Source organism: Symphalangus syndactylus, chromosome 11 (assembly GCF_028878055.3).
Source record: "Symphalangus syndactylus isolate Jambi chromosome 11, NHGRI_mSymSyn1-v2.1_pri, whole genome shotgun sequence".
Lineage (NCBI taxonomy): Eukaryota > Metazoa > Chordata > Mammalia > Primates > Hylobatidae > Symphalangus > Symphalangus syndactylus.
In genome coordinates this window covers 16,692,542-16,836,720 of record NC_072433.2, presented here as the reverse complement: position 1 = coordinate 16,836,720, position 144,179 = coordinate 16,692,542, and the positions used below count along the sequence as shown (strand labels likewise).

The following is a 144,179-nucleotide window of genomic DNA, read 5'->3' as shown; positions in this document are numbered from 1 at the left end:
TTATGTTCTTGACACCTTTGTTAAAAATGAGTTCTCTGTGGGTGTGTGGATTTGTTTCTGGGTTCTCTATTCTGTTCCATTGGTTTATTTGTCTGTTTTTATGCCAGTACCATGCTGTTTTAGTTACGATAGCTCTGTGGAATAATTTGAAGTCAGGTAACGTGATTCCTCTAGTTTTTATTCTTTTTGCTCAGGATAGTTTTGTGATTCCGTATATGTTTTAGGATTGTTTTTTCTATTTCTGTAAAGAATGTCGTTGGTATTTTGATAGAGATTGCACTGAATCTGTAGATTGCTTTGGGTTTCCTAACGGATTAAAAAAATAAGTAGAACTAATAATTTATTTTTGCAGTGTTGCAGGATATAATTAAATTCTAATTCCATATGTTGGCAATGAACAATTAATTAACAATGAAAATGTTAAAATAGTAATTGTAGCATAAAAATTCAGCTACTTAAGGATAAATTTAATGAAAGATATGAAAGACTGGAAACTATATAACGTTGATGAGAGAAATTAAAGACCTACATAAATTAAGAGATATATCATGTTTATGAATTAGAAGACTCAACATTAAGATGTCACTTCTCCCAAACTGACCAATCCTAAATAAAATCCCAGCAAGCTTTTATCTTGGACAAAATAATTTTAAAATTTATATGAAAAGGCAAAGGACCTAGGATAGCCAAAACAATATTGAAAAAGTAGAGTAAATTTGGAATATTTACCCTACTTGACTACAAGACTGACTACATAACTACACTAATCAACACAATGTGGTATGGGTGAAAGGATGGGTTAAAAGATAAATGGAACAAAATAGAGTCCATGCATAGACCCAGGATATATGGGAAAGTGATTTTTGACAAGGGTGCCAAGGAAATTCAGTAGTGAAGGAAAATCTTTTCAACAAATGGTACAGAAACAACTAGATATTAATTTGAAAAAAAACTTTGTTCTTACCTCTAATAATATAGAAAAATCAGTTCAATATGGGTCATTGATCTAAATGCAAACACTAAAGTGATAAAATTACTAGAAAAAAACAGAGTATTTTTGTAACCTTGAGGTAGCAAAGACTTCTTAAATCATGGAAAGTACAGGCCATAAAAGCAAAACTTGATTAATTGGGTTTCAACAAAATTAAGTCTTTCTGCTTATCAAAGACACTGTTAAAACAAATGAATAGGCAAGCCACAGATTTGCCAACACACGTCTGACAAAAGACTTCGATTCGGAATACAAAAAGAAATTCCTGCAACTCGACAATAAAACGACAAACAATGTAATTAAAAATGGCAAGGCAACTTGGATAGAAATATCATTTAAGAAGATATACAAGTAGCCAATACACACATGAAAAAGTTTTAAACACTAACTACTAGATATCAGGGAAATGCAAATTAAAGTTATAGTTAGTTACCACTAGATATCAACTAGAAGTTGGTTAAAGTGAAAAAAACTGATGACACTAAAAGTGGGAGAGGATGGGGAGGAACTGGAACTCTTATGCATTGTTGGTGAGAGTGTCAAATGGTATAACCAATTTGGAAAACTAATACTTCCTTTAAAAGTTAAAAATACACTTATCTATAGCCAGCATTGCTATTCCTGGGTATTTACATGAGAGAAATGAAAATATATTTCCACAAAAATCCTTGTATAAGAATGTTCATAGCAGTTGCATTCATAAAAATTGAAAACTGGCAAACGGCCCAGTTGTCCATGAGTGAGGAATGGATAAACACACTGTGGTTTAGTCATGCAACAGGATGCCAAGCAGTGTAATAGAATGAACGACTAATACCATCATGGATGAATCTCAGACATATGATGAGTGACGTAAGCTGCGTATGAAAATGTGCATACTATGGGATCCATTTATAAGAAAATCCAAAATAGGAAAAACTAACCTATGATGGTAGAAATAAAACCAGTGGTTGATTTGGGGGTAGGAGATTGCCTGGGAAGTGTGAGAAATGTCCTGTGTCTTTACGTGTATTCATCAAAACTGTTTGAACAGAACACTTAAGACCTGAGCACTGGACTTTTATATAAGTTATACTTTAATAAAAAATGTGAGATAAAAGTCATTTCTTTCACTGGACTTCAAATCACAATTAACAAATTTGAAGTTCCTACACTTAATATAACCAATGATGTAACTATCATAGTATGATGGACAAGTGCTAGGATAAAACCATTAGAAGCCTAATTCGAAATATTGAATGAAGGCTACATGCTTTAAATAAATCTATTCTCCAGAAGCACCTGTTCTTGAACCAAAATCTGCCCATTCAGCCTAAGCTTTCAGGGAAGTCAGGGCAGGTAAGGATTGGGCCCCTGCCCGCCTCGTGGCACATGGGCAGCGTGTCCCTCTTGGCTGTGGGGCAGCAGTCACAGCCGTAGCCACGGATACGAGCCTCAATGGTATCTGTTAATTATCTGCTTCTAAATCTGGAGTTTATGAAATGCTCTTCACTAGACTTCAAAGCTGGGAGTCATCCCGGTTATCTATTCAAGAGCCCAGCTTATCCCTCTCTCTCAGTCTGTGACATCAAAGACTTAGTTTCATTGCAAAATCGTCTGGCACGATGGCGTCAGGTCGGCTCCCCTTTGAAAGGGTTTGGAACACAGTGATGAGTCAGAGCTCCTCCGAGGAGCACCTGACCCACCCGCTGTCCTCCACATGGGCTCGGCCCAGGGAGACCTGGCCAGAGGCCTCGCTGATGTGGACATGGGGTTCATTTGGCTTGGCTCTGCTAGGATTTGGAGCAAAGCTCTCCTGCTTGCCTATGGGGCGAAAACCTCTCAATCTAGGCCTGGGAGGGTAGGGTTTATTTGCCTGCTTTTTAAATTTTATTTATTTATTTTTGGTCACTGGTAATCATTGTTGAGGGTGGTTTGGGGGATGAAACTATACGCCTTTCTTAAACTGCTGGAGCATGACCAGGAAGGGTCAGCTTTGATTCTGGTCTCTCTTTTCACCCTTTTATTTGAATGCCACGAGGATATTTCCCTTTCAGGTTGTTAGGTGAGAATCTATTTCTGTTTTTTCTGCTTTCCTTGTTTTCCTTGCTAGAATACATTTTGTTCTCCTAAACTAATACAAATATTAATGTGTATACAGGTTTTTTGAACTAAGGATATTAGTTGAATTTATTTGCTGACAAAATAATGAAAGGTCGCTTCCCAATTGTTTCTGTACTCCCTGGTAATTTTGGAAGTTAAAATGCTGTGTTGTTACTTCCCAGGCTAACAATTCTCATCTCACTAAATCATGCCACAGATGCGAAGTTTCAGTTTAATTTGAATCTTGGTACTGTGCTGATGGAGGTAAATGAAGACCCTGGCTTTGTAAATCTTCTTTGTTTTTCCACTTTTATTTTTAAGTGTAGCTAGATACAAAGTTTATGTCCATTTTGCTGACCTTTTCAATAGTAAGAGCTATTTTATAAGGCAGCAGAAGTGAAAGTTATCAGTACGGCTGGGTAATGTAAAGTATTTATGAATGAACGTGCAAAAAACAATCTGGGGGTGTAAAATGTGGGGCTGGGCTCGAGCAGACCCGCTTGTGACTTGAGCCCTTCTTTGCAGTAAAGCATAATTCATGCTGCTGTTAGCCCTTAAAACAGGAAATAATATACCCATTTAACTTAATCACAATTTATATTACATGTGCATATTTCTAAACAAATGTTGTAGATGGAGAGTTTGGTAGCAATAATATTTATGAATTACACTTTTAGTTAGCAAAGGAAATGTGTGACCTCTTACATTTGGTTTGACATTTGAATTTGGTGTTCAGTGTATTTGACAGGAGTGATGGATTCTCATTAGCTCAACGTATAAACAGGAAATGCTTCCTCGGTGAATAGTTATTAATGTAGGACATCCCTGAATTTGAATTTTCAGTTGCTTATTCTGGTCCAGACTGTGATATTTATTTAATTTCTTTCTTAAAAAAATGTATGGCATTAATTTTGTTTACAGCAAACCTGAACAACATATGAATGTCAAGCTCTGAAAAACAGAAAATTGTTCACGAGTGGGGTGGCAGGCGAGGCTGTTGAAGGCTCAGACGAAGGCAGCAGCCCTGGCCACAGACAGCCCCCATGTGGACTCACAGTTGCTTGCCTTAATTTCTAACTAAGATAACCTACAGGAATTAGAACATGACGTGGGGGCAGATTTGAGTAAGCTCATACTTAACCTTTACCCGCAGCAGGATTAAAGCAGTTCGTGCAAAACGGGATCAGAGCAAATTTGCAATGTAGCTTGAGACAGCAATTTTATTTTGAGTTTTCTGCACTAACTCGGTACTCTGTGACAATACCAAAAACACAGGATTCAGGGTGTGGGAAAGCGAGAAGCATCTGACTTCTAATGGGAATGAGGAGAAACCAGGCCAGTTGGCTGCCGTCTGCCATGGGCCCCGGCCTGTCCCCAGCCCCTTCTGAGTAAAGCTTTAGAATCTAATTAGAAGTCAGTTAGAAACCCGGAAAGTGAAGCTGGCAGGCCCTTAATCTGAATTTCAGGTCTTCAGAGAAGGAAAGTAGCGTTTTTATTGTTGGAGGTCAAAGTTTAAATTTAGTTTATATCAGATTACCAAAATATGCTTTCGGTAAGGTTAGATTCTCATGCTTGGAGAGAGTGGGTCTGTAATGAAAGCAAACAGGGCGAGAAATAATCCCATTACAGATGAACTCTTCACTTGAACCTCAAACATTTGGGAACCATAATAACACCATCTCGGCAGGAAGATAAAGGCTGGATAGGCAGGAGCTGGGAAGGAACCTCCCGACCACCCGGTTGAACATGATCCCTTCCCACCCCGGCACGCCTGGGCCTGGCTTGATCTTAGAGCACTTAGGTAAATGACTTATTTATTAATTAGATTTTCTTTCTGCCTCCTCTGCTAAAATTTAAGCCCCGAAAGGTAGGGATTTTTGTCTATTTTCTTCACTGCTACCTCCTCACCGTGAAGATCACAGCCTAGCTCACAGGAAGCACTCGCTAAATATTTGTTGAATGAATGAAGGGATCTTGGTACCTCTGAGCAGAAAGCAGACATTTTTAAAACCAAAGATTTTGAAATTAAGGGAGAGAGCCAGTCCTTTGGTGTTCTGGGAGAAGCAGTGAGTGGGCTCTCGCGGGTTCTGGGAGGGAAGCGGCAAGTCTCAGATTGGGGATTGCCAGCTCCGAGTCCACGAGCAGATTTTCCTTGCATGGGGCTTAATGCTGACTGGACACTCAACACTCTGGTTTTGAGCTAGAATTTATAAGGGGGTGGGTTGGACAAGCCCTCTATTGTGTGCCTGGGAGCTCCTGTCTGTCTTTCCTGCACCCTCTTAGGACAGTGAAGGGGCGTAGGCTGAGCAGGATGAAGTGCATACCTCCAGTTGTGAACTGGAGGTGGGGAGGGAGCTGGGGGCATGATTCTCCTGGGGATTCACATGTGCTATAGCAAGGAGGCCTGTCCACTTCCTGGTTAGGAATGAACAATCTGAAGGCTGAGAAACGGGACTGGCAGGAAGGGATGAGTCTCACTTCAGGGCTGGCCTTGCTGTTCCTGAGCAATCTAGGATCAAAACCCCACCAAGACATTCCTGGGCTTGAAACAAATAAACCGCCATGCTTTTCACTAAGGATGTGCTTGTGGGAAAACCACCCGCTTTCCTCATTCCTCCTTTAGAAATCACATGTGAAACAGACTGCTTGCTTGTGCCTCCAGTGAAAATAATTTGCAAACTCTCCCCTTTCCTCCTTCCTCATTGAAAATAACGCACAGCCTGCCCTCTTCCATAGTTCAAATAGTCTCTTAAGAATATTGCTGTGGGTCACTATTTTCTTTTGGTCCCTAAAAACAAAACATTGTTTATCAGTCTTGTAACCCCCAGATTCCACCTCTTACTTCCCAGACCCTGGTGGTAGTATCCCTCTGCCAGAGACCAGAGAGAAAAGTCAGAGGTTTCAGCTGCAAAGACCAACTCTCTCAACAAACATTAATTGTGTGTTCCCTGAGCACCCACTCTGGCTGGGCATTGGACGTAGAAGAGTGAGCAGACAGATGTGGTTGCTGCTCTCCGGGAACTTTAATACCTGGGATGATAGCAACTGACTGTGTGTTTTGATGGGGGTGAGTTGACCTGGAGTTGGGGGTGGCTGTGGGAACTGACACTGGCTGGGCCCCAGTGTGAATACTGTTCTTGTGACCCTAGAAGTGAGTCTTTCAGCCTTGTGCTTCCCTGGTGGGGCTCCCAGACATGCAGAGAGCCTGCCTTTGGCTCAGCATTTCGGGGGCAGAGGGCGGTCTGTTTGTGAATCATTCCCTAGAGAACCAGTCCCTTAAAGGGAAACCAAAACAAGTCCCTTGCAGAGGCGGTTTTCAGACTGATGTGCAAACTCTTTACCAGTGCCACCTTTTGAAGAGTAGGAAGTTTGCCTGGCAGAGCTTGGGAAGCATTATTGAGCACCTACTGTGTGCCAGGCCCTTCCTTAGGCCCTTGGCTTCTCCTTATCTCATTCAGATCCAGAGATCTTTTGTTTATGCTGTCATTATCTCTTGCACGGCCCTAATCCCCCATTTATCCATTTCCTCCCATTCTCTAGGCCTTAGAAGCCTCTACCATGAAGCCCTCATATCTGAGGCTCATATCTTGTCTGCTCCTGCACCGTATGGATTTTAAAAATTGTTCTCCCAAAGCGTCATGTATTTTGTCTCCCCTACTTGGCTGTGAACTCCTGGGTGTAGAAGCTGTGTCACTTCTCTGGCTGCTCCTTAGCGGCTATTGACGAGTGTACGTCATAGTATTAATAGTAAGCATGCCTTGAGGTTCTGCAACCACTTCCCCTCTACCAATAAACTTTGTATTTTGGTGTGATTGAAAACTTTCCTACTTAAAATATTGTGAAACTAATATATGTTTGCTATAAAAAGCCAAACCCAGCGTAAAGATGGATAAGGAAAAAAATCAATAGTTGGTGAGTCCCCTTTTCAATCCCATCCCCCTGAAGTTACAGTGTCAACAGTAAATGGTGATTACCTCTATGCCTTTCTTCATGCAAAAACTTAAATAAAAATATAGGTGCATGCTTAGAGATTTTACCTTTTTCTTCTTTTAAAAAAATAAAAATTTGCTCCTGTTAAACATTACATTCTTACATTGCTTTTTAATGAATGCCACATCATGGTATTACAGTAGCTAGTAAACTTGCTGAAAAAACATCTCTCCTATCAGTAAGGGGCATGGGCAAATTCAAACCTTCAGATACATATGAATAACTTTTGAAAAATATGAAGGGATATAAAAGAACAATAAGAAAAGAGATAAACTCGCTAATAAAGCAGATGTTAGAGGAGAATGTGTTATATGAGGAATTAAAAATGAAAAAATCCATCATTTTTCTATGTTAGTAAATGTAAATGTTCTTTTTTTCCAATAGCTGCATATTTATGTTCAATAGCACAGACATACTTTTTTCAACATTTTAACTGGTAGACATTCATTTTTAGTTTTTGGCCCTAACAAGCAAAGCTGCAATAAGCATTCTTATAGGTATGGCCTATAGGACATATTCTTAAAAGTGAGACTGTAGGTATTTTAAATTTTACTGGATGCTGGCTGGGTGCGGTGGCTCACACCTGTAATCCTAGCACTTTGGGAGGCCCAGGCAGGTGGATCACTTGGGGTCAGGAGTTCGAAACCAGCCTGGCCAACATGGTGAAACTCAGTCTCTACTAAAAATACAAAAAAAAAAAAAAAAAAAATAGCCAGGTGTGGTGGCAGGCACCTGTAATCCCAGCTACTTGGGAGGCTGAGGCAAGAGAATTGCTTGAACCTGGGAGGCGGAGGTTGCAGTGAGCCGAGATCGTGCCACTATACTCTCTAGCCTGGGTGACAGAGTGAGACTCTGTCTTAAAAAAAAAAATGCCGCATACCTTTCCTAAAGGTTGTAGCAATTCATCACATTTAGTGAAGAATGAGACCTCCTATTCCCCATACCCTTACTAGCACTGGGCATTACCAATCTATTTTAATTTTGTCCATCTGGTGGTTCACATTTGTTTTGATTTATATTTCCCTACCTACCAGTGGAGTTTCACATCTTATCATTGTTGGCAACTTGCATTTTATCTTCTTTAAATTGCCGTTTCATGTTTTTTGTCTATTTTTCTGCTATTCTTTACTTTTTCTTATTAATTTGTAGGAGTCCTTTATTATGGCAGTATAGAAACCCTTTGCCATATGTGTTGCAAATATTTTCTCCCATCTATTGTTTTCATTTTATCTATGACAAATCTGGCTTCCTAAAAATGTAAAACTAATTATATTGTCTAAATATTAAAACATTCTCTTTCTTCATGACTTTTTAAAAATGACCTATGAAGCCCTTCCTACTCTGGCTTTACATATGCATTCTTTTAAATTTATTCAAATATTTTTAATAGTTTTTCTTTTCATGTAGATCATGAATCTGCCAGGAAGTTATCTATGTACATGGAATGTGGAAGGGCCTGGCTTTATTTAATAGATGGTGTTGGACTGACCATTCATAGGGGAGGAAAAATACAAAACAAAACATCCTTTTCCCACTGACTCTGCCTGTGTCCTATATGGAGTTATTTTACCCTTCTGATCTATTGGGTTCCCAGGCCTTGCTTTCAAAACTTTGGGGTGGGAGGCAGCACCCACTGTCCCAACAGTGTCCCGGGCAACAACACGGGCACTGGCTCCCTGCTGAGGCAAATCTCTTTTTGCTTGATATTTAACTGTCAGAGGGAAAAGGGGAGGGTTTTTCAAAGTCAGATCTATTCAAAGTTTTCAAAGCAGAAAATACTCCTTCTTTGAGCTTGAAAAATAAAAGCAACCCAAATTTTGAATTATGACAACCCCAACTGGTGCACGACATCACTGACTTCTTCTGTGCTGGTGACCACAGAGCCCAGTTTAAGTGGTCCTGGTCACCGGCACCCTTGTCCTCAGGAGGCTCGGGGGTGGTGTCGCCTGGCTTTCTTTTCAGTGTCTACTCTCGGGCTGAGATTTTCCTTAGGCCAAGTTTCAGCCTGGAGCAAATTTTTTATGGCTGTGAGCTAATTCCCTAGCAAGCCCTGGTTTATACAGAAACGCTGACACAGTGCTAGCTCTGGTGATTCAACTGTGGCGGCTGGGCTATTTATGGCTCCCTGATGCCAATAGGGGATAATTCTCATTTAATAGATTCGGTTTCTGTTGGGACAGGGATCCCACTTTTTCCCCCCACCCAGTGGGGCAGTGGAACATCTTCCCCAAGAGCCAAGTGAGGGGGAGGCTGCCTGTGGGGAGGGCCTGCCTTGGAAGCAGCCGAGCTGCAGTAAGTTACAACCAAGGTGGGCTTTTCAGCCTGGGATTGCTGGAGCCTTAGGAACAAATAAATATTTTCATCTCCTATTTTGTCTCTGGGCAATGGGCCCAAAAACTGCCTTGATTCTTCTCAGTGAAACCTGGGAGAAAGCTGAGGATGACTTAATTCCCTCTTCCCTCTTCCCCTTTCTGCACTTATTTATTTGTATTGAAGACCTGGAGCAGGGGTGCAGAGCAGCCACTGTTTCTGGGCGTGGCCAGGCAGGATTGGACTCCAGGGCCTCTGGGAGGCGGGCAGTGAGCATGGCAGATGTCCCCCTCGCTAAGATCTCCTCTTGCCTATGCTTATGTGGTCAGCCTCTAGACAGGGGGCTAAAGGGGCCACAGGTGGCTTTGGGGGCTGGCAGGAGGTAGGCAGCTTTTGGCTTGGGCTTCATTTCCACTGTCAGCCTTCCCTCATGCAGCCTTCCCTTGGAAGAGCTAAGCACCTTATTTCTATTACTCTCCACTTTTTTCTCTACCTGAGGGGAGGCGGAGAAGCCAGACTTAAAAAAAAAAATTGTCGGCTGGACACAGTGGCTCACGCCTGTAATCCCAGCACTTTGGGAGGCCAAGGCAGGAGGATCACTTGAGGTCAGGAGTTCGAGACCAGCCTAGCCAACATGGTGAAACCCCATCCCTACTAGAAATATAAAAATTAGCCAGACATGGTGGCGTATGTCTGTTATTCCAGCTACTCGGGAGGCTGAGACAGGAGAATGGCTTGAACCCGGGAGGTGGAGGTTGCAGTGAGCCAAGATTGCCCCACTGCACTCCAGCCTGGGCGACAGAGTGAGACTCCATCTCAAAAAATAAACAATTGTGGCAAAATATTCATAACATAAAATTTACCATTTTTAAGTGTATAGTTCAGTGGGATTAAGCACATTCACATTAAATATTCACATTGTTTTGCAACCATCACCAGCATCCATTTCTAGAACACTTTCATCTTACTAAACTGAAACCTTGTACCCACTAATAACTCCCTATTCCCTAGAGGGCAGATTTTTGTCACTAAAGGATGAGGGACTTTGGAACCTGAACTCTGATGGGTCTGGGCATGTGGTGGGGAACTGGGAGTGGATGCTGTGGATATCATGTGGCTGAAGTCCTTTCTTCATTCATTCTTTCCTGATGCACTCCAGCAAGGAAAGTTTTCTCTGCTACCAAGGGCCCTAGAAAGATGGCTCTCAGGGGCCCTGAGAAGCAGCCATCCCTATACAGGAGCACACCCTCTGCACCATGTAAAGCCTTTCCCAGTGACATTTGGAAGACCAGATAGGAAAATTTCATTAGCCCCATTTGGCAGGTGAAAACACTGAAGTCTATGAGGGTAAGTGACTTGCCCAGTTACCAAATTGCAGAGCTGGAACTTGAACCAAGGCTGCTTTGGCTCCAGAGTCCGTGGTGTTAACCACTTCTGTGCATTTATTGAGCAGCTCTGGGGATCCCAGAGTGATTCCAGACCAGCAGGGCCATCCCAGGAGTACCAAGCATCCCTCCTAACTGGACAAGGCATCTGGATCGACCCCACCTAATGCGGGGCCTTTGAAGTCAGTGATGTCAAAAGTGAGGCAGCTTTGTCTTTTACCAGCTTTTATGGGGCCTGTCGGGGAATGGAAGCACTTAGGGATGGCAGGCAGATAAAGGATGGGCTGGCCTGCCTTGATAAGGTGGCCCGAGGTGGGGGTGGGCCGGGAGGACACTGAAGCCGCCAGGGCGGTGGTTTCTGCATGGGAGTAAGTGTGATTTCTGGCAGAGCCGGAGAAGCTGTGAAGACAGGCTGGCGGCCGTGGGATTTAGTGGTTTAGCTTTGTTGAAATCCCCAACTTCAAGGACTTCCCCTGGTGACTGTTTTTGTCAGGCCAATTAAGAGCGAGCTCAGCCGAGCTCTGGGAAGGGAGGAGGGAGAGAAAGGGTGGGTGAGGGATGCCCAGCGTGTCTGGGAGATGGCAGGAAGGAGCTGTTGCTGCTCCCAGTGGACAAGGGCCCACAAGGGAACGACAAGACAGGTGGTGCAGAGGATCTGGCGTGAGGACTGTGCCACCTCCTCACAGCTTTTCTTTCTGGGCTCTCCCTTCTCAGGGGTCCTGCCAGGCTTGAGAATTCACCTGGGGACGCGAGCATGGTGGGGCTTGAGCTGCAGGGAGCCAGGGCAGGCCTTGGACATTGGTCATCGGGCCTCTCCAGCAGGGCTTGGCTGCAGACTAGAACTTGTCTTGTCAGGGATCCTGGGCTTGGAATGAGGAAAGGGGGCTGGGCCCACATGGGAGTGGCAGGGAGACCGAGCGCCACTCCCCAGGGAAAGGGCTCCTCAGGCCTCTCGGCACTCTGAGGGCTCCATAATGCAGGTCCCCGTGGTGACACTAGACCAGTGGCTGACTACAGCGTAGGTTCTGGAAAAGTAAGGGGTCTTACCAACTAATCTAATCCTCCCCAAACCCTGGTGGTTTGAGGTGGATACACTTACTGTCCCTGTGTTACAGCTGAGGAAACCTAGGCTCAGAGAGGTTGAATAACTTGTCCAGTGGCATATGGATAGTAAGTGTATTTAAACCCATGTCTGACTCCAGAGCCAGGCTCTTCAGCATAGGTCACAGAACTGGCAGGAATGCCTGGCTAAAGGGGCTGGGCCTGAGAGAGGGGGCCCAGATCACTGTGGCCTCATTGCAGTTCCCTCAGGGTCAGGGGCTGCCTCAGCCAGACAGGAGAGGAAAGGGCACACCCGGTGGCACCTACACCCACTAAGCCATTTGAGGGGACAGGTCTCTTCTAGGCTAGGGAGGCTGCCCTTGAGGGCCCTACTGCCAGGCACGTGGTGCTGGGGACAGAAGACAGGAAGCCTGGGCAGGCAAGCCCTCATAGAGAGTCTGTACTTGCACCCCAAGGAGCTTAATAACAAGACTAGGCTGGTCCTGCCATGGCTAACAGAACCAGGAGCAAAGTCATGCCCAGTTGAGGGACCCCAAAGGCCATGGGTGGGAACTGGGACCCTTGTCCGGGGGGGGAGGGCTGGAGCTGAGTTTAGAAGGATGAACACGATGTGAGGGATTTGCCCTCAGGAGAGGAGAGCATTGCTGCTGGGCAGAAAATCCCAGTGGTGTGTTTGGGTTAAAGTCCTGGTTCTGCCTTATGTTACCCTGAGCAACTTGCTTAACCTCTCTGTGCCTTTCCTCACCTATAAGGACAGTAAGAGTGCCTGTTGCATATGGTTGTTTTGAAGAGCAGATGAGTTAATGCAGGTAGAAAGCTGGGTCTGTACTCAGTGAACTAGGAGGTAACCGTGTGCTGGCTTTGGACTGCTGTTCTTCTCAGCTGAGAAACATGAATGGCCACAATCTTGGGGGCATGGGAGGGGAAAGGGGACCAGTGACTTGAATTGTGAGTTGGGAGACCACCGTTATCCTCCTGACCTGTTTCCCTGGACCTCCAGCCCTTTTACCTGGGGTTTCCCCAGGGAGACACGTCAAGTGTTGTCCAATAAAATATTTCCTGGAGTTGGTGGTGTTCCGCCACCTGGACTGAAAGCTGAAGCTTGGCAGAGCCGTCTTTCAAAAACGGTGGAAGGCTCACTGCATTCAACAAACATTCTTTGATTTTTCCCTTTCTGTGCAAGACACTGGGCTATGCTTTGGGGAGAAACAGCTGACCGGCTCTGTCCTTGCCCTCAAGGAGCTTGTCGTCAAGTGAGGAGTCAGGTAAATTCCCTCATTCACGCTGTCACTCCACCACCATTTGCTGCATGCCTACTTTGTGTCAGAGACCTTCCTAGAAACTGGGAACACAGCAGAAGACAGGACAGTTGGCTCCCGCCCTCAGAGCCCACATGCTAGACTGGTGGTTTGCATCTCCAAGGTGGCATCAAGCTGCACCAGGTTTGGAGTGACCAACCTGACCTTCAGTCTCTACTTCCTGCCAAGCACTGGGAAGCAGACAGTAGAAAGTGTGGGAGTGGTTAATAGCTGGGTCTCTAGAATGGAACAAACCTGGTTTTGTATCCTTGCTCTGCTGTTTACTGGCTGTGGGACCTTAGGCAAGTTACTTTACCTCTCTAGACCTGTTCTTTGTCTGTAAAATGGGAGTAATGATACCTTCCTTATGGGGTTATGGTAAAGATTAAATGAGATGATATATGAAAAACATTTACAACAGAGCTCGGCACACTAGTAGCACCTATTAAATGTGCACCTGTTAGCACTGCTGTTGTGGTTACTGCTCTCTTGCTTTTAGGTGCTTCCATGAGACTGGGAGGACTCTCCCCTGTTTCTTATAGGACTTAATATTTAAGAAAGCATTTAATGGCCGGGCGTGGTGGCTCACGCCTGTAATCCCAGCACTTTGGGAGGCCAAGCTGGGCAGATCACAAGGTCAGGAGATCGAGACCATCCTGGCGAACGCGGTGAAACTCCGTCTCTACTAAAAATACAAAAAAATTAGCCGGGCATGGTGGCGGGCACCTGTAGTCCCAGCTCCTCAGGAGGCTGAGGCAGGAGAATGGCGTGAACCCGGGAGGCAGAGCTTGCAGTGAGCCGAGATCGCACCACTGCACTCTAGCCTGGGTGAGAGAGAGAGAGAGACTCTGTCTCAAACAAAGCAAAACAAAACAAAAAAAGTATTTAATAAGTCAGGTGCGTAATTCTTCAAAGCTGACTAATTTCCTGAATTTATATGTAACCTTTAAAAATCAGAAAAAAAAATGATAACTCGATGGAAAGTTGAGTAAAGACTTGAGCAGGAAGTTCACAGAAAAAGAAGTATTTATAATCAAGCGAAAAGCTTATAAGCAAATGAAAAGAAACTTACATTTTTAAAAATGCCTATTAACACAGCAAGATAGCATTTAAATAGCAGGCTGATGAAAATTTAAAAATTTGATAACACATTTTGTTGGAAAGGATGTGGGGAAACAGGCACGGTCACTCAGGGCAGGGAGTGTAAATTGGTGTAAGACTTTTGGAGGAAAGTTGGGCAATTTCTGTTAAAAATGTACCATCCTTTTGATTTAGCAATTTTATATGTAGGAATTTATCTTATGGATATAGTAGTGTTCATAAATGAGTGCAGTGATATCAATTTAAGAACATCCATCATGTCACTGTTTATTACAGCAAAAAAAAAGAACTGTAAATGTCCATGGAGAGAGGACTGATTAAACCAAGTACATCTATGCAATGGAATACCCTGAAGCTGTTATAAAGAACATGAAGGGCCTATAATGTATTGAAGATCTTAACGTATCATCAAGACATGTCAAGTACAGAAACAGAAAGGTATAGAGCATTATGTAGAGAATACTCCCACTGGTATTAAATGAAAGGTATGTGTTCATACATATGTTTATATGTCTAGATTATACCCTCGTTGAATGCATAAGAAACTATTCACAGTGATTACCTTTAGACAGAGGTCTTGGGAGCCTGGCAGGGAGAGAGACTTCTTATTCTACTTATGCATAGTGTCAGAATTTCTTATTATATGCCTGAATTACTTTTATAGTTATAAAGAAAGAAGTCAAACCATGTAAACTACACATTAGTAGTTAAGAAATAAAATGCTGTTCCAAGTTTTGTGGGTGTGCTTGGACTCCTAGTGTTTTTCCTCTAAGGTCCTACTAAGAACATTTAAGCAATGGCTTTCAGGCATGGTCACCTATTTAGAAGGTTCAAGCATAAAATGAGGTCTTGCGGTGCTTGGACCAGTGTGAAACAGAAGGTGTTGGGTCTGAGCTTGCTGGTGTCCAGGGAATCCTGTTCTTCCCAGGGCTTGAAGAATAGGCGGTGGGTTGTATGTTCTCAAGTCCCCCTGTTGAATTAGGATACACAGCTGCTGGGGTGAGGGCTGAGATCTCTGTGTACCCTCAGAACCAACCCCACCCCTGTGCTGGTGAGCAGGTGTTCTCCAGGGGAGAGACCCTGGGGTCAGGTTATCCTGGGGAAAGTTTGACTAAAATGAATCTTCCAAATGGGCGTGCAAATCAGCATGTCCTGTGAGGGCCATCCAGACAGTTTTCAAGTGTATGGAATTTGAGGAACAATGTATGCTTTCTGTGCTTGAATCTTTGGGAGCTAGCGGAGGCCCCTGTCAGGAGTGCAGTCAGACAGGTGGGAGCCTCTGGAAGAAGCCGCCTGTGCAGCTGGCCTGTGGCTTCTCATCAGGCATAGCAGCCATGCCTTTTTTGATCTCATTCCCTACCCTGCTTCCCTTTCTCCTCCTCCTCTTTTTCACTTAGAGTTTTTTTTTTTAATTAGTTTTTGTTTTACATTTAATTTCAAAATAAAAGTTACCTTTGCACATAGTTTAGAGGGTAGAATAGTTCTAGCATACTTGTTGCAAACACACACGTGCAAGCACACAAAGTCCTGGACTTCTCTATCACCCCTCGCCAACAATTTTCTACCATCTAGAGGCATCTACTTTTAGTAATTTAGCTAATTTTTAAAATATTTATCTCTAAATGACATACTTATATTTCTGCTACTTGAATTTTCCATTTTCAGCATTGTGTATTGACTCCTCACTGGAGAAGAAGAGGAGTTAGCTGTTTTCCCCACTGCCTGTCGACACCCCTGCTTCCCATCTGCCATCTTTCCAAACAGTTATAGTGTAATTTTATTAGTTCAATATTCAGTGATTATACTACTTTGACCCTGAAGACGCTGTTCACTGCTGAGCTGTGATGACTTGTACTTTCCTGATCCGCTTTTCTTCCGTGGAGTTAATCTTTTTCTCCCTCTGCTTAGTTTTTTATGTATGTGTCACCAATCCAACACCAAACTCTCCCCACGTTGAATATAATTTGTCTCAAAATTGTACCCACAATTCTGGTTCTACCAATTTCATCTTTTTGAGGACATCTCTCCTGGAACCTTCGGAGCTAGACTGGGTGCTTCCTAGGTCTGCTCTTCGGCTGTTGTTTGAGGACTACTCTTCATGAATATCTTGGTGATTCCTCAGGTTTCCTTTCCTGCTAATCTTGTTTCCTGGGTTCCATGTTCTCTTCTTTCTTGAGTTGCTTCATCATTTTGGTGAAGCACATTTTTTTTTTCATTAACTTACAAAGAGGTAAGCAATTTTTTTCAGACCTTGCATGTCTGAGAATGTATTTATTGTATCCTCATTATTATTATCTTTTTTGAGACGGAAGTGGCACAACCTTGGCTCACTGCAACCTCTGCCTCCTGGATTCAAATGATTCTCCTGCCTCAGCCTCTTGAGTAGCTGGGACTACAGGTGGGTGCATGCTACCACACCTGGCTAATTTTTTGTGTCTTTAGTAGAGATGGGGTTTCACCGTGTTAGCCAGGTTGGTCTCGATCTCCGGACGTCATGATCCGCCCACCTCAGCCTCCCAAAGTGCTGGGATTACAGGCATGAGCCACCGTGCCTGGCCTGTATCCTCATTTTTTTAATTATTATTATACTTTAAGTTCTCATTGTTAATTGGTGGTTTGGCTGGGTATAGAATTCTAGGTTGGAGATAGTTTTCTCTCATAACATTGGTGGACTTTGTGCCATTGTCTTCAAGCTTCCAGGATTGCTAAGAAGGCTATTGTATGAAAACTGTTTCTTTCTCTCTTGCTATAGGAGTTTTTCTTTGTCCTCATTATTTTGAAATTTCAGAAGGTTCCTTGATTTGGATCTATTTTTGCTCATTGTGCGAGGCATTTAGTAGGTCTTTTCAATTTGGAAACTCATATCCTTCCATTTTGGTTATTACTTGTGAAAATTATTTCCTTGATGATTTTCTCTCTCATTTTTCTCTTATGTTCCACCCTCCTCCCCAACCCTGAACTCCTAGTATTTGAATATTAGATCTATTGAATTTTTTCTCCCATATTCTTATTTTTCTCTTGTTTTTCATCTTTTTGTCTTCTGTTTTCTAAGCCATTCTTTAAGTCTTTGAGGTTTTTATTGCATTTATTTCTAACATCATTTAAAAACATTTCCAAGAATTCTTTTCTGTGTTCTATGTTCCTTTTTAAAATAGCATCTTGTTCTTGTTTCATAGATGTAATATTCTCTAATATTAATAATTTTATCAAAGTTTTCTCCTCCTTACCTATTTGTTTTGTACACTATATTTTCTACTAGGTACTTTCCTCAAATGGGTAGTGATTCTTGGTTGTTGCTTATATTTAAGAGTGGAGGTAACTACAAAGCTGACCTGAAAGCGCTCCAGGTACTTGGGTGGGGCTGTTTGAATCATAAACTTCATGTAGTATCATCTAGCTGGGCTGTTTTCATACAAAATCCTCAATGTTGGTATCTTTTTGGTCTTTTCTCTGAGACTAATCAGACTGCTTGGAGAAATCTTCTTCGGAGAAATCTTCTCCAGTCTTCTGACTGGAGGATATATATCTGACTACCAGCATTCTGGGAGCTTAGCAGGCAAAGGCTCATCCTCTCCTTGTTTAATATGCATATTAGTCCTTTGGGGCTGCCATAACAAAATGCCACAGACTGTGTGGCTTAAACAACATAAATTTATTTTCTCACAGTTTTGGAGGCCAGAAGTCCAAGATCAAGGGGCCAGCAGAGCTGGTTTCTGGTGAGGCCTCTCTTCCTGGCTTGTAGACGGCAGCCTTCTCACTATGTCCTCCATGGCTTTTCCTCTGTGCCTGTCCACAGGGAGAGAAAGCTTGCACTCTCGTGTCTCTTCCTCTCCTATAAGTAGACTAGTCCTATCAGGGCCCAATCTTTATGACCTCATTTAACCTTAATTACCTCCTTAAAGGCCCTTTCTTTAAATATGGTTACATTGGAGATTAGGGCTTCAACATATGGATCTTGGAGGGGGACACAATTCAGTCCATAACAGTATGTGAAACTTCACTTAATCTTTCTGTTTTCATTCTGGTACATCCACCTTTAACAGCGCTTGGTGATCTTAATATTATTTCATCCTCTCCAGAAAATAATCTTATGGTCTTCTGCGGGAGTGGTGAAGAGGCTGTCACCTGGCTAGATGGAATGACCATAGGTATCTGAAGGTTTGGCAGTTTCCTAAACAGACTGTAAACCAATCCTCCTCTTTTTAGATGCACATTCGTCTTCACTTCCAGAGATAATGTTGTGGCCATTTCCTGACTAGTTGATTTTTGGCTTTCATTGCTGTTGATTTAGGACTAAATTAACCAATTTAGATCAGCTAAATTGGTTATCACTTGTCCAGCTTCCAAAATGTTCTTCTTCTTGTATTCTTTCCTGTTCTTATGTCCATGGGGATTATACCATAATAAAATTCTTTTGACTGTTAATTAAGTGGCATTTCTCGAGGGAGTACAGGTAAATGTATGTTTAATTCCCCATCTTTGACTGGAAGCTATATGTCATCTTCTGTTGAAAGCAAATAGAAGCCCATCGGACGAGTTAGCTTTGATTCCAAGTCCATTTCTCCCTCAACTCTGGTGTTTTCACAAAATGTCTCTGTCTTATTCAGATATGTTTGATTTTGCTGCATGATGCATTGACTGGCTTTTGAAGATGAGTGGTCTGATACCACTTGACCAAAAAATAGGGAGCCCACTCCGAGCTTATCACATGGATGCAAACGTCTTCATAAACTCAGAAAATGCTTTGTGTTTTCAGTTGAACAAAGCCTCCATATTTTCCTGAGTGCCATTTCCCTATACTTTAAAACTTGATATATTTCCAGGGGAATCTAATCCATATGTTTCTTTCTTTTTGCTTTTAATACATCATAATATTGCTTCATAAAGCACCATTTAAGTCAATAGTCTTTATGAGCTTTTTTTAAAGCAAGCCTTTTACCTTAGCTTTTATTTAGAACCATATTTTTTGAAAATTTCACAACCACAAAGTTGAGCTGAGCCCACGAAGATCTGAGTTACATTTGAAATTTTGAGTTTTGTTGGGTTCTAATTAGGGCAAAGGCATGTTCTCTAAAACCACATTCTCAGCTGAGCAAATCTGCACCCAGAATCCACTCCACAAAGTATCTTATTTTGTGACATTTTTGGCCAATAACCAAAGCAGATATTTATTTAGGACCTGCAGCACACCTATCATTGTGGCTCACTATGTGGTCTGGAAGGCAAGAATAGAAGCACCAACCTAGTTAGGGAGACTAGGGAAGAAGGGAAGGGCGTATCCCTTCTTCACTACACACTGTGTGCCAGATAGTGGACTAGCCACTTTGTCATTATTGTCCGATTTAACCTAAGAATAAGCATTATTTTATGTTGAATCCTTATAATAAGTCCTCAGGATAAATGTAAGTATTATCCCCATTTACATAATAAAAATAGTACTGAGGCTCTGGAAAGTTACTAAACTTGCCCAAGATTGTGCACTAATAAGGGATAGAGACTGGTTTGGAACACAGGCAGGATCCGAACATACGTAAACAGAATCCTGAGAAGAGGAAAATGATCAGGTACTTGGCATGGATGGCTATAGTGTTTGTAGAATTAGTGCAATGGGCCCAATGGTGCGTACTGTAAAGGGGTGAGAGGAGATTTATGAGGGCTGTCATCCCAAGAGAAGATGCTCTAGAGGAGACTGTCATTCCAAATCTGTCTCATTCTCCACTGCTGCCACTGAGTCCAAGTCGCTGCCGTCTCTGCCCTGGGTAACTGCTGCAGCCTGCTGACTGCTCTCTGCCCATACTCCCTCTAGCCTGACTGTCTATTCTCTGCCCATACTCCCTCTAGCCTGACTGTCTATTCTCATGCAGCAGCCAGCATGATCACTTTTTTAAAAAATCTGAAGCAAAATTTACCTACAGTGAAATGCATATAGCTTAAATATGTAACCTGATGAATTTTGACAAATATACACACCTATGACCAACACCAGAGCCAAGATATAGAACACTTTCATTACCACTGAAAGTCCCTTGTGTCCCTTCCAGTCAGTCCCACCTACTTCTAATAGGCAACTATTCTTATTTCTAGCACTATAGATTAGCTTAGTCTACTCTTGAGTTTTATGTAAGTGAAGTCACACAGTGTGTACTCATTTGTGTCTGGTTTATTCATTCAGCATCATATTTTGAGATGCATCCATACTGTCACATGCATCAGTATTTCATTATTTAAGTTGTTGAACAGTATTTTCGTTGTATAAAAATGCCAGTTTGTTTACTGATTTTCTTTATGAAGGAGGTTAGGTTGTTAACAGTCTGAGGCTATTATGAGTGAAGCTGATACAAACATTCTTGAACAAGATTTTAAAAAATTCAACTTTCATGTTAGATATGGGGGTACATGTGCAGGTTTGTTATATAGGTATATTGTGCGATGCTAAGTTTTGGGGCATGGATCCTAATATGGTTTGGCTGTGTTCCCATCCAAATCTCATCTTGAACTGTGGCTCCCACAATTCCCCTGTGTTGTGGGAGGGACCCGGTGGTGGGTAACTGAATCATGGGGGCAGGTCTTTCCAATGTTACTCTCATTATAGTGAGTAAGTCTCATGAGATCTGACAGTTTTGTAAGGGGACATTTGCCTGCACAAGTTACCTTCTCTTGTCTGCTGCCATGTGAGATGTGCCTTTCACCCTCTGCCATGATTGTGAGGCCTCCCCAGCCACGTGGAACAGTGAGTCTGTTAAACCTTTTTCTTTTGTAAATTGCCCCGTCTTGGGTATGTCTTTATCAGCAGCATGAACACGGACTGATACAGATCCCATCACCCAGTTAGTGAACATAGTGCCCAATAGGTAGTTTTTCAACCCACATTCCCCTCCCTCCCCCCTCCCCTCTAGTAATCCACAGTGACTATTGTTCCCATGTTTATGTCCATGTGTGCTCAATGTTTAGCTCCAACTTATAAGTGAGAACATATGGTATTTGGTTTTCTGTTCCTGCATTAATTTGCTTAGGAATATTGTCTCCAGCTGCATCAATGTAGCTGCAAAGGACATGATTTCATTCTTTCTTGTGGCTGCATAGTACTCCATGGTGTATACTTACCACATTTTGTTTATCCAATCCATTTGATGGGTACCTAGGCTGATTCCATTTCTTTGCTATTGTGAACAGTGCTGCAATGAACATGTGAGTGCATGTGTCTTTTTGGTAGAATGATTTATCTTCCTTTGGATATATACCCAGGAATGGGATTGCTGGATCAAATGGTAGCTATTTTAATTTGTTTGAGATATCTCCAAACTGCTTTCCACAGTGGCAGAACTAATTTACATTCCCACCAGCAGTGTATAAGCATTCCCTTTTCTCTGCAGCCTCACCAGCATGTTTGTTATTTTTTGACTTTTTAATAATAGCCACTTTGACTGGTGTGAGATGTATCTCATTGTGGTTTTGATTTGCATTTCTCTGGTGACTAGTGATGTTGAACTTTTTTTATTTGTTTATCGGCCCCATGTATGTCTTCTTTTGAGAAGTGTCAGTTCATATCCTTTGCCCATTTTAAAAATGGGGATTATTTGTTCTTTTGCTTGATTGATTTAAGTTCCTTATAGATTCTGGAGATTAGACCTTTGTCAAAGGCATAGTTTGCAGATATTTTCTTCCATCCTGTAGATAGTCTGTTTACTCTGTTGATAGTTTCTTTTGACGTGCAGAAGCTGTTAAGTTCAATTAGGTCCCACTTGTCAATTTTTGTTTTTGTTGCAATTGCTTTTGAGGACTCAGCCAAAAATTATTTGCCAAAAAAAATGTCAAGAAGGGTATTTCCTAGATTTTCTGCTAGGATTCTTATAGTTTGAGGTCTTACATTTAAATCTTTAATTCATCTTGAGTTAATTTTTAAATATGATGAAAGGTAGGGATCCAGTTTTATTCTTCTGCATATGGCTAGCCAGCTATCCCTGCACCATTGATTGAATAAGGATTCCCTTCCCCATTGCTTATTTTTGTCAACTATGTTGAAGATCAGATGGTTGTAGGTTTACGGCTTCATTTCTGAGTTTTCTGTTATGATCTGTTGATCTATGTGCCTTTTTTTTTTTTTTTTTTTTTTTGTACCAGAACCATGCTGTTTTGGTTGCTGTAGCTTTATAGTAGAGTATTCGAAGTTTGGGTAGTATGATGATTCCAGCTTTTTTTCTTTTTGTTTAGGATTGCTTTGGCTATTTGGGTTCTTTTTTATTTTATTTTATTTTATTTTATTTTATTTTTTTTTGGTTCTATATGAATTTTAGAATAGTTTTCTAGTTCTGCAAAAAATGACATTGATAGTTTGGTAGAAATGGTGTTGAATATGTAGATTGCTTTGGGCAGTATGGTCATATTAATGATATTGATTCTTCCAATCCATGAACATAAAATATTTTTTCACTTATTTATGTCATCTCTGATTTCTTTCAGTGTTATTCTGTAGTTCTCCTTGTAGAGAGCTTTCACCTCCTTGGTTAGCTGTATTCCTATGTATCTTATTCTTTTTGTGGCTATTGTAAGTGGGATTGTGTTCTTGATTTGACTCTCAGCTTGACCATTATTGGTGTATAGAAATGCTACTGATTTTTCTATATTGATTTTGTATCTGGAAACTACTAAAGTCATTTATCGGTTCTAGGAGACTTTTGGTGGAATCTTTAGGGTTTTCTAGGTATAGTATAATATCATCTGTGAATAGAGATAGTTTGATTTCCCCTCTTCCTATTTGGGTGCCTTTTATTTCTTTCTCTTGCCTGATTGCCCTGGCTAGGACTTCCAGTACTATGTTGCATAGGAGTGGTGAGAGTGGGCATCCTTGTCTTGTTTCAGTTCTCAAGGGGAATGCTCCCAGCTTTTGCCCATTCAGTATGATACTGGCTTCGGGTTTGTAGTAGATGGCTCTTATTATTTTGAGGTATGTTCCTTCAATGCTTAGTCTGTTGAGGGCTTTTATCATGAAGGGATGTTGGATTTTTATTGAAAGCTTTTTATGCATCTCTTCAGATGATTATATGGTTTTTAATTCTGTTTACATGGTGAATCACATTTATTGATTTGCATATGTTTAGTCAATCTTGCATTCCAGGAATGCAGCCTACTTCATCATGGTGAATTAACTTTTTGATGTGCTGCTGGATACAGTTTGTTGGTATTTTGTTAAGAATTTTTGCATCTATGTTCACTAGGAATATTGGCCTGAAGTTTTCTGTTTTGGTTATGTCTCTGCCTGATACCAGGCTGATGCTCGCTTTATAGAGTTAGTTAGGGAGGGGCCTCTCCTCCTTGATTTTTTTGGGGGAACAGTTTCAGTTGGATCGGTACCAGTTCTTCTTTGTATGTCTGGTAGAATTTGGCTGTGAATCCTTCCAGTCCAGGGCATTTTTTTTGGTTGGTAGGTGATATGGTTTGGATGTTTGTCCCCTCCAAATCTCCTGCTGAAATGTCTTTCCCAGTGTTGGAGGTGGAGCCTGGTGGGAGGTGATTGGATCATGGGGGCGGATCCCTCCTGAATGGCTTAGCACCATCTCCTTGGTGATAAGTGAGTTCTCATTCAGTTCACATGAGATCTGGTTGTTTAAACGTCTGGGACCTCCTTCTGCTTATTCCCTCACTCTTGCTCTCACCATGTGACATGCCTGCTGCCCCTTTGCCTTCCGTCATGATTGTAAGTTTCCTGAGGCCCTTGCCAGAAGCAGATGCTGGCACTATACTTCCTGAATTGCCTGCAGAACCATGAACCAATTAAATCCCTTTTCTTTAGAAATTACCCGGTCTTAGGTATTTCTTCATAGCAATGTGAAAACAGACTGACACAGTAGTTTTTTTAAATTACTGATTTAATTTCAGAACTTGATATTTGTCTGTTCAGGGCTTCAGTCTCCTCTTGATTCAATCTCGGGAGATTCTGTGTTTCCAGGATTTTATCCATTTCCTCTGGAGTTTTTAATTCATGTGCATAGAGTTGTTTATAGTAGTCTCTGGGGATCTTTTGTATTTCTGTGGAAACAATTGTGACATCATCTTTGTCCTTTCTGATCAGACTTATTTGGGTCTTTTTTTTCTTTGTTAATCTGGCTAGTGGTTTACCAATCTTATTGTTTCAGACAATCAACTCTTCGTTTCATTGATCTTTTGTATGGATTTTTGTGTCTTAATTATATTCAATTTTTCTGAAGAAGAGTTTCTTGCAGACATATGTTTTTATTCTTTTGCGTAGTAGAGTAGAATTATGTGTCATAGATAGATATATATTTGCTGTTTTTAAGGAAATGTCAGTTTTCCAAAATGGTTTCACTATTTTACACTTCTACCTGCAGTACATGAGAATGTTGTTTGCTGCTCTTCCATGATAATACCAATGTGTAAAATGAAAAAGACTGACAACACTCAGCACTGGAGAAGAAGAAAAGCTGACACAACTGGTTATTGATATGGGCAAAAATGAATTTTGACCCTATCATCAATTTCAAATTCATTTTCCTTCCATATCGACACTCAATTGTTCACTATTTTAAAAACTGTCTAGCATTATTTCTTTAAAATAATGCTTTCTTCTATCAATTGAATTATTTTACCTCTTTTGCCAAAAATCAGACAGGTGTGAGTCTATTTTTGGATTATCTATTCTATTCCAGTGATATATTTGATTATCTTTATGCCAACATTATGCTGTATTAATTATTGTAGTTTTATAAGTCTTAAAATGAGGTATGTTCTTAAAATTTGTACCTGAATTTGCATTTTTATTATATATATTTAAGATGTGCCACATGACGTTTTGATATGCATAGTGAAATGGTTATTTTAGTCAAGAAAATTAACATATCTGTCATTTCACATGAGATCATGCAGTATTTTCCTGCATGAAAAATAAGTGAGATCTTCAGTATTTTTCTGTATCTGTGTTATTTCACTTAGCACAATGTCCTCCAGGTTCACCCATGTTATGACAAATAGCAGGATCTTCTTTTTTAAGACTGTTCCATTTTACATATACACCACAATTTCTCTATCCAGTCTTCTGTCGATGCACATTTAGGTTGTTTCTCAAGTCTTTGCTATTGTGAATAATGCTGCAGTGAACATGGGAGTGCAGGTACCTTTACAAAGTGGATTTCATTTGTTTTGGGTATATATCCAAAAGAGGGATTGCCAGGTTATATGGCAGTTCTATTTTTAATTTCTTTAGGAATCTCCGTACTGTTTCCCAGAATAGCTGCACCAATCTACATTCCCACCATCAGTGGACAAGGGTTCCCTTTCTTCCACACTCTTGCCAACACTTGTTATCATTTATCTTTTTGGTAATAGCCATTCTAACAGGTATAAAGTGATATCTTATGGTGGCTTTGATTTGCATTTCCCTGATGATTAGTGATGTTGAGCACCTTTTCATATATCTTTTGACCAATTTTATGCTTTCTTTGGAGAAATGTGTATTCGAGTCATTTGCTTATTTTTAAACTGGGTCATTTTTCTGCTATTGAGTTGTGTGAGTTCTTTATATATTTTGGATACTAGCCCTTTGTTAGGTATATAGTTTGAAAATATTTTCTCCTGATCTGTAGGCTTTTTCATTTTTTACGTCGTTTCCTATGCTGTACAGAAATTTTCAATTTGCTATAGTCACACTTATTTATTTTTGGTTTTGAAGCCTGAGTTTTTGGTCTGACATCTCAAAAAATAATGGCCAAGATCAAGGAGCTTTCTCCTATGTTTTCTTCTAGGAGTTTTTTTTGTTTCAGTCTCCTGTTTAGGTCATTTATCCAGTTTGAGTTAATTTTTGTGTATGATGTAAGGTAAGGGTCCAATTTAACTTTTTTTTGCATGTAGATATTCAGTTTTCCCAGCACCATTTATCAGAGACTTCAATAAATAAATAATTCTCTTTCTATTGTCTTCTTGGTGTCTGTGTCAAAAATTAGTTGAACGTATATGTTTGGATTTATTTCTGTACTCTGTTCCATTGGTCTATATGTCCATTTTTATGATGATACCATACTGTTTTGATGATTAGCATTATAATATAATTTGAAATCAGGAAGTGTGATGCTTCCAACTTTGTTTTTGTTTTGCAAAATTGCTTTGGCTATTCAGGGTCTTTTGTGGTTCCATATGAATTTTAGAATTTTTTTTATTTCTGTAAATAATGCCATTGGAATTTTGGCACGTGTTGCATTGCATCTGTATATTGCATTGCATAGTATAGGAATTTTATTAATATTCTTCCAGTCCATGAACACACACTATCTTTCCACTTATTTGTGTATTCTCCCAGTTTTAGAATTTTTACTGTACAGTTCTTTTACCTCCTTGGTTAAATTTATTCCTTTTTGATGCTATCATACATGGCTTTTTTCTTGATTTCTTTTTTGGATAGATTATTATTGGTATACAGAAATGCAATTAATTTTTGTGTGTTAATTTTGTGTCCTGCAATTTTACAGAATTTGTTACTTCTAACAGTTGTTTTGTGGAATCTTTGGAGTTGTCTACATAAAGGATCATGACATCTGCAAATAGGATTAATTTTACCCCTTTCTTTCCAATTTGTGTGCCTTTTATTTCTTTTTCTTGTCTGATTGCTCTTGCTAGTACTTTCAGTACTATGTTGAGTGGGTGTGGCAAGAGTAGGTATTCTGTTTTAATACTGATTTTTAGAGTAAAACTTTTCAGTTTTTCCGTATTGATTATGATATTAGCTGTGGGCTTTTCATAAATGGCCTTTACTATGTTGAGAAAATTTCCTTCTCTACCTAAATTGTTGAGAGGTTTTATCAATAAAGGATGTCAAACTTTGTCAAGTGCTTTTTCTACATCAATTGACATGATTATGTGGGGTTTTTAATCTTTCATTTTGTTAATGCAGTGCATCACATTGGTTGATTTATATACTTTGATAATGATATTTAATCTTTTTGATGACATGTTCAATTTGCTTCGCTAGTATTTTATTGAGGATTTTTACATATATGTTCATCAGAGATATTGGCCTATATTTTCTTTTCTTATGGTGTCTTTGTCTGGCTTTCATACCAATATGATACTGGCCTCATAAAATATATTCAGAAGCATTCCCTCTAGTTCTGTGTTTTGGAAAACTTTAAGAATTTTTAATAGGATTCAGCCATGAAGCCATCTGGCTCTAGATTTCCTTTATTGGGAGGTTTTTAATTACTACATGAATCTCTTTATTTATTATTGTTTGGTTCAGGCTCTCTATTTCTTCCTGATTATTGATCTTGGTAGGCTGTATTTCTCTAGGAATTTATTCATAAATCTGTCCTCTAGGTTATCCAATTTGTTGGCATATAGTTGTTCATAATAGTCTGTTATGATCCTTTTTATTTCTGAGGTATCCGTTATAATGTCTCTGTTTTTATTTCTAATTTTATTTATTTGAATCTTCTCTCTTTTTTTCTTAATCTAGCTAAAGGTTTGTTGATTTTCCTTATTTTTTTTTTCAAAAAAATGCTTAGTTTTGTTGATTTATTTCTATAGTTTTTCTATTCTCTATTTCTGTTCAGATTTTAAAAATTTTCTTTCTTCACTAACTTTAGGTTTAGTTTGTTCTTCTGTTTCTAATTCCCTGAGGCACATAATGTTAGGCTATTTATGTGAGGTCTTTCTTCTTTTTTGATGTAGGTGTTTATTGCTATAAAGTTCTCTCTTAGAACTGCCTTCGCTGCATCTCATAGGTTTTGGTACATTGTGTTTCCTTGTCATTTGTTTCAATATATTTTTAAAATTCCCTTTTGATTCCCTTTTTGACCCATCGATTGTTTAGGAGTGTGTTGTTTAATTTCCACATTTTCGTGAGTTCTCCAAGATTCCTGCTGTCATTGAGTTCTAGTTTCATACCATTGTGGTCAGAAAAAATGCCTGATATGATTTCAGTCATCTTAAGTTTGTTGAGACTTATTTTATGTCCTAATATATAATTTATCCTGGAAAATGTTCCACATGTATTTTAAAAGAATACATATTATGCTGCTGTTGAATGGAGTACTCTGCACAGGTCTGTTTGGCCCAGCAGGTATCCAAATTTCTTTTGTGTGAAGACTGTTTAGGCTAATTTAGGTCCTTTGAATTTCCAAATAACTTTTTTGAATCAGTTTGTCAGTTTCTACAAGAGAGCTTACTCGTATTTTGATTGGGATTGATGGTGTTAATTCTCTAGATCAATTAGAAGAGAAAGAACACCATAGCTATGTTGGGTCTTCCAATCCATTAATATGGTATAGCTCCCCACTTATTTAAGGCTTCTTTAATTTCTCTCATCAATATGGTGTAATTTTCAGTGTAGCGGCCTTGCACATCTTTTATTAAATTTATTCCTAAGTATTTTGTGTTTATGATGTTATTGAAAATAGTATTGTGCTTTTCCCCAATTTTTCATTGTGGTTAAATATACATAATAAAGTATTCTGTTTTAAATATCATTTATTGTTTGGTACTAGAATATAACAATATAATAGATTTTTGTATTTTGATTTTTATTCTTGACTTTGTGAAATTCTCTTATTTCTAGTAGTGTGGATTTTTTTTGGTATATTCTTTACAATTTACCCTATAAACAGTCATATCCTCAGGAGAGAGGCAGTTTTATTTCTTTCTTATCTTTATGTCTCATTTATTAATTTAGTTTTGGTTTATCTAGTTTTATTGCACTGAAAATAATCCTCCAGTATAATGTTGAATGGAATTAGTGAGACTGCATATCCTTTTCTTGTTCTCTATCTTAGGGAGGAAAGCTTTCAATTTTTCACCATTAAGTATATTAGTACCATTAGCTGTAGTTTTTCATAAGCCCTTTGTCAGAGGCAGTCTCTAAGATAGCCCCCAAAGATACCACTTCCTGTTATTCATACCCTACTACTTCCTTGAGTGTAGGCTGGACTTGTTGACTTGCCTCAATTAATGCAATACAGCAGAAATGATTGGCTATCACTTTAATGTTTTGGTTATAAAAAGACTGTGGCTTCCATCTTGGGGCTCACCCTCTCTTGCTAGCTTGCTGTGAAAGAAACCAACTTGGCCATGTAGTGAGCTGCCTATGGAGAGGCCCACAGGGCAAATAACTGAGGGAGGCTTCTAGCCAACAGTTAGGAAAGAACGGAGATCCTCAGCCCAACAGCCTGTGAGGAACTGACTCCTGCCAACAGCCATGTGAATGAAGTTGGAAATGTATCCTCTGCCATTTAAATCTTCAGAAGAGGCCGATTGTAGCCCAGGCTAACAGTCTGATGACAGTCTTGTGAGATACTGGAGCCTGAGGTACCTAGTTAAGCCACACCCATATTCCTGACCCTGGAAATTGTGAAATAATAAATTTTTGTTGTTTCTTTTCTTTCCTTGTTTGCTGAGAGTTGTCATCTTCAACTGTCACTGAATTTTGTCAGTTTGTGTCCATTGAGATGATTATATATATTTTTAACCTTTATTCTGTTAATGTGGTAAATTTTATTTATTTTCAAATCAGCAACATATGGCCATTTTATCCTTTTTATATATTGTTGGGTTCAATTTGCTAACATTCTCTTAAGGGTTTTTGTATCTGTGTTTAAGACAGATATTGGTGTGTGGTTTTCATTTCATTATTGAAATATAATTCACATACCATAAAATCTACCATTTAAAGTTAACGTACAAATAAGTGGTTTTTATTATATTCATAAGGTTGTTCAACCATGACTACTCTCTAGTTCCAGAACATTTTTGTCACTCCCAAAAGAAACCTCATACCCATTAGCAGTCACTTGTCATTCTTTACTTCTCCAAGCCCCTGGCAGCTACTAATCTACTTTCTGTCTCTGAATTTTCCTATTCTGGACATTTCATATAAATGGGATCATTATGCAGCCTTTTTTGTTTTGTTTTGTTTTTTGACATGGAGTCTCGCTCTGTTCCCTATGCTGGTGTGCGGTGGCATGATCTCAGCTCACTGCAAACTCCGCCTCCCGGGTTCAAGTGATTCTCCTGCCTCAGCCTCCCGAGTAGCTGGTACTACAGGCACGTGCCACTATGCCTGGCTAATTTTTGTATTTTTAGTAGAGACGAGGTTTCACCATGTTGGCCAGGCTAGTCTTGAACTCCTGACCTCAGGGATCCGCCTGCTTCGGCCTCCCAAAGTGCTGGGATTACAGGCGTGAGCCACTGCGCCCGGCCTCATTATGCAGCTTTTTGTATCTGGTTTCCTTCATTTAGCATACAGTTTTTGAGACTCATCCATGTGTTAGCATGCAATAGTACTTTATGCCTTTTTATGGCTGAATAATATTCCCTGGTATATCAGTATACCACATTTTATCTGTTTACCAGCTGTAGACATTTGGATTGTTTCTACTTTTTGGCTATTATGAATAATGCTGCTATGAACATTCTTGTACACACTTTTGTGTGGACATGTATTTTCAGTTCTACAGGGGATGTACCTAGGTGTGGAATTATTGGGCCATATGGTAAGTCTGTTTAACATTTTAAGGAACTGCAAAATTGTTTCCTACAGTGGCTACATTATTTTATATTCCCACTATTCTTGTCAACACTTGCTATTATCTATCTTTTTGATTGTAGCCATCCTAATGGATATGAAGTGGTATCTCATTGTAGCCTTATTTTCATTTCTTTCATGGCTAATGATGTTGAGCCTATTTTCATGGGCATATTGGGTATTTGAATATCTTCTCTAGAGAACTGTCAATTCAGATTCTTTGTCCCCCCTTTTTTTTAAAAAATGAGTTACTTATCACTTCATTATTGAGTTTTAAAAGTTCTTTACATAGTCTAGATATAGTCTAGATACAAGTCCCTTGTCAGGTATGTGATGTGCAAAAATTTTCTCTCATTCTGTGGGTTGTCTTTTCACTTTCTTGATGCTGTCCTTTGAAGCATACAATTTTTAAATTTTGATGATGTCTAGTTTATTTTTTCTTTTGTTTCTGTTGAAATCATATCTAAGAAACCACTGCCTAATCCTAGGTTGGAAAGATTTATGTGTAAATTTTCTTCTGCGGGATTTACAGTCTTTGATCTTACATTTAGGTTTTTGATCCATTTCAAGTTAAGCTTTGTATGTGGTGTGAGATAGGAATCCAAATTCATTCTTTTGCTTGTCAATATTCTGTTGTCCCAGCACATTTGTGGGAAAGACTACTCTTTCTCCCATTGAATTGTCTTGACAATTTAGTTATCAATTGGCCATAGATGTATGGGATTTTTTTTTATAGACTGTCAATTCTATCCTATTGACCTATGTATCTATCCTTTTGCCAGTACTACACTTTCTTGATTACTGTAGAAAATATGAATTTTAGAGTTAGCTTGTCAATTGAGTACCTTGTAGAAAATTTTGAAATTGGGAAGTAGGAGTCTTCCAACTTTCTTATTCTTTTTCAAGATTGTTTAGGATATTTCAGTCCCTTGCATTTCTATATAATTTTTAGGATTAGCTTGTCAATATCTGCAGAAGGCAGATGGAATTTTGATAGAGTCTACATTTAATCAATTTAGGGAGTGTTGCCATTTTAACAATATTAAGTCTTCCAACTCATGAACATTGAATGCTTTTCCATTTATTTAGCTTTTCTTTAGCTTCTTTCAATAATGTTTTATAGTTTGTGGTTTTCTTGCATTGCTTTTATTTTTTATTTTGTTTTTGTATTAGGATAATGCTGGTTTCAAAAAATGAGCTGAAAATTGTTTCTTCTTTCCGCATTTTCTGAAATACTAGTGTAGCATTGGTAGTCTTTCTTTCCTTAAAAGAAATGTTGAGATATAATTCACATACCATAAAATTCATCATTTTAAAGTTAATGTACAAAGCAGTGGTTCTTAGTATATTTATAGGATTATACAACCATCATGATTATCTAATTCCAGAATGTTTTAATGACTCCAGAAAAAAAATCCTGTACTCATTAGCAGTCATTCCCCGTTCTTCCCTTTTCTAAGGGAAGAATTCTCCAGTAAAGCCATCTGGGCCTGAAATGTTGGGAATAGTTTAAATTATGAATTTGATGTTTTTTAAAGGATATGAACAACTATATACCAAGAGTCAGTTTTACTGTATATGAATTTAAAACATAAAATTAGAAAAGATACAGGCCTTTCAGATTTTTATCTTTCTTTTTGAGTAAGTTCTGGTAATTAGTATCTTTTAAGGAACTTTTGTATTTCTTTTTAATTGTCAAAATTGTTGGTACAAAGTTGTTTGCAATAGTCTCTTATTATTTTTAATGTCTGTGAACATTTTTGTTTTTAGTTGTTGGTATGTAGTAGATGCACATAGTAGGTGAACATTTTAATGTCCATCTTCTGTTATTTCTGGAATTAATTTGTGTATTTTTTTCTTTGTCTAGTCTAATTCTGATTTTTAAAAGATTATCCACTTTTAGTTTCATTGGCTTTCCTCTATTATTTATTCATTTTCCAGTCCATTGATCTCTGCAATTGTTTTCTTCCTTTTAATTATTTTGAATTTACTTTGCTCTTATTTTTCTGGCTTCCTAAGGTGGAGTCTCAATCTTTATTTTAGATCATTTGTCTTTCCCAATGTTAAGTATTTAAAGTTATAAATATCCCCTTAAGCATGACTTTAGCACTCTTACACAAATTTAGATATGATGCACTTTTCGTTGGGGTTAAAAAATATTTTCTCATTTCATTGTATGTTGAAATACTGTCATTTAGTTTATTCATATTTAGAATTATGTTTTTTAATGAATTAACCCCTTTATCATTATGAAATTGCCTTTTTATCTGATATTATTCCTTCTTTTAAGTTTACTTTGTCTCAGTAATAAAGTCACTTCAGATTTCTCATGATTCAGTTTTGCCTGGTATATCTTTTATGTATTTTAATGCATTTTTATGTATCTATGATATATAACTATATTTTAATATATCTATGTCTTGTTTTAAAGTAGGTTTCTTATAGAGAATATATAGTTTTGATGGGTTTTTTTCCCCCTATACTGAGAGCCTCTGCCTTTTATTGGACTGTTTGGAATTACATTTAGTGTAATTATCAACATAATTGAATTGGGTTTAAGTCTACCATCTTGCTATGTTTCTTTTTCTATTTGTTTTTACTGTCTTTGTTAAAAGTATCTTTCTGCCTTTTGGGAATAATTGAATTTTTTATGATTTATTTTATTTCCACTCATGGTTTATTAGGTGCATCTTCATTTTAGTTTTTAGTTTTTAGTAGTTGCTTTAAGTTTTAAGATATGCATCTTTAATTTTATACACTTCATTCATAATGTAAGAACTATACAACAGTACAGTTCCATTTACTCCCTTCTATTTCTTGTGCTATTTTTAAATTATGTTTTACTTACATATATGTCATTATCTCGTATATACTCGTGCGTGTGTGTATGAGAGAGGGTGCATTAAAGAGCCAAATCCCTCTTAAAGGAAATTCTAGACCTTTTAATTTTTTAATAACTTAGACTTATAGGAATGTTGTAAAATTAGCATGGAGAGTTCCTTCACTGAGTTTCATTTAATATTAAGTAACATCTTGCATAACCATAGTATAATTATTAAAACTAAGAAGTTAACATTGATACAGTACCGCTAACTCAATGACAGACTTTATTCAGGTTTCCCCAGTGTTTCTAGTATGTCCTTTTTCTGTTCCAGGGGCCAATTCAGGTTCCCACATTGTGCTTTGTTGTCATGTCTCCTTAGTCTCCACTAATCTCTGATAGTTCCTTATCTTTACTGTTTTTCATGATCTTGACACCTTGAAGAATTATTTTGTAGACTGTCTCTCAAGCTGGACCTAATGTTTCCTCATGACTAGACCAACATTGTGCATTTTAGGCCAAGATCCCCCAGAAGTGATGGGCCTTTTCAGTTTATCCTATGGCGAGGGGCACATAGTGTCATTAAGTCTTTTTTTTTTTTTTTTTTTTTTTTTTTTTTTTTTTTTTTTTTTTTTTTTTTGAGACAGAGTCTCGCTCTGTTGCCCAGGCTGGAGTGCAGTGGCGCTATCTTGGCTCACTGCAAGCTCCACCTCCTGGGTTCATGCCATTCTCCTGCCTCAGCCTCCCGAGTAGCCCGCCACCATGCCTGGCTAATTTTTTGTATTTTTAGTAGAGACGGGGTTTCACCGTGTTAGCCAGGATGGTCTCGGTCTCCTGACCTCGTGATCTACCCGCCTCGGACTCCCAAAGTGCTGGGATTACTGGCGTGAGCCACCGCGCCCGGCCCTGTCATTAAGTCTTAATACTGTGGTGGTGTTGACATGGATCACCTAGTTCAGGTGGTGGTGGCCAGGACCCTCCACTGGAGGTTACTACTTTCCCTTTGTAATCCATAAATACTTTGAAAGAGATATTTTGAGGTGATGCAAATATCTCATCTCTGCTTAAAGTTTCTCTCACTAGTTTAAACATCCATCATGTATCTTGTTTGCAACAGTTACTATAGTTTTCTAATGGTGATCTTCTCTTTCCCTATTCCTTCTGCTCATATTAATTGCAATTTTTCTTATAAAGAAGAGCTGCCCCTTCTCCCTTATTTACTTATATCAGTATTGACCCATGTCTATTTATTTTATTCTGTAGATTATTCTATTTTGCGTTTTGTTGTTCCAAGTGTTTCAGCTTTGGCCAGTGGGAATTCTTCAATGCTGGTTCCCATGCTCTGCATGCATGTCCTCATTCTTTTTTGAGCACTTCTTTACTTTCTGGCACCATGAGATGCTCCAGGTTCCTTCTGTATTTTCTCTGTTCCAGCCCTGGAATAAAACACTGAATCAAGGAGCCCTGATTTTGTTGTTGTTGTTGTTGTTGCTGTTATTGTTTTAAATTAGAGAATGGTATTTAGAAACTAAGATCTGGGCAGTAGATGTCCCGTTGCCGCTGGGATGTCATTGCTTCTAGGTTTTATCAGTGCACAGAACTTGGAAATATGTATGTATATTAACACTTGCATATGTTCATTTCTGTTTGTTTTTACCGAAGAGAATATGTTTAAAAAATTGTTAGTTAATATCAATGCCTCTAATTTTGCTACCACAGTGTTCATTCTAGCCTTCTGCATTTGCTTATTTGTAATTGCTTTCTCAGAGTATGAGAAACCTAGGGTTTATTATTTCCAGTTACATTTATTTATTTGTTCAACTCTAGCACATAGAATGTTTCAAAATCGCTAACTCATACTCCGTATGAGTTGCTTACATGTTATGTGACTCTCATAGTTCATAACTGAGAAACGAAGTTCACAGACTACAATGTAGTATTTGAGTACAGTTCTTCTTCTCTTTAGCTTTACAGTATATTAATACAGTTGGCTAACAAGGAATTGCATTGACTGACTTTCAGATACTGATTCAGCCTTGCATTCCTAGGATAAATCCCACTCAGTTGTTACTTTTTTTAAAATGCATTGCTGGATTTGACTTGTTAGTATTGTTTTGAGGATTTTTGTATCTGTGTTCAGGAGAAATATTGGTTTATAGTTTCTTTTCTTGCAATGTGCTTCTCTGGTTTGGGTATTAGAGTTACACTAGCCTCATGAAGAAAGTTAAAAGTCTTCCACGCTTTTCTGTGTTCTGGATGAGATTTGTGCAATTGGTATTATTTCTTCCTTAAATGTTAGGTTGAAATGACCAGTGAAACCATCTGGGCCTGGAGTTTTATTTATTGGAATGTTTCAAACTATCTGCAATAGACAAAGGACTATTCTGATTATCTATTTTTTCTTGGGTGAGTGTCTTTCAAGGAATTGGTTCATTTTATTTAAATTGTCTAACTTACAGATGCAGAGCTGTTTGTAGTATTTATTAATTATTAATGTGTAAAGTCTATAGTTTATTCTCTCTCTTTTTTAATATTAGTGTTTTGCATGGAGCATTTGCTAGGCACTAAGCACTTTGCATGCATGTCTCATTGAATAGCTGAGCAGGACCAAGATTTCTATTTAATTTTATTGCAGAGAAGACTGAGGTCCAGGCAATGAGTGACTGGGGTGGGTCTAGAACCCAGGCCCAGTCCAGGGTTCTCTCCACTGTCTCCTCGGAATCCACCCTGTGGACATTCAGGTGCCTGTTAGGGGTGTGAGCCCAGCCACCTCCCAGAGGCCTCCTAGTTCCCTCCAGGGACCTACTAAGCCTTGTCCCCTCCTCCTTACCCCCACCTCCCTCCATCTCAGGCACAGGCAGATTCTCAGCACAGGTCTCTGTGACACACACATTTCCTAGGTGGTGACCTTGCCCCCAGTCTGGGAGTACAGGGTGTGGATTAATGTATCTGTCACTCCCACTGGTTACCACCTAGGGAGGTGTTATGATGGGCATTTTGACACGACTGATTCAGGGATGCCATTCAGAAGCAGGACATGTTGACTTGGCTGTTTTGACACTGGGACATTTTGACATCTAAAGAAAAACATTTACAAATATATTAAAATTTCAGCTTACAAGGCTTGTTTCATTACTGAATGATGGGAACAATAGATGTCCTTGACTCCACCCCCACCCTGAATAGGAAGCTGTAAGAATGGGAGAGGCCCTGGGTTCAGGTAGGGGTGAGGAGGATGTGATGAAACTTCTTAAAACTGTATTTCTTGGTGATAGGCAGACATTAGGACTTGGCCGATTTATTTTTGGATGCTTTATCTAAAAGTCCTATATCTTATGAGAGACGCCTCTTCACTGCAGGCCTCCTTACACTCCAAGGGAATCCAGAGGTCAAGCCTGGGGTGCAGGCGCTGTTGGGGCCCAAGGCTGGGATGGCCCATGACCCAGCAGAGAGAAGTGCCCCAGGCCACCACGGCACCTGCTTCATTCCTCTTGCTGTTTCCCTCCTGCCCCAGTCTCATGAACTTTCCCACAAGAGACCTTCTTGGCATCAGGAGTGGTGTGGGAACATGAACCCCATGCTCTTTCTTAAAGCTGCTGCTTTGGTTTTCATTGCTCAGCTTCGGCTTTCTTCAGTGAATGTGTTACATTAGTAAAAGCGGGAGCTCAGACTTGGAGGCTGTCTCCGAGCCCAGCTTTATTAACAGGAGATGCTGTCTACTGAACACATGAGTTTTCAAGTCAGGTAGGCAAGGGCATAGCCTGGCCTCTACCACTTACTGATCAAGTTAGCTTTTCTGAACCATGGTGCTATGGACTGAATTGTATCCTTCCAAAATTCCTCTGTTGAAGCCCCAATCTCCAGTGTGATGGTATTTGCAGATGGGGCCTTTGGAAGGTGATTAGATTTAGATGAGGTCATGAGAATGGGACCCTCACGATGGGCTTAGTGCACTTATAAGAAGAGAGACTGGAGGGCGCGTTGCCGCCTTCTCCCTCTCACCCCTCACCCTCCCTTGTTCTCCCCCATGTGAAGACAGCAAGAAGCAGGCCTCACCCGAACCTGATGATACTTGGCACCCTGATCCTAAACTTTTCAGAACTGTGAGAAAATAAATATCTGTTGTTGAAGCCACCCAGTCTCTGGTATTTTGTTATGGCAGCCGGAGCAGACTAAGATACTTGCTTTCCTCATCTGTAAAACAGAGGTTATAAGATCTATCTTGGAGACTTTAAAGAATTTGAACTGAATATAGAAAAGTGACTAGCAGCATGAATACACTAGGCATTTCTTTTTGTTAATGTCATTACCATCATCGTCGTGATAATTATAAACAATTTTATTTCAGGGAATGGGATGTTCTGTTGAAGTGAATTTTTGAGATAGTAAGTTTAATTTCTTAGGAAAAGAGTTCTAAAAACACATTTCTAGACCAAATAATGTTCATCACATACATCTCTGCTTTTTAAAATAGTATAAAGATAGTATTCATAGTACATAACATTAATAAGAATATGGTTTTATGAAAGTTTTGTTTAATGAATTTATACTATGCATGCACACATGAGTGTATTGAAATGTGTGGTAAAATGTATTTCTAATGATATGTGATGTTAAATGTCGTTTCATATGCTTGTTTGCTATCTGAATGTCTCCCTTGGTGAGGTATTTGTTCAGATCTTTTACCCATTTAAACAATTGGTTGGTTGTTTTCTTCTTGAGTTTCAAGGGTGTTTGATATATTTTGTTTACAAATTATTCATCAGATATGTGTTTTGCAAATATTTTCCACAGTCTTTGGCTTGCCTTTTCATTCTCTTAACCGTGTCTTTTGTAGAGCAGAAGTTCTTAATTTTAATGAAGTTTGACTTATTAGATTTTCTTTTCATGGATTGTGCTTTTGGTGTCATATTCAAGAACTCATTGCCAGAACTGGATAGGCCTATACTTGTCAAAATAATTGAATATGTTATCTAAAACCTCCTTAGAAAGAGAATTCCAGGCCCAGATGGCTTCACTGGTGAATTCTATCAAGAATTTAAGGGATGAAAAATAGGAAACTTAGCCTAACTCAAAAAATTGTGAAAGGGTAAGAATAAGAATAAACTTATTTATGAGGACAGCATCACCTTGATACCAAAACCTGACAAAGATGTACAAGAAAACTTGAGATCAACATCTCTCATGAACATAGACATAAAAATCCTTAATATAACTTTATCAAATCTAGCAATGTATAAAAAGGATAATATACTGTGATAGAGCAGTGTTTATTCTAGGAATGCAAACTTGATTTAATATTTGAAAATCAATCAATGTAAGTCACATTAACAGAATTAAAGGGAAAAAACCATATGATTATCTCAGACAGAAAAAGCATTTGACAAAATTCTACACTCGTTACTATAATAAAATCTCTCAGCAAATTAGAAGCAGAGGGGACTTCCTCAACCTGATAAAGGGCATGTACAGAAAACCTCCAGCTTACCTCACACCTAATAGTGAAATAGTAAACACTGTCTATCCCTCCACATTAGATGCAAGGTAAGGTTATCTACCCTCATCGCTTCTGTTCAGTGTTGAACTAGAGATTGCAACCAGTACAATCAGTCAAGGAAAAGAAGTGTACACACAGGGAGAATGGAAGAATTCAACTGTCTTCATTAAAGAACAATATGATTACATGTGTAGAAAATCCTAAGGAATCTACGAAAAAGCATGTAGCACTAATAAGTGAGCTTAGCAAATTCGGAGGATAAAAGGTTGATTTACAAAAATCAGATTTTTCCCAAATACTAGCAGTAAACAATTAGAAAACATAATTCAATAGACAACTCCACTTAAAATATTATTTAAAAACTACATAAGGGGCTGGGTGCAGTGGCTCATGCCTGTAATCCCAGCACTTTGGGAGGCTGAGGCGGGTGGGTCACCTGAGGTCAGGAGTTCGAGACCAGCCTGGCCAACGTGGTGAAACCCTGTCTCTAATAAAAACATAAAAAATAATTAGCTGGGCATGGGGTAGCACGCGCCTGTAATCCTAGCTACTCAGGAGGCTGAGGTACGAGAATTGCTTGAACCCAGGAGGCGGAGGTTGCAGTGACCCGAAATTGCGCCATTGCACTCCAGTCTGGGCAACAAGGGCAAAACTCCATCTCAAAACAAAACAAAACAAAACAAAACAAACTACATAAGAAATAAGTTTAATAGAATATATGTTAGACCTTTACCCCCCAAACTACAAAGCATTACTGAGAAAAAGCAACTTAAAAGGTATTGAGCAGTATGCCATGCTCATGGTTGGAGTGCTCAGTGTAGTTGAGATGTCAGTTCTCCTTAAATTGTCCTGTAGACTCAATGCAATCCACGTCTGTCACAGCATATTTTTAAATAGAAATTGACAAAAAGTTGATTCTGAAATTTACATGGAAACACAATAGGATATCCAAAGCAATATTGAAAAAGAAGAATAAAGTTAGAGAGCTTAAACTACCTGATTTCAAAACCTAGATTGCTATAAATGTACAGCAATCTTCAGTGGGATACTGATGTAAGGACAGAATATAAATCAAAAGAATGGAACAGAGGGTCCAGAAATAGAGCCACATACACAGTCACTTGATTTGCAGCAGAGGCTCTAAGGGAATGAATATTCGCTTCAACAGTTGTATTGGAACAACTGGCTAGCTATATAGAAAAGAAGAGGCAGCTTGATTTTACTACTTTACATCATGTGCAAAGATTAACTCAAATGAATCATGGACTTTAAAGGCTAAAATTTAAAAGCTTCTGGAATAACCAATAGGAGAAACTCTTCACAACACTGGAATAGGCTAAAGTTTCTTTGAGAAGAAAGAAGTCACTAATCATAAAGATGTCACACTAATCATAAAAAAATCATAATCTTTTCTTTGAGAAGAAAGAAGTCACATAATCAAAAAACAATTAACTGTCTTAATAAAAAAGACAGTTAATCAGGCAAATGACAGACTGGGATAAAATGTTCACAAAACATATCTGGTGAAGGGCTTTTAGCCAAAATATGTAAAGAACTCTTAAAACAGTGGAAGAAAAAAATCCATTGTTAAAACAGACAAGGCATTTGGATAGACACTTCACATAAGAACCTGTATGAACGGATGATAATCATATGACTGTAGGTTTAGCATCTTTATTTAGCAGGGAGATGCAATAACATCCACTGAATGGCTAAAATTTTAATGATTGACAGTGCCAAGTGTTGTTGACAAAAGGCATGGAGCAACTAGAATGCTTTGAGGATGCATTGTTTGAGGATGCAAAATTATACAGACAAAATGGAAAAGAGTTTGGCTGTGTATTTTATTTTAGTTTAGTTTAGTTTAGTTTATTTGGCTGTGTTTTGTAAAGTTAAACATGTTTACCAAGCCCAGCGATTAAGCTCCTTATTTACCCGAGAATAATGGAAGCAATCTGGAAACGGTCCAGTGAGCATCCACTGGTGAGTGCATAAACAAATTGTAATGGATTCATACTACGAAATACTAGTTGGCAATAAAAAGGAACAAAATATTCATACACACAACAAAGTGGACAAATCTCAAAAAACAAGCTAAGTAAAAATGACTACATATTGTACGATTCCTTTTATATGAATTTCAAGTAAAGGCAAAACTACACTTACAAAAAGCAGATCAGTGGTGGCTGAGGATCCGGGTTTAGAGGAGGGGATCAGCTGTAGAGAGGCTTAGGGGAACTTTCTTGGGCGAAATAAATGTTCTCTGTCTTGCTTGTGGTTACACGACTATATACAATTACCAAAGTTAATCAAACTGAGTCCTTGAAACAGGTGAATGTTATTCGCTGTAATTTATACCTCACTAAATCTGCAGAATAAGAATATATTTCACATGGTAAAAAACCTGACAATTCCAAGTGCTAGTGAGGACATGGAGTCACTGGAACTGTTGTATTTTGGTGGGTCAGTAAAATTGTACAGCCTCTCTGGGAAACAGGCTGGCAGTTTCTTTTAAAGTTAAACACACACTTAACATATTCCAATCCTTGGTATTTATTCAAGAAAAATGGAAACATATGTTCACCAAAAGACTTTTATATAAATATTAATAGCTGTATTCACAAGAGTCCAAAACCAGAGACAACCCAACTGTTCATCAGTAAGTGAATGGACAAATTGTGGTACATTCATACAATGAAATACTACTTGGCAATAAAAAACAATAAGCTACTGATGTTCATGACCTCGTAGATGGATCTCAAGGACATGCTGAGGAGGAGAGTACAGTACAGTACGTAGAGCACAGGAGTGTGCCCTTGCCTAAGGGTTCGCTTTCCCAGGCCAACCATCATGGAAAATAGGTGGGTACGGTACAGTGAGGTATATTGAGAGAGAGAAGGACCACCATGTTCGCATAACTTTTACTAACAGTATATTGTTATAATTGTTCTATTAATTTCTTACTGAGCCTAATTTATAAATTAAACTTTATCACAGGTATATATGTATAGGAAAAAGGTAGTATATATAGGGTTTGGTGCTATCTGTGGTTTCAGGCATCCACTAGGGGTCTTGGAATGTATCCCTCCTAAGTAAGGGGGACTGCTGTAGACCTTGCCAAATTTCATATATATGTCATTTCAGAACAAACAAAACTATTGGCTGGGGGAGGGGATTTGACTGCAAAGGAGCATGAGGGAATAGGGAGCTCTGTTCTAGATCTTGCCTGTGCTAGGTTGGTCTTGTCAATATTCCACAACCTGTACACTCAGAATGGGTACATTTTACTTTAAGTAAATTGTGCCCTGATAAAGTTAAAAAGATGCCAACCAAACCCTTCAGTGGACAGAAAGTTTCACTAAGTAACAAGAATCAGGGTCTAATTTGGAAATTCTGATTTTAGACCCTCCTACTCTCATTGTGGGTATTCTCACTTAAAAATGGAAAATATAAATCAATTTTCAAAAGCTTTTTAAGGTGTGAAGTCAAAAAGTAAAGTCATATTCATTAGGACTTTTAATTTCTACCATCTTAATATGAATTTTGTATCTCCCCAGGGATTCTCTAGCTTGGTTCTTTGTACTAAACAATTATTGTGAGACTGGGAATTGCATTTTTATCCCAGTTTCTGAAAAGGTAAGGTTGTCCTTCTGTCTTCTGGAAATATGACCGGGGTTAGATTTTCATCCAGGGCAAATAAGTCCCTTGTTTATCAGTCCATGTCTATTGCAGCCACAAGAAACTTGAGACTTATTTAGATAATTTCCATGGGGAAAAAAATCCCTTATTTCAATTATCTAGTGGTGGTCATTGAAAAATTATTTTGCCTTATCTAGAGAATTGATTCACTGACCCACTTTGGTGTGGGGGCGTGTAGATGTGCTTTGTTCCCACATGGACACTTGTTGAGGGGAGGGGACAGATACTTATGGAGTGCCAGTGATGTGCCAGGCACAGGGCTCAGTACTTTATGAACATAATCATTTTTAATTTTACCCTCAGAAGAGGCCTCACTGGTAGCTCCCGTTTTCTCCATGTTTTACCTGTGGCTGAGGGTCAGATTGGGTAAGCAATGTGATGTTTAAGTTGTGAAATAGGATTCAAACCTGGGATCTTACCCACCCCCAAACCCGTTATCTTTCTGCTACATCTCACTACAGGAAGTAAATTGTAACCCAACTATGGCCAAGGAAATAGTCCCCCTCTTGTCAGATCTGAAATGCCATCTTGTCTGCGTTTGCCCATGGCAGATTGCCTGCATGTTCCCATGGTTTACAAGCCACCGAGGACCATGCGAGGGAGCAGGCCACCGCCACATCACCAAGAACAGCAGCCAGCAGGACTTGTCTCTGAAGTTCCTGAGAGTCTGGGCTGATCTGTTTCCCCGATAATTTTGCAGAGTGTATGCCTCCCAAACTCTTGGCCCACCTGGAAGATCCCACAATTTTCTTGTGAAAAGACCAACAAACTGTTCTCAGGGTTTCAGGAGCTTGTGTTACCCCCTCCTCTATCAAGCACATTTTACACTGGATTGAATTTCTCTCTTTACGGAGGAACTCAGCACTGTACTCAAAAATACCACCAGAGTCATGAATATTAACAACACATTTTTCTTTCATTTTTTTCTTTCTTGTGTCCCAGAGTTGGTCTCAGGCAGCAAACCCAGGCAGGTGTGTAATTCTGCACATATCACCCTGGTTCCGTGGGCTCCCCAATGGGGCAGGGTGAGCTGGGCTGGGTGGTGCCTGTGTTGCTTAGGTAGACGAAATGCTTTTGTGCATGTTTGGAGGCTGGGGGGAAGGTTCACGGCCAGGTCACTGCGCCAGCATTCTTGCCTTGGCCGCAGCCGCAGTGGTGGGCCCCCAGCAGGAGAAGCGCAGGCAGGCGGGGCGCAGGTCTTGGGAGGCTGAGCTGCAGCTGCTGTGTTTGGTTTCCCTTTGGTCCCAGGGATTTAGATAAAAGGGCTGCTTTTATTGATTGGGGAGATTGAGGGAGGGAGGAGGCTCTAAGAAGTCAGCCTTTGCCTTTTTGTTTTTTTAAGCAAACATTTATTGAGCATTTACTGTGCGCCAGGCACCGTGCTAAATGCTTTTCATGCATTATCAGGTTCAATCCTCATGACAGCCCTGCTGTTTTAGTCTCCATTTGACCCAGGAGGAGACCAAAGCTCAGAAAGCTTAAGTAATCTGCCCAAGGTCACACAGCTTGTAAAAGGTAAAGAGCCTGGAGCCCTCTGCGGCCTGAACTGCTGTGATGCCCCATTACTGCCGTTCTCTTTCTGCCTGCATGCTCCATCCACCTGTCCCTCTGCCCCCAGAATGGTCTCTGGAGAACTCAGCCCTGCTCTGCATCTTCAGTGGCTTCTCCTTTCCCATGGTGCACAGTTTACCTGTGATCTGAGCCCAGCATGTCCTTCCCCCCAGGAGTCCCACTGAGTTGTGCCTTTTCCTCCCTCACATCTTGCCTTCTCCTGGGATACCTGTGCCCCAGACCTCCTGCCTGTCTCTCAAAGCAGAACCCAGAGAGCCCACTTCTAGGGAGCAACCCCCCAAAATTATATCTCAGCTACCAGCCCCTCCCGGCCCTCAGCATGCTAAGCCTGGGTTGGATGGGGTTCCAGAGGGCAGGAGTTGGATCTTGGCTGTCTCCCCACCCCTGCTGCCCACGTGGGGGCTGGCAGGCACACTGACTTGCATGGACACACCTACCTTTGTGTCCCCTTTGTCCTTAGCACCCAGAGTTCCTCATGGTCCTGTCCTGCCCGGTATCATGCCAGTGTCAGGACTACCCCAGACCCCTTCCCCAGTTGGCATGGGCCTCATCCCTAAGGGAGGGCTGGCCTTAGTGGCCATTCCCTGCCTGATAATAAAGTCACAGGAAGAAATTGGCCCATTATTTGAGATGAAGGTGTTGCCCTCTGGCCCAGTGGGCAGGTGTCTTCCAAAGTGGGTAGGCTGGCTGCCTGAGGCAGTAGAAAAAAGGACCCAAGGGACTGCAATCTCAAAGGTGGAATGGGGCCAGGTCCTGGGCTGAGGGTCTAGCTGGAGTAAGACACAAGAATGGTTGTGGGGCGGCAAGGGGGGTGGTGGACATAGATCTGCTCGGGGCACAGTGAGAGGGTGGGGAGGGCGTTGCTGGGGAGCACAGGTGTTACCTGGCCAACAGGAAACCAGAAGTGCAGGGATTATCCAACCCGAGATCACAAGGACAGACATGTACTGGATGTCATTTGCTGAAATGAATTAGGACCCCAGCTGCCTGTTCAGGTTGCAAACGAATCTCAAAGTGGTATTATTGGGGGATCAGTGTTACCCACTCTAGTTAATGAGCTGATAATGCTTCCATGGAAACCCTTTTGCTAAGAGCTAGGGGGAAATCTGTGTTATTTCCTTGATGAAATATTCCTGGGCCTCAGTTTCCTCATCTGTGGAATGAGGCCCACGTGCCACAGCCCTCTTGTTGGCAGACACTGCTCAGTGTTGCAGAGCCACACAGGTGGTGCCCGAGGTAGAGAGGCTTCCCTAGCCCTGTGCTGTGGGCAGTGTTGAGGGGCTGCCTGGCATGCACCATCTCGGATCAGCACTCCAAGGACAGTCAGACATGATTTTCCTGCCTTGTTGCTATCAGACAGTTACATTTCATTGATAAGTTACTTTAATTCTGAGTTTTAACAAACGTTTCTGGGTGGGGCCTCTACTCTTAGGGAGTTGAGTCTCTTGCCATGGAAAAAGGTTAACCTACAGTTAGGGTGCACGTTGGTTCATTTAATTTCTATCTATCCTGGGAGAGCAGGGTAGGGGTGGGTGGCTAGTATCTTGTTTGTAAAATGAAGCTGATGTGGCTCAGACAGGGTAGGTGACTGTCCCAGGGTCACAGGTGATGGTGGAGGTATGTGGAAGTCAGGTGTAGCCCACTTGAGTGCTCCTGCCATGGACTGCCCTCTGCTGGCCTCATCTGTGCTGGGCATGGTCCGGGCTGTGACTGGTCCGTCCGTCCATCCATCCATCCATCCATCCATCCATCCATCCATCCATCCATCCATCTCCTCCCTGCCTTCTCTGCCTTCCCTGCCCACAAGCTGTCCCAGAGCACATGGATTACAGAATGTACCAACCGGGCTTCCCTGCAGCCAGCCCTGTGGGGACCCACGGATTGTGGCCAGGATGACTCTTTTATTCTTGTCCTGATGGTCCCCCATGTGTGACAGTATCCCTGCCCTCTCTTTGGACATCACACTCTGGAAGGCTCTCGGTGCAGGCAGCTAGGGACAGCCTTGCCTTTGTTTATAGGTTAGTTCTCAATCATGCTGGTTTCGATAAAAACAAAAGAGAATGATGCCCTTTGGCCTTGCTGCTGGCTGCCAGGTGTGTGTGGCTTGCAGAGCATTTCTACACCTATGGTGGTGTGGAGGACTGCTTTGCTGATGGATGTCAGAGGGTCATCTGGAACAATGGCCAGGGCTTGTGTCACACTGACCACAACAGTGTGAACACCAAGGGGGCAGGATGTGAGGGCGGGCAAGGGTTGAGGCCTCAGTATCAAACAGACCAGCGCCGACTCCAGGCTGCACTGTTTTCTTCTTGTGTGACCTTGAGCAAGTTGCTTAAGCGCAGTGCCTTTACCTGTGAAATAGGGGTGGTGATGACGATGATGACGAAGGTGACGATGACGAAGACGACAGGCACTCACAGTGTGGAGCACGTAAGCCCGACCAGGGACCTGGATCCTGCAGGGAAAGCAGCCCCTACATGGTGCAAGTGGTGGTCAGGATTCTAGTGTCGCCCTGGTAGCAGTGGGTCCTCTCAGCTCTCTCCCTCCAGCAGCCTGGGAGGCCGATGGTGCTGACCCCACAGGACAGGTTCCTCCACTAGGCGGGCCCTGCATCTGCCCAGAGCCTCTTCTGCACGGGAGACACATGGAGATTGTGTTAAAGCCTCGGCGTCCATTGTTCAATCAATCAGGCTAATCTGCCTGCCCCTCGATAAGGGGAGGGATCGAGTTTCAGGGAGATTTTCCCTGGATTACTTCTAGTAGCCGCTCAGTCTAGACAGGCCTCTCAGTTACAGGGGTGCAGACAAAGGCGAGGAGCGGGAATGCCCGGCCACGAGGTGGCCCAGGGCCCTGCTGGATGCCTCCTCTCCCTCCTTCCCTCCCTCCACTGCCCTCCTCTCTCCTGGGGGGCCAGGGCAGGGAAGACACCAACCTACCGACCTGGGGGCCCTGGTCAATCCAGGTGAAGGTGCTGAGCCCTGATGGTGTGCCCAGGCTGGACACTGAGGAGCGATCATAATACGTTGAGCTGATGTCTAGGGAGCGCTTCATCCTGTGCCTGGCATGGCGAAGAGACCCACGTGGGCTTTATCCTTCTCAATTCCTGTGGCGCTCTCGTGAGGAAGCCACTCATGATGTGTGCGTATAAAGATGAGAACAGTTAGGTGCAGGGAACGTGGGGTGGGGATTGGCTGGTGAAAGGATTGTCCCAGTGCTGAGGGGACAGGCAGGGAGGTGTATATTGACCTCCACCGTCTCTGGAGTTGAGGTGGAGGCCAAAACATTTCTGATATGTCACTCTTCAGCCCACCTTTCCTGCCACAAGAGGACTCCGAAGGCTCTGAAGCCTTGGGCGGTGTGGCCTGCATGGCCTGCCTACACATCTCTGTTCTGGGTTCCTAGCCTGGCTTTGCTACTCCCTTGCCCTGTGATCTGGGTAAGTCACTTGTGGACATCAGTGTGCTCATCTGTAAAATGGGCATGACATTTACCCTGTCTGGCAATAGGAGCCCTGTGTGAGTCACCAGAGAGAATATGTGGGAAATAAGTAGTTTTGGAGTGAAGTTCTGTGCCAGTGCTAGTTACCAGTTCCTAGTGTGCTGTCTGCCAGCCCTGGCCGGGGCGGAATGAATGAATGTGAATAACCTTCCTTCTAAAATAGGGTTGGGGCGTCTCATCTGTTCCCCTTCTCCATATCCTCAACTTGTCCTAACCCTGGGGAATGTGGGGAGCAGCCCTGGAGGCCAGGTGATCTCAGTGGTCTCACTCCAAGGCCACAAGGGAGAGCTGCATATGTGGCCCGTCTCTCCAGGTTTTCTGGAAGATGAGTGGGGGATGCTCCCTGGCCCTCACTGGCATCTGAGGTCATGCAGGTGCAGCCCTTGCCACTCAGCTATCGCAGTGTCCAGGTGGGCTGTCAGTGCAGGACAGGCTTGAATGCAGGGACTGCCTTCTCAGGCTTTTGGAACAGCCTGGAGAGGGGCCTTGAGAAAACATCCTTTAGGGCTGGAATGTGAACTTTGGTCACGTATATGTGTGCATGCGAGAGAGGACGAGGAGACAGAGGAGACACACGTGGCTCTTCATTTTCCAACTCATCTATCCTGGGTTTTAAACAGGATCTAGTATAATTCCACATTACTTTGTTCTCCATGCCCTCTACAAAGTGAAACACTTGATTCAAGAGAATGAGGCATCGCTCATTTAATGGATTAGCTTTTCCCAGAGCAGCAAACCCAAAACCCATAAGAGAACAAAAAATGATAATAGCAACAGTAAAACTGACAAGTTCGTGAGACCCTGAGGCATTGCTCCTCTGTACCCAGTGTCTTCTATCTCCAAGTCTTCTTTGTTTCAAGGGCATCAAATCAGAAATTAACCTTGTACATGAACCTGGGGAGGGCAGAGGCTGCACAGAGATGGCCTCGGGTGGCTGAAATGGTTCTGCACACCCCTTCTCTTGTGTTATATACTTATCTAGCCTGTACACTGTGCTCTTTGGATCAGAGGGGGCTTAGCAAGGAATGGGCAGGAGGAGGGGGGCTCTTTATCAGTGAACACAGGAGCAGCATGAGAAGTTTATAGAATTTTGAGACCTGACTCCACCTGCCAGCTGTGTGTCTTAGGCAAGTCAGTTAACCTCTCTGAGTCTCTGCTTCCTCATCTGTGAAATGCGAGAGGGACAGGACTGAAGCTGTAAGGCCATTGTGAAGATTTGTCTGAGATGGCAGGCCTGATAGGGCTTTGTGGGGGGAAGCGAGCCCTTTGGAAGGACTGAGCATGGGAGCTGTTGGCAGGGCTGTGAATCTGCAGGCACAGCCTTTGCTGTGGGCTCTGTGGGTGTTTGATTTGCCTGTTTAATCGGCCTTGGGTACCTTGACTCATTTCCATTTTTATAAATGCATTAAAAATGCCACTGGGCTCAGAATAAATGCCAATTTAACCTAAGCATAGCTTACTCTTTGTAATGGCGAGTCTTGAATCTCCACCAAGCCAGGCATGGCTGCTTCCAGCAAGAGGAGCAGGATTATAATAACATCAGTATGTGTTCATGGACATTAAGTGTGTTATTAGCATCTTTGAATTGGATGAAAGCTAATCTTTTCCACATTCAATGAACAAACATGAATGATGTCAGTGAGAGAGAGGAGGAAACCATGCCCATGGGCAGAAACCAGTGACATTCATTGAAGAGGAGGAAATGGAAGCAGCTCTGCCACCTCCTTGCTGTAGAACCTCGAGTGAATCACTTGACACCTCTGGTCCTCAGTTTCCTTAATCTGTCAAATGAGAGAATTCTTCGTTTATCTATCCACTGGGCTGATTTGAAGACCTTGTGAAAGTATATACTGAAAAGATGTTTAAAAAGTATAAATCTTATACAATCGTATAGGGTTGTTATGGTGGTGTATGGATAGTCATTGGCAACAGACGACTTGTAAAATTCTGTAGTTAGATTTTAGGTGTCTGAAGTCAATGAGTGAGTTGAAAAATATGCCAGTCAAGACAGCTGTTTACATTTCTAGGAACCCATACTCTGTGGTTTTTCCAATTACACATCTTTCTACTTAAATAGAACAGGATATTACAAAATTTAACCTGTTCTTGTTGCGCTTACCATTAAAAACATTGTCAACAGTTGAGAGCCCTTAGGCGCCAAGCACTGAGTATGTACTTTGACTGTATTATCTAATCCTCATCACAGACCTAGGAGGCAGATCCTGTAATTGCCAGTACTATTTTATAGTGAGGAAACAGTCTCACAGAGGTGGGGCAACTTGCCCAGAGTCATACAGCTAATAAGACACGGGTAGGTGATTGAACCCTTGAAATCCGTTGCCCTCCAGTATTGCCAGTAAGTCAACAACAAACATTTGACCTTTCCCCGCTTCCTCCCTCTTTTCCTCCTCTTTTCTTTAGATAATTTAATCAAAAAGTCATTGGGTTCTGGTATGGTGGAATGAGAAGTTTGAAAAATCCTCTCCCCCAAAAGCAATGATAAAGCTGGAGAAAATCAGTAAAAATCACCGGAAAGGCTGTAGAAACTGGGCAAGATCATACATTTCATACAAATAGAAAATGGCACAACCACTTTGAAGAACAGCTCGGCTGATTCTTAAAAAGTTAAACATAAATTTACTATCCAACCAATATACACTTTTAGGTATCTACCTGTATTGGTTTTCTATCGTTGCTGTAACAAATTACCACAAACCTAGTGGTTTAAAACTATGCAAATTTATTATCTTACACTTTTGGAGGTTAGAGTCCAACAGGATCTCACTGGGCTAAAATCAAGGTGTTGGCAGGGCTACGTTCCTTTCTCTAGGCTTTAGGGGGAATATTTTTCCTTCCCTTTTCCAGCTTTCAGAGCTGGCCCACAATTCCTCGACTCATAACCTTCTTCATCTTCAAAGCCAGCAACAGCAGATTGTTTCACTCTGACCTCTTCTTCTGGCTCTTCCACTTTTAAGGACTCTTGTGATTATACAAGGCCTGCCCAGATAATCCAGGATAATCTTGCTTTCTTAAGGTCAGCTGATTAGCAACCTGGACATCTCTGGGAGCCCATTATTCTGCCTACAGCACTACTCAAGATAAATGAAAATACGTGCCTACACAAAGACTCGTACATAAATGTTCATAGTGGCATTATACACAGTAGCCCCAAGCTTGCAATAATCCAAATCCAGTCTATCAATTGGTTAATGGCTAAACAAAGTGTGATATATCCATGAAATGAAATATAATGTAGCAATGAAAATGAACTACTTATACATGTTACAACATGGATGAACTTCAAAAACATTATGCTGAGTGAAGTCAGTCGTATGCAAAAAAGGCATATAGTTCCCTTTGTAAAATTTCTAGAAGAGGCAGATCAGGGCTGCCTGGGGATGGGAACTGGCTGCAAATGGACCCTGGGAAGTTTGTTGAGGATGATGGAAGTATCTAAAACTGATTGTGGTGGAGGTTACACAACTCTATAAATTCACTTGAAAATCTTTGAATCATATACTAAAAAGTGAGTTAATTTTATGGTAATTTATAATTTGTTAAAATTATTTTTAAAAAGAAAAGCATTTATGCAAGCTAAACAGGGAATAGGGCTTGGCAGAGGTTGAATGCCATGTGAGGAATGTAACTGAGTGGGTGGCAGCCTGATGGGTCCAAGAACTTGGTTACATATAGGGGGATTGACCAGATAAGTAAATATACTGAGGGTAACAGACCAGTTCTCTCATTGTTGGAAAACAAGAGTTACAGATATGGAAGCGGGAAAGTTAGAAATGAACCCAGTGTTATTGGAGGTATTGATATAAACTCACGGTTTTCAATGTAGGTGTAGAAATAAGCATAGACGTAAATGTGTGATATACATATACACACACATACGTGCACACACACAGTCATGTGTTGCTTAATTTCAGGGAGATACTCTGAGAAATGTGTCATCAGGCAATTCCATCGCTGTGTGAACATCAGAGTATACTCACACAAACCTAGATAGTACAGCCTACTACCCAGGCTATATGGTATGGCCTATAGCACTAGGAACAAACCTGTGTAGCATGTTACTGCACAGAATGCTGCAGACAATTGTAACACAATGGTAAGTATTTGTGTATCTAAACATAGAAAAAGTACAGTAAAAAATATGGTATTACGATATTATGGGACCACCTTTATAGATGTGGTCTGTCACTGACTAAAATATCATTATGACACACACATACACACACACACACACACACACACACACACACACTTCTGAGCTCTTTCAACAGAGCAGGCAGGCCTAGAAGCAATGACACTTATATAACAAATAGCATGCCTAGTTGCTCTGATGATGGTTTCTAATGTCATTTTCTGCTAAGTTCACGAGGACTGGGACAGGAAAAGTACAAGATAGGCCGGGAGCACCGCATTATGCCAGAGAGTAAGGAAGTGCTCAAAGAGGGATGCAGACATGTCAAAAGGACATGGAAACAGTTTAAAGGGGCTCCTGTTGGCCCAAACTGGGACATTTGAACATCAAAATTACAATATGGTGATGGAGTAAAACCCATTGAACAGCAATCCATAAGCCCACACTTGGACAAATAAATGTGGATGAAGAGAAGCTCCTTTTCATTGTAGAATACCAGCTGATCAATGGGGTTAGAAAGGTCTCTATTTGGCAGTCATTGTAATAATCATTAATTCAGGCAAAATTAATTACAGTTGTTTCCAATTAAAACGTTAAACATATTTGCATGCTATGATGTGCCAGGCCCTGTTGTGTGCTATAATTCAGAGCTTAGATATGTGGCACTGTCCCTGCCCTGAATGGTGGCGGGCCACCTTTTAAAAGTTGCTTTTCATCTGTTTGGATGGTCCTATGTGCCTTTGCTCCAGTTGGCAGCTGTTGTGTTCTGCTGGTGTCGGTGTCCACCTGCAGGTGGTCCTTCTCACTTTCTCACCGCTGCTCCTGTCTGCACCCACTTGCTAGGGGAAGCATCACTGACTCTCAGGGAGGTGTCTTGTGAGGAAGAGGAATGAGCTTTCAGTGCATGGAAGTTGTGACAGTTCTTTGGGCCATTCAAAGACCTTGTGGCCTATTTCTTGGCCCCTAAAACATCCTGAAGAGGTAAGATTGCCTGAGAGTTGCATTCCATGTTATCAACTTGTAACCACATTTGGTTTGGGGGGGACTTTCAGTTTCTTTTCTTAGAGGAGCTTCTGTATTAACTTCAGCAGGTTAATGTGAGAATTCACACCCTCTGGCCAACACAGGAGCCCGGGAGTTGACCAAGTGTGAATGGATGGGCCAAGGCTGTCCACAGAGTGAATTGTCCATAAGTAGCCACTTGTGAGGTGATTCCAGGGGTGCCATCCAGCGAAACACTAGCCAGAGGATTCTTCAATGAAAGTATGGAAACCCTTGGTTGTCACTGAGCTGAGTAATGGCCTCAGTCACACCTCCAGGTCCAGCAGCTTCTGCTCAAAGACAAATGCTGTTTCTTCACTTGCCAGTCCACACATTCCACAGCCTCTTCATTTGCATCTGGTATCCCATGTTGGCTGGGCCATTGTAAAACCTGCAGCTGTGTCTGTCCTTTCTTCTTGGGGCCCAGGAGGAAGGTGGTTGTGGGAACAGATTCCCGTGACAACTGTTGTCTATGGAGATCCCATTGCCACTGACACCTCTGGGCCTGTGGGACATGACAGATGGCCCTGGGCTGTGGGAAGCTGTCCCAGGAAGTTGGGTCCACCACCCACAAATAAATGTTCATCTTTCTGGAGTTGGGGATTTGGTTCCTGGGCTCATTTTTATGTGGTGTTTCTGTTGGCCACTCTCCTTAGAACAACCTTGGCCAGCTGGGGAATAAGAGAGAGATTATGTTGTGTCCGCATTGAGAGGGTCATTCCAAGATGGATGAGTGGCTAGCTGGGGACTTTCTGAATAGGGTTGGGCATGCCTTTTCTTGGCAGGGCTTGGTTTTGGTTTGGACTGTGAGCTCTCTTGGGAAGGGTACTGGGGGTGTGTAGTGCCAGGAGAGGCCCCAAATGCCAGCTATCACATTGAAGGCAGTTTCTTCCAAGGCACATCTGTCATGAGTCAAGGAGGGTCTGCTTACACCACCCATGCATCAGGGTCTTAGAGGGCTCTCCTTGCCTTCTTAGATCCTATCACATGGCTTTGAGGAGCACCTGTTCTCTGTGTGCCCACCTGGGCCAGGCCCAGGAACATTCAGCCTCTATGATAGGAAACACAGGCTGGGAGTTGGGTGCTGTGGCCTCAAGTCTCATGTCTGCCAAGAAAATGGGACAACAGATGCAGACATTTCCTCTCTACCTTTTTGAAGCCAGTGTCCTCATCTGTCATTGAGGGGGCCAGGTTAGAGGCCCTCCAAGGTTTCTTCCAGATAACATAACACCCATAAAGCCACCTGCCTGGCAAATCTCCTCAATAAAGGGTGTAGGTGTTTGTCCCCATGTGCAGCCCCTCAGGCATGGAACTCATGCAGGCAGGAGATATGTTTCATCCTTCCTGGCAACTGTTCAGGTCTTCTCTTTGTCTTCAGAGCTGTACGGTTTCACTACAATATGTCTAAGTGCGATTTTTTAAAAATATTTATTTATTTATTTTTATTTTTATTTTACTTTTCCTACTTGGAATTCGTTGGCTTCCAAAATCCGAGGGTTAACAACTTTTACCAATTCTGGAAAACTATTTGCCATCATCTCTTTAATTCTTCGTCCTCATCCTATTATCTTTGGGAAATCTGATGAGATACATGATAAACTTTTTCAGTCTATCTTACAGTAAATTTTTGAGAGGAATACAACCAAATACAACAAAAACAATTACTTTTTGCTCACAGGTTCGTGGGTTGGCCCTGGAGGCTCTGCTCCATCCAGAGCCACGTGGTTCAGGCCTGATCCACCTGGCTCTCCTTCCAGGACCCAGGCTGCAGGGGCACAGTTACCTGGGTGAATTCTCAGGCCTTATAGGGCCAAGACGAACCACAGAAGTACATTTAACTTCTGCACATATCATGGCCACTCACATTCCGTTGGCTGAAGGAAGTCACGTGGCAAAGCTCCAAATAAGGGGGTGAGAAGTCCACTTCAGCCACGGAGTCAGTTGGGGATTATTTGCTGCTCAATAATACAATCTACCTCAGCCTGTCATCTTTATCACAAATATTCACTTCCCTCCCTCGAGCAAAATGCACTTACTTCCTCCCCAGAATGGTTCAAAAATTTCCAATCCAATCACAGCATCAGGCTGGAAGTCTTGTCTCCATCAGTTCCTGTTCACCCAGAGGTCCACGAACTAAAGAGACAAGTATTTGCCCCCAATCCACCCACCAAAAAACCACAATATACAGTTGAAGAGCTGGGACAAAGTAACCACAACTATCCCATTTGAAAGGGGGACAAGCAGGAAGCACAGAACAGGGGTTCACAGCAGATTCTTCCTTTGGGGAAAATATTGTGAGGTCTTCCTACCCTGGGGTTAGACCATATTCCTGGATTAGGTCCTGCTTCTGCTCTCTGGGAACAGCTCCCAGATCCAGTGGCTCCTGGTTTCACCCTCTGGGAGTTCCTTCCTTTCCACCATTTTCCTTGTCGACTTCCAGAAAAAAAAGCATTAAACATATGCCCTCCCTAGAGTGGCTGAGTAGCTTTCTCAGCCTACCTTCTGCCAATAGAAAGTGGGAGTCCAAGGCTTTTTTTTGTATGAGTCAGTTCTTATTGGTTGCATTTTATAAGGTGCTACAAGAAAGAAATGAACTCAGTAAAGAACTGGCCGGTTTGCAAACAGAATTGACAGTCCTGAAGTTCTTAGACTTCTGCAGTTGCAGAATGGAACTGTTTCTTCACCAAATTCAGAGTGTAGCCATTAAAATATAGCCATAGGTCAAAGACGAAATTACAGCACAGCCATTAAGACATTGTCTCAGAACAAAAATCAGCTTGCAGATATGACCATCACACAACTTTGGTAAAACCTTAAAACCTCTGATTAGATTAAGGTCATACCTGGTAGACTGATTTAACAGGACAAAATGGCTCCTATGGAAGCCTAAAGAGCCCAAAATACCTAGAATTAAGTTGAACACATGTGAGAGACTGTGTGAGTGCATGCATGATGGATGCCTCCAAAGAATTGTGGGTCTGGCTTTTGGCATACTGAGTTGGGCTTGGCAGATCATGGAGGTGACACAGTCATGGCTGCCGTGCTCATGCAACTCTGGCCTCAGCCGCATCTTTTAGCACTGTAGATTTCCACACCTGTCCTTTTTTCTTTTCTTCTTCAGCTGAGTCTTACATGTAAAGTTATGTTTATTATGTCTTATCCAGCATTTCTGGCTGTTATGGTGGGAGGGTGGTCTGCCACGTTGCCAGGAGCAGGTCTCCGTTGCACAGCACTCTGACCTCACTCTTCCTGGCACACAGTATGCACTGTTTCTCAAGAAGCCTCCAGGGCACAGCCCTGGACTCAGCCCAGGGGCCATCCAGAGGAAGAAAAGACCCAATTTCTCTTTATGGAGGCTACTATCAGAGAGAGGACAGGACATATAAACAAAAAGATGCATGAATTACATCTCGCATGCAAGAGGCAAGCTCAGAAGAAAGAACCTAGTAATTCATGCATTTTAAATGCATCTACTGTGTGCAAGACCCTATGTTAGTGTCTTGCCTATTCATATAATTGTATTTAAACAGCAGCCTTTTGAAGTGTGTTTACAAATGAGGAAACTGAGTCTCAAAAATGGCAAGTGCTGTAGAAAAAGCCACAAGGTTGGTAGGTGGCTGAGCTGAGAGGGCAGGTTTGCCTGGCTCTGAGGTCCACCCCCTCTTCACTGCCCTGTGCTTCTTCAGAAAACCTGGCAGGGCATAATGGGCTGGTCCAGGCTATGTGGGTGGCAGTGCAGACAGAACGACCCTTGGATAGGCAGACAACCCTGCACAGCCACAGCTCTGAGTGTGGCATGTGTAAGCTGACTGTGGATGTCAGCTGGGATGGGCCTTGACAGAATTTCTCCTCTTCCCTTTTCATGACAGTAGTAGACACTCAAATGACACAAAGAGTAAATCTTCTAAAATGAGGGTGTGGGATGCAGTACACACGGGCAAAGGGCTGTGTGGTGCTGTTAGGACTGGAGGGGTGCTGAGGCATTGTGGTCTTTAAGGTCAGGATCTGGAGCCACTGGTGACTGGAGTGTGGATGCAAAAGGTTGAGGGACAGGTGTGTGTGGTGGTGGGTGTTGGTGGCTATTTTGTTGAGTGATTCCCAAATGCTCACCAGCAAGATCTTATGGGTCCCTGGGCTCCTCGCTTTTGTTTTAAATCAGAATTCATTCCCAAGGATCCCAGTGGGTTTATCACATAGTTTGGACTTACATCTTCTCCTGCACCAGCAGTGTCTGCCTGTACCTTTTCCATGGAGAAAGCCCCATTTCCATCTTTTTCCCCAAGCACTACCCTCTGCCCCTATGCAGCCTGTTCCACTGCTTGGTCACTTCTGTTGATACTAGGATGTCCCCATCACTGGTAGAAAGGATCCAGCCATGTTAGTGGCAGAGGAGGAAAGGAAGCTGATCAGAGTAGCCTGATAACTGGTTTTACTTCCAGCCTCGGGGACTAGAGGGGCCCTTATCCTGTGTCAGCCTCACTTTCCTGGGCTGGCAGGGGCCAGATGCTCTGCTTGGGCCCTGGAATGGTCTGGTGGCCCAGCTGCTGGATGCAGTGTGCTGAGTTAGGTTCAGAAAGACTTTCTGAGTGCAGCAGAATTGAAGCTGGGACCTCTGGATGGAATTCTGTTTCGATGGGGAAGTGCCAGGGCAGGGAGAGGAGTGTAGTAATTAAGAAAGTGGACTTCGGCTGGGTGTGGTGGCTCACACCTGTAATCCCAGCACTTGGGGAGGCTGAGGCGGGCAGATCACCTGAGGTCAGGAGTTCAAGACCAGCCTGGCCAACATGGTGAAACCCCGTCTCTACTAAAAATACCAAAAAAATTAGCCAGGCATAGTGGCGGGTGCCTGTAATCCCAGCTATTCAGGAGGCTGAGACAGGAGAATCGCTTGAACCTGGGAGGCAGAGGTTGCAATGAGCCAAGATCGCGGCATTGCACTGTAGCCTGGGCAACAGGAGCGAAACTCCGTCTCAAAAAAAAAAAAAAAAAAAAAAAAAAATGTGGACTTCAGAGTCACACAGACCTGGATTCAAGCCCTGGTTCTGTCGCTTGCCCATATGAACCTGGGCAGGTCCCTTAAATGCTCAAAGCCTCAGCTTCCCTACCTGTGAGAATGAGGGTCATGGTTCTTCCCTTGTTGTGGTAGGGCCTCTAGCTCGGCGCTTGACACGTGATAAGCAATTAACAAATGCTACCTGTCGTTGTTGGTTTTGAAAGGCCTCCTAGAGTGCATGGTGCTGGGTTCTGTTGGCTCTGGTCTGATCGATGGAGGGGAGCTCAGATGAAAGAACTAGTAATTCAGACTGTGAGTTACAGTCTGGCCAGGTGATGGCCTTCCAGCTTTGGGAGCAGGGGGCTTGAAGGGGGCAGGCCCCTTCTTATAACTTCTTCATATCCCTGGCAAGTGAGTCCCCTGCTCCCCACTCATCTGGGGGTGGTCTGCCCTGGCCTGCCCATGTCCAGGTCCTCCTGGGAGGCTGTGGAGGCTGTGCTTATGTGCCTGTGCCTAAATGCGAGTTGGGTTGCAAGGGCCTTTCCTAAATGAAGGCTGTGGAGGAGGCTGATGCTGGGGACAGAAATCTAAAGAGAAGGCAGGCACTCTAGGGCCCCAGAGGGGCTTAAGAGAAAGCTTGCATGCCCGATGTGTGGAAAAGGGTAGACGTTCATCCTCTGGGCTGCACTGTGCCTGGGATTCTGGTTGCGTTGGGTCTTGTGGGCTCAGCCAGGGAGGAGTGCGCGCAATCCATCATTGATGCTCCGTGTGGCTAATGAAGGCACCTGAGGCCCTAAGGAGCTCCCTGACAAGAAGGCTCAGAATGTCCACACCAACTCTATCCCATGCAACTTTTGTAGATTGATGCTTGATCTGCCAGCTGGGAATGACTACCCTAGTCTGCGCATATGAAGAGCAGGTGGAGAGCAGCAGCAAGACTGTCTGTGGGAGGAGCCCCCAGGGCAGGTGTGATAGGGTATCCGTCCCCTTCAGTGCCCGCAGTGGGGCAGATGCAGGGACCTGGAATTGAGGGGCAGAGGGAAGCCCAATGTATGGTCTTCTTACCACGCCCACTTTCTGGAAGGCATGGTCGGGTTTCTTGGCTACCCACGACACGGTTCATCTGGGACAGGGCACCTCAAAACGCAAACAAAAAATGTTTCAAATATAATAGCAAATATGCAACGAGGATGCACTGTGTGCCCAAATCTCAGGATTTAAAAATGAAACAAGAAGTGCCACCACTCACCACCCTGAGGGCTCACTGTTCATCCCCTGCTCTATTTTGCCATCTTCCCCCTCCTTGCGTTTTCATGGTAGGCCTGTGGGAGGAGACCATGAACACCCCCACTTCCCAGCTGAGAAAACTGCATCTGGAGAGCGCAGGCCCACTGCCCACAGTGGCACAGCCAAACAGCGGTAGAAGCAGGAGTGGACTTCAGAGCCAGCACTGCTGTGTCCCCTCGCTGCCCGGGGGAGAGCCCAGAGCCTGCCCTACTGGACCACCTGTGGCTCTGCTGCACTCATATTTCACCCCCACCAGGAATTTGCAGTGTCAAGAACTAACTCAAAAAGCAGGAGGCTGGAGCCTGTGTTTGAGCTTTGTCAGGCGGGTGCTATGAAAGATTGGAGTGAGGCATGGCTGCCTGCAGTGGGAAGACACAGGTTAAGAGGTACAGGGCCTGAGCCCTAACCCCTGCAAGGGAGAAGGGCCCAGCTGGCCTTGGGACTAATCCAGCCACAGGAGAGGGGCTCTGTGCTCCCTTGGCCAGCAGGTGCCTTCGCAGTCCCAGTCATCCTGAGGGCACGGGATGCTCCTTCCAAGGGTGGGCAATGCTGGCAGAATGGGGAAAGCAGAGCCTCATCTACTGGATTTCCTTCTCTCTGAGAACCGAGTGCATAGATCCTATTACCTTTCCTGATGACGACACTTCATCCATCTTTCTGGTGGTGTGAGGCGCACTTATGCCCCAAGGACCTATGAGGATATCATCATCCTAAAGATGTCCACATCCTAATCCTCAGAATTTGTGCCTGTAATCCCTTCTATGGCAAAGGGACTTTGCAGATGTGATTAAGTGAAGGACCTTGAAGCGGGAGAGTATCCTGGACTTTCCAGCTGGGCCCAATGTCCTCCCCTTGATGGGGTGTCAGAGTCAGAGAAGGAAACATGATGACAGTGGAGTGAGAGAGGGAGATGTCTGAAGATGCTCCACGGCTGGCTTTGAAGATGCGGGCAGGGGCCATGAGCCAAAGAATGTGAGCTGCCTCCAGAAGCTGAAAGAGGTGAGGAAACAGATTCTCCTAGAGCCTCCAGGAGAGCACAGCACTGCTGACTCTTTGATTTTTAGTAGAGTGGGGCCCATCGTGGACTTCTGACCTCCAGAGTGGTGAGATGTTTTGTGTTGCTTTAAGCCACGAATTTTGTGGCAGTTTGTCACAGCAGCAGCAGGAAACTAGTACAGTCATGAAGACCCAAGGATAGGCTGGAGGAGAAAACCAGCAGAGAGCCCAGTCCTTGACACGCACCAGAGCTGCCTCCCTCCAGGCCCTGCTGCCGTACCCAGGCCACTGTTCCTAAGCGCTCTTTCTGTGGAGGCCCGGTCCCCCCTCTTGCTGCAGCTGGCTGCCCAACTACCTGCAGCGCCTCAGCATCTGTCTCCTTTGGAATTACACCTGACAGTGCATGGAGCAAACAGAGGGATACAACTCATGGGGACAATGTCTGCGTCACCGCCGCAGGAAGGTGCCCCTTCTTTCCTATGGAATCACGATTGTGAACATTGTGACAATGATTTCTCTCCATTTGGCTGTATTTCTCAACAATTTCTGGCCCCGTGGCTGTGCTCTGGAGAGCCGGGGCTCCCAGAAGGCTAACTGCCAGCCAGAAAATGGCTTCTGAGCAACATCAGGGAACAGGAAGGAGAATTCACTCTACTTTTGTCCCTGTATAGAAAGCCAAAACAGTGGTGGGATGTGTGAGCTTTTTTCAGAAATACCTTTTGGCTTTGGTGTACTCAGAGAGCCAGCACTAAACCAACACCTTCATCCATAGCTTTAAGAAGAGAGCGTGTGATCGGCAGCTGACTGTTGAGAGGAACTGTTAGGCTGTGGTGATGGACACGGGGGCGGGGTGGTCAGGGACAGTCAACTTTGGTGTTTGCTTTGTTAAGGGGCTCGGGAATCTTCCATGAACAGACCAGCCTTTGCTCATAGTGGGCCTCCTCCCAGAACCCGATGGATCCACACATCCCCAGACCTTTGAACAACTTAGAAAAACAAATCAACTCTTCATCCAGAGGAATTTAGCCCAGACAATTGCCATGGGATTTGGGCATTTCAAGGGTGTTAGAAAAGAGGCACAGACAGAAAGCCAAATGAGACTGTGACACCTGTCTCCTGGTGCTGACAAGTGTCGGTGATGGGCTGTTGAGCAAGTCCCTCTGCACCCTCGGCCTCAGTTTCCCTACCTGCTCCGCAGCTGTTCTCCATGGATCCATCCATTTCTGACTTGTAAAATTGGTTAATTCCAGGCTGGAGCATCATCCCAGTCCTAGCTTTATACGTTAACACTGAGGACTTCTTGATGCATTCAGAGGTAAGGAGAAACTCTTTCATGAAGAGTCCCAAAAAATTCCACAAAAAGGCTCAGCAGTCAGTCCTTAAAATTTGCAAAGAGATCTCAGTTTCACAGAGAATTCCAGACCAGGATGTGGCAGAGCGATGCCAGCTCTGTGAGGAGTCACTGGGCAGCCTTGGCATCTGCCTGCACTGCTTCCCTCTCCACCCCTCCCTGGGTGCACGGCCAGTCAGAGACCTTCTGGTGGCCTGGCCTCTCAGGAGCCATGTCCAGTGATCTGTATCAGACAAACAATTGGCCCCATGCACTAGACTCCTCCAAGCACCAAAAACATCGTAATACTACTACTACCATCCCCACTATTGCCAACCCCAGACAACCAACACTAAACTGTGATGCTGAAATTAAAATAATCACTTTGTAGATTTGATGATTGTAAGTTTATTGACACTGAACTTTTCTCACTTATCGAGGGACTTGCATTGCTTCTCAGGCCTGGAGTGCTCTGCATGACAGCATTTAAAGTTGTGGGCTTTAGAGTCTGAGAGGACTGGGACCCAAGCTCAGTTGTGTCTCTTTCTCCCTGTATGACCTTCAGTAAGTCATTTAACCTTCTAAACCTCAACTCCTTCATTCTCAAGAAAGGGATAATGGCATTTCCTATTTCTTAATCACAGGTTTGTTAGAGTTTCACATGACCATTCACTGAGTACTTACTATATGCTGGGCACATATACCGTGCCATTTAATCTATGCAACAGTCTCACGGTGGTTGTGTGTATGTGTGTGGGGGGGTAATTATTGTTCCTATTGCATACATAGATAAGTTATAGATTCAGAGAAGCTATGTGACATCTAAGGTCATAGTAGCAAGTGACAGAGCTGGGACTCAAAACCCAGGAACTGACTCTGATGTCTCCTTTCTGAACCACTGAGCTAATACCCACCAAGTGCCCAGTTGGTGGAGGCTGCTGTTAGCATCACTCATTTTGTGCCTGGCACATAGCACATTGGTACTGTGCTCAGTACCAATGACTGAACGGAAAGCTGTGTGCAGATGTATGCAAACCCAACCCTGGAGCGTGTGTTGGGTCTCAGTCATAAAATGTGGGTTCCCTTGACCTTGACAGGGTGGCAAGCGGGCAGATGATGTCCTTAGGGACTGTTCCAGGATGAGGCTTGGCAGGAGAATGCCCTCTGGGGTGCCCTGAGCAGTCTCTTTCTCTTCCTCCTGGGTAGGCAGGCACTTTTGGAGTCCGAGTCTGGACCTGGATCCTGGAGGCGGGCACAGGGTTGCTTAGCTTTAAGGGGTAAGTTCAAAGCAAATAGGAAGCTCTGTTAAAAATGAAGGGCAGCCTGAATGTCGGGGGCCAAAGGAGGATGGTTGAGAATTCCTAGTAAAACTTTACAGCTTCCGCGTTTCCCCTCCTCTAAATCTTCCCATGAAAATCATGCATCTGGGGGGCCGTCTCAGCTGAACGAGGTCGGGAGCCACCCATTAGCACAGCTGAAGGGGGGGCTTTCTGGCTTCATTAGTGCCCGCCCATGGCCCTGGTGGACAGACAGACTATGAATTGGGGGCCATGCTCCAGGCCCATGGGCAAGGAGAAGCAGCCACAGGTGCCCACCAGAGCTGGATGGCACTGACAGTGTCCTCCAGCCCTGCTGGACTGCAGGTGGGCAGCGGAAGCTCAGCTGCTGTCCCTTTTATGCGTATTGACTTAGTGGAGTGCAAACATGTTAAAAGTTCACTTTCTCCTTTATAGGAGTCTATAAAAAGTCTCTTAAACTGGAGCCCTAGGGCTTCAGCGAGACAAACGTAGGATCAGGCTTTGTGGGGGTGCAGTGCTTCCCTCAGCCTTCAGCACAGAGGTGTGAGCCTATTTAAGATACAGCTGCGGCAGGCTCATGCCAGTGGGCAGAGGGATCTGGATGTGAAGGCTGCTCTGAGGCTGCCAGGCTGTTTCTGGTGAGTCCCTGCTGGAGACTGACTGGCCCATGTGGCCCTCTGGGGTATGAGGGTGAGAGAGTTCCTGTGCCTGGGAATATTGGGCCGGGTCTGCTGGGCTGCCTGGCGTTTGGGGTTTCTAAACAAGCAGGTGTCTGTGGGAGAAATGTCCTGTGTGCAGTACTCGGGCCAGATGAGCTCAGCAATCATCCTCCCTGGTGACTTGGGTCCTGGGGCGGCCTGCAGGGGTGAGGGAGGATGGCAGGCCTGGGGCAGAGAGGAGGGCACCTGGAGCTATCCCTCTGGTGAACCTCTTTGGCCTTGGGAGCCATAGAGCCCACAGTGTGCGCACCTGTGGGACACAGCCTGGAGAGGATGGCTGAGGGAGAGGTGGCGAGCCTCATGGACAAGCCCCGGGAGGCAGTCATGGGCTTTGGAAACAGCATTTGCTCACTAGGCCTCAGTTTCCACATCTGTCAAGTTGGAGGGTGGTCCCTACGCTGCATGCGAATCTCTCGGGGTTGCCACGAGGATATAGTTAGAGGAGTTTGGGGATGGCAGGACAGGCGTTTTGTGGCCCAGAGCGATGAGCTCTGTAGAAGGCTACTTCAGGGTGACCAGGTTGACCCCAGCAGGTGTTGAGACCAGAGCCTAACACTCATTAATTCACCCACTAGCTAATGGGTGACCTAGTGGATGCAGGTGCAGGGCTCACTCCGAGGGCCTGGCCACGGCCACCCTGTCCTGCTCTCCATGCCTTCGTGTGTGCCACACCATGGCTTTGAGCAGGAGCATGTGGGCCATCACTGCTCACAGGCACGTGCGTATGCGTCGGGGCATCCACCTGACATCTGCGTGCCTCTCAGCTCTGCTGACCTGACCCGTGCAGGGGGCTGTGTCACTGAATGGGTTTTGCAAGTACAGCTGTGGCCTCAGTCCATCAGCTCTCACTCCCCAGGGTACCTGGTACCTGGCCTCAGGTGGCTGAAGCCAGGCAGTGAGCAGGCCCCTCTGGAAACTGGGGATGGTCGGTGGGACCAGACTAGCCCCATTGGCCCCTTGCAGGCCTGGCTAGGGCATGAAATTCCACACTAGTACCTGAGTGACCTTTGGCTCAGGTTCAAACAAGTCTGAGCTTTCCTGAGAAGAGGAGGTGTTCAAAACTAAATGAAAGCCAGGAAGGGAAACACAGACGCCTTTTTAAAAGGACAGTCATCCCTCTGGGTGCACATCTATTCAAAACACAGGAAGAGGTTAGACAGGTTCTGTGCCTGAGAGGCAGGCCGGCTTTGAAGTCAGAGCTGGTTTCGGGACACCCCCTTGCTGGGGTTCCTTAGCTTGTCTGAGTCCGTAAGATAGAGATGTGGCACGAATGATAAAATTGTTTGGAAGGAGTTGAATGTGATGTGAATGTCGGGCACCCAGCACTGTGCTGGGACACAGAAATGTTCAGTCCAGGGGTGTTATGGTTTCTAGCATCACAATATCACTGTCATCATTATTACTAGCATAGAACCATTTGCTTGAGGGAAATGCCTTGGTTGTGGCTTTTGCTCCATACACTGAATCAAATGATATGGAAAACATGGGGTGTCGCCCTGAAGGGCTCCATGGCTCAGTGTTCTAGAACAGAGCTAACCAGTGCAATTCCCTGCAATGCTGGAGATGTCTATAATCATTGCTGTCCAACATGGTAGCCACTAACCACATGTGGTTGCCAAGCATTTGAAATGTAGCTAGTGTGAATGAGGAACTGAATTTTTAATTGTATTTAACTTTAGTTTAAATTTAAATACACGTGGCTAGTGTCTACTGTGTTAGACAGTGCAGTTCTAGAATGTTCCTTCCAAGTGGATGTTGCCCAGCTCCCTCTGAGCTGTGACAGCGCTGCACGGAGGGGCTGGCCGATGCCTCCAGCACTGTCGGCCACATGCAGTAAAGATGGTCTCTGATGGGGTGTGGTAGTGATCGCCACCTGGGCATGAGCTGGCCGCTCTGGAACACAGACCGCAGCCAGAGCCTGGGTTTCAGCTGTGGCAGTTACACAGCTTCCACCCTCCATGGGAATCAAAGTAAGAGTCGCAGTTCCCATCCACTAAGCATTTCCGACTGATGCTGTGTGGCCAACTCAATTTTACAGAAGAAAACATGCCCTGAAGAGGGGTGGTGACTTGTCCCAAGCGCACGCGATGGTGGCCTACCTCTTCCTGCCTCTAACCAGCTCCTCATATCAGAGTAAAGGACCAGCGGGGTTTCCTGCTGAAGGAGAGCCAAGCGCAGAGGCTCAAGGTCACCAGTGCAGGTGCCCAGTGCTTCCCTCACCTGGCTCTCTCCCGGCTCCCCCGCCACCACACCCCACCCAGGCCACCTCTACGGGGCTCCCTGGATGGTGAGACACCTCCCTGTATCCTGTTATCTGTTCCTGGCAATATCCTTGACAGTGGGGTGGCCTGGGTCGTGAGTAGCTTCCCATGTTACAGCTGCGGGGATGAGGCTCCGAGGGATGGAGCGACGTGCCTGAGATCCCACAGGGAGTTGGCCAATCTGCCTGCAGGGAGGCAAGGCCTTCTGGGGCCTTTCTGTTGCCGAGCCGGTTCTCCCGCCAGGCAGGTCCTCCCTGCCTTGTTGGACTTCCTGTGGCACTCACTGGGTGGACGGCCACACCCGGGACACATCCCCCAAAACTGGCTTCAAGCTGTACCGTCCACAGAGGCTGGCAAGGGCCCGGAGTGGGGTGGTCCTGCTCAGAGGGCCGGTGGGTCGGCGTGGGGGAGGCTGACAGGCCTTAATGGGCACATTGTCCCCTTGCTGTGAGAGCGCCGTCCCGCCACTTCCTCAAACGCGTCGTGCTGGATGAGCTCATGTCTGAGGCTGTGGGCGGCACGGGGCAGCCGAGCCGGGCTGCAGGGAGGCCCGTCCCGGAGAAGCCCGCGCGGGCTGGGGCCGGCGCAGCCGTGAGGCGGAACCTTGTAATGAGCGACGCCGGCTGGATTTATGGGGCTGCGCACGTGCGCCTGGCCTTCCTGCGAGGCCCTCCGCATGGGAACAAAAACAAGTCCCGGCCCGAGAATGGCGCGACTGAGTCTTAACAAGGGCACACTAATTACTGGAAGGCCCGGGCCGGGACCCCAGCCTGGGAGGAGCAGAACTTGGGCCCCGTTCTGTGTCCATTTGGGCTTTGCTGGGGTCCCCTCGTCTTTTTACCCAGGAGGCCCAGGAGGAAGCCCAGACTCTCAGGGCCTGCCCGGCCGCCTCCTCTCTCCAGCTCTGTGGTCTTGGACAAGGTGCTCATCCGAACCTCTTCTCCTTTTTGAGGCCCTTGGGAGGCAGCATACCAGGATGAAAGACAGTTGACCACAGAGTCGCTGGTCCCCGGCTGTGAGTCCTGGTTCTGCCAGGTTCCTGCTGTGTGGCCTGGGCAAGTCACTTCACCTCTCTGATCTAAGCTCCCTTTACCTAGAAAGCGGGGCTATGATGTTCCCTCGGCAGGGCTGTCAGGAGGATTTGATGAAATGATGCACGCAGACTCCTCAGCCTATTGCCCACCCACGCTAACTGGCACACGGGCAGGGATCTCTGCTGCTGTAATTCACAGGCGTCCCCTGCAGACATTGCCCACTGTTTTCCCTGTTGATTGACACTGGATTTGGCATCTATCCAGGAAGGTCCCATGTCCACTCCCTTTTCAAGTCAGGAGCCTGCAAGAGCAGAAGCACTAGATGCCATGAGACCCCGGCTGTGGTTAGCAGTGGCAAGATGGGGCCGAGCTGTGGCCTGGTGCCAACATCCGACTCCACTCTGAAGCCACCATGCACCTGCTTGAAGCGAGAGGTGCAGCATAATGGGTTACCACCTGCTGTCACCCAGGCTGACTTTCACATGGGCATGTTATTCCCATGCTCCTCTCTCTGAGTCAGGCCCTCTGCCTGCTGCTTGGCCTTTGAGTCCTGTTGTTGATTCATAGAGCCATCAAGAGAGAACCCCTGCCCTTCCCTGCCCTGCCCTGTGCCCTTGGGGTGAGGCAGTGAGGGCGCAGCAGGTGTGCAGCCCCTGGCTTCTGCCTTCATGGAGGGCAGGGTCTCCTTTGCTTGTCCCCAGAGACTATTACAGAGCTTGGCCCAGTGGGCTCATGGAATGTGTGCATGAGTGGTGCTGAGCGTCTGATGGGGTAGATGGCCACGTAACCACATGACAGCTGTTCAGAAGGCATAGCACTGTGGCTGGCAAGAGTGCAGGGTGCACTGAGAGAGAGGGCACCTCCCCCCGACAGAACGGTCAGGGAGGGCTTCCTGGAGGAAGCATAAGGGATGTTTAAGAGCAGAGCCCTGCAGGGTTGAGTAGGATTACAAATAAGTAGAGGCTGTAGTGTGTTCTGGTGGGGAACTGGTGTATGCAAAGGCCTGAAGGTGAAATACGAGTGGCCCTAGGGAGGAAGTAAAGTAGAGAGCATGCGAGGGGATGGTGTGAGATGGAGCTGAAGAGGACCCTCCTTTCTCCATTCCCAGGCCTGCCAAGATGTTAGAAGGCAGCTTCTAAACTTCCATGCACCTCAGATTCCTCAGCTATCAAATGGAGACACTGTCATCACTATCTGCAGGTGTTGTACGATTACACGGACAGGGTGAGTATGGGTGTTTTGTAGCATAAAGGGCTGAGTGGGGTGTGGCGATGGTTTTGGGGGTGCTGCCCTTTGAGATGACCTGGGATGACTAGGGACACATAGGAGGACAGGAGAGGACCCCCTGGAAAAAGATGCCCCTTGGGTGGAATCTCCAGTGGGTTTGCCCATAATTAAATCCTGAAGGGGCTGTTAGTGACTGCAGAGAAATATATCATTAAGCACCTTGAGCTCAGTGAAAGTTCCTTAAAGTTAGCTCAGCACTGGCCCAAGGTGGCGTTTCCCTCTGGAGGATGTGGCCTCAGGGCCAAGTGCATTCTCTCTGGGGTCCAGCGGCCTCCTTGAGGTGGGAATCTGCAGCCAGGACCTCCATGGGACCTAATGAGGGGCTGCTGGCTTTCAATTACGTGCGCGGCCCTGGCTCTGCGCTGTTTGACTGACAGCTCATTACCCCACTGCCATTTCTGGGCAGTGGAATTTAATCTCCCAGATGGGAAGCAAATCAATTTGCCCATCCGCCGCAGCTGAGCCTACTTGAACTGAACTCTAATTTATTCTCTTAAGCTTAGGAAGCCTTGTCGTTTCAAGGTACAGAAATATCAAGTTTCCCAGCCAGTCTGGCCAGAGTGTGCACAGGGAGATGAGCTGATAGGGTCGTGCCTGGGGCCCGACCTGGGTGAGCAGTGGTGGTCAGCAGGGGACGTGCCATCACCCTGTGTCAGAAGCTGGGCTCTGGCCTAGCAGGCCAGGCTGGTGGACAGGAAGGGTGTATATGGGAATGGGGGATAGTGTGACTCCTGATGTGGGGATCCAGGGTGCCTGTCCCAGGGCTCAGGACAGGAAGAGACTCCCCAGCAAGGCAGATCTGACCTCCTGCCTGCATGTTCTAGGGCCATGCTAGTGATCATCACTCCGTGATCATTGCTCTGGTTTCAGGGCTTTGAACATAAGATTTGGAGGGTGTCTTTCTGGGATTTTGAGCTTTTTACTCTCCGCAAGGAGCAGTTACAAACCTGAAGCCAAGGTGGTGACCTTTAACCTGTGACATTGGGACCGCTTTCCTCCTCTGGCCCAGCAGGGCCATCAGAGGGCTTCTTTGCCAGGGAGTATATGACCTGCTAGGAGTGCTCTGGGTCACATTCATGCAGACACTGAGTGTGTGCAGGCTGTGGTGGTGAGTGGCTGCTGTCCTCTGCTGTGGGTGCTGGGTCCCCCATCAGACGCTGGGGAGTCCTGGCGCCCTGTTCTAAGTTAGCCAAGGGAGTTATTAGCAGAAGATCTGCAGACAGTTCCAGTCACTTCACAGAGCAAAATAGGCCAATGAGGGCCTCTCGAGGAGAAATGTCAGCTATGTTTTGTGGGAGACAGAATCCTGGCTGCTCTCTGCCCAAGTTCAAAGGGTGTGTGTCTGCATGTTCTTCATTTCTGTACTCTGCTAACACAGAGGGCTCTGGGGCCTCGCTATGTGCACGTGAATGTGTGTGTGTGTGTGTGTGCGTGTGTGCGTGTGCACCCATGGGAATGGGTGAATGTGGGAGGGGTGGGGGTCCACTTAATGGGGAGAAGGGGAGTGAGGAGGAAGTGCTTCCTATGGAGAGAGTGTTTCTAAGACACTCTTCTGTGAGTTTGACAAGGCAGCCCAGGCTGGGTTGGTTTCCAGGGTCAGGGAAAGGCCACTCTATTTACACACCTTTGCGGAGGAGCATGGAGGGCAGGGCGGGGACCGGGGATTAATGAGCAGTGTTATTGCCTGTCAGGAGGCTCATGTGATATTGTTTTGATATGGGGGGCCCCCAGAAGCAAACACAACAGGCAAGGTTATAAATGGAAGAAAAGGCGAAGAAAAGGTGGCCTCGCCCCTGCCATTGAGCATTCCCCTTTCTTCTCAGCCGGGAGTGGGTCCCAGGACTCCCTCCTCACCCCATCGCCTTCAGGTGGATCACTGGAAGGCGGCACCAAGGCCAGCTCCCAAGATAACATCGGCCAGGGGTGCCCGGCAGCAAAAATTAAACATCGTAGCTGCTAATGAGTAAACTGAGCAAGCCCTTGTTCCAGGACCATTCGGGGTGATGGACGAGGTAGCCTGAGTGACAAATAAGGAAGTGAGAGGCTTGCCTGACCCAAAGTAGACAGGCCCAGAGTGGACAGGCCCAGTGAGGGCTCCCACTTCCTGAGAAAGGCTGACCACCCCCGGGACTGGGAGGGGCAGGACCTTGGGTGAGAAAGGGAAGCCCACCTCTTCTTTTTTTGCCTTAGCGTAATTCCTTAGTGTAGCTGTGACCATATACAGTCACCTGACCCTGAATGGGAGGGGGAATTCTGCCACAGACAAATCCATGGGTAGACAACTCCAAATGCTGGGGATGGCATATAGCAAGCAGAGGCCAGGGCTGAAGTAGCTGTCCTAGGTGGGAAGAGGGTGAAGACTGAGATTCTTCACAGAGAGGGTGCAGGAGCTCCCCAGCTGGGGCTGATAGAGCAGCCTCTATGCCAGCTTGCCATCTGTTACCCATTGCTTTGCTCTCCTGACCTGGGAGATTCCAACCTTTCCTATCAAATCCAGCACTAGGTTTTCTGCTCCAAGAAGCCCTCCCTGAGCCTGCTCAGCCAGTGAGCAAAACTCCCTGCCCTGAGCCCCTGCCTTTTTTAGCAGGTACTTCTCTGAGTTAGTGCTTGCTGGACAATGCTTGCTTACCTGCCTTTGTAAGAAACCCTTAATCCGAGCCCTCTTTCATAGAAAGCATTTAGTAAGTCCTTCTTGACCACTGGATTGCTTTAAATGCACATTCCTATTCACCTGTCATCCAACAAGTTCTGTTTATGTTCCCAGGGCCAGCCACACAGGACCTCTCAGTGAGCAGGCAAGAAGCCCTGCATAACCTGAAGAACAAAATATTGGGATGGATAGCAAAGGAGAATTCAGCTCCAGGGAGCTGGTTGTAGAGTCAGAGCTGGGTTCAAATCCCACCTCCACCATTCATGGCTGTGTGACCTTAGGGAATACACTTCACCTCTCTGTGTCATAGTTTCTTCATCTGTAAAACAGAGATAGTATTATCTACCTCATAGGTTTGCCATAAGAAGTCAATGATGTATGTAGAGGACACACACATACAGTGGCGGTTATTGTCAGTTCAGTACCAGTTGGAGCCACAGCATTGTGTTAGATCTCTGATGTCATTTAAAGGGGCCCATGGAGGAGCACTGAGAAAATTGTCTGGATTATTCAGGGCAGGGCCGGCCCAGCTGTTGAGGGCAAGAATTGTTCTTGAGAAACGAATGGGAGTGGGTGTTGTCTGCCTAATGCTGCCGTTGGATCACAGGGTTGCATGGCTCTGAGTTCGGGGGAGGCTGGGGGGACTCAGCACAGCGACAGTGGATGGGGCAGCTCTGTCGGTGGCATCCACTGCAAGCCTGCCTCTGAAGGCTTACAGTGAAGAGAACGGCTGGGCTGCAACACTTAACCTCTCTAGAACCTGCAGGATTTTACCCCCTCACAAAATACTTTCATTTCTGTTGAGTTTTACTAAGTGCAAACTTGTCTTTTGAATAGAGGCATGTGTGCATTACAAGACGTTCCTTGCAGTTGCACCAATTTTTTAAAAGTAATGAGCTTTTTTCCCCCTTAAAGCATGAGGCTGACATCAGAGAACAGTTTTTGATCCCAGTTTTAAAAACGAACTGAGTGGCTTAGCAATGGCGGGAACCCCAGGCAACTTGTTGGCTCACTTTCCCTCAGTTTAATTGAAAAGAATTTCTACAGTGTGCCCACATCACAGGGCATGATGCACTTTGGATTATTCAAAGTTTAGAGACATTTAGGTGATTATGGTAAATCATTCATGCAAACAGCGATAAATGCAATTTATTCTTTTGTGCAATCTTACAAGGAGAGCAGACATCGCAGCCCTTTTCTCTAGTTCTCAATCCTTTTAGCGACATCTAGTGGAAGATCTTTGAAAACCACATTTGCTTCTATGGTGTTCCTCCAAAGTTAAGCCCATCCAATTAAGTCATTTAAACCTTGGTTCCATCTACAAGTCCCTCTGTGTTTCAGTCTCCGAGTTAGAAATTCCAAGGCCAACTGGACTGTCTTTGACTGCTGGTAAGCACGTGCCATCCGGGACCCTATATCACAGTAGTCAGAAACTCTGCATTTGAATCTGGTTGTCACTTTTCAGCAGTGTGATCACCTCGGCTATAAACTGTATCTAATAATAGGACCTGCCCTATAGGGTTATTGCAAGGACCAAACGAAATGATACCCATGAAGGACTCAGCACAGTACCTGACATACAGTAAATATCAGTCTGACCAGCTAGCAGTGGCCACAATTTTCCATTACCCTCCATCCACACTGCAGATCCTACCTGCACAAACAATGCTCTTGGGTAGAGGGCCGCATAGTATGGTTTGACTAAGCAGTTTGCTGGTATTAACTATGTAGTGGTATCATTTTAAGATCAGCTTCTTAAAAAGATAATGCATTCCCCCCCCTCCCCCACCATTCTCTCTCATTTCAAATCAAGAAATAGGAATACATAATCTAGACCCAGCAAAGATCTTGGAAACGAAATGTAACATAACTCCTTATGTTCAGATAAAATTTTGAAAAATCATCTTTCAGGTTTAAGTTGGAAATCTTTGCCTTTCATGGAAAAGACTGGTTGTGTGATGGTCTAGGACCTTCTGTTTTGAAGAGTTTGTATTAGGCACAGTTTGGGAAGGAAAAATGATCCTTTACATTCATCCATGATATGAAGTGGACTGCATATTTCTTCCTGGTTAAAGTCTGCTTTAGACGCAGGCTTCTTTCTTTTCTTTTATTTCTTTCTCTTTTCTTTTTTCCTCTTTCTTTCAAGAGATGGAAAGTCTTCTGTGTATTTTAGGCAAATTTAGGTTAAGGTGTAAGTGCCCTTTGAAGCAGAGTGTCTATGTTTTGCTAACACATATTTTAGCTACTCTGGCTTGGCTGAGGTCTTCCTAGATAATCAACATCCCTCAACAGCCTTGGCGGTGAGAAGGCACGTGAAAGCTGCCAGCACATCCCAGGAGCCTTGGCTGTGGCGGCTTGTCCTTGGAAAGGTCCAGGCACCCTTCTGCGAGGGATCTTGTCCTGCAGGGATGACAGACCCAGCAGCCTCGGCAGAGGGAATGAGGCTCCAGAAGCTCCATCAGCAAGTGGCCAGGCCCAGCCCTAAGCCACAGACTGTCAGAAGGGGACAGTGGTAGGAGAGAGCTGGGCTCAGCGTCTGGAGCCTGCCACAAAATCACCTGCACGGCTTTGGATACACTCCCTCCTTCATCTGTGGAATGGGGAATGGGGACAACACCCTGGCCCAATGGTCACACAGAACCAAAAGGTGAGACTTTATAAAAATTCTCTGTACAAACCACTGGGGCCAGCAGATGGCCCACACCCACCCAGGTTGCAGTGAACACTGTGGAGCATCCAAGGAGTTGTGGGAGCAGGGTGGGGGTTGAGGGGGATGGACTGCGCTGCCCCCACATCCTGTGACTGCAGAAGCCGACTTAAGACCTGTGACTCAGGGGCACAATAACTGAAACACACCAGTCACAACAACAGTTTAACATTTTACTAACTCAACTCACACAAATTCCAAATTGCAAATATAATTAAGGACAACAGATTCTGCTTTGCCTTTTTAAATCTTTCGTTTTCAAATCCATCAATAAGACAAAAAGTAACCAAAAATTAGGTCTGTTGCAAATTCATGATTCTTCTGAGGGGGGAAACAAAAAGAACATTAGAGTAGAAAGAACGCCACTGGGTGTACGATAAAGCACCACAACACACGGTTACAAACGGGCTTCCTGGCTTCGGTGACAGGTAAAAGACGCTGTTCTCCCCACTGCTGTGCGTCAATCAGGGTTTCATTAAAATAAAACTATAAAATCTCCTAGGTTACACTAAGTCAGACACGGTCTGGAACACAGTGCTTAACAACAGTAATGCCAACTATCAGTGCTAACATAAAAACATTTTAGAAGGTCAAAAACAATTAAACTGGAAACCAAAGCCTTATTTTCCCTAGATGAGCAAAACTGAAAATGAAAGGGGTCCCACCTCCCAGTAGGAGTGAAGGGGATTTTTTTTTTTTCTTTTAAATTGGAGGTGGGGTACATGGTGCAGCTGGTTCTGTTGTTGCTCAGCCTAGTTGGCATCCAGCTTGGCCATTTCCTGCACATAGATGCCTATACTCTCGCTGTCAAAAAGCACGAAGTACACCGTTTTGATGGAAGAGGACATTGTGGACACAAAGTAACTGGAGATGGCCTTCAGAATCAGCTGAGCTGCTGTCTGCTTTGGAAAACCGTTCCTGGAGAAGAGAAGACAAGCACTCAGCAACTGGGATGCCACGGGGGCTGCAGGACCTGCCCCACCCTACAGGCCACCTCCCTCTGTGCTGCAGCTTGCCTTGTGTTGGGTCAGTGCCTGTTGAGCCCCGTGTCTGCTTGTACACCAGCGCGGGAAAGCCCAGTGCCCAGAAGATGGGATGGGGGACAGACAACTGGGCAGAGAGCTGGCACCTGCAGAAGGATGTGCTATGTGCTTTTAGAGAAGGCAGCAGCCAGCAAACAGAATAGTGTTTTGTGGTGTGCATTAAGCCCCCGAAGTACAGTGTGAGCTCCTGATTTTCTTTTTCCGTCATACCTTTGACTAGCACAGTGCCTGAGCCATAGCCCAGGCTCTCGATGTCAGCCCCAGGGGATGGCTGCAGGTTCTCTGGGAAGGCACTGACCTCTATCCACCCACGCAGAAGAGTTACCCCTTCACACCAGGGGCCACTGCCCAGGAATCCACCCTCTAACACACACCAGCAGTATCACCCCAGAGGCCAGAACGCAGGGAGCTGTGGGCTCTTCAACTCAGGGCTATCATCCAAGTTTCCAAGCCAAATGTGTTTGAATCCACACACATTTCCACTTCAAATAAATGTCATGTGGCAATTTTTGGAGGTAGGTGCTCTGGACTTAAAAATGTGAAATCAGGACTGGCAAGACTGGCCCTCACTGCTCTGTGGTGTGCCTGAGGCTGCTCCTGGTCAGTATGGCATGTGGGTAGCCCAGGGGATCCAGGAGGAGATGAGCAGCTTGCCTAGTCTAGTGAAAACCTGGGTTTTGAGCCAGTGGCCCTGGATTCACATCCCTTACTGGTCCCATTTTACAGTTGATACTACGGGTGAGTCTGGGGCCAGCTCTCATGGGTAGCTCTTTGTTCATTGGCACATCTACAGTCACAGATCCGCCTGAGCCTGTGGGCGTGTTGGTGTCCGAAGTGCTAGGCCAGCCCGCCTATTTCAGCTGGAGCTCTCCCTCACATGAGGCACCTGCTGCCAGGTGGAGGGGTTTCTAGAGGTGTAAGTTGGGTATCTACTGTAGTACTGCTAGCTTCACTCACTGCATGCCTGTGCACTCTGAACCTCCTGGCTTGGCCCTGGAACATCTCAGCGGACGAACATCTCAGCGGTCCACTGTTGACAGTGTACAATGCATTTCACAGCCACAGGGGAAACCCTCTTGTTACTTGCTTTTGACCACACATGGCTTCACCTGGCTTGTGGAGACTTAGGGGCTTCTGGATGCCTCAGGAGTGGAGTTCACTCTTAGAAGACAAGAGATGTGCCCCCAGCCTATGTGAAGGAGCCTGCGGGCAATTAATGGGGGGCAACCCAGGGTTCCTTCACACACAGGCGGCAGCTCCTCAGCCACAGAGCACACCCACAGAGCAGCCAGTGCATACAACTCTTCCCATGAGAGGGGTCAGACCTCCAGAGCCGCTCTGGCCACGAGAGTGGTGTTAGACCTGCACAGCTTCCTCCCGGGAGACCCTGGTGATTCTAGACTAATAGGTGGGCCTGGATGGATGGTGGCATGTACAGTGAAAGAAAAGGGCTCTGCTGAGAGCGGGAAGGTCGTTCCTCTGGCACCAGTGCTGTTTGCAGATCTGAAATCTTGGCCCACACCAGGCAGAGCTGCCTTGACTATATTCACAGGAGTCAAGGAGCACAGAGGACAGGTTATCTGGAATGAGCCACACTGGGAATTGCTTGAGGAGATAGATAAACTCAATCTTCCATTTTTGGTGGGGCATCTTTCCAGCAGCTCAGGTAGCTTCCAACTGTGGGCTGGGCTCCTCGGTCCTGTTGCAGCCTGTACTTGGGCCAAGGGCTTCTGGAGCAGGCAGAGCCCAGTCTGTGGATGTGACCTGGATGAACGGGGGCTGCAGAGTGCTGAGAGGAGCTGCATTTTGCATGTGAAGCCCAAGACCATGCTCTGCCAGCTCCAAGGTCCCTGCAGTGAGGTGCCCTCCTGCCTGTCTCAGCCTCACACGTGCACAGGGAGCTGGGCTGGGCTGGGCTGGGCTGGGCTGGGGGTCTGTGGAGCTACTGCAAACAGCAGCTGTCAGGTGGCCTGATGCTCTGCCTAGCTGAGCTAGCCCTGGGGTAGGGCTTCTGTAGCTGCAGCCGGGCTGCATGCCCAGGCAGCTGTCTCCAACGGTTAGCTACATCCCACACAAGCTAGGTGAGACGTGGTATGATGCAGACACAGTGTGGCCTGGCCTATGCCCATGCTGTGCCATGCTGACTAGGAGGTCCCAAGGGGTCTCCCTGGAACACACCAAAAGTGTGCCAGTCACTCCTGCCTGTGACCAGTGCTTTCTGACACAGACCCCTCCTGGGGCTTTCCTTGCCTCTGCCTTGGACCCTTACAAAAGGGTATGTGACTTTCAGTGAGGAAATATTCTTTTCTATTCCTCTACATCAATAGTTCTCAAGCTTTAGCCTGCATCAGAACTCTGGAGAGCTTGTCAAAACACAACAGTTTGATTCAGCAGGTCTAGCAGCTTTTGAGAACTGCTGTTCTACAAATAGCCAGCATGGACTTTATAATCCAAGCTGGCAGGGTGGACCCAGATGTTTAGGATCTGCAAGTGGGGGAGAGAGGTCAGTATCAAATGTTTTAGAGTTGCAGTGCCCACACCTGCCTACTGTCCCATTAATAGCAGATGGTTCCACTGGAATGTCTCTGGCCTTGCAAGCATTTCAAGGTTGTTGGTGGGTGAACATGAGTCTGGATTTGTTTCCAGGACAACCCTTTGTTGACAAATCCATCCCTCTGTCCTAGGAAGCTACAGCCTAAGGAAGAAACCCTACTATGGGACTGTGGCTGCTCTGGACTGCGCAGGCTGCCAGGAAGGAATGGCGGAGGTAATGGCTTTCCTAACATTTTCTGGTGGGCCTCAAAATGTCTTGCTGCCAGTTAGAATGCCTGTAGCAAAATGGAACGTGTAGGTGGATGCCCTGCAAGAGCACTCCACACACAGCCCTGCAGCCTCCAGACAGAGGCAGCAGTGGCACATGCAGCAGCTGGGGCAGGTCAGACCCAGGTCTGCCTCTGAGGCATGGGTGGCCTGACAGCCCTACTCCCTCCAGGGGAGAGAAGCAGAGTGGTTAAGAGCTCAGGATTTCCCAGAGTCACACAGGATTTCAGTTGTGGTCCCACTTCCGTGCCATGTTTCCCCATCCTGTGAAATGGAGTCAGAGTCTGGGACAAGAAAATGCAAAGCACCAGGGCATGGCACTGAGTCTTCAGTTAAGAGGAGCTGTGTCTATAAAGTAGGTGGCTTTGAAGGGTCTTTTAAAAGGCTCATGCAGTAGAAACCCGCCTCCTCCCCCCTTGTCCCTGGGATAGCTGTGACTGGGTGACTGCTGTTGTCCTTGCAGTTACACAGTGCTAACAATGTTGGCCTCAGACCCCAGAGAGCTGCTGGCCGTGACTGTGGGCATGCAGCAGCAGGGGCTACACAGAGGCTCCCCGGCGCAGTACTGACTGACTGCTTTCGGGAGCACTCATGCCCACTGGTGTCGCATCTTTGGCTTCTCAGCTGGGTTCACCTGCTACTTGCATAACCACGGCCCCTCTGAATAGCCATTCCTGCCTGGCCTGGCCTGGCCTCTGTGCCAGCCACTCTGTCCTACAGCTGCACTGCCTACCTTTCAGATCAGATGCCGCAGAGCAAGAGGGGCTAAGGGCTTCCACTCGAGTCAGAATTGGGTTTGAATCCCAGCTGCTTTGGGCCAGGGTGTTAATCTCTCTAAGCATTAATTTCCTCCACTAGAAATTAGGTGTTTCAGGGGTCTATGCAGTGATGATGAGGCTGCCAGTACTGCGGCCACCATCAGCCCCACCCGGGAGATGAGTGCACTGTGTTGTTTCCACTCTCTCTTCAGCCCCTGACCTGGCCTGTGGGTTGTGTTTATGGCATGTTCCTTAAGTTCCTCTGGAGTCAAGTGTTTCCTACACCATAGGGCTGGGACCTTAAGCAGACTAAAGAGACAACTCCAGTTGTGTCTGTAATGCCCTTTGCCTTTCCCAAGAGTCCTGGACCTCAGTTTCCCAGGGCCAGTGCAAGATGCCCTCTTGGGTCAGCCTCCTCAGTAATGGCTGGAGGTGTACACATTGGATGCTTGTCCCACGGTCCTGTCTGGACATGCAGAGGACGACATCCCAGCTCTCCTCAGCCCTCTCCTTGAGTGAGACTTCACCAAGCACCCCTGCTCTCAGTGAGCTCACCTTCCAGGGCTGGGGCCAGGCAGGTATGCAGCAAATCCAGGCTGGGAGTTCATTAGGGACCTCAAAGAGTCACAGCGGGAAGAGGCTGTATCCTGGGAGTCCAGGGAGATTTTTCTGGAGCAGACAGACTGCGAGCTTGCCCTTGATGGCTGGGGAGGAGTAGAGGTGGATTCTGGTATTCTTTGTCTGTCACTTAGGGTATAGACATTCTTCTGCTAAGATTAGGTCCCCCTCGCACTGTGCCGTGGGCTGCTCTTAGGCCTTTACCATTTTTTAGTAATTGGCAGGTTGTTTGAAGTTGCCCCAGCCACAGGCCACTTTGATCCAAGTAATCAGGATCCTGAGCCGAGAGCAATGGTATACAGGAGGGAGAACATTCAGAAGCGATGGTGATGCGGCCACCACTCCCCTGAGCTGTGCCCTCTGCAGCTAGAGAGGGGGTGGGGAAGCCCCAAACTGGCCTCTCACTCCAGGCTCCCAGGCTTTGGGTAAATGAAAAATTCTCCCCCATTCAAAGGTCTCTTGAGTTTCTGTCCTTTTATCTCGCCTCTGAAGCCAATGCTTAGGAGGGGAAAGAGGCTGATGGCATATACTCGGGCAGGTCAGGGAGTTCCCAGGTAGTGTTTTATGCACAGAGAGTACACAGGCAGGGGGCAGTCCTGTGGTAGGATGAGGAGGTGGGACCTGGGGTCTGGCTGACCAATGGAGATGGGAGGCAGGGGTTTCATGAGCCTAACAGCTCTGAAGCCAAGGGCTTCTGATCAAATTCTCACTCTACCAAGTACAAGCTGAGTGACCTCAGATGAGTTACTTAACCCCTCCTATGCTTCAGTTTCTTTGCCCTTGAAAGGAATAACGCTGCTCACCTTGTAGGGCTGCTGTGAGATAATGCAGATAAAGGGTTTAGCACAGTGCTTGGGGCTCAACACATACCCATAAATAGTAGCTTGAAAAAAATAAACCAGCTTTTCCTTTTAAGCTCATAAATCTAAGGAAAGTTTAATCAAAGCCCCTAACTAGTATTCTCTAGGTACTACCCCTCTGGAGAGGGGTCACCCCTAATGTGAAACAGAGCTGAGGGAGTGGGGGTATCCATAAATATCGTGACCAGAATGGCTGAGGACAGGATGTCCAGATGCCAGGGACTCACTTGCCCCCAGCAAGGCCGACAGGCTGGAGGGAGCCATCACACAGGTGTGGTTATGGTCATCTTCCATGTAGGCTGTGCCGCCGGGCCTCAGCTGAGAGAGTGATCCTTTACCAATGGCTCTTTCCCAACATGCTTACCTTTATACTGTTTTAATTCCAACCTTACTTTCATGCCAGAGACACTGGATGCAACAAACAAGCTGTTTTATTTCCCCTCCTAAAACCCACTGTGATTTACTGGCCGGCTGTGGTGTAATCCCATTTTTTTTTACTCATGAAAGAGAGGGCAGCTGTTTACACAGCTCTATGGGGTGAGGTCTGCCTGGCAGATGTGGCCTGGGTAGCTGTACACATGTGCTGCCTTCGGCACTTCCCCCCTTCAAGCTTTCAATTGATTATTTTTATTCCTACTTTTTACTCCATGAAAAATGTAAATAAGTTTGTAATAACAGATGCTCTTTTATGAGAATTACTTTTATGCTTCAATTAAAAATTTCCCAATACCCATATGAAAGGGTGTGAAATTATTACCTCCAATAAAGTTTCCTATTGCCTCCCTCTTCGGAAGCACCTTTCATCAGAGCAGATCAAAGTGCATCTGAAGCACTAATTAACTGAGCCTCAGAACCATTTGTTAGGATGGGCAGTCCCTATAGCCTCACTTGCTGATAAGGCAGACCACGGCAGAGAGGTTGATTCATTTAACCAAAGGTCACACAGGACAGGAGAGCTGAGGGGCCTCACTCAGAGCCCCAGGACCAGACAGCCCAGAGATGCGAGGCCAGGGAAGGAGGAGGCAAGCCTGCCCATAGCTCAACGACTGGTGAGAGGTTGCTGGGGAAATGCTCATTCTGCTGTTTTGCCCTTGACTGGGAGAAGTGGGGGCAGCGGCGGGTGGCGGGCAGTGATACAGGCCCTAGAGAAGGTGCAGGCACAACCAGAGATCTTTCCCCAGATCCTGGTACTGGTGGGTCCTGCCAGTCACACATGGCCTTGGCTATAGAAAGCCCTGGGGAATGGTGGCAGTGCCCATCTGCCTGTGGGCAAGGCCTTTTGCTAGGCAGAATGTCAAGTGACAGGAAGCCCACTCTGTACTAGTTCTGCCACCAGTCTTGAGGTGTGGGACCTCAGTGATGGCAGCATGCAGGAGGCAAAATCAAGAGGCCTGCCTAAGCAGAAAATGGCAAAATCTACTCTCTATCCTCTCAAAAGTTTGGAAGGAAAGTGCTTTGGAGACAGCAGCTATCTATCAGTTCAGGACATGGTTCTGAGGACTGTTGCTCAGGCTCGCCCAGAAGGAAGGGACAGCCTGCAGGGTCACAGGCAGTTGGTGCTGCACAGCCCTGTCTTCCTTGGGTGCTGGGAGGGGCTGATGGGCAGAGATCCCAGAAGGTTCACAAGCTGGGATGGGAAGCCCCAGGAGCAGTGGCAGGTACTCTGTCCAAAGCAAGCCACCTGCCAATACAGAACCTCAGGTTATGGCTCCTCTTGGGCGCAAGTTGTTAACAGCTGCAGCCTCTAGAGGCCAGTTTCTCTTTGCTTCAGTGCCCAATGCAGACCTCGAGCCTTCCAGAGGCCTTGGACTTAGACCCTTGGTAGGGAGGACCATAGCAATGGGCAGTGGGACACAATCTCAGAGGTGGCTCTGCCCTGACTGGTCCTCATGTCTGCATCATGGGACACACTTCTGAAAGCACTCTGCCTTCTAAGAGCTCCTTTAATTTCTAGAGCAACCCTGAGATACTGCATGGGGGGATTATTATGCCAACTTCTCAGAATGGGGGTTAATTTACATGTCATCACTCACCTGGTTAGTGGCCAAGCCAGGACGCAACTCCAGGCCTGACCCCTAAGCCAGAGTGCAGTGCTGTTCCAACCTGATAGGTTATTTGCTGATATGTGTGGGGTGTACAACCAGGTAGGTATTGGGGGGTTGCCCCGAGCCCTACCCTGCATCATCAGCTGTTGAAAAACTAGACTTCTCCCGTAGTGGTCCTCTGGGTATGTGTATGTCTTAGGGGCAATTGTGTTGCTCGTGAAGACCTTGGTGAGTCTCCCTGAGGATTTTCTGGGACAGGAAGTGGAGTAGGGCCTAGCCCTGTTTAAATCTCACATAATTCCCCATTCCATTCCACCAGGTCTCATTACCTCATTAGCAGGCCAGCAGGGTTACCCTAGGGCAGTAAGACAGTGAGTCAGGTAGAGATGGAGGTTCTCAGGAGGTGAAATATGCTTGTAAGTAGAAAGGAAAGGGGCAGAGGGCTTTATCCAAAGAATACTGTGGTTTGGGGGACAAACCATAACACAGCTATAGACTTATTCTGAGACAGCCAACCTGTTCATTTGTATCCCTGTATTCACACCTCCAGATCTCCACCCACGTCGCTGTGCCCTTCAAAACTTACTCTCTGAGGCGCCATTTCTGTGGTCCCAGTACACACTGGGGTCCCCTTCTGTGATGACATTTGCTATCAAAACTGAAGTTTTATATCAGCCTTGGGATTTGGGTCTCTCTAATTGACCCTCACCATCATTTAATGTCTGTGCATTCTTCCCTATGTCGTGCTTCTGGTCTCCTTGGTTAAGGCAGCCTCCGCGGGCCTTGCACAGAATGAGAGCACCACAATTATGGGCCATATGTGCACAGAGAGACACACCCATGACTGATATGTAACAAGCATGTGCCCCTACCTGCCGCTGCCGATAGATGGAAATGCAATGGATTTCAGCTTCTTATCATCAGCCAGGGCCAAGCAGTTTTTCACTGTCTTTTCCAGAAGTTCTTCACACTTGTCTGCACCCCAGACTGGACTATTACAGTGGATCACAAACTTGGCGGGCAGGCCGTGGCCTGCGCTGACAGCAGCTAGTGGTGTGGGGATGAAACAGAAACAGTGAGCTCTGGTTCATTGCAAAGCACAAGATGCCAAACTCCCCTGCCACGGTACATCTTTCTGGGCCCTCCAATGGCCTGTGTCTGAGGAGTTCCACAGCTGTCTGCTGCGTTGTGATTCCAACGTGAGCTGGAGCCAAGCCACACCCTTGGAAAGTTGGCATTATGATGTGTCACCACCAGGAATTTTGACCAAGTTCGTAGTAAGCCTCTCTCCACTTTCAGAAAGCATACACGGTTCTCCCAGAGGCAGAGCCTTACCCATCAAACTCAACTGAACGCAAACTCAACTCAACGTGTCAGAACATTTGCAGCCTCAAAATAATTGTTTTGGGTTTCCAACCCTTCTTCTTCAAGTCGACTGGTGTGCTAATTATCGACTTGCACACCAATATGATGTATTTGTCTCTACTATGATGTTTTCTCTAAATCTCCCAGACCCAATTCAGGACAAAGCTACTAGGAAAGCAACTGCTTTAAATTATCTGCTAAGCAACCTGACCAGCATCTCCACTCTGCCACTGTCTTCTCCCTGCTGAGGATGGCCTCACCGTGTGAATAACGGATCCTGTTTATTTGTGGGAGAATTAGACTAGTTTTTAAGGAACTGTGTTTTTCTTTTCCTAGAAGAGGGGCCCCTTTCTAGCTATACATCTCCACCAAAGACTTGACTTGCCTTTCCCTTGCCAGATCTAAGGACACAGGCCTGGGGTCTGCCACAAACTGCAAAGTACCATGTCTCCCAGAGCATGTTCCAGAATCCCTGTCCACAGATGCTCTGCAAAGAAGCATCTGGGTTTAGCTGCATGCTACGCTTCTATACAAGAGCACACTAGAGTCTCCACACCACTGCTAAAGTAAAACATCCAAACTTTTTGTATTTGGTCGGGTATTTCTGAAACTTTTTTTTTTTTTTTTTTTTTTTTTTTAAGGAATATCTGTCCAAGGGGTATGGTTTGTTATGGTTGTGTCGTAGATACTGGAGAAGGAGCGATTTGTGGGTAGTGTCTCATGGTACAGTAGAAACAGCTCAGTCACAGGGTGTGAATTTGAGTCCTGGCTCTGCTTTGTGACTGGGTTTGAGAACTCTGGGCTGACCTATAAAAACCTGACAATGGGGGGTTGAATTAAACCAGTGGGTTTGTCCCCATGAGAAGTCACGGCTAAACTATGCATAGAAAACGACTGGAAAGAAACATTAACAGTGACTATCTTTGCACAGTGGAACATGAGTATGTTTTATTCACCTCTTTATACTTTCAAAAATATTTTAAAGCAGTTTCTAAAATAGCCCTTAAAATCAAGAACAAAAGAAGTGTTATTGAAACAAGCAAAAATATCTTGAACCATGCTATACCTAACGGGTTTGCATCTGCTGTGGCTGAGGTTTCCCCAGCAGAGTTTGGTACGTGGTAGCACCAGGCTGCCTACCAGACCTTGTGCCAAGGGCTACCAGCAGGACTCAAGCTGGAACCCCAATGGGAAAGGACCCGCGGGCTGGTCAAACAGGTGTTTTAAAGGGCCTGGGGAAAGGCCAGCTGCCCCTGGCTAGGTAGTTAAAACTGTGTATGCCTTCCCTTGTACGATGTGGGACTTTGGTGGAACTGCCTGGGAGAACTTTATAATTAGAGCCCTGTAGGTCATGCCCCTTGCAGGTAAAACAGAAGTGGCAGAGCAGAGGTCAAAGGCACAGATCAGCAAAGGGAATCAATCCTACTGGATCCTGAGACTAGCCCGGAAGGGGTGTCATTTGTCACTGGGAATAGAGGGGCAAGGCCTGGTGGACCCTCCGAGAGAGTTTAAGATTCATTTTTAAAACAGAGGATTTAAAAGACAGGATAGGCATTGGAATCGGGTAGTAAGAGGAGAAAACCAGAGCCCCAAGTGAGGAAGTGGGTGATCTGTCCTCACACAGTTGGTGGGGTAGCTGGATCTCTCCACTGACTGGACTCTCAGGTCCTTAGGAGGTCCTCTGTCCTGCACACCCCAAATGACCACCTAAATTCAGGCCTGAAGCAGTAAGAAGTACCCTGCCTCCAGGTCTTAGCAATAATTCTCCCCACATCAGATGCCAAGTCGTTTTCTTCCCCTTATACCAGGGAAGGTGTAATTGGCAAATGAGAAATGTGTATTTATATGTTTCCTCTTACAAACACAGATGGCTGAAGATTTTTAATTTGCATCTCTCACCAGCAGTTTTGCAGATGGCTCAGTATCACTCACTCTCAGCTCTTAGATGTACCAAACTCAGCTCCTATAATTTCTTAAAATTTGTGATCTAGACATCAAACATATAGGAGCTATTTTAAGTAATAAAAAAAAAGCAAAGGTGATTTTCCCAGACAACCTGCATGTGATGAAACTCTAAGATGTAAAGCTACAGGCTGTCCTTAGCCTCCATCTTGAAGATGCGGCTCTACTGCCACACACCTCTGAATTCTAAGCCCTCTCACAAAACAGAGCATTCCTAATACTGCATGTGCCACAACCAGATAAGCACTGTGGCTTTCCCACCTCACCTCCAGCTACTTCCAAGGGCCCGTTCTTTTTCCGGAGTTCCAGGACAGCTTCCACAAACTCCTTGCCACCTTTCTTCTCCAGCGTGTTTCCTAGACAAGGACAGGGTGGGGTCAGGTTCCCATTCTGTGTCTCTGGCACACATAGACACTTAGCATGTCAGGTGATTACATACTTCAAATGATCTATTAAATTTCCATCAGGCTGCAAAACAGGAACTAAGCCTTGGCTAAGTTAGTAAAGTAAAATTGAGAAGGACTTTGTCATCACCAGTTACTACCCTCACATTGCTGCTTCACCTGGCTGTCTCTGCTGCCCCTTATTTGGGTCTGACTCAGGGTGATCATGGATGTGCCAGAGATGTGAAAGAGACAGGACATGCTTGTTTTTTGCAAACATGCTTGTCCTGGATGCTTTTCATTGGCATGAGATACCAGCTGGTACTGGCTTCCAAGACTAATGCCTGCCTTAGGTTTTCTTCTGCCTCTGGGGAGAACCCCCAAGTAAGGAGGTTTCAGCAGCATACAATGCTCCCATCAATAAGCCAGCTCTCCTCCTGGCAGGAGGCCTAGAAGGAAGTGTTCATACTTGGCCACCTTTGGACCAGCATTATTACCATGCTTAGTTCCTGTTTTGCAGCTTTGGTGTCATATGCAAATACAAAATAAAAATGGCCTCAGACGGTATTTTCTTAATTACATTAATGATTCAGAATTGTTTTCAGTAAAGAAGGGCAACATCAGAAGCAGAGCTTAAAGATTAATCTGTATTGTATAAAAAGCTTGGAAAGGAGGATGTCTAAATGCTCAGGACCAGATTTTCTATAAAAGCCAATGGAGGTTGGGAGCAATGAGTTTTCTTCAATTAGGGCACTTGCTAAGTAATCAATTCCTGCTGTGAAAACCAAGTTCCCAAACAAGATCACCAACACCTATGAGAACTCTGGGTTGATGCTCATGTGGGACAGCAAGTGGCAATCAAAGTTAGCAACAAGATCAGCCTTTCAAGTTTGGCCAAAATGGGGTCTGAGTCTTCCTTAAGCTCTGATTCCTCAGTGTTGCACGTTTTAAAGTACTTTTCCTCACAAGAGGACAAAATACTCCCCTTAAGATTCACATTTGTCTTGGAAAATTCCAGGTGCACCTGGCACAATTCTGGTATGGGACCGTCAAGGTGCATTGGAATGCACCAGCCCAAATTCTCTTTGGAGTCACCCTGCGATGACTAGGGTTAATTATCTTAGTGAAACTTGCCTCCTTTGAATGTTTGTTCTGCAGGAGTGAACTAACCCCAGGAGGTGTCTGGGAAGAAGAGTAAACAGCTTGGGCTTTGTCCCAAATAAGAACCAGGGCTAAATGGCTAGGAGTGGGCCTGTACCCACCCCCCGCCCGCTGTAGGAAACCTGGGGTGTGCAGATGAACATGACCAGCAGCCATAGCCCAGGGGAGCTCTCAGCTGTGTCCGAGAGAGGGTGGTACAAACTTAGCATCCTTGAGGTGGGATTTTGTGTTACTCTTCATGATCTCAGACTGCCCTCCTGCCTTTACCTGTCCTGGAAAGCAGCACAGGCTTTAAATGGCAGAGTGAGAATGTCACACCTGTTGCTGCTGCATGTTTCTAGTAAAGTCAGCATCAGAGGTGGCAGCTGAATGGGCCATGCACTGGAGGAAGCAGGCCGGGGGCTTAGAGCCCAACTCTACCACCACAAAGTGGACGCAACCCAGGCGAGTGAGACCCCAATACAGGTTCACCTAAACTATCCCTGCAGCTGAGAAAAAGGAATCTGGAGCCGGAACCAGCTGGATTCCACACACTGCTGCCCCTGGGGCCCAGTCTAGCCTTCACTCTTAAACCCATTCTCCAGCTTGAGGCAGGGCAACAAAAATGCTGGAGACTGGACTAGTTAGGGTTTTCAGTCTTTATCAAATTAACTCTTTGGTGAGAACTGAGAAATCTGAAAGATAAAATAACGTTTTTACTTTATCATGATTACCAACTCCTTTCTAAAATATTTAAGAAAATGGGCTGATTTATAATTAAAGGTGTTTTATCTTAGGAAGAGTGTTTAAAATTTTTACTTTTAAATATTGCTTTAATTAAAAGTGAAATTTCCAAGTTAAAATACACTTAAATGCATTTCCCAAACTTAAAAACTGAACCCTAGATTGCAGGCAATCAACCCAGTCAGGACTTGACTCCTACACACACATATGTATGCACATGTTCATGTAGACACACGTGTACTTTTTAACAAGAAACAGGCCCATTTTCAACCATATTGTCAACACTCTTATTGTAAGACTCTTGCTTTTTAGGCTTAACTTCAGGGTTAATCATAAAGCAATTGGCTTATTTGCCCCCAAGCATAAACATGTGTTACTCCCATGAGAACAAGAACATTATTTCATGCTTAGAAAGCAGGCATAAGTATCAGTGTTCAAAACAGCCTAAGCGAAAATTTAGGCTTGGACAAATGTCAGGCTAGGCCTGTGGTCTATTTCACTGTTAGAAAGAACTTTTGATGGGTAAAAGTTAATCACTGGGGCTAAGCATTCCTGCACTCGGATTCCTTCTTCCAGCAGTCTCAGGACTTCACACCAAATATGAGAAATGGAGTGATTACTAGCTTCCTCTTTTCTCCTCTCACACATCAAAGTGGGAGCTGGAACCAATTGAGGCCATGTAGGAATCTGGTTTATCGTTGGAATTGTAAAAGATATCTGGGGTCAGTACTGGTTTGGACTGGTCCGCTGGGCAGAAAAGCCCTGAGGGGGCTTTGGAAGACTGGGTTCTGACCTGGCAGTCTTTCTGCCTTGGCCAGTTGGGGTGTCTGAACCTGCTGAGGATTTCTGCAGGTGTGACAGTGTCGGTGAGTGATGTGTGCCAGGGTCCTGGGCAAGCTTTTGGGCCCAGATTGCTCCTGTGGCTTGGAAGCTAATAATTCCCCACCCTGTGCCTATCAATGGGTTGTAGGCGAACATGTCAGAGGTAAAGCATTAGCACCGTCCTTATTCCAAAGAGACCCATTCCAGTCACAATTCAGGAAGGACTGGGCTCTTCTGGGTGGCACAGCTGGGTCTGCCTGTTACTTCCCCAAGGCTTCAGCCCTATCTCAAAGCTGCAACTCTGCCTCCTGGCATGGCTAATCCTGCTGGGCACGGCCTTCCTCAGGCTGCAGCAGGCAGGCCAACTTTCTCCTCTCCCTGGACCTGGGTAAGACACTTTTGCCTAGGAAGTTTCATAATTCCCATTTCACCAAATGTCCTGAATGGCAGGATGAACCCAGGCCTTAGTCACTCCCAGCTATGACAAAGGCAAGCCCTTAGCTGTTCATTTATTTTTCTCTAAATAAGTACTTCCCTTCTATCAAATTTTCATTTGATTTAAAAAGGAAGCATCTTTCCCTTAAGCTGCCTGACTTTGGAGCTCTTTAACTCCTCCAAAGTCTTGTGAAAGGGGAGTTTAACTGCCTACAGCCCGATTTCATTTTGGCCTGGCAGACTTGGCAAATTCTGACTTTCCATCCATGTCCAAAATCTAAAATGCCCAGGAGAGTGACTAGTCCAAACTGCAGTGGCTGGGGAAGACTGAACAGCAGTCTTTGCTAGTGATGCCAAGCAGAGCCGGGCAGCCACAGATTGTGAGCTACTGCACATCTACCATCTGGGACCCTTGTGAATATCCTGATGTCCTCATCCTTCCAGATGACTTCACTGTCTGCTGACTGGAAATGTAACCATTCTCTTTGGAAGCTGGTATTTGAATCCACACTCAGAGTGCTGCTCTCAGGACCAGCACATTTACTATAAAAATTATATATACACATGAGTGATACCTTACAGCAGGCACCAATCATGAGCCAGGCTTTACAAAACAAGGTGCTTTGCTTACATTTAATGTAATTCCCATCATTACCATTACTTGATAGGGAACCTGAAGCACTGAGGAGTTAAGTGACTTGACCAGGCCCCATGATCAGTAGGATTCCAGTTCCTTCTACCTAGCTCCAAAGCTGTGCTTTTTTCTATCACACATGGGTGCCTCCTCCTCAGCCCCCTCAGTGTGTTCTTAAAGCAGGACACTATTTGATACTCCTGCCAGGAATCTGCAGCCTCAGGATATGGCATCTCAAGTGCCCTCTGTCTTGGCCACCCTCAGCTATTTAGTACACCAGGAATCAACCAACAATGCCTTATCAGCTGCCAGGGGAAAGGAAGGTGCTTTCTGGGTCTGGGATGATGTTTCTCATGAGTAGTCTAAGGATACCATGTCAGATTGAGGTGATTTTCATGCATCTGAAGTCTGAGAACCCTAAGTGTGGGCAAGCATTTGGAAAGGGTCCTCCTTGCGCACCTGAGGCTTTAAGGCCATTTTCAGGAACAAGTGTGCTTCTGACATGGAGACAGATTGACGGGGGTCAGGGGGGTGGGGGTGGTGACCTGTGCACAGGCATATGTGTTTGTCTGCTCTTCAGAGTGCACGGAGGTGGTCTTGGATGTCACTCGGTCCATGTGACTGTATTGTTCCTGCAGCTGAAACCATCTGCGAACCCAGTCTCCAACAAAGCTGTGCCTTGTGGGGCAGGTGAAGAAATGATTCTGCTGAACCAGTTTTCAAACCAGAAATGTCCATTTGTGAGCTGCATCAGCCAGGATGCATGACATCCTGGCTGACGGCTAGCTTTATTACTCAGGTTCACAACCCAGGGACAGGAGACAGGGTCAGGACAGCTGGAAGTGTGAAATGAATGCAGCCCTGCATAGCTGTCAAAGGATCAAGCTGTCTGCAGCGGCCGACTGACCATGCACACACACACTCGGCAGCACCCGGCTAGGCATTACCTACTTCACCACCGATGTAGAAGTCAGTGTTTGTCGGGTGAACGACAGCATCACTGTCGATCGAGGCAATGTCAGCCTGTACAACTTGCAACTATAACAGGTAAACAAATGTATATCAACTGTGTTGGACCGAGACCCACGCACAGGCACATTTACTAACGCCCCAATGGCAGGGCTGGCCTACCTGGTCGATTCCAACATATGAGCCCAAGGGGCAATCAGTCCACGCAGTGTGCGCACATGTGGATGGGGGTGAGGACAGGAGGAGGAGGAATATCAAATGTGACATGTTTAAATTAAACATTTGAATGACAAGTCCAAAAAAAGAGAAACACACACATGAGATCATTTCCAAAGGTTAAAAGAAATAAAATGAATGCCCCGTTTCACTTCGCAAAAGCCTATAAAGCTGGCATCCCACTGAGAAGGCTACTAAAACATGGCATCTGTTTAAAAAAAAAAAAAAAAGTGGACCATCAGGCCAACCAAAACAACAAGTTTCTCCATTCTGTCTGCAGCAGTCAACTTGCAGGCTTTGATTTTTATTCTTGTGACATTTACCATTTTGTCTACCTTCAAGGGATTTCTCTTGAAAACCCAGAAAACAGTATTGATATATGTAGAAGATTGCCTTTATTTTTTCCCCTCAACATACGGGCCGATCTCTATCAATATTTTTCCAGGCCCATCTCTTACTCTAGCCTATCTTATTTTTATGGTTTTTTTTTTTTTTAACAGGATCTTGCTGTTGCCTAGGCTGGAATGCAGTGGCACAATCATAGCTCACTGCAGCTTCGAACTCCTGGGCTCAAGCAATCCTCCTGTCTCAGCCTCCTGAGTAGCTGAGACTACAGGCACGTGTCACCAAACCCAGCTAAGTTTTTTATTTTTTGTAAAGATGAGGTCTCACTATCTTGCCCAGGTTGGTCTCCAACTCCTGGCCTCACTCAATCCTCCTGCCTCAGCCTCCCAAAATGCTGGAGTTACAGGTGTGAGCCACTGCACCTGGCCTTTGTATTTTAGTATAAAATGTGCTTTGGATAGAATCCTTGCTTTTTCTAGCTTGTGGCTTTTTTTTTTTTTTTTTTAAGTATCTGTATAAGGCAGTTGGAAAATAAGTTCAAGCTGGACACTCTTGAGTCCAGTCCTCATGTTTCCAGCCCACTGTTGCACCCAGTTCATGTAGGTCAGGCCTGGGCTCATGGAATGAGTGTATCTTCCTGTAAGGAAGTCTGCTATCTGACAAAAACAGCAGAAGCTGAGAGCTCAAGGGATACAAAATAGACTGCAGTTGAGGGTTAGGAAGGAGGCTGCATCTGTGTGCCTATTTCCCCTGGCAAGCCTCTACATCGAAGAGCAGCAGAGGAGCCCTGTCGTGCCATTGAGCTGACAGTGCCACATATGCAAAGATAAAGCCATAGAGGCAGGACACTTGAGGGGCACCTCTCAGCCTTCCCTGAACCATCTGCCATCTTGAACAGGGAGACACCATGGCTCTGGGGTAGTTTTCCTCCATAAGAACTCACTTGGAGATATTGCCCTTCTGTTTAATACCATCCTCTAGCCAAATAATTCATGAAGGTGGCATTCAGTCATATACTGTTTTCAGTTCTAAAAAAAAAGTTGAAGTGATGGCAGTAAATTGTGGACTAAAGACAGCTTAATAGCATACTGATGTGGCTTGTCTTCTCTTTCAAGCTTTGTCATTTCTAATTAAGGTTTAAATGGAGAAACTATCATTTTGTAGTTACCTGAGATTTTTCAGTTCTAAAGTAAAAACAAAAAAAAAAACAAACAAAAACCAACACGTTTAAAAATCCCTCCCCAAGTAACCAGCAGTCAGTTTGATCATTATGGAAGAGAATTCAGATGGCAATATATTTGCAATTGAGGAGAGAGTAGCCAATCACACTTAATAAAACAGACCGTTTACACTTGGAATGGCCTGGAGTAAGTCGATATTCAGTGTCTACACTCAAATATCAATCTTGGATTTGGAACTTTGGCTTGACCACTGTAAAGTCTGGGAAGATGAAATGCCTAAATTCTGGGTTCCATAACTTTTCATCTGACAGCTGGTGGTGCCGAACCCCGTCCCCAATTACCTAGGTCATCTTTAAGGTCAATGTCAGCATTGGTAGGATTGATTATGGCCTCCACCTCAAAGCCGGCTAAATTACTGATTTCACTGTGAATAAGGTTCAGCTGCAAAGAAAAGCATGAGGTGGGAAATAACAGGAGAGCTGGGAAGTCTCAGAGAAGGAGCCTTGGGATACAGGTAAAGGGCAGTGGACACTCCAAGTGCACGAGGCACAAAAGGGAAGCAGGGAGTTGCTGGCTCACATGAACCCATTTCAAACATAAGACTCAAATGCTGCTCGGGATGCGGGAGCAAGCAAACTAGGATGAATGTTCAGAGCCTGTGGGTGGCGCCTGGGGCAAAAGGAAGCACAAGCCACAGTGGATGGACGAGGAGATCAGCTTTCCTTTAAAGGGACTTGTGATCTGGGGGCCAAAGTAAGGCAGCGATCAGGACCTAGAATGAGTACTCATTGCTGAGGGTTGGGGGCTGGTGTATGTGACTGTCCTCATCCTTGAGTGCTAGGCTGGTGCTAACATCCTACCTGGCTTGGGCAAACCCCTAAGGGCTCTGCCATTGTCTTCCAAGTGACTATGGGCCTTTAAGGCTGTCCCCATCACTGTGACTGCTGGCTGGCTTCCCTGCCCTGCTCAGGGCGGCAAGAAGTGAGAATAGTCTGTTGCTTAGTAACATCTAATTTACGTGCCCATTAGTCATGTAATGCTGAAGTTCCCTGGTGAAACCCAGGGGAGGAAGGTTCTCCAGCAAGACAATGTGTCTTTTAAATGGTTTTCACCTTGTTGGTCAGGTTGCTCTGAGACTCAATGGGTGGCTTATTGAGCATTTTCCTTAAGTATTATATCCACCCAATGAATTTGTTCCTTCTGAAGAGCCACTGAATGGGTGTCCCCCAGCCACTGTTATTCTGTTACAATGGCAACCCTGGCATCTGAGTATTCGAAGAATCCTGAGTTCGAAATTCTGTCAGAGGGGCAAGGGGAATTAATGGGCCTAGGACTGCTGTCCCGGGTCCTACTATTCCCCTTGCTTTTCTTTAGGTACAAGCACCTGCAGGAAAGCTTGCTCTTGCACATGCTCTCACAACGACATTGCTCAATCTTCAGTAACATAAATTCCTAACACCTGCAGACAAGTGCCATGCCTGAGTAGCCCTAGCAGAGCTGGTGCTCAAGACTATGACCTAGGCCAGAATAGTGGCTGCAGTCTGCAGGGTTTACCAGGGCATGAGGCTTTGTCCAGGAGCTCACCCAGGAGAGGGCTGTGCACAAGACACTTGGCAGGGAAGCTCCTGGCAACAGAGCAAGTTGCTGCATTTCTAGAGCCATTATGTTGAAAACAAAACCAAACAACTTGGCACTCCAGAAGCATCAGAAATATAAACCCACATTTTTGATTCCCAGAAACAGTCAGATTCTCAAAGAGGGACGTGCTTACACTAAGAGTCATCCTCTGGGAGGAAACAGTTGTGGAATTAAGTTTTGTCCTACAGCCAAGGAAGAATACTGGCCAGGGCAGTGGACTTCATTTTTGGTTAAAGACTCAGAGAAGAGGACCAAGTATTATTCATGTGGACTTTCTGGGTTATTGCTCCTCGCACTATAGAGTGATTTAGAGGCCACCCACACCCTTGAGCTGAAGGAAGCCATGGGGGTGATCTCACAAAGCGAAGCTCTCAGCAGCTCAGAGCCCTGGCACCAGGACAGAGGCACAGAAAAGAGACAGCATGGGGGCCGGGGCCTGACTGCTGCCCCCGGGGAGGAGGGGTGTGGGTGGGCACAGAGTGGGGGGCCTTAGGGTAAGGCAAGTGAACTCTCAGGATTTAGAACAAGGCAAAGGATTTTACTCTATTATTTAGTTCTGCATTTGGCTCCAAGCAAATGCTATTTATAAAAACTCAAGCCAATACTCCCTACCACACACCACCAAAACACACCCCACACAGTGTGAAGAGGCAGGAGGTTGGTGAGGAAGGCAGGCAAAGGAGAAAAAGACTCGATCTACTCAGTGTAATGTGGATGTGTATGCTTTTAAGGCATCTATAAATTCCTATGTTTAAAACAATACATGTTCAATCCTTAACATTCACACAATTTTTTCCAATTGTATAGACGCTTCTGGTGTTATATTCAGAAATGCTTCATTGGAAAAGTAGCTGTTTTGGTGGGCTCTGCTTCAGCTAGCCAGGAAGACCCCCTCAGTGGCCTATATCTGACTCTCTTCTGGGGAGAACCACCTGCTCTGTCTAGGGGAATGGGATTCTCTGGGGGAAACTTGGATTTGCTGAAGGAAGGGAGCAGTTGCGAACAGAACTCAAGCTCATGGAGAATTCCCAGCTTCCTTTGGACTCACTACCTTCCCTTCTGACCAGAGGCAGCCCCACTCTTGGAAGTGCAGACTACAGTACCTCAGGGAGCCACTACTACTCAGCATTGAGGATTTCCTGCCAACAAAGTGCTGTTTCACTTTTCATATCTGTGGATGAGGCTAGAGTTGTGATTTTCCAACTATGCTCTGCTATGCACTGGGGCTCAGCAGAAGTCCTCAGGGTATGTGGCTGAGCCAGAAAAGTGTTTTTGCTGTAAAATGTGTACAAATATGTATTTTTAAACAATCTTGACTAGAAAGTGTGTGCTTGGGATGTGTGCATCAGGGGAAGAGAATGGGAAGGGGAGAAGACAAATTAATTCAAGCACTTTGGAAGGACAAATGGGTAATCAGCTTGGCAAGTGGGCCAGTGGGCAGAAGCCAACAGTGAGATGATCATGAACGAAGACAGTAGCTCCACTATACAGAAGAAAGCCCATGAGCATAGCGTGCAAATGGACCAGGTACACATGTGTCTGGACAGGCTCCCACTGTCCAGTCACAAATGAATAAGCGAGATAGAGCCAAGACAGAGGTCCAGTCCTAGGAGGCCCCAGGGTCCCCTCCCACCAGCCAGGGTCAGATCCAGTGGGGTTTATCAGCCAGAGGGGTGTGTGTCCATCTGAAGTACATGGCAGAGAAGTGGTCCTTGTGGGTTAGGAAATCAGATTTCTGGGAACCGTAAAAATTCCCAAAATTAGTCTGATTTTCTGGGAGGAATAAGGATCATTAATGGTTTCAGAATTTGAATAAGGTGACTGCTTCTTTGTACTATCATCAGGAAAGATGGAAAACTAAGTTTTAAACCACAGCCTGAGGAATTTAAAGCAGCTATGAAGACTGTTAGCCACTGAGGAAAGTAACCATAGGGCACTGCCAGTTACAGAGCAGGAGTGGGTCCCACGTGGCTGCGCAGTTGGCAGAAAGGGTCATAGCCAAGGGACCTTCAAGATCCCTTCCAGCACTGGGATCCAACGATCCTAACCTCACTGGCTCTGCTGGGCCAGCTTCTGATACAAGCAGTACCCGAGTCTTCCCTGTGGTGAGGATGTCCATGGAAACCATTGTTCTTTACTCATGGTATACGCTCATCAGAGTATAATCTCTTTGAAGGCAAGAGTGGGTGTGGCCCCCTAACCCTGAGTGCTATATAGTGCCTAAGCCAGTGCTGGGGTTCCCCTGGGCATGTAGAGTTAGAACTGAACATCAAACATCCTCAGATATAACTCAGATAAAATGACTGCCCCTGCCTGCTTTCCTTTAAGGCATGGTTAATGGAAATGCCAGAGCTCAGAAATTGAGCCCTGGGCCTGGCTTGTATCTGAGGCAGCTCAGAGCCAAGCTGTCCTTGACTGGATGGGAGGCTGGCCCCCACCATTTAGGGCAGGGCAGGAGGCGGTCTGTTGATGACAACAGGGAAGGAGTGTCTGAATGGACATGCAGACTGCCTGACCTGACCTACTTGGCTACAGGAAATAGTACATTCCTTCTTGGTTCTTTTAAAAAAATATGATTAGAAACCCAATTTTAGTTAATGAAAGTGACTGTTAAAGATAGTGCCTGAGCAGTATGTTAAATCTAGCCTGTAACTGTCAGATTTTGGTGTCTCTCATTTTCTCATAACAGACAAGGAAGGAGGCCTGGCTGACCACCTAAAATACAGTTATTTTCCTGTCCCCAAAGTTCACTTCAACGAGGGGAATGAGAAGGGCAATGTCTTCCATAGGACCCTTTCCAGACTCCTCCTGAGAGTTGTGTCTTCCCTGGGGCACACTCCAGGGCTGGCTCCTGCCCTCACAGTTGTGCTGTGTGGCTCTCCCTGCAGGCATGCATGCCCAAGCAGGATTTCTCCAGAGGCCTTGGGCCTGGCAGCAGAATCTAGTGCGTCCAGCTAGAAAGAGCCCCACAAAGATAAGGACATGGATAGATACTGCTGGACGTCCAGATGGCCGATAGCTGAGCCATTCCTTCATGGCTTTGTCAGTTTCCTAAACTCTCTCAGAAGCCAGTCCTCAGCCATAGTGGGGGGAAGGGGTGAATGGTTTTTCTCCCTCACTGATGCTTCAACTTCAAGAGCTCCCTTTCTCCTCAGTTCTTCCAGCCCCCAGGAGAAGGGTGTGCGGATCAAAGGGAGAAAACCCATGGTACGTTATGCCCGCCTTGAACAGCCTGCGAGCTGGGGTTGCCATCTTGATCATTTGGGAGGTAAGGAGACTCATCACAGCCTCAGACTGCCTTCCTAACTCCTTCAAATAATACTGACTCTACCAAGGAAACTTAAATCATTTACTACCACTGACACATTAGACACGGTAGAAATGTTTTTTCTGAAAATTTTAAAACCTCTGAAAAAAGGCTGCAAATCTTGCCTGAACACAAAGCAAAAACATTTAGTTGGCTCAGATTCACAGCACTGATTTCTTTTTTTAAACAATTCAACAATGTGTGTGAACATTGGGCAAAATCAGAGAGTAATGGCTGTGATGACTCCTGAGACTTCAGTATGTGAAATATATCATTAACATCAATGGTAAGGCTGGGCCATGCTTCCTGAGTAGCTTAGCAACCATGCCTTACAGGGCTGTAGCATGCACAATATCACCTTTCTCCACCCCAGCTTGCTTGCAGTCTTCAAGCACTGGTTTCAATGTCACGGATAGAAAAATGAGATTTACAGGACACAGGGTACCATATAGTCACCATTCTAAAGTACCCCTTTTGAAACATTTCCTAAAATCCAAGTCAAAATTAATGTCTATAATATTTTAAATGTGCTTTTTGTAAAAACTGTGTTAGTTTCATGATTTTTGCCTTTTTTACACTATATGCCATGATTTTCACCTGACAGTAATAGCCAATAAAAAGCCAGAAAGTAATGCTTCAAAATAATGCTCTAATGTATCAATGCTCACTCCATCTCATGCTGCAGGGGTGTAGGGTTCCAGAAAGGGCAGTTGGAACCCTAGTTTCTAACACTGGTGCTTAGGCTGACTTAAGATGCTGCTTTATTTTGGAAACATGGAGTTTGTTCTGCTAAACAGCGTCTGCAGCACTAGATTTTTGGGTACCTCTTCCTGGATATGTGAGAATCTTGGGTCATAAAGTCACAAGCACATTAAACAGGAAGGGCAGTTTCTTGGCAGCCTGGTGTTTTGTTTTCACCACTAAAAAGGGGGTAATATGGGAAAGAAGGCTAGGTGGTCTGTCTGGGTCTACATTCAGCCCCTCTTATGGCTGACCATTTTATGCTGGGTTGCAGCTTAACCATTCCTTTCAAATTTTCCTTCCAAAAGTCAAGATAAGAACATTAATTTCACTGTTAAGCTAAGCTCACTGCTTTCATTCTCCATTTTTTAAAATAACATTAAATGATATGTTTGTAATTTATTATAGCGTATCAGTACTTTTCTATGGCTTTTTGTATCCTCACCCTACCAACTCTGAGTAGGGAACAGTCATTATTAGCCAAAATTTTACTCTACTGTACTTTATTTTTATTCATGTGACGCCTGGCCCTGAGACCAGGTGTATCTGAAAAGGAAGAGTTGACTTGCTGAGAGCTGACATGTTCCTGGCTCTTGGGAGAAGCTAGCAAGATGTCTGTGGCCTTTGCCCCCTCCCCTCCAGGGCTCACAAACAGAGCCCAGAGGAGGCCGTGATCCCATTTCTTTCAGAAGATCACAGCAACAAGAAGGGCATCTGCATTTTGCATGGACATTTTTACAGCCATATTTGCTGCTACTTTGGAAATATTTTAGTTCATCCAGCAAGGGAGGTATGAGGAATTCTGATCTGAGGCTGCCTTTGGAGTGGCTGGCAGGAGGTAGCAAGAACACAGGGAGGGGAGAGGCCAGGGTGGGAGTGCCTAAGGGCAGAGTGGGGAAAAGAGGGAGAAGGTGACCCCAGGGGCTGAACTGCTCTGTATTTCAAACGGAACTAATGTGGATGGGTCACGTTAACTTTCAATACATTACCCAAGGAATATGTTACGGGGTGAAAGTAGACCCAGGCAGTTGTCTTCACTGCTGAGTCGAAATTTATAAAGGAACAAAAAATATTTTAAACAAAAACTTTCAAATCCCCAGACCTTAAGATGACAACTAGTGCTACTTTTTCTTTTGAAAAATGCATACAAAATACAAAGAATGGTTAAAAATGTAAACAGTAATGGTTATTTTCTGGAACACAGAGTCCACCACAGGAATTGCATCATGAGAGAGAGTGCAATTAGTGACAGAAAGAGGGAAAGGGGTAGGAGGAGAACTTGCAATGACGTGAGCGAGGGAACCGTGTCACTGTGATGCAAAAGAAATTGACAGTGAGGGTTTAAAAATGATGCAGCTTCAGATCCAAGTTTGTTACCGCATTCAAACTAACACAGATTAACTTGGAAGGTCAAATTCATTCCTTTAATTTTTTAAGTATAGGATTAAAAAATTAAGAAGAGCTTAATTCTTTCTTCCCACCCCTTTTTTGGTGTCAATAAAGAAATATTAGTTAACTCTCATTCTCAGGTCTTAAAAGCCTTTGCATCATTTTTATTTTTAATAAAAGTGAATTGTCTTTTACAAAACCATGGCGTCCTGGCAAAGTTGCATCACTGGGGCGGCTGAAAATATATTGCCCATGGTTAAAACAAACAAACAATTAGCTGGAAGAGTCATCTGGTGGTTCAGTGAAGAAACCCAGTGCACCCATCAGTACAGTCTGAAAACAATCCCCTGTAGAGCCCTGAATCAGACCTGAGGCTCTACCGTTAGTGCCCCCCAGGACAAGCAGGCTGCCGGCTAGGTTGTTCACCTTCCACCACCAAGGCTTGACTTCTGCCTAGTTCCTTGGCTGGTGTTATCTGATGACCAGTTTATCCCACAGAAGCAGCTCCTCCTCCAGACTAACCAAGAGTCCCCATCTCCCACAGGGGCCTCCTGCCCTCTTCTTTTTTACCACTGTCTCCCTTCCCCAGCTGCCAGGGTCCTCCCTCAGCATTGTGGCCTCCCCAGCACTTAGCACTCCCTGAGGCCACTCCCAAAGCTCACAGCCCACTCTGTCTACCCACGAGGCTGGGAGTGACCCCCGGGATCCCCCCAGCCTTCCAGTGGAGGTGGCCTGTGCCCATCTGTCCCTTGGGGCCCTCAAGTAGACTGAGGCCGCGCATCTGCCTACCTTCTGGCCAAGGAAGAGGCTCTTGGTGGAGAGGACTGTGAAGCCGTCGGCAGGTGTGCCCTCGGTCGTGCTGTCGGCGCTGGCTGCCTTACTGACTTCACCCTGCTTCTTCTTGCACAGACGGAAAGGTCAGAATGTGGGCCACACAGACACAGGCATCCTAACAGAGAGGCAGCTCCCAAGCCTCACCCCTAACACCCAAGGGGAAACAGGAAACTAAACCACAACCAGTTCTCAGCATTTCTCCAAGGGGGAGCTCAGATTCATTTTGAGGTACAAGAGTTCTATGGAGTGTGTTAAGTTATATTTTAATCACTTTATGATCTTAAAAAAAATCAGCCACTTAAAGGTAAAACTTCACTTTACAGTGATCATTTAGAATAGAACCATTTTCATAAATTCAGACCAGTAAATGTCTCTTAATTAAGGATCTTTAAGTGTCTTTCCTTTCTAGATGTCTGTAATACTATTCGAGCTTAAGAAGAAAAACTGTTCTAGGTCACTAGTTCTCAAAAAGCAGACGAAGGACTATAACCCTCTAACCTTCCTGACTCCGTGAGGTCAGACTCGCTTCCACCCTCCTTCATTAAAGCCAGCGTTAGAGAAGGACGCATGTGGTGGCTGTGGTGAACCATCTGTCTCCCTGGGGACCACTTGACCCATGGTTCTTGGCTTGGTCTTCAGCTTCTTCCTCAGCATTATTAAGACTGAAATATGTATGCCCTGGAGTTCCCAAGGATCTTCTGAGAGAGGTACATGACATGGAGAGTTTAAGAAACCAACTTTCCGATTGTCTACTTCCTAACATTTTCCTACAACTGATCTGCCTTAAGAAGGATCTACACCTGTGGTCAAGGTTCCACGCCACAGCTCCTTTCATAACTACCCTCCTCCCACTTCCCAGAGTAAATATTAATATGGCACACCACTGTGGGAATAGGGATGCATGTTTTTGGCATATTTCTATTAAGGACAAAGCCTGTATTAGAAATGGATACTTTGGCTAATTTCGAGATTTTCTGCATTCAAATAAATTGTAGAGTAAGGATAGTGAGAACAACATTGGTTTTCATTTAGACACTTCACCTTTCCCTTCCCCAAATTATTAATAAAAAGTACTTCAGTCCTGAGGGAGGGTCTAGTGGGAGGAAATCCAGAAAGAAGGGGTGAGAAATATTACAGATGGCCATGCCTTCCTGAAGGATAAATCTGAATAAACTCAGGGCAAGGCCTGTGTCCTATCCATTTGCCTATTTAGGATTCAAATTCATTAACATGAGCATATTAACTTTTTTTACTTACAATGAAAAGTAAGGTCTAATTTTGCTAATGGCTTTTAACAATAAGGGCTGCTTTAGCAATTATGTTATATGGCAAACATTTTTCCTAAATTTAGTGAGCTAAATCTGAAGTTCCAAGGTTATGCTATAAATAAGAGAAAAAGCATTTTATCAAGAAATATAGTACTGGCAAAGATACACTACAAATTATCACTATTTTGATTTTCCTATTGAGTGTTTAACATTTGATGAGTGAAAGAGAAACAGTTATAATCAACAATTATATAAACCTTAGTGAAGCCCTTTTTGATATACTTTTCAGGAGCCAAGAATAGGACAGGCTGCATAACAGACTTTCACAAGTCAGGTATTTTTAATCCTGTGCTTTCAACAAAACTGAAGCAATACCTAATTGAGTTAATAGCTGATAGATCTTCAGAAAATAGACTGGTGAAGTTAACAGTAATGGACCAGTGTTGATTTCCTTGTTGTAACCATGTATACCACGGTTATGTGAGATGTTAACAATGGGGAAACTGGGTGAGGGATATTCAAGAACTCTCTGTACTATCTTTGTAACCCTATGTAAATCTAACACTATTCTAAAATAAAACGTTTATTAAAACAAATTGATGAGATTACACTATGTATTGTTGGCATATATCAAAGAGTTCAGAGGACTGAATGATGTTGCTATAACAAAACGCTTTCCATTTCAATTTTTTTTAGTGAAAAAGATTTTCCAGACATTCATATCTAGAAATATATAAAAATAGGATGCTGAGCCCTGTTTCATTTCAACAATAAGTAATATTCATCTGAGGATACTTGAACTAGTTAGGGGGAAAAAAAATCCACCCAGCCCATTACAAGATGGTTTTCCAATAAAATTATACCTTTTCCTTAACAGTTATTAGAATTTGTAATGCATTTGTCAGTTTGATCAATTGTATATTATTAATAAATGTGCTAATTATCCAATCTTGTAGAATCTACTATTTAACGCTTTTATAAAAGTCAAAAAAGACTTTTTCAAAATTGAAATTTATATACATCATTTTTGTTGCAGAACTAAAAAATAGAATAGAAATGTGTTACATTAAGATGAAAGTTTGTGGGGCAAGCAAAAGAGAAGGAGAAAATAATGTAAATTTTCCAACTGTTAAAAATGGTCACAGGACATAAAAGTGATAGTACTCTGAAGTTTAAACTCTGAAGTTCTGTATTTGGGTCCTGGCTCCCCTAACAGCATGACTTTGGGAAAACTGCTCCTTTTCCCTAAGCCTCAGATTCCTTATTTGGAAAATAAGACTGGGTTTGGGAGTGGTGGCTCATGCCTGTAATCTCAACGCTTTGGGAGGCCAAGGCAGGAGGATACCAGCCTGGGCAACACAGCAAAACCCCACTGCTACCAAAAATATAAAAAAAAAAAAAAAAAAAAGAAAAGAAAAGAAAGAAAATGAGACTAAGACTGGAGAGTTCCTGATTAAACGACTGGCCTTAGAAAGTAGTAAAGCACTCTAGAGACAAGCCATCACTGCCTGGTCCTATATAGCCCGCCCACTTGGCAAAGAACTTCTGCCTTTTCCCTTCAAGGTTCCCACCCGACGGGACAACAGGGCAGGTGCTTAAGGTCAGCACAGTTGCTTGTGAGATGTTAACGCATTCAAATCATAGCAACTGTAACCAAGTTTTTCATAAAGCCTATTTTCTGAAATCATGTCTCTTCCTAATGTTTTGGTATTAAAATGCCCTTTCTTATGGCTGCATAGTATTCCATGGTGTATATGTGCCATATTTTCTTAATCCAGTCTATCATTGGTGGACATTTGGGTTGGTTCCAAGTCTGCTATTGTGAATAGTGCTGCAATAAACATACGTGTGCATGTGTCTTTATAGTAGCATGATTTATAATCCTTTGGGTACATACCCAGTAATGGGATCACTGGGTCAAATGTTATTTCTAGTTCTAGATCCTTGAGGAATCGCCACACTGTCTTCCACAATGGTTGAACTAGTTTACACTCTCACCAACAATGTAAAAGCGTTCCTATTTCTCCACATCCTCTCCAGCACCTGTTGTTTCCTGACTTTTTAATGATCACCACTCTAACTGGTGTGAGATGGTATCTCATTGTGGTTTTGATTTGCATTTCTCTGATGACCAGTGATGATGAGCATTTTTTCATGTGTCTGTTGGCTGCATAAATGTCTTCATTTGAGAAGTGTCTGTTCATATCCTTTGCCCACTTTTTGATGGGGTTGATTTTTTCTTGTAAATTTAAGTTCTTAGTAGATTCTGGATATTAGCCCTTTGTCAGATGGCCTTTGTAGGGACATGGATGAAGCTGGAAACCATCATTCTCAGCAAACTATCACAAGGACAGAAAACCAAACACTGCATGTTCTCACTCATAGGTGGGAACTGAATAATAACACTTGGACACAGGGCGGGGAACATCACACACCAGGGCCTGTTGCGGGGTGTGGGGCTGGGGGAGGGATAGCATTAGGAGAAATACCTAATGTAAATGACAAGTTAATGGGTGCAGCAAACCAACATGGCACATGTATACATATGTAACAAACCTGCACATTGTGCACATGTGCCCTAGAACTTAAAGTGTAATAAAAAAAAAAAGTGCCCTTTCTTCTATGAAATGGAATCTACTAAGTGGTAGATTATTTTCATATCTCAGTTTGGGGGAAATAAAAGTTAGCAAGCAATTCTGTCAGCTCCAAAAAGACTGTTATAATTTTATATTGTCCTACAAACCCATAAATTTCCATGTATTGGACACTTGCCCGGCTTTGTTCTGAGCAGTAGAAAACCTGTTAGGTCAGAGTCAGCTGGGAGACATTTAAGAACCTGTAGAACTGGGCATCCAGAAAGACTTATGTAAAATCATCACCCCACGTTTACCTATGTTTAGTCTCTTATTCTAATGTTTGAACAGCCTAAAATTTCAATAGAAGGCCAGCAAATTTTTGTAATAGTAGCTTCTCAAACGAACCAATTCCTTTCTCTGGCTTCCCTTACCAGAACATTAATCACTCAATTTGTAGTTTAAATATTCCTCAACAAGAGAAAGAGGCACTCTACCAAAATCACTTTGGGCTTTTGCCGGGTGGTAAGGAGCAAGCCTATATTTATGATCTAGGAGGGTAGTTTTCACATGGGGATAGGGTGAAGTTTGTTGATGGTTTGTTTGTGTTTGAAAAAAATCCCTGGTGAGATCATTATTTATCCAAAAGTTTGGCAAAAACTGGCTTTTTAGAGATCCCCTGAAAGTTATCCTATGATTCTTAGTGTACATCTGATGGATCTTAACCTGAGGGACGAAATTAGGCATAGTTTCCTTTGAATTTTAGGTATTTTATTTTATGCATTTGGAATCTTTATCTCGAGTAAGGGTCCCCAGGCTTCCCTCACTGCCAAAAGTATCCATGTTACAAAAACGTTAGGGAGTCCACAGGCAAGTCCTATCACGTTCTCTTAAGAGGGGCCAGGCATGCTCCCACCTCAGGCCTACTTGCCATTCCTCTGCCAGGAGCTCTCTGTCCCCAGTCACTTGAATGGCCAAATACCTTACTCTGCTGGGGCTCTGCTCCAGTATCATGAGAGTAACCTCACCTCTCTGCCTATGTAAAATAATACTGGCTCTGCCATCACGCCACTTTATTTTTGTCATAGCAGCTACTCCCTCCCGCCTTCTGTAATGAATCTGCACCTCCTCCCTGAACACTGAGGGAAGGCAGGGACTTTGTTCTCTGCCACATCTCCACTACTGAGAATAGTAACTAGTGCATACAGACTAGATACAAATTGGTCTAATGAATATTCATTTTTTTAAAACTCAGTATTAAATGTTAAAAAGATGAGGTGGTTTTTGAGATTAATGTAGTTAAAATGCCCTAAAAGTGAGTAATAGCCAAAGCTAAAAAGATACTCACTCTTTGCCTCAGTAAGTTCACTTTGAGGACTTTATCCTATACATTTACTTGCACGTGAGGACAGAGATCCACAAACAATGACAGTTACTGTGTGTCAGAATGAACGCTAGAACAATCTAAAAGTCCACTTGTAGAAGGGTGATGATATGGTTTGGCTCTGTGCCCCCCCACCCAAATCTCACCTCAAATTGTAATCCCCATAATCCCCATGTGTCAAGGGTGAGACCAGGTGGAGGTAACTGGATCATGGTGGGTGATTTCCCCCGTGCTGTTCCCATGACAGTGAATGAGTTCTCATGAAATTTGATGGTTTTACAAGTGTCTGGCATTTCCCCTGCTTGCTCCTCTCTCTCCTGCTGTCCTGTGAAGAGGTGCCTTTTGCCATGATTCTAAGTTTCCTGAGGCTTTCCCAGCCATATGGAAGTGTCACTCAATTAAACTGCTTTTCTTTATAAATTGCTCAGTCTTAGGCCTTTCTTCACAGGAGCGTTAAGAATGGACTAATTCAGCTGGCTACACTGTTTTTATATATCACATAAGTGACCAGTCATCCCATGCAACACTAAAGCAGCTCTACATGCAGAGACATGGAAGGACTGCCCAGAATACGACAGGGGCAGTGAACACAGGTGCCAGACATTGTTCTATGCACTTCCATGAATTCTGTGAAGCCTCACAACCACCTTGTGTTACATCTCCTTTTTAAAGATGAGGAAACTGAACACCAGAGATGTTCTGCAACCTGCCAAGATCATGCAGCTAGGAAATGGCTAACCCCAGAGCCTGCACCCTTAATCACTGTGCCACACTACTAAAATAGGGAGCTCATATGATTTTTATTTTAAAAAAAAAAGAACAAGTAGGATGGGGAGGGATTTACATCTCTACATGCTTTTATATGCATAGACTTTCTGAAAGGAGACATAAAAACTCATTGAGTGTGCCCTGGGGAGAAGTAAGGTGAGGGACTACAGTGGGAGCAAAACTTTTTTTACCGCATACTCTTTTGTCCAAACTCATACATATGCCCTACTCAAAAACATTATGTAATACGCATATGGTTACTGAATTGTAAGGCTGGAATGGACCTGATCATTTTATAAGTGGAGGTAAATTGAGGCATAGAGAGGGAACAGACTTGCCTGAAGCCACCCAAGTAGAGAGAAGCCCTAGTGTACAGCCAGGCTCTGGACACCCAGCCCCTGGTGCAGTTTGTTGCCTTCTCCAACCATTTCCACTATAGCTGACTCAGCTGTCACAATTGGAGATTTTCAAAACCTCCAAATTATGTAGAATTGTGGGAAAAATTATGATTTGGAATTCAAGTGTTGACACCTGAAAAATACCAACTCTCACTACAAGTGCTTTAGCATGTTACTAAGGCTTTCTCTGCATGTCCCTGGAAAGGTTATTTTCAGAACGTTCCACTTAAACCTAGAGATGCAGGGTTTTCTGCTGTTTCTGGGAGCTGACACCACAATTTACATTAAACAAATGTTTTGAAAATTAGCTGTTCACGGTTCCAATTTCAGCTTCCCCCAGGGTTTAATGTTAGCCAAATACTGGTACAGTAAGCAGACAATGTGTTTTATTGTGTGGAAGAAAAACAGACCACCATAACAGGTTTCCTGCTTTTGTAATCAAGGGAAAAGTTAAGTGGTCGAGTGATTATTGGCATATGGTTATTAGAAACACTAAGTTCCAAATATAGCTACTAGGAGCTAAAGACACCCCTACTCCAAATACTTCAAGTCCAAAAAGTAAGATGAATTCCTAGTGTTTACTAAATTGGGAAGTTCAGAAAGTCATAGAACAAAAACTACGAGGGGAAGACTAGAGTAACGGGAGCAAGATTCAGCCCAGGTTTGCCAGCAGACACTGGCATCTGAGAGACCCACTCAAATATCAACAGTGAACGCATGAAGGAGGGCGATGGCTCAGGACACAGCCAGGGCAAAGGCTAAGCTGAGGACGTGGTCTTGCCCCTGCTGTCCTCAGCATCAAGGGCCCTGCTCTTGGGCAGCCAGGTCTCTGGGGCTCATAATCAAAAGATGATAGATTCAATATCTTCGTTGCCTTTTTAACATTTAAAAAGGGTTGCACAAGCACTTTCCTCCTGCCTTCCCTTCCCCGCCCTCCTCCCAACTGCATATGTTGAAAGGGAAAAAGAAACTGTCCAATCTGCTAATTCTATAGTTAGCAGGAATGAGCAGTGGAGCATTCTGTGAAATCCCTGCCTGGCCTCAAGTCTCTTCCAGGACTTGTGAGCTAGGTGGAATGCAAGTGTCTGGAAATAACTTACAGGACACTCTTCAATATTGGGTTTCTCTCTCAAAGAGTTGGGAGTGATTCTGGGCCTACGGGTGGGTGGCATGTTGGCAAGAGGAATTTAGATTGTGTGCAGGCAAAGAAATACAGCCTCTTCCACCTCAACTAAAGAAAGCTCCACAAACAATGTGGATGCAAGAAGGTTGGGGGTCACAGAAGATGTCCCTGCATGCGGGTGAAAGCCAGTCTGCCTGAGCCACAGGCAGGCTCAAAGGAGAGGACATGCTGACAGGACAGGAGGAGCTCTGTTCACCTGGCCACAGCTCCTTGAGCCTGTCCTGGGAAGGTGTCCACACTGTCTCACTCAGGTAAGAGGATTTGGACTCATGTAGGAAGAACTTCCTGACACTGCATCATTAGATTCCACAGGGCATTTCCAGGGACTTCTTATTGAGGATCTTGCAAAATACAGAGGTCACCTTCTGCCATGGGTAATTTCCTCCTGATCTGGCTGGAGGCCAGAAGGAGGACTCCTTAAGGGGTACCTCAGAGCAGGGCAGCCTCAAGATTCCATTTTCTTAGAGACCAAGCTTTGGTGGCACTGTCCATTGTTTGTTGGCTCTGGAGGCTGTGACAACAGCTGACAAGTAGGACTGGGCAAAGAAAATGTATCCCAGTTGCCTTGTAGTCTCCAGCTCATGCTCAGACAGGTGAGCACAGCAATCACAGGCCTGGACCTCCGGAGGGTGCTCCTCCACACTGAGGATCATGACCTGGAGTCTGCTGGCCTTCCCCACCCAAGATGACATTGGATAACACTAGTGAGAGGGTTTCCACCACCTAGGACCCAGCCAATCCAAGTTAGGCCCAGGAAGAAGCACCTGAGTAATACATCCATTTTCCTCCTTGACAGAGGCAACCATTCTAGAGTGAACTGTCTAGAGCGCCCTGATGGAAGACATGCAGCCATGGCAACACGAGAGTTCTGCAATTGAGCATCTGGGCATGCAGGTAGCTGGCCACAGGACTAGACAGTGGCTGTCCCCTAGCACAGGGAAGCCCCCTTCCCACAAGTGTGTGCATCTCCCTGGAAGGGCCAGCTTGGGAGTCCTTCCAGCTTGAGGCTATCCCTGAAAGCCCACCGTCAATCCCCCTTGCCCACAGGGGTTCTGTCCTTCAACTGGGTCTAGACTCTGGGAGGGCCTCCTGACTCTGGCTACTTGTGTTGGACTAGCCCCTCTTGGGTGTAATCAGCTCCTACATGTTCCTCCTTTATTCTCCCATCAGTGGGATGAGCCCACAGGGGGAATGGGGCGGGGGGCCCTGGTAACCCTGTTTATCTGTACCCCATCCTATCCCACTTCATACATTCTGGCCAAATCACATACCTTGGATTTCCGGGCCCCTTTCTTGCCTCCTGCTTTTTTAGACACAGGCTTCTTCTGGGATGGAGACTTGGCCTTTTTGGCTGGGGGTGGTGTGATGATGGCTTCCAACTTTCCTTTGGATCCCCGCTTCTTCGCTAGCAACTCGGGGTGGATGTTGGGTAACACCCCCCCACTGGCTATGGTGACTCCTTTTAGCAGCTTTCAGGAAAACCAGAATAGCAGATGGTGAGCCAGATACTCTGCTTCTAACCTTCAAGAAGCCAGCCCTGCCCAGGACAGTCTTGCTTTGGGTTGGTGCAGCTCCTTCCTCCATGGCATCCTCCATGAGGATGCTGCCAGGACTCAGGCTCACTGCTCAGGGATCCAGTCCCGAGTCCCTCACTCAAATGGAATTTAGATCATCTCTCTCCTTTCGGGAGAGCCAAATACCTTGTTTTATCCTGCTTCCCCCAACACTCCCAATAAGGCCTTGGGAAAAAACTGCCATGGGAGGCAGGGAAGCTGCTAATTAATCCAAAAGGCAGTCCACACCTTTCATAACCAGCTAACACCAAAGCCTCTCAGCTATGTTTCTTGGGCAGTATGACCACCTGCTCAAACATCAGTGGGAGATGGCAGAGGCCCATACCTGATTCAGCTCTTCATCATTGGCCACAGCCAGCAGGATGTGCCGGGGTGTGACCCGTCCCTTCTTGTTGTCTCTTGCTGCATTGCCAGCCAGCTCCAGAATCTCCGCTGTGGGGAGCAGAGATGAGTGTATGGTCATGTTAGAGGACCATGTGTCCCCGCCCCGGTCCCCACATTCGCAGTGCCAGGAATGGGCAGAGGCAGCTGCTTCAGGAAGCAGCTACCCTGAGGTGACAAGCTGTGGGCAGAGTCACAGAGGTGCTGAATGGCAAAGCTGAGTGGGACCCAGGAAGCCCCAGATCCAATGCCCTTGTTTGGGAGATGAAGGAACTGAAGCTGAGGGAGAAGGGACCAGCTGAAGATCACTCAGTGAGTGAGTGGGAGGGCTGAGATCTGAACCCAGTTCCAGCTCCCATTTCCCAGAAAGGATGCTTGCAGTTAGCACTGCAGATGTCACCAGGGCCAAACCCAAAGTCCTCAGTGTGGTCCCTGAGAGTATACCATGCCTGCTTATAGGGTTTCAAGGACACGATGGCTTGCTATTGAGGAGGCCTGTTAAATCTTTGTTGATTACATCAATGCTGAATGCCTGCACATCTGGATGCAAAACTGGAAGGATGTGACTGGATTCTTTACAAAGTCAATGTCATAAATACATTTTTTAAAGTGTGTACGTGTAGGGGGGGTTGTTGTAGATTCAGAAAGGCTAAAAAGATGTAACAGCCAAATATAATGTGTCACTCCTTGATGAAATCCTGATTCTTTTAATAAAAGCTAGGAAAGTCATTTTGGAGACAACTGAAGAGCTCTGAATGTGGACTGGGTATCAGACACAGGGGATTATTAATTTTCTTAAGTGTAATAATGGTATTGCCATTCTGTAGGGAGCGTCTTATTCTTAGGAGATACACGCTGATGTATTTAGGGGTGAAGCATCTTGATGCCTACAACTTGCCCTCCATTCTGAAAAAGCTCTAAGGAATAAAGCAAATATGGCAAAATGTTAACAGTTGTTAAATCTAGGTATATGATTATAAGAACATTCCTCTTTCAAAAACTTTCTGTCATTTGCAACAACGTGGATAAACCTGGAGGACATAATGCTAAGTGAAATAAGCCAGGCACAGAAGAACAAATATAGCATGAACTCATTTCTATGTGGAATCAGGGACTGGGGGTGGGGTCGGGGTGAATGTTGGTCAAAGGACATAAAGTTTCAGTTAGACAGAAGTTTTAATGATCTATTGTGCAGAATAGTAACTATAGTTAACAATCATGTATATTTAAAAATTGCTAAAATAATAATTTTAAAAGTTCTTAACACAAGGAAATAAGTATGTAAGGTGATGAAATAAGTGTATTCTTGACATTCTGTAATGTTTGAAGTTTTTCAAAAATAAAATGTATGCGAGAAAAGAAAAACTAGAAGGGCTATGAGCATAACCCATAGTTAGTACTAAGTTAGAGTTGATTTACCTGCCATCTGGGCACAATCTCACAAGACAAGACAGGTTTTCCACAGCACCAAAGATGGTGGGAATTAGTAAGTACCCTTTGGCAAAACCTGGTTTTCTCCTTGGCATTACAGTTCTCTTGGTAACCTGTCAACCTCATCACTGTCTCCTTGTTTTCTTAGTGAGGCATACGGATAGACCCAGAATGGATCTTATATTCTCCACTTCTGCAATTCTGCCCATACTGGGATGTCATTCTAGGCTACCCTTCTAGGCCCAACTCAAGTCTGACCTCCTTCCAGTACTAAAGAATTTCTAATATTTAGTTATGTTGTAAACACTAGATTTCTCCAGCAACATCAGCACTCAGAATCATTATGAAATAACTAGAACAAAATTCTAGCTGCATAAAAATCATCTGTTAAAAATTTACGGTATGACACAGGGCGTACAATTTTAAGAGGTACTAACAGCTCCACCCAATGCAAAAAACCTGCTGTATGTGTATAAAGCTGAAAAATTGCTTGGCTACTCAAGGAAACTCTCATATTAGCTTTGGGGGCAGGGGCGGGAGGAGATCAGACACACTTGAAATAGCAGGTTTCCCCCTAAATCCAAGGCAGGAATTCCTTTGCTCGGTAATCACCATACTGATGACACACAACTCTGTGCTTGGCAGCAGGGACCCAAAGCACCAGGAGGCCCCTGTATCCTCAGTGTTCCCAGGCCTGCAGGGCGACACAGGCCAGTGATACAGAGAGTGATAAAGAATGCCACAGGGTCCCTTACCTGGGCTTTATACATGTGAGAGCCACAAAACTAAGGCAGGGTGGAAGGCAAGATAGCCAGTGCTTACATGGAATCTGGTGGAGGGACTCACATTTCCCACTTTCACCCATCAGGCTCCACAAGGCTATTCCCTTCCCTGTACCAGTGTCAGCACAGTTTAGTTTACCAGTGGAGGAGGGAGATGGCCACCCAGCATTTTCACTGAAGCTTCCCTATCATTGATCGTGGTAGAGTCCCAATGCCCAGCAGTGATGGGCCCACCTTGGCCAAGCCAAAAAGGTGCCTGTGATGCCTATGTGACCTTGGGCCCTGGGTACTGTGAATGCAGAAGTGCCTGCCAGGCCAGCCCAGCTTGGCCTTCATTCTCCTGTGTTCACGGACAGGAGAGCACATCCGTAATGCCACTGCCCTGCCCACGGCCCAAGAGAATGCCAAACCAAGAGTCTAAGCCCAACAAGAACACAGAGCCTGGGAGCAAGGGAACAGGAAGGAGAGTCAGCCACGATGGGCCTGGGCAGAAGCCTCACGGCAGGAAGGCCTAAGAGGCATATCAAGCACCATTGAGCTGTAGCCCACTTTGCTGGCTTCCCCTCCCTTCCTCAACCTTCCCCTTTTGGAGGCCACAGCGAAGTTTTGGGCCATCGGTATCTGCAGAGCCAGAATATACAGGAGGAGGCTGATGGAATACAATCTTTTGACCATAATGTGCCAAGAATGCTTTATCTGCCCCCTCATTAACAGAGAGGAAGGGAGGGAGAAGGAGAATGCCCACAGTGGTGACCTGTTTTGCTAAGTCCTAAGCCCAACCCTCTGGCAAGAAAATCGTTTGAAGGTACAGTTTCTCAGGAAAGTGGAGGTGGCCTGTTTCCTCTTCCTGCCCAAAACGTTGGAGGAAGGCCCTCCCTGAGAGAAGGCTCAGTGGCCGTTGGTGGTGGGGGAGGAGGGGAGGGATGTGGTCTTTATTTTCTGCAGTGCTGCCTTCACTTTTTTTTGTGCAGGAAAAATGAGAATGATGGATAAAAAGACCTGAAGAGTGTGGTTGGGCCCCTGACTTGGGTGAGGGCAGGTAGTATGTAAAGAAAAGAAAGCAATAGAGTAGCCCAGAAGTAAGCACATAGGGCTGAGAAATCTGAAAATGGATTCTCCAGGAGCTAGAGGACATTCTCCCTGGCTTCGCAAGCTTTACCCCTTTATGCTCTTACTTTGTGACTGAAAGTTCAGTAGCCTCAGTTTCTCCATTAGAGAAACTTGAAGGACTGTGCTCATGTTTTGCTATTCAACTGGGAATCAGGGATGCCACACTGGACCAACCTGTAAGTGACAGTGAGTAGCAAGCTGGATGAGGAGGGGCAGAAGGACGAGCATCTCAGCTCCTTGGAAAGAGCTGGGAAGGGATGTCATTCTGTTGCCTTCTTTACCAAGGAGCCCCAAAATCCAAGACTCCCCTTTTTGCAAAACCCCAGCTCATCTTTGATCTGCGCAAGCCAAAATTACTGCCTCTCCTTACTCCTACTGCCACAGAGTGGCCCCTCAGCCCTGTGGGTAGGGAGGAGGGAGCTGTGTCAAGTAGGGATAACAAAGAGGGGCACAGATCCACCTTCCAGCTAGTTAAGCAAGAGCTTTATCTTCTGTTTACTCTTGCATTTTTTTTCAGATGGATAGTTACCACAGTAACCCCATCGTTAAGGGACACATAAAACAGAGCACCTCAGAAACACACCTTTCATGAGAAGTATGTTCAGTGTCCCACCCCTCTCCTGTGCTGCAGCAGCAGAGGGCCGGGGCATTTCACCACGGCCAGGGAAGACGGAGGGTGCCTGACTTAGCAAAAGCAGTAACCCAGAGTACACACTCATCTCCTGCCAACCATCAGTAATACCCACCCTCTCATCCTTAGTCCAGGTTTAGAAAAAGCCATTGAAAAGGGCTTTCCTGGCTAAGAAAGAGTTGTCTGCTGCAGAGAGAGTAGAGGTGCAAAATGCCAGCAACTCAACAAGATGGAACGGTTCCCATCTGCTCCCCAGGGCATGTTCCTATTCGAGGGGGCGTGGGGGTGGGGAAGAGGGTGACTGACTGCTGAGGAATTGGGACAGGGCACACATCACCAAAGGAGATGTCCTGATGTAGTTTTCTTCCCTGTAAGTGATCCTCTGCTTTGCAATAATATGGAGGGCAAAGTCATGGAGGCCCCAGGCTCGGGGCTGTACAGCAATGCCTGCCTGCCCCCCATGCACACTGGGATGGCCGTCACATTCCCACCAGCAAGGAGGGCTTTCTCCTAGGCTAGAACAGAGCCAACTTCAACCTCTGCCTCAACCTGAATGGAGCCTATGCCTTCCTACAAGGGGGAGGGTGGGTTCTTGCACTCAATTCATATCATGTTTTGGAAGGTTTTATGAGTCTCTAAATGTTTTGTCTGTGGCCGGTCTAAAAGAAAAGCGATTCTGAGAAAGATAACCAGGAAAACACCAGATCTATGGACACAAAAATCCTTTTCTCCAGAGTTTCCAGAGCTCAGCCCTTGGATTCTCCCTTGAAGGGAATTTTCAGGAGCCACAGCCTGGAGGCTGTAAACAAAATAAATGGAATCCATAAGAAACCACAGGAAGAAACTGGGAAAAGAACAATTAGGAGATGAAACAGAATCCCTTACCAGGTTCTCCACCCCATCAAGCCAAGTCTTCTCAGTCGGTGACAGTCTAAGTTTTGTTACCAATGACCAATACTAGACTGATTTGGGGCCCAAGGCGCTTAGGGTCTGCTCTGAAGAGGACTGTAAGTGTGGTAAAGTTCCCAATTATAAATGGTGCAAAGGGAACAAGTTGAATGGTGAGCAAACTGGCCAGCTCATTAGTTCTTCTAAGATTTTTGTTTTTCAAAACACATAAGCCTCTGGTTCTCACTCCTGGCCAGGGCCAGTCTCTGGCAACTAGTGAGTGGCTGGCACCATCATCTGTAGTGGCTTAGATGATGCAACCATATTCCCTCTCCTCAGAGCTGCAAGCCCTGCAGGGACACCCTGGGCCAAACGTTCCCCAGTTTCATTGAACATGACTGTTTTAAGGCCGCTTGACAAAATTCCCACATCCTTGGATAACAGCATGGTTTGGCAGCCTTTTTGACTACAGACCAGCCGTCTGAACATGAATACCTTTGACAGGTCTACTTTCCAAGTTCACCCAGAGACAAAAGGCTTAGGGTCCTTTTTCTTTTTTCCAAATGTCTTGAACTAAAACATATCTGTTGTATTGAAGCATTTTGTCTATCTTCCTTCAGCAAGATGAAGTCATGGTTTGCAGAATTAGACTCCTAACAGCTAACAGGTGATGTGTTGAGGCTGTGCCAAACTCTAAACACAGCCCTTGCAATAGGAAAGAGTCAGGGGCTTTAACAGAGCTGTTTGAAGCTCTGTAAAACAGAGCTCATTTAACAAAAGAAATGCTGCAAATAACAACCAGAAATCAAAGAAAAGCAAATGTTCACGTAATCCCAAGGAGAAAACATGTTTGCCACAAAGCCAACAACATGACAAGGAATCTGTTTATTGTATTTCTTTCAATTCATCATCCTTCCATCAGCAGTCCTTTGAGTTCAGAACTGTTTTACACCATTCCAGGAGGCCTTAACCCAATCAACCCCAATCGGAAGGTGATGCTAAGAGCTTCCTGCATTCTGACCACACCGCAACCTCCTCCTGTTCCCTTGGCGGCTCTGAGTGTTTGCAGCCGCATCCCAGAATCCACTGCCCCCATCCCACCTTTTCAGGAGGTGAGTGGCAGGGTCTGAAGCCTGCCGAGCCATCAGCTCGGAGCTCTGGGCCACAGCAAAGCTCTCCATCTGCTTGTCCCTGGGGCCTCAAAGGAACCAGAATTCCACAGAGAAAATAAAACCTACAGCAGTGATTGAAAATAGTATTCCAAAGATGGTTCCGAGTCTGACACAAACTCATCTACTGTTGTTAAGCCCACTGTAGACTCCTCCGAAAAGTCCAGGAGCCAGGGGTCTCAGAGACAGCATTTGGTCCAGTCTTCTGCCTTCCCACAAAATCTCCCAATAAGATGGAAATGCAGCTTAATTTGGGAATCTGTAAAGTAAGTTCCACTGACTGGAACTTTCAGCCCTATTTCAAAGTAAAAAATAAATAAGTTTACATTATACATAATAACAAAAGGGAGCTATGACTCTTAGCAAACATTACCTTAATCTAACCCACCAACCCAAACTCAGTGCCCAAATATCCTCCTTGTCAGGAAGTTTTCCTCTGCCTTCCTCACCTCTGGTGCTGTTTCAGCTACCCGCTCTGTCTGCAGGGGAGGGCAGCAACCGTGAATGGCACTGTGGTGAGAGCCCGAGGTCTGCTGACAGACCATTGGGGTTTGGATCTCAGCTCCTGCAATTATCTGTAAGATGTGGCCAAGTGTATCTAAGCCTCAGTTTCCTATTCTATACAGGGGGAGTGATAGCTGAGGTTGCCTCTAGGCTTATGAGATTAATGAGTTACCAAGTAAAATGCTTAGTATACTCAGTAAATTCAAGCTACTATTGTTGAGGCTACAACTGCACTGTTAAAAAAGTGCGACAATCTTGATTACCAGGAGAAAACTGCAATTCCTTTGCCTCGATTTCCTCTATCTATAACTGGATGATTTCGATGGGTGGACTTGTGCCAAAAGGAGGAAAAAAGCAACAGAAAACCTGGTGTTTCCTCTGCCAATAGTTTACTCTTTGCTGTTATGCTTAACAACTAACATATGTTTGAAAAATGCACTTGAACTCGATTAACCTCAGTGCTGCCAGACCTGCCTTGATGGAACACAGCACCCAGGGCGCCCCCACAGGCATCTCTACCTCGGAATGAGGTCTGGGGCTTTTGTCTGACCCCAGCAGAGCGTGCAGAGCCAGCGGCCCAGGCAGTAGAAGTCAAGGCCCTGGGAAGGAGAAGGTGCCTGGGTAGGCCCTGAGAAAGCTGTTCTACTCCAAGGCCTGGCTGGCAGCTGGGGAGGACCTCTGACCCACCAATCACTTGCTGTCAAGGACTCTCAATTAAATTACAAGGAAATGGTTAATATGTATGTTTGTTTTGATAGGGAAAACCACAGCCATTTGTTCTTAATTCATCTCAGGAAGGGGTGAACCATCAGCAATGTCTGCTGAAATGAAATGATTTGAAGAGTATGATGTAAAGAGGAAACTCATTTAAGGAGCCCTGTCATGGTACCATTTCCCAGATGGACTCAAAGGGAAAGAGCGAGGAGCAGAACAGTGAGTTTCGTGGGCTGCACTGTGTTGGGGTAGGAGGCGACGTCTGTGATCGGGCTACACATGTTCACCAAGACAGGAGCAGCTTCGCCTACTGGGAGCAGAATCAGGGACTTGGTCAGAGGGAGACGTTTTGCTCTACTCCCTTTTGTGCTGTTTGAATTTATCTTCTGCATATTTTCCTTTCAAAATGAAAATAATTATAACACTAGATAGATGAGAAGCTGCAGGCACTTCTGCTATTGGCTGCCCCAGCTGGCCTTTGGTACCACAGGTCACAAGCCCCCTTATAACTCAGACACTCTGTCTCAGCCTGCTTAATCCTGCTTCTCCCAAAAAACAGTTTTGAGCATGTGAAGACTTTCTAGGTTCTTTTTTCATGGCTGTTTTTAGAACAGTGTGAGTGTGTCATAGAAAGGGAAGCCCCTGAGAGGGAACTATAGCTCCTGGGGTCTTTACCAGCCTGGCCTCTGTACTGTCTGCCCGTGTGGATTCCCGACACTGAGGGCCGCTTGTCTAACGATTTCCCTAAGCTCCCAACACCTAGGATTTCACCTCCTCTTCGCTAAGGGGGCAATGAAAGGACACTGGCCAAAAAGCTGCCCACTCTCCAGCCCTCCTCAGTGCCACTGAGTGACACAAGCTCCCCATACCTGACTGGGCACTGCCCTCTCCGAGGCCTGCTGTGGGCAGGCTCCTCAGGGCAGCTCTCTGCCCAGTACCTCGCTTGCTCTGCCACTGCTACAGCAGCAGCTCTAACACGCACCAGACCGCCCCTTCCCTGCGGGCCAGCACATGTCACTCCAGGGGACTTCGCCCCTCCTGTGCTCACATCCACCTCCTGCCTGTGTGCTCTAGACTTTCCTCATCCCTGTCCAGGGCTGCCTATCCTTCAAGGCCTATCTTGCAGGACCCCGTCCTCCCTGCCCATACCAGGCCATAGGAATGTCTCTGGCAATTACCCATGACTGTTGCAGTCTGTCCCCTCAGGCTGTGTCTTCATCAAGCCAGCCTTGGGGACCGGGCATTTACCAGTCTTCCTGAAGTGTCCGGTGGCTGCTTCATGACAAAGGAAATGCCAAGTGGATGAAGTGCTCTGGGGTCCAATTCCTCTGACTGCTAAGGTTTCTGTGCTGTGTGACTTTGGAGAAGTTACTTAAACTCTGAGCCTCAATTTGCTCCTAAGAAAGCCAGGTGGTTTGAGGATTCAATGAGTTACCAAATGTAAAGCATTTAATCAGTGCCTAGCACACAGTAACTGTTCAACATACGGCAGATGTTTTGGAACTTAACTGTTCCACCTTTACCTAGAATTCAGAGCACTTCCCCCCAAGTCCCTAAAACTAGTATTACAAGCCACAGTTAGAATATGAACTAGAGACTGCCAGGGCCTGGGGTGGGAGTGAAAGGGCAAGAAAAACAATGCTACTCAAGTTAAGTACCCTCATTTTCTGAATGAACAGCAGATATTGACTTTTAGCAGTCAATACTCAGATTTATAGAGGCAACATAAATGTGAACCAAAAACTACCTCAGCTACCAATTACCACAAGGAGCATCAATCAGAATATCGATGGCAAGGGAAACCAACAGAGCCATTTCCAGAGGCCTTGGTTTTGTTTTCACATGTCTCCCACAGCTCTGCAGAGAACGCGCCTTCTATAAAATCCCAGAGTGTCCCCTGTAGGCAGATGGGGTAATATCAACCCCGTGAGAGGATATCTCAGCACCAGGCGCTACTATCGGCCTCTAAAGAGCCCAGCACTGGGTGCCAGGGAACCCACACATTCTGGCCACTAAATGGAAGATGCACTTGCCTAAAAAAGGAAGCAGGTGGGGTGGGGAGAGGAGAAAGAAAGGGAGGGATCCAGGGTCAGAGCGTTAGGCTGAGTGGAGCAGCCTGGCAAACCCAAGGAGGTTTTATGTCATCTTCTTGGCAACCAGAACTGGAAGAGGGTGGTGGGAAGAGACAGAGGGAGGCTGACTATGATTAATACCCTTTGGGTTTGTCTTCTTGCTAGAGTTTATAGCTCTGAGGAGTAGCTCTTTGCTTTCAGAAGATTTTACTCTGGATTGACTTGACTAGACATAGAAGCCTTCAGGCAGGAGAAAGCAAGCAAAAATACTGTAAATATGTTCTATCGGTTGCTGATATTTTAACAGGAAGACAGTGGGAGAGAAGACATTTGCAGAATTCTTACCTACTTCCTTCTCCTTTCAGTGACAAAGTCTTAATAGCTCTTTTAGAAGCCCGTCCTGATGGTCATCCACGGAGGACACCTGGGATGCTGGGTCCCACTCCTGGGACACTGCTGTCTCTAATCAGCTGGGCAGCTCCTGACTTCGTCTGCTTTTCAAGGTATTGCCGAGACCTCCTCCGTGGCTTTTTTTTTTGGCAGACATGAGGATCAGCCCTTGCTACATTTCTAACGCCCTCCTGTTTGCCAGCAACAGCTGCGCTGCTGCGTACCTCCCCTCACACAGGTGTGGCCCGCTCTGCCCCCGTGTTAATCCTAATCATGCTTCATTTAAAAATCCAGGGGTCTAGTTTAATTTTCATCCTCATCAATTTCCTCGTAGCATCTGACATTACCAATACTCCCTCCCCCTGAAACTCATCATTCCTCTAACTGGTCTTCCTAGCCTTCAATAAAAAACTATTTACCATGTAGCTGCGGAATATCTAGCCTTGTGCTGGGAGCTGTATACAAAGGTGAGGGAGGGGTGGGGAAGGCCTGGGATCACTAATGTGGCTCTGATGGAGGCACGTCATAGGTACCCTACAAATCTGTGGAAATCAACCATGATTCTTTTGACCCCAGCACCCAGCTTGGGACTTTGCATCTAACTCTTTCACAAATCAATCATTCTAAACGAATTACTAAACAAGTGAACCAAGCACTGCAGTGGTCAGTGGTGATTAAGGATGGCAGTGAAGGAAGGTTCTCCAAGGCCCAGGACTAATTTCATGTTTTAGAACACACACTTGGGTTCCGTAGCAGGCAGCATGAACTATAAAGCTATCATCCCAGGGAACGCAGCCCCAGGCTGGGCCCAGGATCCAGGCAGGCCTCAACTCACAGTCCCATGTCAGCCTCGAGGTTAGCTGAGGGGTCTAGGGGTGTTGAGGGATTAAGGGCAGATCAAAGATCCTCATATTCTCCCAAGATCTTGGCCCAAATATAAATAAGACAGCCTCTGCACACTACATGCGCCCATTATCCTTTTGATTTCCTGTATTTTTGCATTTTATTTTCTAGATTTATTTTTAAATAAAAAGTGAAAAGATTATCTTTTAAAAGATATATAACATATATAAGAACTAGTAACATGGATTATCTCCTGGGAAGAGAACTGGAAATGCAAAAGAGCCGGAAGGGCAATGCATGTCTCACTGTATATCCTTTGACAGCATGTGAATTTTATCACTGGTGTTATTACTTGTTAGAGAAAAGAAGTTCAACACAAGTAAAAAGACAAAGACCTACTGGATATGGGAAATAAGTACACAACAAGACAAACAGATAAAGCAGAAAATAAAAGTCCAGAAATAGCCCTAATTATATCTAGAAATTTCATGTCTGATAAAGGTGGCATCTCAGATCACCAGGAAAAAGATGAAATATTCAATTGTGTTTGGATAACTGGATAACCATGTGAAATAAAATTAACTTGATCTCTATCTCCCACCATATAACATGGTAAATTCCAAATAGGTCAAAGTATAAATGTGAAAAAATATAAAAATATTGAGCAAAAGCATGAAGAAAAGTCTTTATAGTTTTGGAAGGAGGTAGGCTTTCCTAACAATGATTCAAAATCCAGCAGAAATAGATGCAAAGACTCCATATATTAGAATTATTTAAATAATGAATATAAAATAATCATGTGAAATATATTTAAATAAAACTTAAAATGAAGAGAAAAAAAGATGATAAAGAATGGCCAAGCATTAGCCAGGCACAGTGGCATGCACCTATAGTCTCAGCTACTCAGGAGGCTGAGGTGGGAGGCTCACTTGAGCCCAGAAGACGGAGGCTGCAGTGAGCCATGATCATGCCAGTGCACTCCAGCCTGGGCAACAGAGTGAGATCCTATTTCAAAAAAAAAAAAAGAAAAAAAAAGGCCAAGCAGATTCAAAAAAGAATGAAATAGGACTTCTATAAATGAAAATATGACTGAAATTTAAAATTCAGTGACTGAATCTGTTTAATACAGCAGATTAGATACAGCTGGAGAAAGAGTCAGTAAACACGAAGATAGTTCTAGAAGACAGATGAAAAGTAATTATCCAGAAAGTAGTCCAGAAAGACATGAATTAAAAACATGACTGAGATTAATAGATACAGAAGACAGAGTAAAATACTAACATATGTTTAATTTGTGTTCCATAAGAAGTGACTAGTATAAACTGTTTGAAGAAATGATGGCTGAAAACTATAGATGTGACAGACATGTTCAAAAACAGAAGTGGAGGACACGTATCACCAAAAGACCCTCACTAAATAAAATCCTAAAGGATGTACTTCAATAAGAAGTAAATAGATCCCAAATGGAAGGTCTAGATAAAAACAAGGCACACTTAGTTTTGGTCACTCCTTTTTCCTTGCCTGATTCCAGAAAGAGGTTTTGTGGTGCTGTGTGCTTGTCCATTGGCCCAAGCAAAAGCAGAACCCTTTATATGGAACTTGTCTACCCATCTGCAGACCCTGATGGTAGAAATAACAGTTGCATTTTGCCCTTCAAAGTGATATCATGAGATAGCAGTGAGATTCCTTTGACTTTTGAAGATTTCCAGGCACCATGGCTTATCTTCAAGATAGCAATGAGATTTTCAACAAATGGTGCTGGAACAACTAGACATCCACATGCGAAAAAGCCAAGTCTAGACACAGGCTTTACAAGCTTTACAAAAATTAACTCAAAATGGATCACAGACCTAAATGTAGAATGCAAACCCATAAAAATCCTAGAAGATAACACAGGAGAAAATCTAGATGACTTCGGGTTTGGCAGTAACTTCCTGGACACAACACCAAGGGTACAGTCTATACCATAAATAATTACTAAGCTGGTCTTTATGAAAATCAAGCATTTCTACTCTGTAAAGGACATTGTTAGGGGAATGAGAAGACAAGCCATAGAGTGGAAGAAAATATTTGCATGAAGAAGCAATGAGGTCTTTCCCCTCTCAGATCCAAGTATTATAGTCTGACCGCTGGCCTTGGGAGGGCAGGGGAAAACGAGCCCATTGCTTCACAAAGTAGGCCCAGATCATGTTTACACTCTCCTGAACAATTTCATGGACTCTTTAGGAGGACCATGAAGAACCAGATAAAAACTGTTTTTGAGCTCTACAGCTGGATTCACATGCCCTGGGAGAAGCATGTTATCAAGCTTTGCTGCACTTTCACGTCTTGGGTAAGATAGAGAAGTACTGGTGAAATTCCACCTCCTGGTGGCTTCCAGGCTCTGGTCTCAAACTCTGAGGCCTGACCCACTTGGGTCTGTAAACTTGCTGGCCATATAATACCACATCATCAGGGAAATGTCAAAGGTACATAGTGTTGAACTGATTCTTTTTCAAATGCTCAGTGAATGTTTATCCACCATGGAATCATCTATTCCTCAGGGAGACTGAAGGAAGATTGGCAACTTAGATTATGTGGGGACCACCTCCTAAAGTACTTCACAATTTGCTTTGTAAGAGTATGCACTGTGATGTTTCTGTGACTGGCCGTCAATGAAGGTCATCAACAGCGTATGTTAATAACAACAAATAATTAGACTAAGGTCTGTCTTTTACACATACACAAAAGGCATTAAGTGTCAGCTGCTAAATCTGGGTAGTGGGATTATGAATGAGTTTGAGTTTCTTAATTTTCAAACAAATTACTCACATAACCAGAAAAGGGAACATGCACTTAAATATAGTCTGCACACTGTGAGTACCCACTGGAGTTTCAACTTCAGTGTTTTTTCTCTAGCTGTAACCCCCTGGCTCCTTAAAATTCTTAATCGTCCCTTTCCTGTGTGATGTGGTGTGGTCTGTGTGTGTGTGTGTGTGTGTGTTTTAATTTTAGGAAAACAGGGTGAGGGAAGGGCTTTGCAGAACACAGCAAATGCTGTGGCATAAGCCCCAGTGCAGCATGAGTGTCCAAGAAGGTACTAGCAAGCATTAGCTGGGTTCTGGCCTGAAGCGTCAGTTAGTCTAAGGGAGGTGCCCTCATGTAAACAAGCAAGGATGTGGGAGCTCCTAGAGCCTCGGAGCATCAAAGAGTCAAGCCTGACTGTCCTCTTCTTCTTGCTCTATTTTTAGCTGTCTGAGTCCAGGACACATTTGAGTGTCCCAGATAGGAAGGTGGTAAAGAGATTTGGTAAAGGGACTTATTTTCAAGGTAAGTGACAGAACCAACTGCAGGCTCTGCCTACCTCAGTCTTCCAAGCTTGTAGGATTCCTTCCCACATCAGAAATGACAAGTGAGATGGATGCTGGCTGAAATGAGTATCAGTGTAACAGGATGTGCTGCTGACAGGAACAGGCTCTCTCTACCCACCTCTAGGAGATGGAGGCAGGGATGGGTTGTGGCCCTATGACTACCACCAAAGGGATATGCAACATCTGACCTGAGTTAGAGACTGGAAGTCAAACAAGCTGAAACTTGGGATGAGGACACTTTGTTAGCCAAAACCAGATGGCAAGATGTATTTCTAACAACCATCCCTTTTCCTTGGGGTTTTATTTCAGGATATAGTCAAGCCCAACGGCTGGGCCTCATCCAGTCTGTAAAGTGGATAAAGATCACTCATGGGACCCTGCTTCTTCCCCAGGTCAGGAGCTGGCTCCATAAACTGCACAAGGATTGGCCAAGTACCCACAGGCAGCTTCAAAATGGGGCATCTGCTATCAGAGGATGCTGGGTGCCTGTTGGAGGAGTGTGAAGGCTCTGGTCATTGACAAGAGATAGGAAAAGGAACAAGATTACTGGAGACTCCCTTCCTCTCTCATACTTTAACCCTAATGTTAATAGTTAACATCTGGGCACTTACAATGTCCAGGCATGGAATAAGAACTTCACATGCATGCTCTCACATCGGCCTCATAAGAACCCGATGAGAGAGTTACTGTGATCCTCATTTCACAGAGTATAAAACCATAGCATGGAGATGTGAGTGACTTGCCTAAGCCACAAGTAAGAAGTGGCAGCTCTGGCACCAATGCCCAGACTCTAAACCATCCAGCTCTAGAACACAGTGGACCCCAAGTGGTCCCCAGAGCTGGTCACCAAGGAGATGCTAGTCCTAGGTTGGCACTGCAGCTCAGCAGTCCTCTTAGCAATACCTGGGCATCCAGACCCCTCCCATCTCTCCCACAGGGGCCTTTGGAAGGCAGAGGGCCTGGCCCAGCTACTTCAAATGGGCCTCCATGTGGCACATCCCATCACCATGCCTGCAATTGTCATGCCAGGTGTTGGGCTTGACTACATGCCACCTGTAAGAGTCTTGGCCATGCAGAGAAGAAAACAATCCCTTCTTAGGAACTTCAGTGACACCTAAACAAGCAGGGCAACTCTAGTAACTAGTTAACAAGCATTCTCCAGAAAGCATTTCCTGACACCCACTTGTGGTCCTGTTTCCCCCCTTGCAGCACGGGTGGTCCTGCATCACCACAGCCTTTCTCTTGCCTATACCTATTTCTGGACAGGAAGCCCTTTGGGGGTGGGGATGGTGGGTTGGTGTGTAGCTGTGCAAGGGACATCATAGCTCTCAGCAAGGAGAGCTTGAGTGGGTGGGACTTCCCTCAGATGTCTGCCTAGTGTTGGAACACAATGTCGGGGTCACATCCTTGATCAGACCCTAAGCTTCTTGAAGGCTGGTACTTCAGTTTCTCCCTCTCTCTGTAGCTTCCCCATGTTCTGGGAAGGGGCTGGCCTGGCACCCAGCAGGCGCATCAAGACAGATAAGTGGTTGGCAGAGCCCCTCTCCCAGTTCTTGTGGGGCTGGCTGGCACCTCTCCAGGGCTCAGCTGATTTCTCATCCTCAGAGAAGCCTTCCCTGGCCAGCTCATCTCCAAATCTCCAAGCAGCCTGGGCCCTCGTTTGGCCTGCTTTCACTCCTTGCAACACTTTCAGTCTCTAAACTATCTAGGTTGGCTGGCTGGCTTTTCCAGACAAGAGTGTGAGCTCCATGAAGCAGAGGCCACTCTGCCCTGATCACTCCTGCACTCTCACACAGAGCCTAGCATGCTGCCTGGCAGACAGCATGTGGAGCGAATGAGAAAAGGCCTTTAGGGAAACAAAAGTGAAGAGGAGAACAGAAAGAGGGTCTGGACACACTTCCTTCTCACTCAAGGGCCAAAAAACAAAGTTCTAAGTGGGTGGATACCCAGAATGTCTAACATCCACGTGCTCCCACATCCCCGCCCAATCAGCTAAGGGCTGGTCACCTTCTGAGGACAGTCAGTGTGGGTGTGTGGCACTGAGGGGTGGAACAGAGCAGCATTCTCACTAGACATGGCCCCAGAGTCTGGCTCCTCTCCCATCACAAAACAGGACATAAGTAACCACAGCAGTGACTGGGCACAGCACTAACTGCTCAGGACATCCTCCTGAGGTCAGTTGGGCCTGGTTCCATGTTGGGGACAGGCATGGTCATGCCAATGACTCAGTGCCACATGCAGGCAGAGGAAATGCTTCAGATTCAGCCAACTATAGCCCTGCTGGAAGGTCTTCATAAAATTTAAAAATACATATTATTCTTTAATATACAAGAGCTGATGTGGCTGATGCCAGAGTAACGATCTGCTCTCAGCTACTTTTCCAGTGATAGTGATTGGCTGTCCTGGCCAGTCCCATGCCCCGCTGTGACCTGTCCTACACACCCACAATAGCTGGGGATAGGGATGATGGATGTGTGAGCCACTGAGTCAAGGTCTCTAGCCCCCACGGGAATGGAATGCTGACATCCACCTCAGGAGCACTGGGCTCAGATTCAGAACCAGCTATGCCCAGAACAGGAAAACACAGATTTCTGTGCAGCACAGGTAGTAGTTGCCTGAGATATGACAAAGCAATGGTATTCCCCGTTCATGCCCTTCAAAAAAGAAGAGAAAGCTAGATGGAAGAAAGGACACTGAGGTTGTACTTGACCTAATGATGGTGTCTGTGAACACCCCAGGAATGGGCATCATGGCAATCGGGAGCCAGGGGCTGCCTGGGTTTGTGTAGCACATTAGCTTTCCCATTATGTGCACAGCCCCTTTGGCCTTCACAACAGCCTGGAGTTGGAGTAGGGATAGTTGACTCCATTTGAGTTGTAAGGAAATTGGGGTCCAGGGAAGTTAGGTGGCTCCCTCTGGTCACACAGCATGTACACTAACTAGGCAAGAACTAAAATGTCTTCTGTTTCCTATCTAGCAACTTCTCCCAGTCTCCCTGGCTGACTGCCAATGCTATACATAGCTTTCCTGGGTGTGTAACCTAAGTTCTGGGCTTGTTTCCTCATCTGCACAGAAGAATCACGCTTAGTTCACATTACCAGGCCTGCCACCTATAAGAGTCTTTGCTAAGCAGAAAGTCAAAAGTCCCAAAATATGTACAAATACTTCAATCTAACACTACTACTTTTCATGCCTAGATGCTTTCAACAGAACACAAAAACTTTACCTTCCTGATGACTGTGTTTGCTATGGGGAAACCCTTGGCCTTGCCTTACTGAGAGAGCAGAGAGTGCAGGAAGCAACCCAGCTCTTCTGCTGCCTGGTTGTATCACTTTGGGAGAGGTACCCTGTCTTACTGAGTCGCCCCTTTCTGGCTGTAGCAGAGGTGGCTGCAAGAATCAGAGTACTCTTTCCTGATCAGACCCACCTGATCATGTCTCAGGCAATACACAGCAAAAGCATTACTACAGGACAGCAGGATTCGGGTCCCTTCTCAACCCCTTGCAGGCTGTATACAACCCCAGACAAGTCCTTTATGCTTTGAGGCATGGCTTTCTCATCACTAAAAATGGGGTTAGTCTCCCTCCCTTCCCAGCTGGCCTTGCACAATTGCTATGAAGCCACAAATAAGATTGTATCTGTGAACAGGACCAAGGACCCCTTGGAGAGAAGGCTGAGTCCCAGACTGGGGCAAGGGAAGTCCAGGGTAAGGTTGGAATATCTTATTGTGTTAGAAGGCAAGGAAATTTACAGAAATTGATGGAGACATGGCAAAAGGATATCAGAACCAGCTTGAAGACCAAATTTGAGGTGATGTGAGCATTAAAGTGAGTAATGAAATGCATGTTACTAAATTTTAAAAAATCTGTAAACCAACATTGATACTTCAAAAAAAAAAAAAGAGGAAGGGCACAGGGAAAGGTTTTATTACAAAAGAATGCCAACTAAGAAATGCAGAAATAAAAGAAATTTTTTAATCACTATTTTATAACCACCAAGAAATGAAAAAAAAACCCACTATTTTATAACCACCACTGTAATAACAAATTCAGGTAAAATCATCAAGGGTTGCTGAAGCCACTGGGTGAAATAGCGTGGTACAGGATGTGCAAAAATCCAACAGATACCACCTTAACTCAATAAGCAAGCAGAACATCTCCAGTGATGGGATAAACCATGTCAGGTGCCTCCCGACGTGATGCACAGAGAAGGATGCAGCATCTCTGATGCCATTCTCCTAAGAAAATGCTCATCCTGAATCTAATCTAAAACCAACCCAGATTGGAGGACATTCTGCCAAACAACTAGCCTGGACTCTTCAAAAGTATCAATGTCACGAAAGATTTTTTAAAAGCTGGCAAACTGTTCAAAATTAAATAAGACTAACAAACTGGCAGTCAAATGCAATATATGATCCTGAAATGGATCCTGGATCAGGAAAGAAAAACCAAACAAAATTATAAAGTACATTATTGGGACAGCTGAGGAAATTTCAAAATGGACTATGTAACAGCCAAAAATAAATACAGAAATATCTACATGTATGCCTGCATGCACACACACAGTGAGGGGAGATAAGGCAGATGAGGCAAGACGTTAATAACTAGAGAATCTAGGTGAAAATGTTCCTTGTACTCTTCTTGTAACTTTTCTATAGGTTTGAACTGTTTCAAAATAAAAGAAACAAAAGTGGTCTTTGGAGAACTATGAGAACTTCTGCATTTGAGCCAGTGGTGTCTGGGTTGACTGAGGTACACTCACCTGTCAGGTATTCCAGGACGGCAGCCATGTACACGGGTGCCCCCACTCCAATCCTGTACTTGGGGTGGCCTTTCTTGATGTACCGCAGCATCCGCCCCACGGGAAAGATGACTCCTGCTTTGGCAGACCGGGAAGTCTTGGTGGACTTCTTCTTCCCACCGCGGCTCGACATGGCGGTGGCCCTGGAGGCGGATCAGTGAGCACACTGTGAAGGCAAGAGGCACACCGGTCAGGGTGGCTGGGGATGGCACATGTCCCCTTTCCAGGTACAGTCCAGTCCCCTGGAAGGCGCCGGGCCTGCCTGCAGATGCCACTGTCTGTAGCTGCGGGGCCCTCCAAGTCCAGGTGATACACTCCGCTGGAGCAGTTTGATCCTTGAAAAGAAAGGCTTGGTTTTGCACAATTTATACCATGACATCGATTTTACTGGCCACTTCCATTTAAATGTTACACTGACAATGACTGCTGTTAAGTGCCTTGCCATTATGCCACATGATGAAAAAGGAAATGGGATTTCTTGGCCACATTCTATAAACTTGTTTAATAATTGCATTTTCATACACTTGAGACTGGGGCTGATAAATTTACTGAAGGCTTCATAAAAGAAAAAAAGCTATGACACATTCCCCTAAAAAGATGATGTAAAGGCAGATACCTAGATTCTCTGATGAAAGCAGTGTCTCTATCTTAGATTCTTTATCTGTGAGACGCAAGAACAGCTTACAGGAGTTAGTATAGTCAGGTTGCAGTAAGAGGCCCTCTGAGCACTTCGAGTCCACTGGATGGGCCAATCTTTAGAGAAGAGAGAGAGAGGTGTTTTTCCTTCCTTGCTCCCAATCCCCAACCAGTCACCCAGTCCAGAGGAAAACCCTCCTCTAAACCTCTTGTGGGGCTGTTTCTCTCCACCTCCAGTGATGGGATCCTGGTCATCACTATTTTAATCAAGTGGTCACAAACGTCTCCTGAGAAGGTCTCCCTACCAGAGCCCCCTCTCCTCTAATCCACCCTCTACCCCATGGGTGGGGCAATCTGGGTACACACACATCTGAACGTGCTCCGGCCCTGGCCTGAAAGCTTTCTGTGGCTGCCACAATTCTCAAGATAGAACCATGACTCTTGGCCTGCCATGTAATTCCCTAGAAATCTAGGCCCTGCCTAGGCAGTGGCTGTTCCCTTTGGCTGGGACCTCCATTATCTCTCACACTTGCCCCTGCCTTCTGCCAGCCCTCCCAAATGTTGGGATCTGGCTGTTTCATCCTCAGGGCCCCATGTGCTGCACACCACAGCACTGATGTACATGTCCCCATTCTCCCATCAGACTGCAGGTGAGTGGAGGGGTGCCCCTAACTGTATTCCTACTGTAGCACCATCCAAGTTCTCGAATGTTTACTTGGAGCACCCTGTTCATTTATGCATTCACTTCAGGTACTACGTTGGGCAGATGTGGTCCCTGTGGAACTGGTGGGGAAAAAGACAATAAATAACCCCCTAGTCATTTAAAAGACAAATGTAATGTATGCTTCAAAGGGCCAGTGCAGGGTGCTGGGAGAAGAGATATGAGGGGCCTTGGCCTGTTCTGGGGCCCCTTAAAGTCTTCCCTATGAACATGTTTGCTCACTGAACCAATTGGGCAGGTCTCCCATGTACTGATAAACTGACGTTAGGCTCCATGGTGTTTGGGGCCTTCCAGCACCAGCAGTCAATGCTGTGACCACTGGAGGCCACAGGGATAGGAGTCCCTGTTACTCTGATGCTCAGCCTATACTAGGGACATTGTCAGGACATGCCATGGTCCACACTTAACACCTCTCTGATCCCAGATGCATCTCAAATCATTTGCCTGACAGAGATGGCTGTGAGGGCAGCAGACAGAATTCTGGGCACTCTGGGGCTACTGTGTAGACAGGCCCAACAGAGGTAAGATGGCAGAGGCCCTGGCCCTGGAGTGATGTTAGAAGAGGCCTCTGTCATGAGCGCCCTGTCAAGAAGCACCCAGTCTTAACTGCTCACTGAGGGCTAGAGAGACCCAGAAGCGTCTGGGTTTTTCCGAAACAATTAGTTGGATCCCTTCCTTTCTGCGATGAACTCCGTTTTAAAACATTCCCTGCAAAAAGGTGCCTGTGCTCACTCTGAGCAGGAAATGATAATGTGTATATGTGTGTGTGCCTGTGTTTTCAGGCAAGGCTGTCATTGGGTTTCCTAGCAATCTTTTGCTTTACTACAAATGTGTTTCACAGACCAACAACCTGATGCCTTTGGACTAAGAGCTTTTAAATTGGAATGTCTCCCCTCTTTCAGCAGGGGAGTCCTGTGGTCAGTGATGATTAACAGCAGCTCAGCCCTTTTCCTACTAGAGCACAAACTTCAGCTTTGTTTCCCAGCTGACCAGCTGGGCATGTCTGGGGCTGCCTATGTGGGAAATGGACAGTGCTCTCCTTTAGAGAGGAGCCGTTAGCACTCAGAAACCTGGCAGGGTCCTAGACACACTGACTCCTTAAAAGTGGTGCTCCTTGTCTTTCCCTCCTCTGACTCTAGCTGAGTCTTTACATCAACATGCCAGTGACTCCCAGGTCTCTATGCCAGTGCAACACCTGGCCGCTGAGCCTCAGAGCTCTGTTCTGACTGCTGATGGCAAGGGCCCACTTACAAGTCCCATGGGTGCCTTGAACTCCTCTGGGTCTCTCAGCCTCATCAGTGGCAATGTCATGCACCAAGCTAGCCAAACAGCAGTCAACCTGGCCCAGACTTCTCTGTCCACCCCACAGCACCCAAGCATTAGCCAAGCTCTGCTGAACCACCTGCAGAACCTCTCAGGCCTCTTCTCATCACCCTCCCTGCGTTGGTTCAGCCTCTTTACTTCTGACCTATTCTCACAGCACTAGTCTTCATCCATGCACACCAGGAGCAGCTCAGCCTACTCTGATGATTCCCCGTCAGCCTGAGCTTCTGAGCTAGCCACAAACAGCATCCTTCAGCTACTTTTGGTGGCACTGCTTCCTGTCACCCCAGCCCTGGCTCACATGCCTCAGGCCACTCCTGACTTCTTGAGCCTGTCACACTGTGTTAAGGATGTCTCTGAACACGCAGTTCTCCTGCCTGGAATGCCCTTTGTCCTCTTGTCAACTTGCTGAACTGACACTCACAGCCTCCCTCTGCCATGGAGGCTTTGTGGCCATGACCACAGCCTGGAATTGCTCACTGCTCCATGTTCCCATAGTATATATATCCCAGCACATGCCTCTCCAACTTGACTGAACTGCAAGCCATTCGATGTGAGGCACTGTAGTCAACTCATCCCAAGAAAGGTCTGAAATATCATAGCTCCTCCAGTGCCACCCTGCTGGCAGAAGAACATCTTCACTTCTCATTCTGAGTCAGGCTCCTGTCCAATAAAGCGGCCTCAAGTCTGTTTCCCCACCAGTGGGGTTGTCTTGCAGAGATTCTGTACTTTACCCCTCCCCATGTTCTTCCTGCACTTCTATCTATAGTTCCCCAAGCTGCAGCCACAGCTATGAAAGAATTCTGACTAAGCCATGAAGGCTTATGACATCCAGCAATGTGTGGTAGTTTTCAAAACACCCTTTTGAAAATCAACTCATAGTTGTGCAGTCTCCAGATAAACCCATGAATGTGCCAGGTCCATCCTGCTCTTCAGAGGTTTATGCAGGTGTGGGTAGCTCCAGTCAGGCACCCATGACAAGGGGGAGAGTGACTGTGAGGCCAATGGCAATTGAGCATTATGATTAAAAACTAGAAGTCCAAAGCCAGACTGACCTGATTATAACCATGGCTCTGCCACTTATTGGCTGTGCACTATATAAGCAAGTGATTTAACCCCTCTGAACCTATATTCTTATCTTTCAAGTGGAGACGATGCTAGTAAGGGCCTCAAAGGGTTGGTGGCAGAAGTGAATCAAAGCATCCATGTAAGGGCCTGATACTCACTCACTTGGCAAGTTCTCAGTAGTTAACAAAAACAACAATGTGTATAAGACGAAAAAAGGCCATCCTCTTGCAGAACAGATCTTGGACATTTGCACTGAAGATATTGCTAGCTGCTGTAACAGATAAGTCTCTACAACTTATTTCTCACTCCCGAAAAATCCAAAATGGGTTTCCATGATTGGCTGGTGTTTCTTCTCCACATAGTGATTCATGGATCCAGATGCCTCCCATCTTGTGACTCTCATATCTTCAATGCGTGATTCCCAGGGTTGCCATGGAAAGAAAAAGACCATGGATAATAACCTATGAGGGTTTTAAGGGGCCAGGCCTGCAAATGGGGCACATCACTTCTGACCATGATCCATCAAGTAGAACTTAGTCACGTGCCCACAACTAATTGCAAGAGAGGTTAGGAAATATACTCTGGCTATTTACTCAGAAGAAAGGAGGAAACAGCCAGTCTCTGTCACATGACAAACCAATCTGAACGCTGACCCTAACCCCAGAATGAGTTACCAGCCAAAACCTGTTGGGCCCTGTTTGACCCATGTTCTGCATCCAGCCTTGTTTGAGAAACAGACTGCCCTACATCATAGACAAAGCAGCTTCCTAAGCACTCATCACCTCTGCAGGGCAGTGAAGCTGGTCACGGGAGAACAGCTATACTATCTGGTCAAACTGACAAAGTTGTGTTCTTCCTTCCTTCAGTAAACCAGGAGGCTTCACTCATGGCTCTGCATGCTTTGAAAACAAAGATAGGTCCTCAGGCAACTGTGTCTGTTGATCATTGCATATTAGCTTGACTGCTCTTTTGGCTGTTATCGGCCTAGAAAATGAAGGTTCTGTGACTGATCTTGAAGGGATCTCTGTGGTCTTTATTTCTGCAACTCCTCCAATTATAAATCAATCACAATAAACATTAACCTTGTTTATAAAACCTCAAAGCTTACCCAAAGACAAACTTTTGTAGAGGAGCTGGACGGAGAGATGAGTCAGGCTACAGTGAGAAGCAAGAGAGTCTGACCACAGGCCCCTCAGCAATTGAGATGAGACTGGAGCAACGTAGTCTGTTCTTTTAGCACAGGACTAATCAGAAGGCTGGCTATGTAGACCCCATGAATAAGGTGGACATGAGAACAACAAGCTGTGTACTACCAGGCGGGGCAGTAGGGGCAAGGAACCAAAGTGCCATGGAGGCCCTGCCACAATCTCCTATCCCTTCCCAGCAGGCATCCTAACAGGCTGCTCCGTGCACTACAAACCACCTTCATTCCCACTGGCACCTTCAGCACACCCAGCACACTCAGTCTGGACATCTCTCTAGCCCTTTGTCTGGAGTAATCCTGCCTACTGGTCCCAATGCCTTCTCTGGCAATGATCCATCAACGTGCTCCCTCTTCTGCATTCCTGCCATGGCCATGCCTTCTGTCAGTCACAGTCTAGTTTGGGGCAGCTGCATGTCCAGACTCCAACCTTGTGCACAGGCCCTGTTGACCTCCAACACATCTCTCTATTTGCAACAACCAGAGATCCACCAGGATGAATCTCTCCTTCCCAGTTCCCTCAATGGATGTGTTAGCTGCAGACCCAGGGCCCAGCTAAAAGTGCCTCACAATCTCCCTCAGCCTGCCCCTATTATTTAATATACTCAATTATTTTTCTTACTCTTATATACAGTACTCTGCAAATGCAGTTTCCAGGCCTTCCTTCTATCATGATTGCCAGTCACTCTAGATCCCATTTACATATAAACTCTGAAACCAGCTATCCCATTCTTAGCACTCAGTGCATGGTATCATCATTGCCTGTTTACCTGTCTGTCTTCATGAAATGAACCAATTTGCTCTACTCACCACCGTATCTCCAAGCACCCACCACCCTGCCTGGCACCTGGTGGACACTCAAATGCTGGCTACAAGGTAGCTGATTAGTTGGCACTGACAGTGGATAGGGAGAAAGGAGAGGGCAGCATTTCCAAAGCCCACAGGACTGGGAGCTATGGCTAGTGGGACACCAATCAGAAACCTTCTCTTGGGCATTCATGTACATGCACCTGGCAAAATCCCTATAGGAGCCCAGACACTCAAAATTCAGGGAGCTTGTAGAGCTACCTTGGGGATTCTTAGGAAAGGAACACTCCAATTGCCCTGATAGCTGGGCATAAGCCACACAGAGGCCTTATGACTCTGTGACAGTTCTATGGTTCCAGTGACCTCTCCTCCTGCCTCTGGCTCAGTACCATAGATGCAGGAAAATACTTACCTTCCTCACATCTATAAGAGATTGACTCCTGTTAAAGCTACAGCACAGAACCCCTTAAACAATCAGGGTACTCATGAAACCACTGGAATAGTCAATCATGAAGTCTTTTATTATCTAAGCAATGAATACATGCCTATTGATCCCGTGCAATATTGATTAGAACTGCTGGGGAGTTGCTAGTCAAAGAGCCCTATCTCCAGCCCCTGAGGATAGAGGAGTCTGAGCTATCAGTGCTCAAATAACTGCTGATGAGGAAGAACCACCCCATCCATTCTGGCAGCTGGATAAATGCCCACATATCCACGTGCATTTGTCACCTTCCCATCAACTCCAATCACAAAGGGAAACCTGAGACACTTAATTCTGAAGGACAGGACACTAATCCTGTTTATGGCATTCTCTTCCCTCTTCCGTTTACTCCTATCACACCAAATGATTAACGGTGTCACCCGCTGTCATGTCCCCAGAGGCATGTGGATATACTAGACAACCACTGCTCACAGAGAGCTGGGGGTTCACAAGCTGCACTCTGATTGGCTTGGATCAGAGACCTGTTCTAGTATTCTAGCCAATCAGGAAAAATATCTCTCTCCATTCATAAAACACCATATCAAAAAGTGAGCCAGAACCTACAGTCCACGCTCGGTGAACTAAGGGATTGCAAACAGAAGAGACAGACCAACTGAGATAGTACATAAATCATAAACCATGCATTTTGTTCCAGCAGATGTGTCTCACTCCTGTTAGTTTTCAGTGGCAGGAAGAAACAAAACACAAACACAAATGTCATTCACCACAAACAGTTTTGGGGAAGCTAGTCTGGGATTGAAATTTCACCTCTGCAAACCCATTCTGTGATGTGCTTCCCTAGATGCACTGAAGGAACTGTGCAGCTTGCTACATTTTAACAGCAAGTTACTGCCTGCCTGCTTTACAAAAAAACTTTCCTACGTACTCCTCTCTCTTTTCAAGGTTGTGCCAAACTCTAAGATAACCAGTCTAATGGAAGGCTACTTAGAGAAAAGTTAAAAGTGTGGGCTTCAGAGGACAGGACTCTGATGAGGCTTAGCATGTAGAATCCACTCATTATTTGTTGAGTAGACGTGTTCCCAATAAGAATAAAAAGAGCACCTGATCCTGTCTCTCTCCTGCTCAGAACCCTTCAGTTGCTCTTAGGATAAAGTGTGGGTCTGACCAGAATCCTTTGTGATTTGTCCTGTTTGTCCCTCCCTGAAGCCTCACCTGACTCCGCACCAGGACTCAGCCATCCCGAGCCTCTGGCAGTTCCCCACATGACCTCTGTTCTTTTCTTCTAAGATGCACACATGGGGTTCCCCAGGCCTCAAACACTTGTCCCCATCTGCCCTCCTTTGCCCAGCCAACTCCTACTTGACCTTTCCATGCCAGATAAGGGCTCACTCCTGGCTAGGTTACTGTCCCTGCTGGGGGGCTAGTTGGGGCCTTCTGCACTGATTTTACAACAGCTACTTGCCTGCCTTCTCCCAAAGTCAGCTCCCCCAGGGTAGGGGCTAGGCATTTCTTAATCAGGACTGTGTCCCCAGTGCCTGAACAGAAGCTGATTCTCAGGAAATCTTTATGGAAAGACTCTGAGACACTGACCTGACAGGTTTGGTCCAAGCAAACAAGCTATACAACTCTTTGGAATGAAGAGTTGAGTCACTCAGGCTCACTTGTAAGCGCTGAGGCAGGGCCCAGTAGACCTCTAAACCTACAGAATATGGGAAGGACCCACAGAGATCTGGGCCCCACTCACTCCTGCCCCTTCCCAGTCCACATTCTAGGAATGGGGCTCTGAAAAGCCTGTCCCAAATCCTTGGGGACACTCAAATAAGAACCAGAGGCTGTTGCAATTCTGATGAACAGCACATATAGAGTCTTGTTGGGTTCTTCGGCTTGAGGTTTTCAGTTTATGCTTTTATTTAAATAAATCTCCTTTAGGTGACTTGGGGCCGCATTAGCTCTGAAAGCAGGTCCCAGAACACATGCACTCTGAGCTTCTCAATGGGGAAGGAATGCGAGGCGCTCCTCAAGTTCGCCTCTCTCAGGGACCAGAAGAAACATCAGATGGAGATGTGCCACTCCCTGACACTGGCCCATTTGGTAAAAACTAAACCAGTGGCATGGTTGTATATTAGAATGTCACATGTGAAGTTTCAGACAACTCTTAAAGTTTAATAAAATGTGAGTTAAATTATGCCTCCTTCTAAAGGCCTGCCTCAAACAATTTTCATTTACACAACCCTCTTAATGCCTTATCTAGGGATCAGCACTAACAATGGTAACAGATCAAAACCAAAGAACAGACTGGAAAGATTTCTCTCTCCTTGTAAAACTAGAAGGGGGAAGAATTTGAAGTCTTTCAAGAGTTTTGTTGTTGTGTTTAAGAAAACATAAGTTTAAAAACATACTCATCCTCATCAGAGAGTCTCTTGTGCAAGACTGAGATGCTGCTGCCCAACTCTAGTTAAATGTGTACAAGGGTATTCCAGTTGCAGGCATGAGGTGTCCATTTCAGAGTTAACACCTCTGACAACAGGCTAGTAGCCTAAAGGTGGCCTGCAGTAGGTGAATTCCACCTTTTACAACTCAAGTCTCCCATTCAAACCTAAGACTGTTAAAAAATGCCCGACTCCCTGGAGCAGGGAGCTTTGGAACAAAACACTTCCCCTCACCCCGTACTTTAACGGTAAAACCTCAAACCACAAAGGTGGAAGAAAAGAGGGAAGCTAGCAGGAGTGCTCCCTCTAACTGTCTATTCTTATGTGCTGTTTACTGGGTCATTAAAATCTTACAAGGCCTTTATAGTCATTGTAATTGTTGAATTCAAGGTGTGTCCCAGTTGTTTGTACAGAAGTCTCTCACTTTGAAACTCAGAAACATTTCCCCTAACAGCTTGTCTAAAAGAAACTTTCAAGCAATGTACTGACCAGCTCCTTGAGTGATCTGTGGACCCTGCAGAAGTGGGGGTGGGGAGCGCCATGTCCAACACCTGTTGTCAGGTGACACTGCCAGCAGCATCCTGCGCACTCACCTCCCCACTCCACCCCACCCCCAGCGAGGCTCTTTCCTGCTGGCCTTCTCCACCCGGGGAAGCCTACAGCCTTCCCGAGTTACTTTTAAAAAAAAGCAAACCCTTCCCACCACAAAGCAAACAAAAGGTTGATACCGAGACAATCGGGAGCAGCGGGGGTGCCCGTGTCCCCTCTCCAGCCCATCCTTGGACCACTCCCAGACCCGGTCCCCCGCTCCAGCCCGGCTTCAGTCCCGCGAGTAGCTCCCGCCTTCCCCTCCTGCAGATAGCGAGCCAGACGCCCACACCTCGGCCCCCCGGGGCTGGGGCTCGACTTACTGTGCCGGGGGCCGGCAACTCGCGGGCCGGCGGCCGCCTCACCAAGTACAACTCCGCTCACAACAGCTCCCGGGCTCCCAGGCCCAGGCTGCCCAGCCAGCGCCGCGGGGCCTCCTGCGGCCTCGGGCCTGGCCCGTGAGCCCGCCCCAGGAAGGGTCGCCAGGGTAGGCGCCAGCACTGCCTTTTTCCCACAAAAGCGCCCAGGCGCGGGCAGGGGAATGCGTTCCGAAGAGAAGTTGGTTTCCGGGTTTCTTTTTTGAACAAAACCAAAGGGAATCCTGCGCGGCCCGACAAGGCCTGGGAGGACGTAGTGCACGCGGGAGGACCCGGCGTGGGCCATACCGAACCCGGCGGCCCGAGCCCGGCCAAGCACCACACCGGTGCGCGCCAGGCCGGGCCGCTCCCGGGCACTCGCGGCCGGACCCGAGCGGCAGGGACAGGGAGTGCGGCAAGGGGGCCCGCGCGGCACTTACGCGGCGGCTCGGTGGCGGCGGCGGCAGCTGCAAGGTGTCTCGGCCTGAGCCCTCCTGGCCGCTCGCGCCTTTTCTCTCCGCGCTCCTCGCTGGCCCGCCCGCCTCTTCGCTTCCCGCCCGCGCGACCCGCGCTCTCCCCCTCCGCCCGGCGCCGCTGCCGAGTGAACTGGAACCAGTCCTCGCGGCCGGCTTCCCACAATGCACAGCGCGTCGCTCGTCACATCCCTTCGCGGCCCCGAGCGTCCGGCCTCCGCGCCCGCGCCCGCGCCGCCCGGCGCCCCGGCCTTGACCCCGGGCCCGCGCCCTACCCGCTGACGCCGGCCGCTTTGCGCCCAGGCACAAGCCCGCGCCCCGGACGCGAGGTCTGACCCGTGACCCCGGGGGCGCCCAGAGCCCAGTCCTTGGGAAGGGCCAGGCCCCCGGAGAGGAGCTTCTTCAGGGCGCGTCCCAGACTCTGCGTCTCGAGTGAACGCCTACTGTGTGCCTGGCTCTGAGCACAGGACTGTCGCCGCCACGGCATCCTTAGGAACCTTCCCACTAACCTAGTGGGAAGGCACAATGGCTGTTACCAGCGATCGCTCTTCCCTCCCCAGTCAATGCCAACTCCCCCACCCCCCCCGCCTCAGAGACCCCGCTGTCTTTAGATACAGGCCACCCCCAAGCCCTGGTCTGCCCCAAGATCAATTACTGCGCACCCGGTTCCCCTGGGGTCCTTCAGTTAATCTCCCTCACCCCGAAGTCTGGAACCTGCCTTGCACATGGAAGCGGTTAGCTACTTCGCTTCAGCAAAAATTCACTTTCGGACCCAAGTTGGGAATTACTAATATAGACAGTGATTCCTTATCATCACACACGTTTTTTAAAAACTATGGACAGGCCGAAAGAGGAGGGGCCGCCACAAAGCCCGCCACGTCTTCCTAAATTGGTTTACCGCCTGAAGGCATTGGTGCCCCATCCCGGGTACTTAAATGGGGGCCTTCCCTCTACTCCCCTCCCTCCAAAGTATGGAGCCGGAAGCCACTTCTCCATCCAGCTGTGAACTGAATTTGGATAATAATACACATCCCTCAGGGCTGATGTGAAGTTTAAAGTGCCGCTACTGGGGGTTATGGAAGTAATTAGGGACCCCCACCCCCACCCCCACCCCCAGTCCTCCGGCTGCGCGGGAATCGCAGCGGCAGTAACCTCCACCTCATCGGGATGCTTTACACCTTACTTTAAGAGTTTGCAAAACAATGTCCAATACCTGCCATTCATGCATTCGTTAATTCGATTAAGTACTGAGAACTCATTTTGTGTCATGCATCAATTTGGGTGCTGGATATGAAACAGCCAAGAGAACGGCAGAAATCTCTGCCCTCTTGGAGTTTGCAGTCTTGTGGGGGAAAGAAAGACAAACGGGAGAATGTGTCAGAGGGTCTCCATGCGGCGGAGAAAAATAAGGCGGAGAAGGGGAATAGGAAGTGTGAGATAAGAGTGAGGCTCAAATACAAGAGAAGGCCTCTATGAGAAAGTAACATTTAAAGCCTGAAGAAATTGAGGGAGCAAGCCATATGGATGTCTGGGGAAGAACTGCGCCGAGCATGAGGAATAGCAAGTGCAAAGGCTAGGGGTAGGAGTGTGTCCAAAATAGTCAAGACAGAGCGAGTGTGAGGTTGGAGTAGAATGGGTGAAGGGGAAAGTCACAGGAGATGAAGCTGGAAAAATGATGATGCGTATGATGCTTCTGGTCCCAAAACAAAGCATTATGGATGTATGAGGATTTCCCAAAGAAAAGATGTCAGGAAAGGTGCAGAGACCCTCCCCCACACACCACCTTGTTGTTCCATCCTTCTCTGTGTCTTTGGGCAAGGACTCTCCGTTCTGCAGGGACCACCAGGTGAAATTAAAGTCTACACTCCTCCAAGAGCTGATCTTGGGGCGGCCCCACCTCCATGCCCCTCCACAGCGTGCCATTCTCATAGAACACACTAGGACCTTTGTCCTCTGGAGCTGTTCAATGCAGCAGCTCTGACCTCATCCTTCTCCAGAAGCCTCCACCTTCTCTCCCCTCTCTCCTGCGCTTTGTGTGTCCTGTTCTTCCACTTCAGTGACCTGTCTCTTCCCTTAATCTGGCTCAGAGAGGTGTACCAGCTGCTGCTGCTGCTATTGCTTCTTCTTCTTCTTTAAAGGTTTTTTTATTTTTTCCAATGACAAAATAAAGCTATGCTCATTCTGAAAACATGAAAAATAAAAATGCTCAAAAAATAAAACTCACTCTACATTCATTGCTAGCAGAGAACAGGCTGCTCCCATTCCAGCCTTTTTGTCTATATCCACATAATATTAAACATACAGAGTTTCTACTCTATTTAATGATTGTCACCTGCATTTTAAACTTAGTGGTTCTTTATGAGCATTTTACTGGGTAGTTGTTCTACAATAACATTACTGGAACTGTTTGAGTTTCTCTTGACCCTCTTAAAAATTATTGAGAACCCTGAAGAGCTTTTGTTTTATAGGTTACATCTATCAATATTTGCTTTATTAGAAATAAAAACTGAGAAAAAGTAAATATTTATTAATTTATTTTTAAAATGTTAACATGGAAAAAAATTATATTACATAAATAATGTATTTTAGGAAAATAATTATATTTTCCAAACAAAAATAATTAGTGGGAAGAGTGGCATTGTTTTACAGTTTTGCACGGCTCTTGAATGTCTGGTATAATAGAAGATAGCTGGTTTCATGCCTCCTCCTGCATTCAGTCGGTCACTATATGTTGTTTTGTTTGAAGTATGTGAAGAAAATTCAGCCTTATGTACATATGTATGTGGGAAAGAATAGAGGATTTTAATCGCCTTTACAGACAATTACAGATGTTCTTTTTTCATACCACACCAAAATGCAAGAAGGAGTCGTTTCTTAAAGGTTAAGTGCAAGGTAGAACCTGAAAAAAAAAATCAGTAAACTTTTGAATTCAGTTAATACATTAAAATCCATTGGCCTATTTTATATCTCGACTGGGTCCTTTAGCTATGCATGATTTGGTAAAATCATACAGTGGTCATTTGGGAAATATCAGTTCACTGATTTATACGGATCTTACAAATGTAAACACATTTCATTGTACAATATTAGAAAATCACGTCTATTAATAGCACCACTGATCTCATCTGAAGGTTTTCAAGTATTGGGAAGTTGTCAAGCTCATGGTGGCAGATACGAGTTTCCCAAAATTGTAATTTCTGCTTGAAAGCTCAAGTTTATCACTGACAACATAATGTCACAGTGATTTTCCTAGAAGTGACAGGTTCATTTCATTCATTTTCAAGAAAATGTCTACCACAAACAAAGGACCACATTACGACTTTCATGGGCCATAGGGATTTTTGCCTCCATGGGCCCCTTCCTCCACTAAAAAGACAACTGCACTGGTATAAAGACAAATACATTAATATTGTATATTAAAACTGTGCCTCGTGGAATATTCAGCCCTACATACACCCAATTCTGAATACCCATTGTTTGTCTGTCAAGTGTAGCTTCTCCATTAGAAACAGTACTCAGGCCCCCCAGGACTTTATGGGCCTACGAAAATGTCTTAATTTCTTTTAAAATCAGAAGAAAATGAAAGTTCTTTTATATTGAAGAAAACATTTTAATATATAATGTTAATATATTTGTCTTTCTACAAACACAGTTGTAAAATATTTTTTCTATTGTTTTATAGAAGAAGGGACTCATGAAGGTAAAAGTGCCTAGGGCCGTGAAAGTGTAATACAGCCCCGCTGTCAGTCCTTGTTTCAAGAAAAACTAGTGTTCCATGAGAAAAGCAGCTAGTTTAATTGACAGCTCAATTGCACACGTGCTTCTCCTCAAGGTGACCATCCTAGTAGAAATGCTGTATGCATACTTCCCATTTGGTCACGTGGAATATTTTAAAATGTGTTCTAAAGGGTCAGATTTAATAAAATTAATGCTTTTTACTGTTTCATCAGGACATACTTAAGTTAAACTGGCTGTCTATTTTTTTGGCTATGACTGCTTGATAATAAATAATAAAATGATGATGAGTACGGGATGATGCCATTGCTGATTTGTGGTAAGTCACCAGCAGTTTTATCCACTGTTGTTCTTGCACCATTTGTGCAAAGAGCAACACAGGGAAAAGTCAAATAATGTCTTAATGTTAACATGAAAATAGTTGTGACTTTTTGTACCTCCAGGAAGGGTCTCAGTGACCTTTGGGGGTCTGCAGACTACATTTTGAGAACCACTGCTTCAAATATCCACAAGCTTGGCCATCGTTAATTTAACCAACTCCTTATTTTTTCTTCTTTCAGGCTGTTTCCAACTCTGTTATAAAGACGTTATGAATATTTTTAAAGATTGGCCAGGCGCAGTGGCCCACGCCTATTACCCCAGCACTCCGTCAGGCCAAGGTGGGCAAATCTCTTGAGGTCAGGAGTTTGAGACCAGCCTGGCTAACAGAGTGAACCCCCATCTCTACTAAAAATACAAAAATTAGCTGGGCGTGGTATGCGGGCCTGTAACTGCACCTACTCAGGAAGCTGAGGCAGTTAATGCCCTTCTTTAAGATAAGCACAGGTGAATAGTTACCCTTAATGAGGAACAACAAAGGGGCCATGGGAAACCATCCTGGAGTGTTTGTAGGAAGGAAGAGGGCTATATTACCTCGTTTCATGCCTAGAGGCATCTCTGAATTTAAATATTTTTTCCCCTGAAGTTAGAACTGGATTGAAAATACAGGTTGAAGGATTTGGGATACCTGTAGAGCAGTGAAAGTGTGCTCTGCAGACCACTATGGGGTCCCTGAGGCCCTTTCAAGTGATCTGTGACCAAAACTATTTTCATAATAATATGAAAGCCTTATTTGCCTTTTTCACTGTGTTGACATTTGCACTGATGACACAAAAGCATTGGTGGGTAAACTGCTGGAGCCTTAGCATGAGTCAAGGCAGTGGCCCCAAACTGTACTAGCAGTCATAGAATTCTTCACCTCATCACACACACACACACACACACACACACACGCACACACACACCCCACAGAAAGAGAGTGTTACTTTCACTTAAGAATTAAGAATGTCCTTAATGAAACAAATTTTTTAAAATTTAAAAGCTTGTATCTGCTACCATGAACTTGACAGCTTCCCAATACTTTTCTGATGAGATTGGTGATAGTATTAACTAATATGACTTTTTGATGTTGTATTTTAAAATCAGTCAACATTTGGAAGATCTGCATAAGTTAGCAAGCCAATATTTTTCAAATGACCCATGTACGATTTCACAAAATTATGCATAGGTAAAAAGATCCATTCAAAGTGCAAGATAAACCCATGGATTTAATGTCACAGAGTATGAAAAGTTAGTGATGTTTTCAAATTCTACATAACTACTAACCTTTAAGAGCTGATCACTTGTTGAGTTTTGGTATAGAATCAGAGGACAATATCGACAATTATCTGAAAAGAGTACTGTAATATTCCTTCCTTAAAAAAAAAGCAAAACGACCGGGCGCGGTGGCTCATGCCTGTAATCCCAGCACTTTGGGAGGCCGAGGGGGGTGGATCACGAGGTCAGGAGATCGAGACCATCCTGGCTAACACGGAGAAACCCCGTCTCTACTAAAAAATACAAAAAATTAGCCGGGCATGGTGTCGGGCGCCTGTACTCCCAGCTACTCCGGAGGCTGAGGCGGGAGAATGGCGTGAACCTGGGAGGTGGAGCTTGCAGTGAGCCGAGATTGCGCCACTGCTCTCCAGCCTGGGTGACAGAGCGAGACTCTGTCTCAAAAGAAAAAAAAAAAAAGCAAAACTTTTGCATGGAAAGAAAAACACCATTAAAAAGTCAAATAACAAACTGGAAGGAAACATTGGCAAAATATAGCACAGATAAAAACTATTGCCTTGCCTTAGTCTTCTTGGGCTGCCATAACAAAATACTATAGATTGAGTGGCTTAAACAATAGGAATTAATTTTCTCACAGTTATGGAGGCTTGAAAGTCCAAGATCAATGTTCCACCAGTGTTTGGTTTCTGGAAAGGGCTTTCTTCCTTTCTTCCTAGCTTGTAGACAACTGCTTTGTCCTCACATGGTGTTTTTTCCATGGGTGT

The 144,179-nt window shown here is 45.1% G+C and overlaps 1 protein-coding gene across 5 annotated transcripts; it reads right to left on the bottom strand.

The window, feature by feature from the left end:
• Positions 1–73,740: 73,740 nt before the first annotated feature.
• MACROH2A1 (macroH2A.1 histone) lies at positions 73,741–138,280 on the bottom strand. 5 transcript variants are annotated; one of them, XM_055233404.2, is made up of 9 exons: positions 138,055–138,280; positions 128,005–128,209; positions 109,304–109,410; positions 108,676–108,873; positions 99,786–99,893; positions 92,263–92,362; positions 85,319–85,408; positions 82,598–82,772; positions 73,741–74,499 (listed from the first exon to the last, which is right to left on the bottom strand). In XM_055233404.2, the coding sequence occupies exons 2-9, from the start codon at positions 128,174–128,176 to the stop codon at positions 74,334–74,336; spliced, it is 1,116 nt and encodes a 371-aa protein (XP_055089379.1). In that variant the 5' UTR covers positions 128,177–128,209; positions 138,055–138,280; the 3' UTR covers positions 73,741–74,333. The 5 variants fall into 5 exon arrangements, with proteins under 5 accessions (XP_055089379.1, XP_055089378.1, XP_055089381.1 ...); XM_055233403.2 differs by having other exon boundaries at positions 99,786–99,896; positions 138,055–138,274; XM_055233406.2 differs by lacking the exon at positions 92,263–92,362 and adding an exon at positions 90,158–90,248 and having other exon boundaries at positions 138,055–138,253.
• Between the last annotated feature and the right edge of the window lie 5,899 nt (positions 138,281–144,179).

What these genes read in the sequence shown, in the direction of transcription:
- MACROH2A1 (XM_055233403.2), bottom strand. Translation starts at nt 128,176, where the DNA reads ATGTCGAGCCGCGGTGGGAAGAAGAAGTCCACCAAGACTTCCCGGTCT. An exon ending in CGTCCTGGAATACCTGACAG is followed by an intron (nt 109,411 to 128,004) that starts GTGAGTGTACCT and finishes TGCTCCCCACAG; the next exon opens with CGGAGATTCTGGAGCTGGCT. An exon ending in TGACCTTAAAGATGACCTAG is followed by an intron (nt 85,409 to 92,262) that starts GTAATTGGGGAC and finishes GTCCTTGTCTAG; the next exon opens with GAAACACGCTGGAGAAGAAA.